The 144,179-nt window shown below is 39.9% G+C and overlaps 1 protein-coding gene across 3 annotated transcripts; it reads right to left on the bottom strand.

The window, feature by feature from the left end:
• Window positions 1-26,740: 26,740 nt before the first annotated feature.
• CkIIbeta (casein kinase II subunit beta) lies at window positions 26,741-111,092 on the bottom strand. Of its 3 annotated transcripts, none has more exons than XM_067136581.2 (6): window positions 111,022-111,092; window positions 110,449-110,524; window positions 72,067-72,169; window positions 57,002-57,193; window positions 50,163-50,352; window positions 26,741-27,694 (listed from the first exon to the last, which is right to left on the bottom strand). In XM_067136581.2, exons 2-6 carry the CDS (start codon window positions 110,518-110,520, stop codon window positions 27,586-27,588), a joined length of 666 nt encoding a protein of 221 aa, XP_066992682.1. In that variant the 5' UTR covers window positions 110,521-110,524; window positions 111,022-111,092; the 3' UTR covers window positions 26,741-27,585. The 3 variants fall into 3 exon arrangements, with proteins under 3 accessions (XP_066992682.1, XP_066992684.1, XP_066992683.1); XM_067136583.2 differs by having other exon boundaries at window positions 111,032-111,078; XM_067136582.2 differs by lacking the exon at window positions 111,022-111,092 and adding an exon at window positions 110,921-110,990.
• Window positions 111,093-144,179: the final 33,087 nt, after the last annotated feature.

Below are 144,179 nucleotides of genomic sequence, written 5' to 3'. Positions count from 1 at the left end.
GACAGAAACAGCCTCCAAGAGCAAAGAGTTCTACAATTCCATTTACGACAAGCAAGAAAATCGAATCTACGGGCATTTATAAGAGGAAACCGCTTGCATGTGATGGGAGATACCTGGGGGAGAACGTGGACGGTCAGTGATCTGGGTGATATGTTTAAGGAACGAAGTAAGCAGTTTAGGTCATCAGCGGAAGTGCATGGTGAAGGAGTGATGGCACAAGAGATTGCAGAGTGTACGTGCGATGCTGGGGTTGATAACCCCGGACAGGTGATTCAACAGCCTACGTCAGATCTTCCAGCGGAGTTAAATAACAGTAGGAGGAACGACGAGGCGAGCCGGATGTCAACAGCGGCGCCGCGTGGACGAGCTGAGGATACTTCCAGGCGTAGGTCAGTGAGTCTAAAAGACTTTTTTCAGAAGAAGGGGATGGGTTCAGGTAGTAGATTAAAACTCACAGAAGAACTATCTGAGAAGGACGTTATTTACTCTCCGGAGGGAAGTATAATGGAAGTGGAAAGATCTAGAATAACTAGAAGTTAGTCAGGGAGTTTAGAAGATAGAAGTAAAAAATAACTAGTGTTAAAGGTATCATGTGTTAACATTGAAGGAGTATGGAGCAAAATAGGTAACGAAGACTTTAAAGAGCTACTGGAAGAAATGGACATCCTTGGGCTTATAGAAAATTGGGCTGATTACAAGAAAGACTTAAAGATAGAAGGGTTTATCGTATGGAGTCAATATGGATCAAGGAGATCCAATAGAGGAAGGATATCGGGCGGAATTTCAGTGGTTATCAAAAACAACTTAAAAGATAGAATGCAGCTCTTAGAATCTGAGTTTAAGGAATTAATCTGGATAAGAATATTAGATAGGGTCAATTGGAGGAATGACATATGTATAGCTTTTATATATAATCCATCTTTGAGCTCCCCATTTGCGCAGAATGATTTTTTTGAGAATTTAGCGACAGAAATGAGACGAATGAGAAGTACGTATGATCAGGCAAGCATTATTATTATGGACGATCTTAACGCGAGGATAGGGGACAAGAAACCAGTTTATAGTCAACTTGAGGACGGGGTATTACTAGTTAATAGAAATAGCCAGGATAAAGAATGTAACAGAAATAGAGAAAAAACGATATTGCTTAAATAACCGTTTCCTTTTATTGATGAGTTCATGACATTCTGCATCCCACCATTTTATTTCGTGAACCGGGGGAGGACTCGATGCTTTGATAGGCCTACACGGGTGAAACGTATTTATGTATTGAGTTAAATAGGTAACTAAAGTTGGAAAAGTGATAGGGGTACCACATTCATGCTGTAGAATATGATGGATATATGCTTGATAAGTTTGGATATTAACATTTTTGTATGAGCGTACGTTACTGATTATGTGTGAGGCATAGGACTTTGATACTGATGGGCTAATACCATACGTTATAATAATAGGAAAATGATCACTGGTGTACGTGTCTGCTAGGGTATGCCACGTGGTGATACGAAACATGTTCATACGACATAACGTTAGGTCCATCGCGCTTGGAGGGGATCCGGGAGATGTAAGACGTGTTGGTGAGCCATCATTTAAAATAAAAAGGTCGTGCTGATGTGACATGACGAGTAAATTTGATCCTTTTATGGTATCAGTTGTACACCCCCATTCAGTGTGGTGACAATTGAAGTCGTCGATAACGAAGAGATGCTGAAAGTGTGTAAATTGTTCAAAAAATTGTGCCCATTGTCGTTGGGTGATATAAATTTGAGGGGGACAATATATATTCAAGAAACAAATGTTACGATAGACTATCCCTCCCGCATAAGAATGTGGAATAAGTTATTGTATAGCTAGTGTGTTATAACTTAAGGTCTTCTGTATACAAGTGGCTACACCATCATAACCATTACCATCACGGCGGATGACATGATAGCCACGCAATCGAAAGGAAAATTGTGGTTGAAACCACGTTTCCTGCAGAAAGATAAGATTAGCCTGCGTCGCATTTATTAAGAGATGTAATTCGTGTTGCTTGGGAATGACACAGTTCCATTGCAATAATCTTATCATGTAGTAATATTCATAATATGATCCCTCAATTTGTAGATTACAGTACTTAGTTGTGGCTCATGACCTATATGTTGAAGTAACATCACTAGAATACGTTGAATTTCATGTTGAAGGTATTCCTTCGTAGGGATAGGACTTGTGGCATCAAAGGATTCCGCTGCTCACGTTGTTGTGACAAAGGTGGTGTATGTAATACTGGTTCAGTTGTTATTATTGTACTCGATGATGGAGTAGGACGTGCTGAAGCAGCATACTCATTCCTAAGAATGCTTATCGTATCCAGGCTCGGGTGTGGAGGGTGGAGATTGTAAGATAACTTCGGTAAACTTGCGCTTTCGTGGGTTTGTCGTAGGTGGAGATTGAGAATCTGTTGGTAAGGGGGAAAATTGATTTGCCTGTTGTTCAGGGTAATAAACTGGAAGCGCTGTTCTGGCCTTAGCCTCCGGAAAAGAAAGATATTCTGTACTCATAAGTCGTTTGATTTTGACTTGGTATTTGTGTTCAGGACAATCCTGGGAGTCCGTATTATGGTATTTCTTGCAATATACACATTGCAGAAATTGTTCAGTACAGGTATTGGTTTCATGTTGTTGGGAACATTTGCCACATCGTGAATTTTTTGCCGGACATTGTCTGATAGTGTGTCCATATCGCTGGCATTTTCGGCAACGGATAGAAAATAAAAGGCTCAACCTCCATATAAACTTTATATAAAGCAACCTGTGGAGGGAGCATTTGCGCACGAAACACAATCTTAATGGAACCTGTAGGGAGATACTGCGTTTCACCATCTTGAACAACCCTACGATTTAGTCTTTGCACGGATTTAACTGGAGCCACGGATTCTAGGTGTTGGAGAATTTCCTCATTTGAGATACCCTTATCAACCCTGCGTATTTTTCCCGCTCGCATAACTTGGGAGGAGGGAATATAGGCTTTGATTTTCAAAGTGTCTAGGACTGAGTTGTTCAAAAAGGCATTGGCTTGCGCAGCAGTATGGAAGGTCATCTGTATTCGGTTTCGACCGTTACGCTGAATGGATTTGACATTTAACTGTTGTTCATGGAAACGGCGACCAAGGGCCATAGGATGTAAACTACCAATAATATGATCAGTCGTAGATTCTACAAATACGAAATATGGCCCATGATGAAACCTATTATAGTATTCCGGTGTAGGTACTGCTCGTTGCACCGCTGGTTGTTGGTTAGGTTGTTCATCATTAGAAAGAGGTGATACTTCTGTATTGAGACGTTGCTGGTCACTAAGTTGAATGGGATACCTGCCGTTGCTCAGTATTGATAGAGGTATCAGACATGGATTCCTCGTCCATGGGAAGCTCAACTTCACTTTCCACTAGTAATTTATCCTCTGTCATCGCCAATGGCCCTCCACTAGCGGCAGCCATGGCTTACTACTCCCTCACCACACACTCACTAAGCACAATTAATCACCACTGCCGCACTCAACTGACACTCACGTCCGAGGTACCGCACGGCAAGCAACGACGAACTGTGGTCGTATCTTATTGAATGCGGGGTCTGATAACGATTTACACCTAGCTGTCGAAAGAAATGGAGCAAACTGAAGCATTTTAGATTACACATTCCACTCATGCGTAATGTTGGTTGCATATGCAGCAAGGCGCATCTTGCCTCGTCTCGAGTTCGAATAATGCACGCCTCTAGCATCCAGGTACGTGTACCTACATTAGCCGTCAGGTTCTATACTTAAACCACTCATTCGTGTACCTACCAGTGCATACAATGCCAGAATGCGTATCGTTTATAATTATGTTATACTGCGTCAAAATAGACCTCGGTATAAATGAACGTCCTAGTCGCTTGTTGACACGTATTTACGAAGTTGAGAAGGCCCGTGGTTGGCTATTCGCATACTCGGCACAAACATCATTCAGCGCCGACTGTCTCTAGGCCTACGACACGCTGCTCGCCGCACAATGCGGGGACAACGCTCTCGAGATCTCTCGTGAGAAATAGTGCCTGCGCTAGTTTCGAGAAACCTCATCTCAGACTGCCCATCACTACAAGATCCTTTGACTCATGTACGAATTCCTTATTTTTGACACAAAAGGAAGATGGATATTTCAATAAGCATTGGTTGGTTACCTTAATAACAACGTTATGTTTGTGATAGATTGCCCCCAGTTACGCTTTACCTTTGAGCCTAGATGATGCTGCTCTCTACTGGCAGAATTGCTTATCACGTTCAACATCTGGGTAGCAAGAGGCATCGAGCACTTCTACCCCCTTGCGGGAGAAAAAATAACTACAGATAGGAGCAGTGAAAGTTGCTCCCGGTGATGGTATACTCCACCGGCTACGGGGCGTGTTGCAAGCTTGGCTGCGCCTGCGTATTACTTCCTACAGGCTACACGCCAGAGCTCATTTCACATGAGCACGAGCCAGGTTCCCCGGGAGAACGGCGCTAGGTGTTCGACAGATCTCGTCCTGATTTTCACAAAACACAAATTCATACCGTACTCAAAACAAAGAAAAGGCACCGGGATAATTGTACTGAATATAATTAATTTCTTACGGTTCCAAGCTACGTGCTGGAGCCCGGTAGCACGTATTGACCGGCCGCCACTGGTATTCAGGTGGTGGTTGTGGAGGGAAATTCTCAAGAAACGGCACGTTCAGCGTGCAGTGGACACGTGCATAATGCGCAAGATGTATCCAGGTAGGTGTACATCTTATCTACAGTTATTCACAAATTAAGCTGGGTTATTCAGCTAATACGTCTACCTCAAATAACTCGTGAACTGTTTGAGATACTGACATTCTGTTTTCACTTTCCTAAATGGTTATTAAGAGGCTCATAGTTGGAACATGCTGTACTTTGACAAAATGTATCGGAAGACACTTTTCTATATGAAGTTATTTCACGCAATAACTGCTGATATACTATCAAGCTTCCGCTCCTAGTTACCGGGACGTCGCGCAAGAGAATCGGTCTCGAGAGTCTTGGCCATCACTCGCCCCAAGAAGTGGTGATAGTGAGCGCAGTGGCCGCAAAGGCGAGCGTAGTCGTCTCGGAGAAGCGGCGTGATTACGCTTAGAAACCAAACGAAACTGAGCTCTACATTCTCGGGACAGATAAATATATCAAACTAGTACACGAAAGTTAACTGATCAGTATTTATAGAGGTTTAAAGTTATCTTCTTGAGATGTGATGCAAGCTTCACATCTTATGAGGTTTCAAAACAAATTTTACAGTTTATGAACACTGATGGAACTCAAGTGTTCCTAATTTCGACTTTTACATCTTCTGCAGTTCCAGAATTATTCCTGTAAACCTTTCCTTTGAGAGTTCCCATACATAAAATTCGCATGTGCTTAAATCAGGCGTACGAGGGGACCATAGGCTTTTACAGATTATCTGATCATCATCGAACACTTCCTGCAACCGTCGCATAAAGCTATGCACCGTACGGACCGGCGCACCATCCTGCTTTCATCTTCAGTGAGTTCAACAAAAATTGTTAGAGAATGGTGTGAATAGAACGGTCGGAAGTAATCTTTGTCCTGAAAAAGTATCTGGCTGATAATCTGCCACCATACACCCAACTTCACATCGTGCAGATGTCGGACATGTTCGGCGCGCCTGGTGCAAGTCTTTCTATTTGACACTGATAGGCGAGCTGCGCGCCTGGATGTGGGAATGAGATAGGGAGAGAGTGAAACCCGGTGTCCACTCATAGCCTATTGTTGTAGACCACCACCAAGGGATCTGCTTAAAGCTTTAACACGTTCCGTGTGGTTCGGGTCACCATGTGCCCCGAAACATGTTACTCTTATCCGTCGGTGCGAACTTCCCAAAAATTGCGAAGTAACTACGTCCTAGTTACGAATTTCCGTTAACTAATGGCAACATAGTATTTCAATTAAAGTAAAGGATCGAGGCATACTGCTAGTATTGATCGGGCCACCGGTGACCCGAAGGAAGTTTTTTTTTCATCTTCCATTCATATCGCTTCGGGTCATTGTGAATCCCGATTGTTGTCTGACATATTTTTACCCGGGAATCGCTTAGCGCGGTTACGGTGAATGAAGCCTAGTGTGTTGCTGCCCGCAGATAGTAGATTGTTGTTTAAGGAGTACCACCCTTCTGATATCTGCTTTCTACATTGCTTTCAAGTAAGCGAATAGAGGTTATTGGAGTAGTTATCGACATATTCACTATCTTCCGTAGATAATATTTACAAGCAATTTCACGTCCTTTTTTAGGCATGGAGCCATGACATTCTGACGCACCAGTGGCACGGAAAAGAAAGAGGGTTTGGACAGCACTGAATCCCGGACGAATTGTTCATTATTTGGAACAAAGTGATGACAGTGATTTCTCTCCTGTATCTGATGATGACCCTAGGTACAACCTCCAAGATAGTGACTCGTCTTCTGACAGACAGTGACTCTGAAGCATGTGGGTCAGCTATTTATGGGGACGAAACGCTAAGTGATAACTCTTCAAGTCAGATTGTTGATAATGGCGATGTAAGTGATGACGATGTGCCAAGGTGGCGTCCAGTAGGGGGACATGGCATTGGCATACCCATTTTCTGTGATGACACAGAAGTGAACATTGTGACTAATTCTGATAGCCCTTCTGATATTTATAACATGTTTGTAACACAGCATATTATGCAGACTATGGTAACTGAAACAAACAGACTTGCTGCACAAAAGTTAGGGCCTGTACTACGACAGCCAGATAAAAGTGCGGTTTAAAGTTATGTGGCAGTTTGCACATTTATCTGGAAGTTCGGTTGAAAACGCGTACTACGACTTTCGTTTATGTGCAATCTGGGAGAATATTCCCGAGGTTAGCTATGCCGAATTTGTAGAGGCAGTTAACGCTCTTATCTGGGACTTCACACCTATCGGGGACGCTACTGTAAGAATCAAGATGGCTACACATCAAGATGTATCTACATCTGCATGATGCTGTACGAAAGGAAGTGGTTACAACGTAATATATGTATATATTTATAAAGCATGTCATGCTTTCTTCCAGCTATCACAGAATTCTTAAAGATTTTCCAAGGTAGCAAGTTGTTGCTACTGACTATATAAGTTGCACACAAGCAACTTCACAGAAAGCTTCATGGGTAGCCGTGCCCGTTAGGGCAACATCGTTTGCTGCTATGCAGTTTATCGTGGTTCGAGTCCCAATTGACTAACAGTTTTTTACCTTCTAAATGTTAGACGGGTAGGTTACTAGAGGTGAAAGTAAACATTTCTTAATCATTAGAATGCGTGTCAAAAGCGTGGGTTCTATTCCAAATCTATTCGCGACGCACATATGGAGTAAAGGTATACGACGTTGTTCATTGCGATTCGTCCGTCGAATGAGGATGTTAAGGAGGTTATATTTCTTTGACTTCATAACAACTTGCTACTAAGTATTTACACTAAAGTTAAGATAAATGTTTGTCAGTTACTATTCTCACATTGTGTTGAAAAGAAAGAAACTAACTACTTATTCAATGAGCAAACAATAAATTGCATCAGTGGCATTAATTAAGAATATAAACTTCACTTTTGCCGTAACGCGCATCCTCGTAAATAGTACTAGACGAAAAAAGATATATAACCTGAATCTTAACTTTTGCGTCCAGGTTATATTTTCAGTCTTTTTATTTTCTGTAACAGTTTCAGTTTCGTTATATAGTTAATTTTAATATTTCTTCGTATGTGTAGATTTCAGTCCTAATTCTGTTTTTGACCCGAACTTCCACATTACAGCTTAATAAAAGTCTGATATTGGATTCTAGTAACACAATTTCAAAAGGAATAGAGCTAAACAAACGAAAACATCAGGGAACACGTATACCACCCCGCTAAATTTCACTGTATTTTCTGTACCTTATTACCAACCCAATAAAAATATTACTACATCTTCCGCATTACAATACCGTAGTTAAAATCCGTTGGTAGTACGTAAGAAAATATTTAAATTCTAGTTTGCAAAACTGCAGCCTAGGTATCTGGTTGTTACCTGACAGTCGTAGTACAGGCCCTTAGAAAAGTGTCCACCAAAGAATGGGAGGCAATTATCCAAATGGATTGATACCACTGAGGAAGAAATGGCCAAGTTTTTGGAGATATACTTATTACGGGGTTAAATTATGTCCCTGAACTGGCACTTTATTGGTCGAAGAACTCTTTATATACTAGGGAGAGAAATGAAAGTGTCAAGTGAAACCTCTAGTAGACCAGCTTCAGGAAAATTTTCAGAATACATTAACCCCTGGGAAAAATGTTGTAAAAGAGGAGTCTATGGTGCCGTGGAGGGGAAGATTGCTTTACAGGCAATATATTCCAAACAAATCACATAAGTATGGAATTAAACTATACAACGTGTGCACGGAAGATGGGTATACATTTGCAGTAAGAGTTTATCAAGGGAAAGATGATGAGCAAGAGGGAAAGGTCACGCTGAAACAGTCGTCATGAACATGTGTGAGCCATTGTTGGGAAAAGGTCGCACGTTGTTCGCGACAATTTTTATACAAGTGTTCAATTGGCACAGAATCTATTGGACAAGCAAACACTTCTCTGTGGAACAATTAGACCTAATAAGAGCGGTCTCCCCAAAGATGTGGTTAATAAGCGTCTTCAAAGGGAGGAAATTTGTGGAGCAGAGAATGAAAAGGGGGTCAGGATAATTAACTGAATGGACAAGAGAAGAGTTTTGATGATATCCACTGTATCAGATCATGGTGATATTCTGGAAGACCGGAAAAGGAACAGGAAAGGAGATCCAATTTTGAAGCCGAAACCTGTGTTGCAATACAACAAGATCAAAAAGGGTGTTCATCTTGGTGATCAAATGTTGTCATATTACGCCCCATTGAGAAAGGGTGTAAAAGGAGGAAAGTTGCCATCGAACTTCTACTGGGTACTGCATTTGTAAATGCCTGGATCCTACAATGCAAGCGCAGTTCTTAAAAAAATCTTTTGGTCATTTTAAGGAATCTCTTGCCTTCTCTCAGCACTGCTACATCTTGTACACCTCCAACAAGGAACAGGGCGCACACATTGGGTACACTGGAAGGACCAGCCAGAAAAATGGGGCCACATTGCACAATGTGCTACAAGAAGATATTTGCACAGCATGGTAAGAAAACTGTCGACAACAGAACAAATAAGGTGGTGACATTCTGTGCAGTGTGTCCAGGAGCACCAAAAATGTGTATCAAGTGCTTCAATTAAACTCACGTGAAAAAGTGCCAGTGAACGTGTAAAACGCAACGGTGACAGTGTTTGTGTTATAACTCGTCTGGAAACAGTACTTAATTTTACTTGATGACTTTTCTTAAAAGTATTTGCAAATGGTGCTATAGTTTTGTTCCGTTTTTACTGCAAATAGTTGGGATTGTTTTCGTGTCTACTGTCGGATTTTTTGTTATGAACACTCGAGTTTAGGCTTTAATTACAAACGAACCAATAGGCCTATTGCAATGAGAGTTATACCAATATTTTCCTTGTTTAATTCTACATTACCGTATATAAGACACATTGTTTTGGACGTTCATAAAAATATTTTTTATTTGTGGTTGTATTAAATATTGCCCGGGTTTTTTGGCATCTTCTCTAGGAAGCGCTCACTTAGGAATATATACAAGGAAAACCTCTTGTCTGATGGTAATGCATTTTTTATATGTTATAACCACATGTATTTGTAGTGTAATACCCAAGTTACAATTTGTTTCAACCATCCCGAAAAAAGTTCTTATCATTTTTCTAAAGCAACTCTTTCTCAGCCCAGGATAAACGTACAACAGCAAACTTCGGGTTGTTTTGAAGCACTCAGTCATGGTTATCAGAAACTAAAACAACTGTAAACGTACAGTATGGTTCAGTAAATTTATGAAGAGTAATATTGAAAGGTTTTGTGTACACCGGACCGTACGATTAACAGCAGGCCGGGTGGTGAAATCGGGCGCAGTGTTGCCGCAAGGGATGGGTCCAGTCAGTTCATTTGCTTGAACTAGTTCATTCGATACCGTTCATCGCCTTGAGTCGTTCAAATGAACGAGGTAGTTCATAAGCAGGTGAGAAATGTGATGTCACGTGACCATTAACGTGGCACGCCACTGGCCATTTTTGAGCTCGCTTCTTTTGTCGTTCAAATGAACGAGGTAGTTCATTTGTGCTCTCGCGGCATTTCGTTCAAATAAACGAAGTAGTTCATTTGTGCTGTCTTCATGGAAATGCTCTCGTGGCACGTCGTTCAAATGAACGAGGTAGTTTATTATGAGCTCTCTTGGTAACAGCACTAGCGGCGTGAGGAGAGGTAGTTTGCCGTACCGCACGCGAGCTAGTACGTAAATTTTACAACAGACGGTACTTGCGTACGTCTTCGTCTTCCTTTAATTGAATGGCAAACCATACAGCCTTGACCCCACCCCACCTCCTACGTTGTTTAAAGCTCGGTGGTTTTAAGGGGCGTATGAATCAGCTGTTTGAGAGAGAAGAAGCTACTGTATTTACTGCCTTTATACAAGAGAAAACATTGCTCTAAGATGATAATTGTCCTTTTTATCTGTTAAAGAGCTGGGAGGACGAGCCGTATGAAACGTCCTGTTAATTAGTGTTGGCTACTGAATACATGATTCGAAGCAGTGTATCGATTCACAGGAACGGCGAGCTCACGGCACACGATTCAGCTTACTCCCAGCGGACAGTGCTGAGTGGCGCACTCACTGGACGTTGACGGGGAGCCGAGCTTCCGCTGCAGTGAGACAGTGAATCATGGCACATCGAAAGAATCGTGAACGAGCGCGGCTCAGTGAGACACAAGATACACACGGCTCCTTATCGGCTCACTGGACACGCGGAGAGCCGAGCTTCCGCTGCAGGGAGACAGTGAATCATGGCACACCGAAAGAATCGTGAACGAGCATGGCTCAATGAGACACAAGATACACGGCTCCTTATCGGCACACTGGACAGTTGGACACTGGCGGAGAGCCGAGCTTCCGCTGCAGCGAGACATACAGTGAGTCATGGTACAGTACACTGAAAGAATCCTATGCTATAATGGATTCTCGAGCTCAGCTCATTTGAAAATAATACCCATTTGCATTCACTGTCCTATTCTTACAGGGAGGTTTAAATAATGATGGTTTTATTTGCAGTGTTAAAAAGGTAGTCAAAACATAATTCTGAAGTAGCTAGTAAGTAGGTAGGCTATTAGGTTATACTATTTATTAGTTTAATGAATCTTGGTATTATAACCTAGCTGCCATTTGACAATTAAACTCTACTCTAGCCTGCCCTATGACTATGAGTCATGCTCATGAACACTCAAAAGTACCTGTTTTCGTCGCCATAAGACCTATCTGTGTCGGTGCGACGTAAAGTCCCTAGCAAAAAAAAAAAAGTACCTGTTTTATATTGGAAAGAACGGCTCAGTATTCTTACAGTTCATATGTCACATCGTTGCACAAGACTTCAATCATATGTGGACAGACGCAATAACTTAACCAACAGTATGTTGAATCAGAAAACCAGCGGGCTACTGTACATCTCGGGTAGCCTACAAAATATGACGATTTAAAACATCCTCAGCTGATAGAAAAATATATATTTTCAAAAATGACTGAGCGAGTTGTCGTGTGGTTAGTATCGCGTAGCTATGCGCTTGCGTTCGGGGGATTGTGGGTTCGAATCCCACCGTCGGCAGCCGTTAAGATGGTTTTCCGTAGTTTCCCCATTTTCACACCAGGAAATGCTGGGACTGTACCTCAATTCAGACCACGGCTGCTACCTTCCTAATCCTAACCTTTACCACCCTGCGTCGCCAGAAACCTTCGATGTATTAGAGTGACAAGCATTTTATTCTAAGAAAGGAGTTCATAGTACGAAGACCAGATGGCAGCTGCGAGCACCGAATGCTGTTGCTGCTGTCTTACCAGCACATACTACATACAGTACACAGATGCAGTAGGAGTGGTGACTAATGTGCCGTGAATCGGATCACTGTATCGATTCAGGAACGTGAACGGAATCAAATGAATCGATTCAGTAAAATGAATCGAATGTCCCATAACTACCGTTAATAAGGGATGTTTATGAATACCTAACTAATAATGTCAGATGTAAGTCCTTTAAGGCGTTTGCTGTATAAAACTAGAGTTTCGTCTTAGGCCTGACATTACACTCATCAGAGTGGAATGTGTCAGGCCCTATCCACTGACGATGATAGGGTGTATGCACGTGAATTTATCAGAGGCTCATTAACTTTTGATATGCTCTACTGGTATGAAATATCTAGTTCCCTCATCGATAAACATTCCCCATTAACATTACAACATTACAGTGAGTTGTGACTGACATTATGAACTTGAAATGCGATCAGCTGATTCTTAACCTAGACGTAATTAATAGTTTCGTTGTCAGGGAAGAAATGTAGGAGATACACAATTTCAATTTGTCTTCATCACACCATTGTAAAAGCGTAGTTCTTTGCTCTATTCACTTAATCATAATAGTGTATGGTAATTTCGAAGGAATATGATAGAAAAACGTTTTGTATACGACAAAGTGACAATAAATACGTACATAGGTTAATGGGAATGCAAAACTCCCTCTGTAGATCAGTAGTCTGCTTCCGATCCGCAAGATTGGGGGTTCAAACCCGGCAGAAGTACTCGGATGTTTGAAGGGCGGAAAGAAATCCGTTCAAACTATATCGTGCGATATCGGCGTGTAAAAGATCTCTGGTAACACATATGGTGTTTACCTTAAGTCAGTCAGATCACCCTCCTGGTGAAATAAAGCAGAACGTCAAATCAAAATGCCTGTACATGGCAGCTGAGGCGTACTTAAAATAATAATATTATTAATAACAATAATAAATTTATTTATCTGTTTCCCCTCGGACTCAGCGAGGGATCCCACCTCTACCGCCTCAGGGCAGAGGAATACAACTGGGGAGGAGGACTAGACCTCGCCTAGGCGGCTTCACCTGCTATGCTGAACAGGGGCCTTGTGGGGGTGGGGTGTGGAGATCAAAATGAATAGACAAGGAGGAGGGAAGGAAACGGCCGTGACGTTAAGTTAGATACCATCCCGGCATTTGCCTGGAGGAGAAGTGAGGAAACCACGGAAAACCACTTCGAGGATAGCTGAGGTGGGAATCGAACTCACCTCTACTCAGCTGACCTCCCGAGGCTGAGTGGACCCCGTTCCAGCCCTCGTACCACTCTTCAAATTTCGTGGCAGAGCAGGGAATCGAATCCGGGCCTCCGGGGATGGCAGCTAATCATGTTAAGCACCACACCACAGAGGTGGACATTATTATTATTATTATATTTTTGCTAGTTGCTTTACGTCGCACCGACACAGATAGGTCTTATGGCGACGATGGGACAGGAAAGGACTAGGAAGGAAGCGGTCGTTGCCTTAATTAAGCTACAGCCCCAGCATTTGCCTGGTGTGAAAACGGGAAACCACGGAAAACCATCTTCAGGGCTGCCGACAGTGGGGTTCGAACCTACTATCTCCTGAATACTGGCCACACTTAAGCGACTGCAGCTATCGAGCTCGGTATTATTATTAATACAGCAATTGAATGAGTGCACTTGTTACACACATGACCACTTCCTTTTAAAATTTGGGCTTGGAGCTGTAAAAACGGTGGTAAGGTGATAGTAATTACATTTTTATACAGGAAAAACTGAACAGTTTTTAAAGCCCGAAACTGAAATATTGATTGGCCTATTTGAACGGAAATAGCCAAATTTTCACTCCTGATTCACCTTAGCGTAGTTCACGGTATTATTTGCTTAAGATGTATTTGTTTAGAGAAAATATTCTTAAGGCTTATTTTTTATGTGGTTTATTATGGTGGAAATGATGAAAACTTTGTATTCTGTGTCAATCGCATCTTAAGATAACTTATGTGTACTGATTATAATACTGATGTCTTATATCTGTTACCATGGTTTTGCTACTCCGCTTGTTTCGTTGTTGACATTGTTTATTTTGTGTGTAGAGAGAGAATTTATGTGCCGGTGCCCGTGTATTATTCCCCACTACTGTCGTGTATGATAGAACGCTTACGTAAGTGCCAGACAGTGAGCACGTTTTTTTTTTTTTTCGTAATGGAATTCTGAGGAACCTCGAATACGGTATTGTTCGTTAATATTATGTGGGATATCGTTGTTATAAGAGGTTAACCAGCGACATTATCACCCCATCGTGTGTTTCGTGGACCGTATCTTGCATAGGACTGGACTCGAACCAACATGCGCTCAGTTACAAAGCTAGGCGACTAGTACGACATTCTGTGAACTTGGTACTTCATCGTCTTGCGGAGCGCCTAGCACGAGCAGAAAACAGCTGCCCAGTGCCCAGCGACGCCGCCAGCCTACCTAGGTGGAGAAAAGGCAGCTACGAGAGACAGAGAAACAGTTAAACTTTCTAATTTTTTATAACTCATTTCGCTGCTCCATCACCAGTTGAGAAATGTGCTGTCATGTGATCATTAACACGGCACGCCATTGGCCATTTGCGTGCGAGCTTATTTTATCGTTCAAATGAACGAGGTAGTTCATTTGTGCTCTCGCGGCATTTCGTTCAAAATCCGAAAACACCCTACCACATACCACTACGAATCCGCACTGAAGTACCCGAATCCGATTACCTTCCTCTAGTCATCCCATCCTGAACATCGCTCATCTGAGCTCACTACAACAAATTCAGGAACGCCTTGATCACCGCAAACTCATACATACTGCCATACGCAATGTCCGACATCACATTCAATTCTTACAAGAAATAGACAACGGCTACAGACTCATCTTCTCACGCACCGGTGAAGAAAACTACTTTGCAATCGTTCAGGAACTGACACTCCACAAAGTTGAATACAAAACTCTATCAGAGGGTGTACAAACAGTACATAAACAAACTCAAACAAAACCGCTACTAGGGCACAAAATAACACAAACCACTCCGGCCATCAAACACAGAACGACACAGACCAACGCCCAGGCACGTCATCTCAGTAAATTCACACAAACACGCAGTGCCAATGGACACGCTGCAACTCAGACTAACGTCACTTTGCCACCAGATACTGACACCCTCCCATCCGAACCAACACAAACAGAAGACTTACAATCACCCTACTACACACACACTCCCTCTACCCAATCTACCAGAAACCGAACCCGGGACTGAGACCCAATCAGTCTCACAACCGGGCACGGACACTCAAACAATGTACACTCAAACTGGGAGGCGGCGTAGCAAACCTGCCCCCAGGCTGAAGACAACACCAACACACACCACCCGCACTACAGAAACTCGAACCTACCAACATCCCCGATCCACTCTCATAACACAATGCTATAACTGCCTTAAATTAAACCACTCTGCAGCTTCTTGCTCAGAGGCAACCCGCTGCAACAGATGTGGGGGTAATCACCGCCACACTGTATGCAAGGTACCGCGGCTCCAGGCGAAGTGCGCCAACTGCCAAGGCAGCCATGCCGCCTCATACCCTGGCTGCCCATTCCTAAAAAAGGCAATTAAAGCACACTATAAGCAGTCAAGACACCTGCGTACACACACCTCACCTACCCCTACACTAAACCTCAATAACGCTCCACCCCCGAACCCGGTACCTCTTATCCATACCAACACCAGCCATCCCAACCATGACATAAACAACCTCCTAAACCTACTACTGATCAAGCTACTGTCGACCCAAAACCCGTACCACCCACCCGACAGATTATCCTAAACTAATCTACCAAGCCGCTACCCTCCAAGGAATAACCTCCTGACTACCAAGTATACGCCAACCGCCAATTCAAGAACAAGCCCTAACCAGCCTCCCACCAAGACGCCTTGTAAGCTTTCTCCGCACCAGCAACATCCCAGACTACTTCTCTCCCTTAAAGCACTGGAAAAAACCGGCTACGTCAGTCAAGCAACATTGGGCGTGGTCACTCACTGGATGGGTGACCTCCGTCTGTATGTCTGCTTCACCTTCTTCGCACGATGAAGACATGCTCAAGCACTCACAGCGCACATTACTGTACGTGCGCCCGGCCACATTCTGGCCAATGAACAAGCATAGATTTCACACATCCCTATCCATCAACTACGTTAACATAATGGGATCACTATGAATGTCATGGCACTCAAGACCAGTAAGGTCGATGGGCCGAAAGTTCTCCCACTGAGCCTACGGCTCAATGCATCGAGCATGGGGATGGCATGTCTAGGGAGGTCTGGTCACGCTACCACAATCCTTTGCGGTGGCGGCCATATTGGGTCTTAAATATCGTTATGTGGGCGTGTCCGATGTAATGATGCGAGTTATTACTTGTATTTTGAAGGAAAATGGGATACTGTGCCGCACCAAATTGTCAAAATAAGACAACTGACGGAATTAGAGTGTTTCGCTTCCCGAGCGATAAGCAACGGAGAGCACAGTGGGTACAAAATTGTAGGCGTGACAAATGGCAATCTACAGATAATTCCGTCTTGTGCGCGGTTAGTGAAGTTATACACTCTTATTATTTCTGAATAATAATATGTTTATATGAACGATGTTTTATATTTATAGGTCTTCTTATGTATTTTCTTCTAGCATAATTTTGAAGAATCGCAATTTGAACAAAAGAGGGCAGATGGACGGAGACTACTGAAGTGGAATTCCATCCCAACAATTTTCAACGTCCCTAATCCACCCAAGTCTTTGACATATGATAGGAAACCTCCCTAAAGGAAGGGAATTGTCTTTCAAATCAAGCAAGAAAAGTAACAGGAAATGTGTAATAGTAGTATTGATGTTAATGAAAATTTCCGTTTCATGAGTCCGGCTCCATGGCTAAATGGTTACCGTGTTGTCCTTTGGTCATAGGGGTCCCGGGTTCCATTTCCGGCAAGGTCGGGAGTTTTTTGCTTTACGTCGCACCGACACATATGTCTTACGGCGACGATGGGATAGGAAAGGCCTAGGAATTGGAAGGAAGCGGCCGTTGCCTTAATTAAGGTACAGCCCCGGCATTTGCCTGGTGTGAAAATGGGAAACCACACGCAAAACAATCTTCAGGGTTGCCGACAGTGGGCCTCGAACCCACTATCTCCCGATTACTGAATACTGGCCGCACTTAAGCGACTGCAGCTATCGAGCTCGGTGGTCAGGAATTTTAACCGTAATTGGTTAATTTCGCTGGCCTATCTCTTCAAACCAACAATTTGTGTCCAGCTTGTCATCATTACAACAATAATTGTTAATAGCAGTCTTATACGGTACTGTAGTTATTTACAGCTATATTTCATTCATCTTAAATGCTCTATAGAATACATTATATGGCTGGACAAATACTTAAAGATCACAACACTCGCTCTAACGAAGTACTATAATTTAACGTACCGTAGCCTAACATAATATCCTAAAATAGCCTAACCTAGGTTAACTCAACTGAATTTCTATTTTTAAAGGAATCGTGTCTACCAATGGCTTTTATTTTCTTAACCATTATTATTATTATATGCATGAATGTTAAGACTCAGTTAAGAGCCCCGTGGTCGCCAACCCACGCTCCCGAGTTAGGAGCTCCTGACGCCCCTTTCAGTCACCTCTTATGACAGGCAGGGGATACCGTGAGTGTTGTTCTGTTGCCCCCACCCACAGGGAGAAATCAATTTGGGTTGTGACGAGGCCCTTAGCTGAGTCTTTATACCTATTCTAGCCCATCCGACCTCCCCTGGTCAACACTTGTTCTTTTCCGACCGCGACGGCATTAGCGCATTCGAGGCCTAGGAAGTTTTTCATTTCCAGCCACTTTGTGGACTTCATCTTTCTTTTGCCGATAACTTCAGTTTTCGAAGTGTTGGACCCGTTCCATTTGTTTTCTTCTGATTAGTGTTTATAGAGGATGGTTGCCCAGTTGTACTTCCTCTTAAAACAATAATCACCACCAACACTTGGTACTATATTGCTGCATGGGTTATCAAACTAGTTAAGAGTAGCTAAGAACATCACTCTTGTTGCACATGTGCAGAGTATTTTTGCCTTCGAACCCAAAGAAATACCACATGAATGGATAACAACAGTTACCATACACAATTTAATGACTCAACTCAAGAGGCACTCAGTGTTTGTCAACTTACTGGGGTAACCTTTTAGAAATGCAGTATCGGTAATTACTTTCTTAATAAAGAAAACAAAGGTACAATTGTCTTTTAGTACTTCAAGTTCAGTATTTCATGTACCGGTAATCATAATATGACACAGGTACTGTACAGATTTCTATGTTTCCGTCAATAAGATTACGTATTTGACAGATGATATTAATAAGAAACACAGTGAGACAAAAGTGTAAGGAAGTAAAAGAGCAGGACATGAGCTTTTCTGTTGATTCTTGTTTCTAAAAAAAAAAGAAACAAAAACAAAAAAAAAAAAAACAGGCTATGTTAATTATCTTCCTATTCAAATAGCTGTGAATGTGGGAATGTATTAATATCATTTAAGTGTTATACAGTCATATATACATGAACAGCAGATGACCAAATAAATTCTTTATGAAAAATAGTTGGTATTTGGTTTTTATTTCAATGTACGGCACCGAAATCCTCTAAATTTGAATGCACTTGCCTTTAGTTATGCTCGCTTAAAGACCCAATATGGGTCAAGCATTTGTGACTTGACCTCCCTAGACAGACCTTGTTCGTCCTTTAATATGCTGTATGTTCGCGTGAAGGACTCGTTCAAAATATTTGAACGAACTCGTACTAGTTCAAATAAACGAGTCATTCAAATGAACTAGTTAGTTCACGAACGACCCAACTCTAGTTGCCGCGTTCAGTAGTAATCACGGCGCGCAATGAACACAGTACACTCGCCCCGGGCAGTTGTGCAACGGAATGCCCATGACCTTGGTTTATCCGCAAGCTATTTTCGGTTATCCTATGTGTACCGGGCGGTACACCTCCACGCCGCTTATTTAAAATTTGCGCCAATTGAAACTCCTCTGCTGGAGGAAGTCTGAACTTTATCTACGGTATTAATTTTCAAGTTTCTCAGAAGATGTCACTACTGGGAAATGTTGTAGTTTCTGAACTGGGTCGTTTTCGACGCATTTTTGTTTCCCTATTGTAAGAAGTGTGAACTTTCTCTTCTAGAGGACACTACTGAAGATCAACAATAGTGCACCCTAGTGCGAAGTGAAAGAACTGTTTTTTGGAGAAATTTTTATTTCAAAAGTTTGTTTCTTGTTAAATTTCTTTCTGTTATTGTTTAAGTTGGCTGTATACCCCTTTCTTTTCCCTTGTTTTGTATTTAGCCAATCCCGAATTTTTAAAATTAATTTCTAACCAATCAGGTGTATCTTCTCCAAAGGGGATATGTTGCTGTACCCTAGCCAATAAAGTAATTGTGGGCGGGTGTTTTCTTCCCTGAAACGCCTCGAACTTTCCGCGAGAGTATTTAAACTGCTGATTTTGGGGTCTCTGGGCCACTTCTGTTCCATCTTTCAGTGTGTAACGTACTTAGCAGGGGGCGGAAAGCGCCTTTTTCTTCGGGCAGCAGTTCAACAATAAGGTAATGGCCGTATAATAACTTCTTTTCTTGCTAGCTCAGCCGTTTAGCTCTCGGGGCGGGTCCGAAGCGTTTCCACCATGTAACTTTCCCTAAAATGTAAAGATACCTTGTATTTATTCTATCCTTTAAGCTACATATTGGGATAGAGAGTGCTTAACCCTCTTGAGCTCCCACTCATATTGTGTTGAGGTGAACTTATTTCTCACAACCAATTCTTCCTTAATGTAATGTAAATTGTTCTTTTCTAAAGTCACCTCTGTAGTATGGGATTGGCCCTTGCATTAGTGGCCTAGAGCCAGATTAGGTTTTTAAACAAATGCATTAGGAGTGCAGTTCGCCTCCTCTCAAATTGGTATTTTTGAGGCCATGTAATTAATCTTTTCTCATTTAATAGGCCTCAGTAGGTTGGGTATCTTACCCCTGTGTTTATGTCCTTAGAGGACAGCTTGAAAGTCAAGTTTGGTGTGGTCTTTTATAGGCCAGAACATTGAGAGCGTATCGCTCTTTTGAAATTTGGTTTCTGTGTGCCTCGAGCAGGCTTTACTGTGTAATTTTGGAGCAAGTGCTCCTGGGCATGATTGGTGTCTTCTGCCCCTTTGTTGAATTCCTGTATATTGTAAAATTGGGCTAATTGTTCAAGTATTGTGGGTTTGGCTCTCGGAACCCATCCGGTAACTCTGTAATTGTACATTCTCGAATAGTGGCCTTGCTACTCTGTACCTGCCATGCTTGTTATTTTTTTGATTTTATAAAGAAAATATAACCTTGTTAAATTTTACATGAACTCTAATTTCGTAGCTTGAGACCCTTTCACACCCGCACCTTCTTTCACCTCTAACTACCACGGAATATCTCTGTAACACTATGTTCTGCATGTTGGCCACGTCACTTCAAAATGCCTCTAAGACCGCAGTTATCAGAGGGTGAACCTGCAATGATTTTGAGTGCTATTTGTTTCTTTCAATGTGAGGGGGAAAAAGTAGGGGACAAGAGGTTCCCTGTGTACAAGAAGGTGGCAGATTGTCTTGGATTATCGCTGTCGTCAGTGAAGAGAGTAGGAGGCACTTCAAAGGAGAATGATGGAAATACGTCATCCAGGTCAAGAAAGAAGCAGTGTGTGAGACTGGGGCATCCGAAAATCCATATCGATGATTTTACTTTGGGCACAATACGAAGAAATATGCACGATATTTACATGAATAAGATATTTCCGACAATTAAAAGCCTCCGCATGAAACTGTTAGAGAATATGCCGGATTTTCCTGATATGTCAGTTTCTATGCTTTTGAAAGTAGTTCGAAGCTTGGGATTCCGATTCAAAAAACTAAACAGGAAACCAGTGCTAATGGAATCTGTGATAGTTGCTGCATCCCGACATACCTTAGACGAATTAGAGACTTATGAGCACAGGGCTACAAGATCTTCTTTACAGACGAGACGTGGTGCGGAGGACAGAACCATACTATGAAATATGTGTGGCAAGAAAACGTGGTCGAAGCTTTAGAAAACAACTTTGACAACTATAATCTGTACAGAGGGTACATTGAGCAAATTTATGGATTGCGTGGAGGGTTCAAAACACCATCTGGAGCTGGGAAACGCATCAATTTTACACATCGGAAGTGAAGAAGGATTTCTTGACGGTGCAGAACTTTGTTTTATTGGCAAGAAAGGCAGTGGTGATTACCACAGTGAGATGAACTCGACTCATTATGAAGAATGGTTCACGAAAGTCCTGAGTTTATTGCCTCAAAGGTCGGCTGACATTATAGATCAAGCTCCATATCATACGAGGGTCGATCCTTCATCTAAAAACCCGAACATGTCATGGCTGAAACCTGAAATTATATCCTGGATAACATCAAAGAATATTTCACTACCACCTGGAGTTGACGATTATAACAAATTAACGAAATCAGAGCTGATTGTCCTTGCCAGGCCTTATTTTCAAACACCGGTAAAGAAGCTGGAACAACCGACTAAACGACTTCGATCAGATGTACAGCTTGTTTGGTTACCAGTGGCCCATTGCGAGCTTAATCCAATCAAGCTCATTTGGGCTTACGTAAAAGGGAAAACAGCAAAAACAAATATGCCTAACACGTTCAATTAGCGCTTTATGCCGAGAAGCCTTACGTACCCTCACCCCTGAAGGGGAAAAAGATGAACTGTCTGAAACCGTCCCTTATTTCGAGCCATTCATAATCAACATGAATGACAGCAGCACCGATTCATCGGAACAGTGATTTTTCAGACGAAGAAAATTGATAGAATTAAATACTGTAAATATATGTAAATAATAATTGTAGTGTGGTGATATTTCTAAATCAGGAAGTCAACCATTTTTAAACCTGCCTTTGAGGGTCCAAAGCCCTTATGAGAAAAGGTGATGGGAAGTGGAATTTATAAGAGGAAATAAAATTAAAGGTTGAAAGTAAACGAAAAGCTGTGTTCGTTGCGCGCGTGATTATTACTGAACGCAGCAACACTGCGCCCGATTTCACCACCCGGCCTGCTGTTAATTGCACGGTTCGGCGTACACAAAACCTCCTTTCAATATTACTCTTCATAAATTCGGTACCAAACTGTACGGTTACAGTTGTTGTAGTTTCTGATAAGCATGACTGAGTGCTTCAAAACAAGCCCATGTTTGCTGTTGTACGTTTAACCTGGGCTGAGAAAGAGTTGCTTTAGAAAAATGATAAGAACTTTTTTCGGGGTGGTTGAAAAAATTGCAACTTGAGCATTACACTAAAAATACATGTGGTTATAACATATAAAAATTGCATTACCATCAGACAAGTAGTTTTCCTTGTATCTATTCCTAAGTGAGTGCTTCCTAGAGAAGAAGCCAAAAACCCAGGCAATATTTATTATAACCACAAATAAAAAATATTTAATGAACGTCGAAAACAATGTGTCTTATATACACGCTAATGTAGAATTAAACAAGGAAAATATTGGTATAACTCGCATTGCAGTAGGCCTATTGATTCGTTTGTAATTAAAGCCTAAACTCGAGTGTCCATAATAAAAAATCCGACAGTAGTGAATATTGTTCTGAAATTATATCCTTTCTCTTTTGTGGTATTACTTTCTTTTACTAAGCATAATATGAAAATAATTAACATAGGCCTCTCACATTCCCATAAAAACAAATCAATGAACGAGAATCTAACAATTATTTCCGGGGTCATTTCTGTTTCACGCAATTGTTGAATCTGAACACTGTCGCACCGGTAAATACGCTGGAATGTCTCCTCAACAATAACACACACAACAAGTGCACATGCAATGTTTAGGATTTCATACTAGGGAGTAAAAGTCAAATTCGTCAGGTCACCGGTGACCCGAACTGATAATAACTAAAGGCAGCATCGGGTCACCAGTGGGCCGATACAACGTAACATTAAGTCATCGAAATTCACTACTGCACGGAATATGTCAGGTCTCCACCCGATGGACGAATCACTACAAACTTCTTTTTTCAAGGCTGAAGAAAGCCCAATGTGGCCGAAACATTTACATTTCAAATGAATTTACTTAAAGTTTCTTTTAAAACATAATTATTTTATTGTGTTGACTAAGGTGGAATAATTCATATTATTCTTTACGATAAGAGTTAGTACTGTATTATCTAATTCTACTCAATTCTAAGGTTGGTGGGTAACAAGCATTTCCGTTCTTTGGCCAGCAACTTCAAGTGGAAATAGGCGTTCTTGCCTTTAATGTTACTTATAAATTGCACTATGTCTTCCTGAATTCTGAATGGTGCACCACCCTGTTTGAAGGGAAAATGGAAGGAAATGTGTTACTATAGAAAGCAAGTAAACATTATTTCTGATGGCTAGCCCCTAAGAAATTTTGCTGGCTCGCAGATTTGTTTCTCATTTGTCCAGCCCTGAATTACTATATTTGGTCGTTTAGGGACACTGAAATGTACACGAAAATGGTCCCGCTTAAAATAGTCATCCATTCTACCCTACACACACACACACACACACACACACACACACACACACACACACACACACACACACACACACACACACACACACACACACACACACACACACACACACACACACACACACACACACACACACACACACACACACACACACACACACACACACACACACACACACACACCCCCCCACACCCTCTCTCTCTCTCTGAATAAATAAAATAAATAAATAAACAACACAACATATGCTAGTTCAGTTATCTTACTCTGGTTTTCTTCAACACTGCTAATAATTTCACTAGACTAAGTATATCAACAAAATATATATGGAATAAATTTAATTGTTACATTTTACCTATTAACATGCATGAACAGGAAGAATATGGTGAGATTCAAACAAGCATAAATAATAGTTACTGTTAAAGACTTCTACATATATTATTAATGACTGTATGAAGTACTTGTTTTGGTAGCAAAAACTAGTAAGACTGATCTTAGTACTAGGTACACTTTCCAAGCTGTATATATGCAACATTTATTATATAGTTCAAAACTCTCTCTCCAGTCAGGATAGGTAGACTGGCAAGCTTATATGACAGAGTAAAAATATAGTGAGCCTAACTTTCGGCTATGATCTGAACAACTATGTTCAACACGAACTTGAGTATATCAATTTTAAAACTACATGTCAGATGATATAACACTACCGTATTTACTCACGTATTTGCCCCACTTCTTTCACAATTTTCAGGCAGAGAACTGAAGGGAAATTACGCAATGTCTTTCAAGTTTGAGCAAAAGTTGTATGGCCATTTTGAAGAAAAATATGAGAAATACACACTTGTAGGCAAGAGATGTTAATGAATAATACATATGTAATTCAAACACGAAGTAGAGACATGTTACAGCTTACCTTTCTCATCCATTATCACTCTCATCTGAGTATTCAGCTTGTAGACTGTCGCTCTCGTCGTCATTGTCTTACGTGTCTGAGCTTCCATCCCAGTTGATGCAGTCTTCTGATCGTCGAGAGAATTGAATATGCCTGTCTTTTTTTTTTTTAACTTTTGATAAGCACACATGCAGGGATCATAGCCTCGGCTTGGAGAATCCACTGGCACATCTATTTAGTTGGTTTTCGAATTCTTCCCGATGGTGTAAAACTGTGCATTTGTCGACATCCATTCTGAATAGAATTTATGTAGGTAATCTTTGAAGGACTTGTTCACTGAAACATCGAGAGGCTGAAGAACAGGTGTCAGACCGCCAGGTATGATTAAGAGGTCGGATTTCATCTCTGTAATATTTTCCCATACAGAATCCACAAGACTGCCTCGAAAACTATCCAAAACAAGCATCGACTTCAGGTATAATAAGGCTCCAGGATGTCTTTTCCATATAGTATTCAGCCAGTCTTCCATCAATACGCTGACCATCCAACCCTTCTCCTGCACTCGAATGTGGATTCCTGGCAGAAATTTTCTTTTGGGAAGATTCTTCTGCTTAAAAATTACGTAAGGTGGCAACTTCCTGCCATCCGCTGTGATAACTAACATTACTCTGCACCTCATTTTCTCTGCTTCTGTACTTCTCACCAACACATATGCTCACCTATATTGTTTATTGTAGTGTTTTTCGGTATGTCTCGAAAAACACCGGCACTTCATCGGCATTTCCAATCTGAGAAAGAACTTAGTAGTTCTTCTGCTGTAGCCTGACAGCAAATTTATGAAATTCTAGTATATTATCAGTGTACACTTCCGGAAGTCGCTGTTCTTCTCGCCACCTCATGCACTTTAATCTGCAACATTTCGTGTGTTACTCTGTAACTAATGTTTCTTAGTCCCGTAATATACTGTAGCATTTCCTCATAAATTTGCCTATATTATCCACATTTTGGACCAAGAAAAGACCACAATGTTTTCTTGGCTGTCATTCATTTTCCTTCTGGTTTTGCCAGAATTGTATTAACTTTGGATCAACTGAAAATTTTCGGCCTGCAGCTCTTCGTTTTTTCAGAAGAAAGCACACACAACTTAAACTCTGGTGTATAACTATTAGGTTTACCCATGTTTGTTAGTTTCACTTGCCAGAAAATTGAACTGTTTTATTGCATTAAAAGTTTTCACAATCTGCTTGCGACTGAGGTAACTGCTGTACTACCTGGAAGCTGGATCAGTGCGGTATTCCCGCATGCAGAAGTTGTGACGCCATTGTGACTCCTGCGAGTTATTTTTAAAAGGAGCACAAGGGAAAGGGTGCAACCATGACCGCCTGGAAAGCAGGTGTTGTAGGTTAGGACATACTTGTCAACCTTTCCGATTTGAGGACTTCCAGAATTTTCACCTCCACTTCCGATCTTCTTAATTATTATTATTTCTTCCGAATTTTAACCAATGTGACCCCCAGTTATATATTTGAAAGGACTGCAAATAATTCCTTTTCTCTAGGAGAATATCATAATTGCTTTGGTAATTAGTTCCAAGTTTAAGTTAAACTTCATGCTTTATCTCACAAATGTAATTTTTGCAGCCATTTCTCACTCGACAGTTGGCTCTACAGGTGGGAAGTCAAGACAATATTTGCCTCGCAAGACTGGCAGCAACTTGAGACGGCTGGTCAGCTGATCGACCTAGCTGAGCTAAACAGAGGGTGGGGAAATTCCACGGAGAGAAATAAAATTTGATATTCAGTCCCGAAAAACAGTGGGGATAATATGCGATGGAGGTAAATACGCAAGTAAATACAGTATATACAAATCTCATACGTAACGCGGAGCAAGTGCAGGCAAGCTTGTTACATGGACACCGCGAGAATGCACGCAAGGTGAGTTCAAAGCTATACTTGAGCAGGAACACTACTACTTCAATAAGTAGATAACTAAAATAAAAATAAGATGTGTCATATTTCATAAATTATCTACATATACAATATGAGGGGGGGGGGGGAGACATTGCTTCTAAACAATTATGAACACCAATAAAAACACATTTCTATTAATTTAAGAAGTGTGTGTCAAGAATAAATTCACAATATTAAAAAGTTCCTGCTTTTGAACGGTTTACAAATTAAATTAGGATCTGGTGTAATGTATTAACAAACTACAATACATGTCCCTTCATTTTTAATAGTAATGCTTTAGAGGATAATAGCTGAAGTTACACCACTGCATAAGAAATGCAAGGAACGTCATCAAATTCCAAAAAATATTTCACGTCATAATTTAAACAAGTATTTACAAATGATCAAAATCTACTAACATTTAAGAGTGTGCACACAGGATCACAGAATGGCACGAAAATGATAGCTACTGTAGATGAAACAAGGAGGAGGAAGAGGAAGAAGAAGCAGGAGAACACAACAAAAAACAGTTGCAATTGCAAAATTCAACAAAAGCATGGATTTCTACACATGAAAGTGAAACTGCACATCAAATTCCAGCATTCCACTTACACACACAGAAAACCTGAGATATCCAAAATTGGAATAGAGACTTTCTACTCAACTTCATATGAAAACATCCACATAATCTTCAACCACAGTGCTGATCACAACATATCTAGCTTAAATTTACAGTACAATGATCTTTGTTGATGTGTAGGTACGATGCAAGGTTTTCTAACACGATGGTTATCACTCACACAATTCACAGAAAATTTATTTTCTTAGTCTTCACATCCATATAAGAGCAGTACATACCAATTTCCACAACAAAGCAACATTTTGTTGTTGTTGCATTTTCATGAATTGTCTCAAGTTTCAAGTCAATCCATCGTAATCTGAACCGTAATAACAAAGGGAGACGATTTCTCGGGAGTGGAAATTACTCTGCCTTCTTGATAATAGTTCACAATTTTGGCTAAATGGATATGATAACTATAGTCCATTGTGTGAAGAGCTACTAGCAGTAGCCATATGTTCACAGTCCTAAACCTCACAAACATGGCTGCTCTCAACGTTTGCCGTTGTTATAGCTCATCGCACGCAGAGGTGCTTTAAAATTCGAGGCAGCCTGTTGCTGGATTTGATAAGCCAAAGGATGTATCTTGAAGCCATACAATCTGTAAAATTCATGAAAATAAATTAACACTAGTAATTATAGAATATTTTCAATATATATATATATATATCTATAAAACTTCGTGAACTAGATTTCCTTCTCTGCAAATGCAAAAAATGATAACAGATCTCATGAAACTCTCAAACAACTTGAAGGTTATTTCTAAGCTTGATCCTACATGTGGCTAATACAGGACACATTATTAAAAAGGTGCAAGCCTGTGAAATGTCTAGAATTGAGTAATTATTCTGCTTATACAAATATTACTATTTATAAACTATGTACAGAGTTGAACTAATATGAACAGTGAATGTATAATTAGAGAAGTATCTTCTTTTAAACCATAAGAAATAGCCAAAGTGTCTTATTTCGGTTAAAAATGCAAGATCCCAATACATACATTCTTCCCACAGAACAGAGTCCAAGCCATTCTATTTTATTTGATCCATCGGTAAACTATTATAACTAACAACATGAGATCTGTGAAGCCATCACTTTCATATCTTTTTCAACCCTTCTCTTTCTCTTGGCAATGCAATACAACTGTTAATCCGGATAATGAGTTTATTTGGATCTATTATGAAGAAAGCATTTCTATATTAAATTCACTATTAAAAATAATAGGTTTAAATCAAAGATGAATACTTTTTTAAATTTAGCAGAAATTTAACAGCAACAAAAAAAGGAAAACATTCTAAAATGATTCCTTTTCAATTTTTCCTTTTTTTGTTGCTGTTGACAATGATGAATTCCTCTTGAGGTAACAATAAATTCACTTTGAAACAAAATAATACAGTAGAAGTCGGTTATAGCGAGAATTCACATCAGCGGAAAATTTACTCGCTACAGCGGATTGTCGTTACATCCAAATTTTGTACAAAAGTCGGAAAACAGCCCATACACATAATAGGTATGAAACGGCAATCAGATTGTTCAAAACTTGCGTTACCACGGATGACATCCACACTACGGCTTACTTGTTAGTAATTTTTTTTGAAATCCGACACTACGTGAAAGTGTATGTTTAATTTCATTCTGAAAAAAAAAATTAAAAAAAATACAGTACCGTATTTTTCCAAATCTAAGACAAACCCCAGTTTTCCTTCAAAAAAATTTAAATCAGGCTCAAAAAGTGCCCTGTAAAATCATACAAATACCTTTGTTGTACAGTACGCACTTTTAGACTATTATTTGACGCCGAACATAGGCTTTCGTTATGCAACTTTTTCGCAGCTGCATAGTTATTCTTTATTTCCGTGGGTTTAATGACCATTAACTTGACTGGAGGGATAGAAGGCTAATAAAGAATTTGTATATAAACCAGAGAGCAAGAGTGAGAATAGGAGATGAGTTGAGTGAAGAAATTGAATTAGGAAGAGGTGTAAGACAGGGCTGCTCTTTATCACCGACACTGTTCAACATCTATCTCGAAGAAATAATCAATGAAAGTTTTAATGGAAATAGTGGGGTTTGTGTTGGAGGTAGGAGAGTAGAATGTATAAGATTTGCAGATGATATGGTTGTGATGGGAGAAAGCGAATGTGAAATGATACAAATGTTAGATAAACTCAACATGAAACTAGAAGAATATGGAATGAGAATTAATAAGAAGAAGACCAAAAGTATGATAATTGGAGGAAAAGATAGAAGTTGTCATATTAGTATAGGAGGAGAAGAAATGGAGCAAGTCAGTAACTTCAAGTATTTGGGAAGTATGATCAGAGATGATATGTATTGCACAACAGAAATTAAGAAAAGAATTGCCATAGCAAAAGAAGGCTTTAGGAAAAAATCAAAATTATTTTGTGGACCACTAAACAAAGATTTGAGGAAAAGACTTGCTAAGTGTTACATTTGGAGCATAGCGCTCTATGGTGCAGAGACTTGGACATTGAGAAAGAAAGATGAGAGAAGATTGGAGGCACTAGAGATGTGGGTATGGAGGAGAATAGAACGAGTGAAATGGGAAGACCGGGTAAGGAATGAGGAGGTATTACGAAGAGTTGGAGAAGAACGAAGTATGTTATAAACCATTAGAAGGAGAAAAATGAACTGGATCGGACATGGTTTGAGGAGGGACTGTTTACTGAAAGAAGGAATAGAAGGAATGGTGAAAGGCAAACGAGGAAGAGGAAGGAAAAAATATCAAATGTTGGACAATATCCAAGGAAATAAATATTCGGACATGAAAAACTTGGCGCAGGACAGGCAACAGTGGAAGAGGTTCATCCCATGACAAGACCTGCCATAAGGCAGAATACCTAGATAGATAACTTAAAATTGGCATCATAATACCGAAGGGAACCCGTTGAAAATTTGCTGGCAATACCTATTCCATGCGTCTCTACAATATGGTGATCCGTCAGGAACATACTTTACTTTACTTTTACTCAGCGTCAGATATAACTGGCTACCGCTACACGCACGTCTCGCTTGCCGGGTTTGGCCAACTTCAGCGGCTAGTGATGTATAGACCTAATCGCGGACGTTGAAGGTCAACGAACGAGTTTATTGCGCCACGGTATGGCCATTCCGCCCTAGCGTTTTTCGTGCACATACCTCACAATTTCATTTTTGACTTGCTTAAAGTGTCCCTGTTGCAGACCACTGAATTTACTTTTTTGTACAGTAGGCCTACACAATTTTTTAGCTATCTTTTGTCTTCACGCTGACGCCAAATATCGGCTTTAGTTAGGCCTATGTCATATTTTCTGCGACTGCACAATTATTTAATAACCATTAACTTAAATTTGGCATCATAATATCGACGAGAATCCGTTGAAAATTTGCCGGCAATACCTGCTCCACGTATCTTTACGACTATCCATCACGAAAATATTCCTGCTTCCCAGAAAACTTAATTTTACTAAAAGTCAGGTACAGTAGACGCGTTATAACTCTGCCACTGAATAGCCGTGGCCTTTCTAAAAATTCGAAGGTTCGCATGTTTTGATTCTATACTGCAGATTTGAGAAAAGTTTTTGTAGAGGCTAATAGAATGTCATTCTCTCTTCACTATTTCCCAAGATACAGTGACGTTCCACAGAGGCACTGTACAACCGGTTGTCACGGCTAGCGATGTACAATAGAGGCGGTCGTTTATTGTCAAGGAATTTTGTGTGTGCGTGTACGTGCGAAAAGAAGCAGCATGGTTACCAATGCAACGCAACCCTTGATTTTTTGCACGAGATTCTGAGGGGGGGGAAGAGGGGAAACAAAGTCTTGGATTCGGAGAAATACAGTATCACTCCAGAGTTTTATTCATCAAATGTTGTCACCTAACCTAACTGTAGGCCTATATGTGTCGTGAAAACATATTTGAAACGCATGTAGAGAAATGAGTTATCCTCGCTAAAAATTTACATGTGAATAGCCTTTACAAACCTTAACTAGACACGAGAAAAAATTAATTATCCTCTGAAATCAGTGATGTACTCTGCCATATCTCGAGGTGTATTACATTCTTACTTAATTTCAGTACCTATATACCGGTAACATTAAGAGATCGTTTACTTCAGCCATTATTTTTAACAAGTTAACAACTGCTACCGGCCACGTAATTTACGCATTTATTAAGAAAATTTGTTATCCTCTTTCATTTCGAATTTTCTTTAGAGAACAGCAGTCGCTGGGTATTACTAATCGACTCCAACATCGCCTTGGAATGTCGACAAGAGAGCTCGCAAATGCACATAGTGAGAAAACTGTACCGTACCAAAGTTGATCGATCTCATTTTGTGGCCAATGTTTCAGTTTCCTTATTCAACAGCGTCATCTTACCTAACTTAACCATACTATACTGTACATATGATGAAACCATACTTCAAGCGCCAGTAGAGAAATGATAACCTTCTTGCTATAAATTTACGTGACAATAACTTTTCCGTAATTTAACCAGACGCGAGACAGTATAAACTAACCTCTGAAATCAAATATGCACTCTATCATTACTCAAGGTGTATCCCAGTTTTACTTAACTGCAATATTTAACATCAAAATTAAGCGATCGTTTAGTCAGCTTTTATTTTTAACAAGTTAAGAACTGTTATCGGACACATTATTTACGCATTTCTTACGAAAATATGTTCTCTTTCATTTCAAATTTTCTTTATGGAACAGCAGTCGAGGGGTATTATTGCTAATCGACTCCGACATCGCCTTCGAATGTTGACGAGAGAACTCGCTAGTGGACATAGTGAGGAAACGATACCGAAGATAATCGATTGCATGCAGCATTTAAACCTAAGAATTTCATTTTTTGTCCGTATTGAACTGAGAAGGATGATAGGAAAAACTTAAAACGGTCCACCTTTTCAATACAAAAAGTTATATTTTATTTATAACATGTATTTGTACTTGGAACTAGTTTCGACGCTGTGTTTGCGTCATCATCAGCCAAAATGGGAAACAGGCAAGCATGTAGGCATTTATGTTACACAAGGCGTTACATTAAACAATACACATCTTACAAGGAGATAAAAACAGGGACGAATATAGGAAACAAATGAATCGTTGAGAAAACAAAAGTTATACAAATTAAAAATAACCTTAACCACACATCTTGCAGTGCAAAAGTGTTCTTCTTGAATGATTCCTGAATGTAAAACACACGCGCACACATTTCTGAGGAGCCAGCAGGCAGGACAAAGTAAAGTGAAACCTTAAGAGTTCTTCTGAGAAGAGTTCATCATTTTTCTATGTTCCGACTAACTAATGAAGTCTCCCTTGAGTTCCTGATAAACATATACAACAGGAAATTCTCCTTCACTCTCCACACTAGCTATAAAGAACAACGGTAAAATTTTAAATATTGCGTAGAGACGTGAAAGCATGATTTTGAACATGATATAACTCCTTCAGATAACCCAGTTTTTACACAAGGTGTTACATTAATTAATACACGTCTTACGAGGAGACAAAAACAGGGACGAATGTGGAAACACATGCATCGTTGAGAAAGCAAAGTTATACATATTAAAAATAAGCTTAACCACACAACTTGCAGTGCGAAAATATTTGCCTTGAATGATTCCTGAATACAAAACGCACACGCACACACTTCTAAAGAGCCAGCAGGCAGGAAAAAGTAAGGTGAAACCTTGAGAGTTCTTCTGAGAAGAGTTCATCATTCTTTCTATGATCTGACTAACTAATGAAGTCTCCCTTGAGTTCCTGATAAACATACACAACAGGAAAATTAAACAATACACATCTTACAAGGAGATAAAAAACAGGGAAAGTTATACATATTAAAAATAACCTTAACCACATATCTTGTAGTGCGAAAATATTCGTCTTGAATGATTCCTGAATACAAAACACACGCGCATACATTTCTGAAGAGCCAGGAGGCAGGAAAAAGTAAAGTGAAACCTTAAGAGTTCTTCTGAGAAGAGTTCATCATTTTTTCTATGTTCCGACTAACTAATGAAGTCTCCCTTGAGTTCGTGATAAACATACACAACAGGAAATTCTTCTTCACTCTCAACAATAGCTATAAAGATCAACGGTAAATTTCATTTTAAATATTGCGTAGAGACGTGAAGCATGATCTTGAATATAATATAACTCCTTCATTTAACCCAATTTTTTACACAAGGTGTTATATTAAACAATCCACATCTTACGAGGAGATAAAAACAGGGACGAATGTAGAAACAAATGCATTTTTGAGAAAGCAAAAATTATACATATTAAAATAAGCTTAACCACACAACTTGCAGTGCGAAAATATTTGTCTTGAATGAATCCTGAATACAAGATGCACGCACACACTTTCTAAAGAGCCAGCAGGCAGGAAAAGGTAAGGTGAAACCTTAAGAGTTCTTCTGAGAAGAGTTCATCATTCTTTCTATGTTCCAACTAACTAAAGAAGTCTCCCTTGAGTTCCTGATAAACATACACAACAGGAAATTCTCTTTAACTCTCAACAATAGCTATAAAAGAGCAACGGTAAATTGTATTTTAAATACTGTGCAGAGATGTGGAAGCATGATCTTGAACATGATATAACTTCTTCATTTAACCACCTTTGAAAAATTCTCTCTATATTACATAGCTTCATTAACAACCATTCTGTAGATGCACAAATTAATCTTGTAATCTTCATAGGTCCGGTATTCAGCTTGACAAGAATATAAAATAGGTATTAAGGAATACATTGTTGAGAGTTTGGAGGTTGACTGTGCCAGTATTGGTGGTGTATTGTTGCAGCGTTACGTGTAGGGTGGGGGCAGGTTTCTATGATGTTTATTGCGGGACATAAGGCGGTAAAGCTATGGCGTGAGATGAAGAGGAACAGAGCGTGTTGGATAGTTTAGGTCTGGGCAGCGGCCGTTGTTGGATTAGGAGGGGAGAGGGGAGGAGCGGTAGGGGAGGAGGGGTGGAAGGGGGGGAAGTATGGAGGGTGATGTGGTGAAAGTGTGTGGCGTGACAAAGTATTATGCATGATTTGAAAGACAGATCTGTTTTTCGGGATATTCATGTTTTTGAAAAATTCAATGAGAAAGTCGAATAGGATCTTTGGTTTCTCTGAGATATCATTTAAGTTTAGGTTGGGATTGAAATATTGGTCTAAATGAATATAGAGGTTTTCAGTGACGTCTAGGAAAGAACCTTTGTTTAGAATATCTAATACTTCAAGATCTTGATTTATTTCAGTAAAGTTGTGCTTAAATTCTTTTATATGTAGGCCGACCGCGGAAAAACGGTTGTGTTTTATGGCATTGACATGTTCTGCATATCTGATTTTAAAGCTGCGTCCTGTTTGCCCTAGGTAAGAACTTTTGCAGTCTTGGCAAGAAAACCTATATACACCTGATTTAGAAAAAGGACTACTTTTATTTATTGATGAAGAGTTGTGTAGGATCTCTGTGCTTCTATTGTTAGTACGAAAGGCTATTTTAACGTTGTGTTTTTTAAAAACGTTAGTGACGTTGTAAATTTCTTTATTAAAGGTAAATGTGGAAAGCGTGGCAGTGCTAGTATTGTCTTTTATTAGGGTGGTTTTTGGGCGGTGTCTGAATTTATTGATTATTCTTTCAATAAAGGATTCATTATATCCATTGAATTTTGCTATAGAGCGAATGGTGTTCAATTCTTTATTTAAGTTTTTTCTTGACATTGGAATTTTGAATGCTCGGTCTACTAAGCTATTATATGTAGCCGCTTTGTGTGTTTGGGGGTGTAGTGAGTCATTTCTTATAGTAGTGGCCGTTTGAGTGGGCTTTCTATAGATACTATATGTGAACGAAGAGGGGCACCCCTCAATGGAATAGATGTTGCACCTTACATACCTTACATAAAGCCATGGGAGGTTTTGGGATTGCCTATTACTGTTTTGGTTGCAATGTAAGACTAGGAATTTCACGTTATTGTGTTAAAATGTTAAAACCGCAGTCGTTTTATTTGTGCACGTTACATGTAAAAACCTTAGCATCATTTCGCACTCGTACCGACTTTGACAGCGAGCGCGTTTTCCAGCTGAGCTCAAGGTCGTGAATTATCGTAAATTCGGAAGTTTTCATGATATTTTCTCTCTTTCCAATTTAATTGTGATTAGTGACTGACATAATTGAATATAATGCATTCGAAACTTGAGAATCAATACTTTCATTCGAAACAACATTCTCGAGTTCAACATAATCTTCGATGTAGGCTGTAGGCCTAAATTGCATGGTACAAGATTTCCACAAACTGACTATGAACAGTATACCGGTGACCAAATTACAATGGAAGATTTAAAGAAAAAAATGGATTTCGCCATCATGTTGGGCGCTTTTGTATCCTATGTGCTTTACTTTATTAGAATAGAGAATTAAAAAATACTTGTGGTCGGGTTGATTGTTTGGCTTGATGTTATTAGGTTTTTCGAACAGTTTGACCGATCAAAGTTGCTGAACTGAAAGAAGTTTTCAGAGGAAACCAATGAAGTTTCTCCGGTAAAACTGAATGTAAAGTTTCGAGACTTTTAAGTCGCGTACCGGTAATTAATGATTGAAGCCGGCCTCGCGGTCGAACTTGCCTGCGTCTAACCTGGAGGACCCAGGTTCGATTCCCGGCCAGGTCAGGCATTTTTATCTGGATATGAGGGCTGGTTCCAGGTTCACTCATTCTACGATTACCTTTAATTGAGGCGCTATTTAATGGTGAGATGGCAACTCCGGTCTAGAGAGCCAGGAATAACGGCCGAGAGGATTAATCACACTGACCATGCGTTACCTCGTAATATGCAGGCGTTCGGACCGAGCAGCGGTCGCTTGGTAGGCAGAAGGCCCATTGAGGGTGTAGTTTGGTTTGGTTTGGTTTAGGGGTGTTTGTAAGATTTTAAGTATACATATTTCTTTTTGAAATATTTAGCCAAATTGTTCATGGTTCATTCATTCCCGGATTTTTAGTTTTTCTGTGTTGTACGTTTTTTTTTCGGTGGTCCCTCCAAAAACGGAGAATCGAGGTTCCACTGTATATGCTCCACAAACTGGAAATAAACAAGAGGATCCAGAACAATTCCTTGAAACAGTGGAGAAATACAGAGAAGACAAGGAGGTAATTACCGTATAATCCCGGACACCACCCACCACCAAATAAGACCCGCACCCTAAATTTGAGACAGCAAAATACGGAGGAAAAAAACCCCCTTGCATACCTATTTTATTTTCTTCAAATATACTACAAATAAAATTTCAAACAGCTTACAATTAATAAAATCATCACAAAAATCATAAATAAAATCTGTCCAATACTCAGATCATTCACAATTCACCGCCGCCATCTTTAGTTTCACCATAGGAACTTTCGTCGCTGGATTTTTCCACAAATAGTTGTCCTCACTACCGTCCACTGAATTTGAAACTCCACATTTCTTAAAGCTTTTGGACACTAGATCATTGGGAATGCACGCCCATGTGGTCTCGATCCAGTTGCATATTAGTACCACTTCAGGCCTCTTCACTCGTCCGGTTGGTGTTAACGCGTGATCACCATCAGACATCCATTCGATGTACAACTGCTTCATTGCAGTTTTGAAAGGGTGGTTCAAGCACACATCCAACGACTGTAGAATAGAAGTGAGTCCTCCAGGAATTATTGCAAGATCGGTTTTTCCTTTCCTCATCATATCCTTTACAGCGTCAGTTGTATGTCCTCGGTAACTCCAGCACAAACATGTTTCATTTTTGCAACAAAGCTCCCAGGCGACGTTGCCAAACGTACTTCACCCAGTCCTCAACTAATGCACTGTCCATCCAGCCGGACTCGTGTTCTAACAATAACACCGGGCGGGAAGTTTCCTTTCGGAAGTGTTTTCCTTTTCAGAACCACATATGGAGGGAGTTTGGTTCCATCCGTTAATACGCACAACGTTACCGTGCATCGTTGCTTTTCGTTACCAACTGTTCAGATGGTTACACTTTTAGAACCCTTTGTATCCACTGTATTTTCCAACGGCATTTCAGAATAGACAGGTGTCTGATCAGCATTCCCAATTTGCGATAGCAAATAAGAATTTTGCTTATGCAAATTAATGTGATGATGAAAGGCCGTTAACTTTTCTTCATACGCCCCAGGGAGATGTTGTGAAACAGACATACATCTCCAAATGCACAATCCCTTCCTCCGATAAAAGTCTCGGATCCATCCGCTGCTTGCAGTAAAACCCTGTGTTTTGAGTTCTTTTGAGATCCCTCGTGCTTTCAATTGACACATTTCACTAGAAACACCATATCCTAACTCACGTTTTTCTATCCCAAATTTGTGGAGTCGTTCTTCAATTTCCGGAAACACTGCACCCCGCCCGCGGAACGCTCTTAGATCGCCATTACTTTTTACAAGTTTTCCTCCTTCTTCTGCCAATCACGAATACACGATTCATTAATATTGTACTTTCTGCCAACAGCACGATTTCTGTATATTTCAGCAAGGCAGACTTCTATAGCCAACACTCTCGACTCTCGCAAAGTACGATATCTCGCGACATCAGTTATACGCGCACCCTGCATGCCAGCAACACTCGTGAAACAAATGAAGATCAAGCATCCGCAGCAGCCTTTCATATTTACCCATATTCTTTGAATTACAGTATTTCATTACCTTACATTTCGCGTTTACATGCCACGGTAACCGTTTTGAGGAAAAAAATCAATCTTGTTTTCTAGAACGCAACTACAACACAATAAGACATGAATGACCGTTTACATGTGGTATATTGAGTACGGTAAACGTATTCAAATTTATTTCAATACTCCATGTAAACGTAATAAATATTTACGAGAATGAACGGCTCGAATACGAGCCGCACCCAAGATTTAGAACCAATGTTTTGGGGAAAAAGTGCGGGTGGTATTCGGGATTAAACGGTATAGTGGGTGACCTGAATGCACAAATGGGAAGAGAGACTGGGAAGAGAAGAGATTCTGGGGCCATATGGATATGGCAACAAGAATCAATAAGGGGGTATGTTCTGCCAGAGGAACCAACTTATGATAGGAAACACACGGTTCAGGAAGAAAAATAGCCAGAAGATTATCAGGTACGGATGGCGAGACAGAAGAAAGAAAACGCAGATTATATGTTAGTGGAAAAAATGACATCAGAAAGATCTTATGGATGTTACAGCTATGCCTGAGGAAACTTTTGGGGGTGACCATAGGACAGTGATAGCAAAGTTAAAAGTAGGCAAGGTCACAAAACTACAAGAAAACAAAGGGAAAGTAGCATCTAAACATTGAAGGAAGAGGATGTTCAGGAAGCATTCAGGAAATAATTACAAAAACTGATATCAAGAACAGATATTAGTCATGCTGAAGAGGAATGGAATAATCTTAAAGAGTGCATTTGTAGGGTGTACAGAGAAAGCATGTGGCAGAACATCCGGAAAGGTAAGAGAGAAGGAGATAAAATGGTGGAATGATTGAGTAAAGGAATAGAAGAAAACTTGGAAGCACGGAAGTCCGCTATAACGAGTACGGCATATAACGAGAACCCCATTATAGCGACGGTTGTTTTTTGTTCCTTCAAAATTCTCATATTAAACTCTGTATGATCCTTCGGTTACAGCGAGAGCCCTATCACTGACGCATCCGTTATTACGAGCGATTAAGAGTGCACGATTTTTTTTGTTACAGATATTTATGCACCCAGCGATTATATTACATACGATCGATATTCTTCGGTTTATCGCTATGTTTAACGAGCACTCTCGATATTTGAAGGCAATGTCTGAGTCAATTAGTAATACCCGTCGATTTCTGTTCCGTACAGAAAAATGGAAATGAAAGAGAACATGTTTGCGAAAAAGATGCGTAAATAGCTTGTCCGATAGCTGTTAACTCATTAAAAATAAAGGCTGAAGTTCACAATCGCTTAATTTTAATGCTAAATACTGCAATTAAGTAAGAATGGGATACACCTCAAGATATGACAGAGTGCATCATCGATTTTAGTGGTTAGTTTTATATTTTCTCGCATCTGGTTACATTTTGGAAAGGCTGTTATGTAAATTTGTAGCAAGAAGGTTGAAATATGTTTGAAATACGTTTCCATGATACATTTAGTAAGGTTAAGTTAGGTGACGCTGTTTGAATAAGAAAACTGAAACATTTGTCACAAAATGCGATCAATCATCTTTGGTATGGTAACGTTTTCTCGCTATGTATACTGTTGAGCTTTCTCGTTGACATTCGAAGGCGATTAAAATTTAAATAATTGATAAGGAGATTCTACCTATTCAATACCAAAGAATAAGAAATGTAGTGAATTACATTCTCATTTAATAATAATTAGAAATGGTACCGGTTTCGACCCTAGTCCAGGTCGTCATCAGCCGATTAAGAAATGGAAAACAATGCATAGGATCAGTAGAAGAGGCAATATGAAAAGGAAATGAACGGGGGTAGACAACGTAAAACTTAGAAGTAAAATACAAGTCATTCAAAGGAAAACAGTGCGCAATTCTCTTAGGGGCAGCAAGGCACACGCAGCGCTAGGCAAAGTCCCACAATTACGAATAGTGGAGAACTGTTCAAAGGCGATGCCGGAGCCACTTAGTAATACCCGTCAACTGCTGTTCCATAAAGAAAATTAGAAATGAAAGAGAACTTTTCTGTAATAAATATGTACATATTGTGGTTGATAGGAGTTGTTAACATGTTAGAAATAAAGGTGAAGTAAATGATCGCTTAATTTTAGTACTCTACACTGATACTAAGTAAGAATACAATACAGTTCAAGATATCGCAGAGCGCATCACTGATTTCTAAGATCAGATCTTATTTTCTCGCGTCTGGTTAAATTTCGGTAAGGCTATACCCATCCAAATCACTTTTCTGCTGGTGCTTGATAAGTTTTCATGGTACATACGCGGTTAAGTTTGAATGAGAAAACTAAAGCGTTTGCCACAAAATGCGATCTTTGGTATTTTTTTCTCACTACGTTCACTTGCGAGATCTATCGTCGACATTCAAGGGCAATGTCTGAGTCGATTAGTAATATCCGTAAACTACTGTTCCGTAAAGAAAATTAGAAATGAAGGCTAAGTAAACGATTGCTTAATTTTAATACTCTACACTGAAATTAAGTAAGAATGTGATACACCTCAAGATATGGCAGAGTGCATCACTGATTTCAGAGGTTAGTTTATATTTTCTTCAATCCGGTTAAATTTCAGAGAAGCTATTCCCATGTAAATTTATAGCAAGAATGTTATCATTTCTCTACTGGTGCTTGGAATATGTTTTCATGATACATATAGTAGGTTAAGTTAGGTTAGGTGATGCTGTTTGAACAAGAAAACTGAAGCAATTGCCACAAAATGCGACTAATCATCTTTGGTACCGTATGGTTTTCTTGCTATGTACACTTGCGAGTTCTCTCGTCGACATTCAAAGGAGTCGATTAGTAATAACTGTCGATCGCTGTTCTCTAAAGGAAAATTCAAAATGAAAGAGGATAACGTTTTCGTAAAAAAATGAGTAAATAACAGGGTGGATAGCAGTTGTTAACTCGTTAGAAATAAAGGCTGAAGTAAACAATTGCTTACTTTTATATTAAATACTGAAATTAAGTAAGAATGTGATACACTTCAAGATATGGCAGAGTACAGCACTGATTTAAGAGAATAGTTTAAATTTTCTCGCGTCTAGTTAAATTTTGGGAAGGCTGTTCCCATATACATTTGTATCGAGGAGGTTATCATTCTCTAAGTGTGCTTTAAATATGTTTTCATAATACATACACGGTTAGGTTAGTTGACACTGTTTGAAGAAGAAAACTGGAACCTTTGCCACAGAGGTCTTTGGAGTGATACTATAACCTTTCCAGAATAAAATTTAACACACGCTTTCAAGGAGTATCAGATTTTGAAAAGTAACACGAGCAAGCAGGAGTGTGGATATCATCTGTGAAAAGCCAAGTTTTAAACAAACTGATTGCCGTTTGATACCGATTTTAATGTGTATGGTGTTTTCCCCGATTTTTGCAAAAACTCAGATATAACGACAATCCATTATAGCGGGTAAATTTTTCGCGTTCTGAATTCTAGCTATAACGGACTTTTACTGTAATGGAAAATGCAAAAGACTGAAGAGAGTAGAAGCAAAGAGTTTGCAAAAAAGTAGTAGCAAAAAAAGTTGGGAAATATTCACCCAGGAAGTAAAGAAAGATAGGAACTGCAGAAAACATTAATATTTGGAATTATAGGAAACTATAGGAATGAAATGGTGAACACAGGATTTGTGAAGAATAAAGGAGTAATACTAACAAAACTAGAAGAGATAATGAACAGATGGAAAGAATATTTCAGTGAACTGCAGAACGTGAGAAACCAGACATGTGGAGGTGTCTAGGCAGCAGGAATAGAAGATGAAGATGGGAAAAGCTGTGAAAATAGCTTTCTCTCCACGCCAGCGTCGCATTGTATGCTGGAGCGGATACAAAACATCATCATCATCATCATCATCAATGTCCCACTCCAGTCACCCGCGTGTGGTTAACAAGCCTCCTCCACTCTTTTCTGTCCTTCCATTTTTCCTGTTCCATTACTTCCGCCACATCCAATCCAGCTTCTCTAATGTCCTTCCAAATCTCATCCATCCACCTTCTTCTCGGTCTTCCAACTTGTCTGTTTCCCTTAACTTCTCTTTCCAATTCCCTTCTTGCTACCTGTTCTTTTTCATTCTTTTTACATGTTCGAACCATCTCAGTCTTGCTTTCTGTATCTTCTGTACTAACAGTTCTATATTTAGCTCTTCTCTGATTTTAATATTTTGGATTCTACATCTTCTTGTCTTTTTAACCGATGTTCTTAAAAATTTCATTTCTACTGCTTGGATCTTACGATCTTGTCTCTTATTAGTTACCAGCGTTTCTAGTCCGTATGTTACAGTTGGTATGAAATACTGTTTATATGATGTTAATTTCATTCTCTTGGGTACTTAGTCATCCCATAAAAGCTCTCTGACTTGATGATAAAACGTTGTAACTTTACTTAGCCTGTTATTACTTTCATGGTTGATTTCATTACTTCCATTAATAATGCTGCCCAGGTATGTAAAGTGTTTTACATTCTCTAACCGTTCTCCGCCTATGTTCTCTTGGCTTCTCTTTTTCTCTTTTCCACAGCGCACAACTACAGTTTTCTCTTTACTAATTACCATTCCAAAATCGTTAAGATTTTCATTCCAAAAGTCCAGTCCCCTTTGTACTTTCTTTTCTCCCTTTCCCCAAACCACAACATTATCTCCAAATACCAAAGCATTCACTTCATCACTACTGATACTCTGTTTTACATGTTTTATGATTTCATCCATCAATATAATAAACAATAATGGCGACAGTGTACTTCCTTGTTTGAGACCTTTTTTTGTATAAAATGTTTCAGTCACCACTCCCCACTTGTACAATGTTTTTACTCTCATGATACATTTTTATCTTGTTAATTAATGATTTTGGTACATTCCTTAACTGTATCATAAGCTTTTTCCAAATCCAAAAATACGAATATGATTTCCTTGTTCCTTTCCGGATGTTTTTCCATTATTGTTTGCACTGTAAATATCAAGTGTATTGTTGATCTATTTGGTCTAAAGCCATGTTCTTCTTCTTCTTCTTCTTCTTCTGCTGCTGCTGCTGTGTTTCTATTATATCTCTCAGTCTTTTGTCTACGACTTTCTCCATTATTTTTAGCCCATGTGATAATAGGGTTATACCTCTTTATTCTCACATTTCTTCCTATTTCCTTTTTTGAACAGTGGTACAATGCTTCCTTGTTGGCAATCTTCAGGTATTGCAAGTTAAGAATCTCATTATAAAACCGTATTGGATTTCAGAATAAGAAATTTTTAAAATCACCTTTCCAATACCAGACAATCCTTTATATTTAGGATAAAACAATTAATAGATATTATAATTAGGACATGTTTTGCTCATGCTTAGAGAGCATCATCAGCTAAGGATAACTTAATCCAAGGTAGGTCAGGGCCCTTATCCCGGTATATATAACGAAAAACGTCTAATAATACATTGATAAAATATGAATTTTAACAATTTAAAAATAATAAGATTATATTATGTCTACTGAAACAAATAGTGACCATTAAAATGTCAGTGGAATGAATGACGTGAAAATGTCACAATAATATGCTGTGAGTGATTGTTTGTATAAATCGATGATCATAATAAACTTTGCTCAATGGCATTAGACTGCTTGTAATTAAAAACAGTTTTTCACATTGGGAGTGAGCTCTTGTAATGAATTATGATCTTGTTTCATAGATTAAACGTGATGAGGCGTTTTGAAATCACATGTATTGGTTGAAAAACAAACTGCCTGGATCAGCGTAAAAAACTTTACAAGACTCCCTCGCGTTGTATTTCAAACATTATTATGTATAGATAGTGTATTATTATTGGGCTTAAAATGGAGAACTACTGGTCTCGTAGGTGAAAAACATAAATCGAGAGTGCCCTGTATAAAAGAAGGGAAAGAAGAAAATTATGTGTCAGTTTCTGGAATTTAAAGGCCGTACTACTGTAGGGAAATAATAATAGAAGGCGCTTGCCCGTGTGTTGGTTGAGGGATGATTAGTTCCTTAGTTGTTTACGGAGGTTTGATGGTGCTACGTGTGTTGTACGAATGCGATCGTAGAGGCAGGAAAGTTAGCGGGAGGGGGAAGGAGGGCGGGATGCTACGCAAGTTTTCAGCTAGTGGAGGGAATGCAGTGCAAGGAGGCGTTGTAGATGTGGCTATTGTTGCTGCCGGTGAATTGAAAGCATGTTTATAGCGGGAGGTTTTCATGACTTTTTAGCACTGATACCAAAGTTAGCAATTAGATTGGGGATTTGCCCAATTATGGGGCTATTAATGTCCAAGACATCATTTAATTTACTGTTTTTATTAAAGTACTCGTCCAAGGAAATGTAACCGTTTTTATACCAGGCCATTAGACTGCTTTTGTTTGCGTATTTAAGTATTTGCAGATCTTGATCGATAGAACTGAAACTATGCCCCGTGTCCCTCATATGAACATTCATGGCGGAATCCTTTTTGTGTTTCAAGGCAATGTAATGTTCTAAGTACCTTATTCTAAAGCTACAGCTGGTCTATTCTACATATGAAAAATTGCACTATGTACATCTGAGTCTATATATTCCCGAGTTTGAAAATCTGTTATAACTTGTATTAAAGGAGTTAGAATTGAAAAAAATATTGCGGTTGGTGTTGTGAGTCCAGTATGCAATGTTAATGTTGTGCTTTTTTAATGGTTTGGTGATATTGTAAACAGCTAGGTTGGTGAAAGTAAAAATAGCTAAATTTGGTTTTTTGGTTTTTTCAGGAACAAATGTAGTTGTATTCTTTGACTTAATTTTACATATGATTTTGGTATTCATATCAGGTTTAAAGCCATTCAGCATTGCTAATTCTTTGATGAAACATAGTTCTTTTTCTCAATTAGCATTAGAGAGAGGAATGTTCATGGCCCTGTGAACCGAGCTGTAAAATGTAGCCTGCTTATGGGAGTGGGGGTGCATGGATTTGCTTTTCATTTTTATAGGAGCGGCAGATGGTTTCCTGTAAATGTGGTAAATGAACTTTTCTTTATCTCTAGTCAAAGTTAAATCTAAAAAGTTTAAGGAGTTGTTGACCTCGTCCTGTTTAGTAAACTGAATATTGTGGTTAAGGTTGTTGAGGAGCCTGAGTACGTTGTCGCTATTGTTCAGTTGTTTATCTATGATAGCGAACGTGTCATCTACACATCTTAGCCAGAGTTTTACGCCGTTAATTGTATTAATTATTAAATTGGTTCCCATATTGTCCATAAAGATGTTCGCAAGAATGCCGGAGATTGGGTCACACATTGCTAGTCTCTTTTAATTAATTTAATAGAGAACACAATTTGTGTATATAAAGTGATTACATGTCATTTAAGCATAAGTCTATTATAGGCCTATTTCTCTTAGAGCATTCCACAACATGGTAACGAGGACAAGTCAAATCACACAGTGCACACACACGACTATCGTCAGGTTCATGAAAGATCCTAGTATTGCAGAGTTTATAGTGGTATCCATGAATTGCCATAGAAGTGATAAAATGTCGGAGATCCTGGTTTGTATTGGTCCAAGTTCTATTCGTCATTGCTTCAGTCGAATAGAATTCAGGACAAGTATCATTCCTTTTAGCCAATCTTTCATCCAAGAGTTTCTTCCAATGGTCTGTATAAGGTAGAGCGAGCTTGAATCTCAAATCTTCAATTAAAAAAGGCCCCTTTGCAAGTTCATAAACCAGTCTTGATCTAGTAAATCAGGACACACATAGGATTGTCTTTAAGAATCGGGCTTTGATTTTTTCTAGAGTGTGTAGGTCATTCTTTGTTAGCTTATCCCAAATGATTTCCAGTCCATATGTTAAAATAGGGATTATTTTTGCGTCAAACAAGGTCATGGCCGTCTTAAGAGATACAGTAGAACCTCGATAATTCGAAATCGGTTAATTCAAAATCCCACGTAATTCGAAGAAGCTCTCGTTCCCAGAAACATGAGATACCGTTTTGCATGTTATTTAAATTGTTTAATTCGAAATACGGATAATTCGTAATTCGAAGTACAATGTCGGCCCCATTACCGAAATTCAGACTTTTAATTCGAAACTGCTTTTACATTTTAAAACAATAGTATGTTAGAGTAATTTCAACTCGAAATTTATCTGCGTCATAATAGAACGCGTGTTCCGGAACGTGGAGGGGTACGGTAGCTTTCAGCACTTACTCACTTCGGTGGGTCTACAGGGCGCTTCATGATTGCCAATTTGAATGAAATCGGAATTCTTTTGTATTCAACCTTTTCAGGAACGCCGTAATATCACGCAACAGGCAGTGTGCGGGAAAACAGAATGCGCGAACACTGGCGATGCCGACAGTTGACGAAAAAGCGTGGCTCATATAATAAATTCGTAGGCACCGAACAATATGTCATTGCCGATGAAACTGCATTGCTTTATTTTAATGCGAGCCCAAACGGTCTTATGGTTTTAAAGGAGAAAGTGCCAGCCGGAGAATCGTACAAGGGTCGGGGATGGGGGTCATTGTAGTGTGTTGCAATTGCAATGCACATGGAAGCGAGAAACTTTATCCCCTCGTCATAGAAAAGTTCGATAAGCTACGTTTTAAGGGCGTCGGGCACTTTCCATCCCAGTACAAAGCATATAAAAATGCAAACAGTACAGATAACCAAAAAATAATGCATTTGCACAGGGGAACCAGCATAATTTATACTCGTCTTTGAATTGTGTGATTTTTTTCTTTCGTTGCGTGAGGTTATGTTCGTCAGTGATTTATCCAAGTGCATTATTTGAACATTGTAAATGCACCTTGTTGGATACATTTCGGAAATAGTTTTTCTATGGCATTGGAAAGGTTTAAACTGTGAATCGAGGTGATTGCATGTATTAATGGGTCTTAGAATACTTTGTGACGCGGCAAGTGTTTACATTTCTGAAGTACGAGAAAAGTGCCACGGCGGGAAATCGTACAAGGATAGAGTCATAGGAAAGTTTGATTTTAAGGGCATCGGGTACTTTCTGTGTAAATACAAGACATCTAAAATGCATACAGTATAGTACTCCGATGAATAAAGCACCTACACATGGGAGCCAGCATAGATTTCTCCTCGTCTTTGAATCGTGCTTTGTTTTTTCCTTTCTTTCGTTGCGTGAGGTTATATTTGCAGTGAGATATGCAAGTGCATTATTTGAATACTGTAAATGCACCTTTTTGGATACATTTTGGAAATAGTTCTTTTTTCATGGCATTTGAAAGGTATAAACCGTGAATCAAGGTTAACTGCATGCAGTAACGGGCTTAGAATATTTCGTAACGCGGCAAGGGTTGGTACTCCTGAATTGCGAATTGGCGGTTAATTCGAAATCACGTAATTCGAAGTCCGATTTTTGAGTCCCAACGACTTCGAATTAACGAGGTTTTACTGTAATCTATTTAAATTCTTGATGTCAAATATTGCTTTCATAGCTGCCGCAACACGTAACCTAATATGAAGTCTAAAGGATTTTACTGTCGTCTGCATCGTCAAGCCCAGATATTTGAAACTGTTTACGTCGTTTTTATGTTTCCGCTTTATACGTCACTTTGTCATACCAATATAATGGTCTGTTATTGGACTTGAGGATGTTCGTCCTCCCTTCCTAAAAATCATGTAGACAGTCTTTTCAATGTTCACTTGCAATTCATTTGTATCTGTCCACTTCTCCAGTGCATCCAGTGCTTTTTATAGCTCTTTAACATCGTGTGATCCTAGAACCGTATCATCAGCATATAAATACATGCTTACTTCATTTGACACCTCTTTTATCGCTTGAACCACATCATGTTGTGGTTAAGGTTGTTGAGGAGCCTGAGTACATTGTCGCTATTGTTCAGTTGTTTATCTATGATCGCGAACGTGTCATCCACACATCTTAGTCCGAGTCTTACACAGTTTTGAAGATATATTTTATTATTGAATGTGAAATAGTTATTGCTAAGTACGAATTTCAATAAATTAATAAAATCGTCTATTTCGCATCTGCTTAGGTTGTTATGTTTCATAAGGGTAGTTTTTACAATGTTAATTGTGTCATTAGGGTATATTCGAAAACATGTTAGTGATATTATATGAGACCATAACATGTTTGTCTGTTAGCTTGAATGTGGACAATTTGTCACAGAAGTCAACATAATTCTTTATGTAGGCTTTATTATTGAATTTAAAATGTTTGTATAGGAAACTGTACAAAAATTTAGAAACGTTATATATGGGACTATTTCTACAATTTATAATGGGGTGAATTGCTATCTCTCGCTTATGTATTTGTGGTAGAGCTCTGGCAGTGCATTATAGTAAGTTTTTGTTGTTCGTGTTCTTGTAAAAGAAAGGAAGACTTTTTTAACAGGTTCTTAAGGTCTCGGATTTTTAACGTGGGATCTTCTTCCACTGTATCATAAGTTTCGGCGGAAAAGAAATCTTCGGTTTTACTAATGTATTCTTCTTTATTTAGTAGTACCGTTGTGGGACCTTCGTCCACTTTTGTGACTATGATATTATCATATTTTATTTTTTATTTAAGTTATCTGTTTGTTAAAGTTTGGTATTGACTTCGATTTCAATTCTTTAACTAAGGAGGGGAGGTTCATCTTTATTTCGTATTTCACGTCATTTCGATGTTTGATAGGGAGTTTTAAAATACTAGATTCAGCCTCTGCAATATTGGTAATGAGGTCATCACGACTTATTGGTTACTCAAGAAGTCCATTTCGCTGTTAGTGAATGTGGTATTAGATAGATTCACAGTGGTGGGGATGTTGTTTAACTGGGGCGTATGTAAATTGTTCGTTCTTTGAGAGTTGACGGACATTGTTTTTGAATCCTTGAGAAGTTTTCGTTTTTTCTCCAAAACTAATTGCTTATAGTTCATTGCAACTGACACTTTTTCATTAACAAATTTAAAATAGGAATCCCATTCTAAGGTAGGCATGCTCAAGGAAGTAAATTCGGATTATAGAGTTGGACATTCAAAAATGATATTTTTCTTGTAATGTAATTTGATTTCGTTTTTCAGCCAAATGTCTATTTTCTTTTCAATGTTCAGCAAACTGGAAGAAAAAATATTTCTCCTTTGTGAGTTTCTTAAAAATTTTGGAATTAGACTAGTCTTTAAACATTCTTTTAGAAATGTGATGTCCCTAGATATTTTATTGACCTTCACCTTGAGATTAAGAAATCTATTCTTCAACTTTGCCTGGTTGGCAGTAACATTGCAAGTTATGAATCTCATTATAAAACCATTCATTTTCAGTATCAGTGCTGAATTCCAGGAAGTATGAGGGACGATAGAGCACTTTCCAGCACCACTAAGCATATGGTTCAGTCACTGACTTCCTGCAAAATGATGAGAGGCATCAGCAGAAAGTTTTGTCATTTTTTGCACAACACTGGTTGCAGGTGATGTTCCAAAAATCTTCAGTAAGGCTGCACGTTCACAATATGTAATGATAATAATATTGGCTTTACGTCCCACTAATTACTTTCACAGTTTTTGGAGACTCCAAGGTGTTGGAATTTAGACCCGCAGAATTCCTTCACATGCCAGTAAATCTACTGACATGAGGCTGACGTATTTTAGCACCTTCAATTCATGATATGTTCTTGGGGTATGCTATGCCTTAATGCCATCACAGTCATACAGCAGATTCACCATCACACTGCTAGGGTTATCATAATTGATCCGGCATAGGAAAACTTCCCCCTTTGAACTTACATTTCAAGTGGGTTTGTGCAGGTTCGTACTGTTTTATATTCTGCAATTCCATCGAAGGGTGTGGCATCCAGTGCAATGCAATTTTTTTCATGACAAGGCATTTTTGCAGGATATGAAGCACAGTCTGGCGCTATGCTCATCTCTTGGGCTAACTTATAAACGGTCTGAGATGTAGCTGTTCCCAGAATCCCACCAACAAGCTGTACACCCTCATTGCTAATGCTAGAGCACCCCGGCCAAGACATGCTGGGCCACAAGCTGTTGTCCATCACTGAAGGCTCTGATCCACCAAGCCACCATTCTGTAAGGTAACGCCAAATCCCTCCATGACTCATGAAGGCTATCATGAAAGTCACCATGTACAGCTGCAGGGACATTCACTTTTAATCCAGCTGCACTGCTCCTGTTTTGAGAACTTCTTGGATACTAAACATTCAACGAGTCTCTCACAGATGATTCTATTCTTCGCAGGACAGCGCATATGCAGAGTGCTGAATGCAAAAGTCCATGTACTGTGAGGTAGGTTGGGTATCACATTACCATGTGTGTACAAAAGAAACACATGTTCCAATTCCTGGTGTACATATTAAAGTGATGTCACTAATAAAGAGTCCTTGTATATATATATATATATATATTTAAAAAAAAAAAAAAATCAGTACATCACCTTGGAACAAACTGGTTTGCAGGCCGCTTGGGTCGATACTCAGGATGCACCATGAACAGCATTTGGGGGAATCCTGTACCAAAATAAGCTCCATCTGTATGATGATGGCGTGATGACTTGGGGGTATACACATCCATACATTTAGGGCAGTATGTCTTCACCATGGCCTCGCCAGGAACATCTGATAGACCTTGGAAACAATAAGCAAAATACATTTACCCCCAGAATAACAGAAGTAAATTTGTTGCAACCTAGAAGAACCAATGATATGGACAATCAATCTAGTTGTCAATTTCAGACATTGTAATGTAAAAAATGATGAATTCTTACAGTCCTTTACAAAAGAAAAAAAATTGTTTCTTGTACAGGAGATAATTTTATTACACACATCTAATTATCATTACTAGACCCTGTGCCCTGTTTCATAAAACTAACTAATAATATTACCTAATGATATTAGAACTCATAAAATTAATTATTAGCTAACCAAATTCTGTTACATAAAGATTTACACATGACTAATAAAATAACTTCACTCACAATATTAGTTCACACCACTAAAAAAGAAACCAAAACGCAATAAACGAAAGAGGAACTTTGATCCACACCAATTAATTAGGAATGATAAATACAGAGAAGTCACACAAAACATAAAACTGACAGATAATTTAGAAGAACTGGTTCCAATTCTTAGGCAACAAGCTGAAAATTTAGCCCCATTGAACACACGTAAAAGACATGCCTGGTGGACCTCAGAATGTGACAAAATTAATGAAGAAAGATATCAGGCATGTTTAAAATTTCAAACACACACAACAGAAGAAAGTGCAACCAACCTCAATAATATCAGGAAAAAGTTCACACAAATTATCAGGCAAACCAAGAGATAATCACAGAAAGATCTAATCAACTCAATAGAAGAAAACTACCACAAAACCAATTCCAGAGACTTTTACAAAATGTTTGGAAGACAAGTACAAACATTTTCCCCTCCCACATTAATGCTGAAAAGTGAGGATGGAAAAACGACACATAATGACAAGGAAAATGCCGAAATCATGGCACACGCATTAATTAAACTTTTTAATTGTGAAGAACCCGAGGAACTTTTAGCAATTAATACAGACACGCCCATCAAAACCCTGCCTGAACTCATAAACCCCCCCCACAATCCAAGAGGTGGAAACAGCTCTCAAAGGGTTGAAAAATTGTAAGGCATGCGGAGAAGACCAAGTTTTCGCAAAAATGTGGAAATATGCCAGTGATACAATTCGAACATCCTTACACATGGCCCTAACAAAAATCTGGATAACAGAAAAGTTCCCCAAACAATGGACCACAGCCATAATCCACCCACTCCACAAAAAAAGGAGATAAAAGTAATCCAGATAATTACAGAGGTATCTCTCTCTTAGACTGCACATACAACATTTTCTCAAGAATCCTATACAGGAGGATCAGAGAACAACTAGAGGAAGAATGAGGTGAATACCAAGGAGGCTTCAAACCTTGGAGAAGCTGTGCAGAACAAATCATCACTTTAAAATTAGCCATAGCATATTACAAGAAGCAAAACAAACCTCTTGCAATAACCTTCGTGGACTTTAAAAAAGCTTACGACTGTATCCATAGACCTCCAATGTTGAAAATTTTAAGAAATTTCGGGCTCCATCCAAAATTAATCAAATTGATTGAACTCATCTTAACCAACACTAAATCAAAGGTCAAGTTCAGAGGGGAATTCTCTGAGCCATTCATCATAAAAACAGGCTTAAGACAAAGAGACTGCTTGTCCCCACTGCTGTTCAACTGTGCCTTGGAACATATGAGGGAATGGTACAAGAGTAACCCAAAGAACATCCGAACTGAAAGACCCAAAGACAACATAAGTTTAAATTGCCTAGGTTTTGCCGATGACCTTGCTCTCTTGACCAACAATATTCAGGAAACCAGACAAGTTATATCATTACAGGAAATAGCACAGAAAATTGGTCTTGGAATATCTTTTGAAAATACAGTAATCATGTTTACTGACCCACCACTCATAAACAAAATTGCCATAGGAAACCAAGAAATCAAAATTGTAGATAAATTTAAATATCTGGGAGAAATCATAATATATAACCTCAATGAAAAGCCAGCATGGCATAGCAATAAATAAACTGACCAGAGCACAATATGTTACCAAGAATACCTACAACAAAAAGGGTCTGTCAATAGCAACAAAATTAAAACATTACAAAACAGTCATTCAACCAGAAATAACATACGCAAGAGAAACCATCTTCAAAACAACTAACACTGCACAAATAGACAAAATACTCAAGATAGAGAGAAGAATCATTAGAACCTGCATCAACAAATCATACCAAAAAGATGGACACTGGAGAGTAGCTTCTCATGAAACAGTCTACAAGGAAATACAACCAGTAATGAGCACAATCAGGAAGAAACGCATTTCATTTTTTGGACATCTAATCAGGACACCAGAGAACAGGATCATCAGGAGAATAATAGAAAAATTATGGGATAGTAAGTGCAACATTAAGTGGATTACAGAAATCAAGGAAGATATGAACTACAAATTACAGTGGAAGACCTAAGAAACAAAACCGACAAAATCAAGAAACTCACAAACAAACCAGACTGCAAATCAGAATCAACAAACAGACAATAGGAAGGGTGATTTCTGATGAAGAAAGAAGGATAAGATCAGAGAGAATGAAAAAGTACTGGGCTGACAGGAAACTGAAAAATTCTTTGTATAAAGTTGGCTAGAGTGGTCAATGAAGGCCATAAAATGTAAATAATAATATTAGTTCATTAGTCAGCTGAATGCAATGGCCTTCGCTGATGACGTTATGATCTGGGGAGAAACTGAGGAACAAGTACAGTTGAAACTCAATGAATGGAAGGTTCCAGGAGTTCAATCCAAAGATAAACTCAAACCAGTAGTGATGGAAACAGAGAGGCACAATCAGCGAACATCATACTAGGAAAACATCCACTAGAAAGTGTGGAAAGCATTACACACCTCGGCAGTGTAATATTTTGAGATACACTAGCCACAGAGGAGGTGGCAAATAGAGTGCAGAAGAGGAATTATTGCTTATTCGTTACATATTCAATTCTCAAGTTTCTTCATACGTACAGTTCAATCCTCATTCTTTTCTTGGCTGGATCTTCCACACTACAGCCTAATAACAGTCTGATATTGGACTCTTATAATACAGTTTCAAAAGAAATAGTACTAAACACCTGGGAACAGATGTACCACTACACTAAATTTCACATTTTCAGTAACCTTACTGCCAATGCAGTAAAAATTAACTTACAAACTGTCGCAATTCATTCAAACATTCCTAAAAAACACTATGTATTTTTAGCCAAAAACAGTACGAAATTCAATAGATTTCTGCAATATTACAATAGAATTAAAATCGAACAACACCACAGCTTAGCATCATATGATATAATAAACATGTAGCCTAATACACCCACACATAAAAAAATATAAAATTAATAGAATCCAATTTAAACAGTGTCCTTGAAATAGAAGAGTTCACGAAATTACTGAACTTCGCTATCAATAACAATTACTTCAAATTTCATGACACCATCTATCTACAACACGGCTCACCAATGGGATCCCCAACATCAGACATGTTTAATGTGTTCTGTCTTTGAATGGCTATATTTGTTTGTTTTTCATTGGTGATTTATTGAAAGTTATCCCAGTAACTGTGTGGTAGGTCGTGAGAAGCTTTAAAATGTGTTTCATAAGGTTGATTTTTAAGGTGGTGTTTTTTCCTATATAGGAATTTTATTTCTTCTCTCAACCAAATTTTATTCATCTTTTTCTGTGTATTATGAGTCTGGTTGTTGTTTCTGTGTTTATTGTTGTATTTTTTGAGAAATTGAGAAAGAGTACATACTTTTCACTTTTAATAACACCCACATATATCCTATTACCAACATTTTCAAAAAACAAAATCTAAACATAGCCTACAGAACTACATATAATAACGCCAACATTTTACACAACACCAAATCTATCAACAACAATAAATACAAGCATTCAGGAGTATACTGTATGAAGTGTAACAGCTGTGAGGCCAGTTATATCGGGCGCATGGAAGGAACTTTCAAACACATTACAATGAACATATCAATGCAATAAAACAATCATTTCTCAGCTATAGGTCAAAACACATTGAAGACTACAAACATAAATTTACAAACATTGAATACGACATGCAAATTCTAAGTATAAACCCCAAGGGTCCCTTACTCAACATAATGGAAGATTTTTACATCAGTTTAGATCTATATGCCAATCCAAACTTCAATTTAAATGAAATTACAGACAGAACCAATATTCTTTTCAATGCAGTAATCCCTTCCCTAAAAAAACACTTACCTAAAAAGAATTTTAAAAAGAAACCAACACACATCAAAGAACTGCCAAAAGACACGCCCCGCTCCACTCCTACTCCCTCAACAGCCGCTCCTTTAACCCCTCCACAACCACAAGCATCAGCTTCAGACACACACAAAACAGTGCACGACGTGCTCCCGAGCAGCACATACCACGAGTCAACAAAAGCAGTAAGTACATGCACACCCATTCCCACATTAAATAGACATTCCAACTTGGCAGGCGTAAATTTCTTACACTTCATTTTCTATTTTTACAGATACTAAATATGTCAACAACACAAAGTGAAGACGGAGCTTTTACGCTAATTGTATAACGTATGATATGTCAAAATTAAGCAACACGTAATGACATTTTAACAAAAATAGATAAAGACCAAGGGAAGCATGTCGTAAGACTAACGATCTATCCATAATTCTACACAAATTCAACCAAGTTTTATGGTAAAATTATAATTTTTTAACATGGACTGCAAGCATTCAAATATAGAACAATGAAGTTCCATCATCAAATACCAGACAACAACTTTGACTTCAACATAAGTGTTAACATTACTTCAAGAAACTCACACCATTATACCATCAATAGGCAAACACGGCTGATCACATGCTATAACATAGTTACATAAGTACAATATGCCGTATGAACTCACTTGTGCCTCAAAATGTTTTATTCAATCTAGCTATAAGTTTTAAAATGGGATAGTGAATGTTCATAACTTAAGAGCATTGTATTTTAAACATATATCATCCATGTACATAATAGTAATGTCAAGTTTTAATTCTCATATCTTTTAACGTACACGATTGCTTAAGTTAGGACGAAGAATAGTTGCAAATTGACAATGTTTTTACCTATACTATGTGACATTCTTATTGTATCAGTGATGTTTAGATTACATGTCATATTAGACAGCTGAAGATGACCTTCACAAGGTCGAAACTGGTACTGTAAAATAAGTATTGATTAGGTGGAAGCTCCAAAACTTCATATCTGTGAAAACCTTGACAATGCAGTGAGGCATGTCCAAATTTCTGGCACTTATAACAACACCTCATTGGAGCTGGTATGTATGGGCAAACATTTAAATGGTACATAGTGGATTTCACACCTTCCGGCAGTGACTGGAATTTGAAGGTCAAGATGAAAGCATACGTATCACTGGCATGCTGCTTTAGCCTCGTCACGTTGGTAATGGCCTGACTGTCATCAGAAACCTTTACAAAAACCATGTGAAAGATACCGGTAACTCTCTTGCAGGAATTCACGGATTTGTGCTTATGGATGTTAACAGGCACACTACCGAACATTGTAGCCTCCAGCAGTCAATTACCTGTTCAACTCTTGTTGTCTTTATGAGAAGAGATCAATCGCTGAGCTTCCTGATTTCATTCACTTTGCCACCAACTATAACTTCAAAGAATTGCTAATTTTAAAAACAACAACAACAACAACAAAACCCCAGACTTTTGGGAAGAAAATTCGGACAGTTAACCCGGGAGACAACAAGGAATTGAGGTACTCTTTCGTCACTTTCAATGCTCAAAGCAATTGGCTAATATCTCTATTCTTGCCGATCTTGGATGCTATTTTAGAGTGCCACCTTTTAAATATACACTTTGTGCAGATCTAGTTTTTTTATTGTTCCTACAAAGAGTTAGGGAAATATATTACTAACCTTCAGTAGAGCTCTGCATGCTGGGGTAAGGCTTAATACTCCAGAAAGCGCCTGGTATCTGGAGGTGGGCAGAAGGCAGAGAGACTGGCAAGACAGTTAGAGAAATGAAATTTAAGGAGGTTAGGATAGAAAAGAAAGAAATAGAATTGAAAAAGACTCAAAGACCTCTCAGATGACATCTTGTTAGCCTGATTCTACCTTGAGGCCAATCCAGCATGGACAACCTTCAGCTGTCACAGCCCTCAGGGTCAATGAACACAAGTGCCCCACCCCCCTCCCCCCACACTGCCATTAAGGTCATGGTGCCCCTAGAAGAGTTAAGAAGGAATTTTATGGGGATTTTCCCAGTGTGCGTTCAAATTTTTGTTTTCCACTCACACCCACCCCTAAACTAAGTCTAATCCATTAAGGATGATGGTAAATTAATCATTAAGATCATCAATTTCCCTTTCCCATCCGATACTGAATGGGGGAAATTAATATGTACACATAAATTATATATAACCGCTTATCGTTTTGCTAGGCATATGTGTTGAAAGGAGGTCAATAATAATTTGACATTTCATTTAAATCACTGCTATAGTTTTAATGACTCAGTTATCCAGCATTCATACAAATGTTGAATTAGCACCCATCTTCTGAGTTTTGTCAGATATAAGTAGCAATATCGACAAACCAATGTCCCTAAAAATAAACAAAAACTTAGAATTCTCCTCTACTCACCAATAGGCAGCATTGGTTGACTTTCACAGTAGACCCGAGGACAGTGGCCGAAGTCCCCTGATTGGTATTTTTCTATCATTTGGCCAATACCTCTATTGGTAAGAATGTACCTTGCATGGATTAGACCATAAAGCATTTCTGCTGCTTGTTCAATTAGATCAGACTGGTTCGGGTTGTCATCCAGTTCATCTTCTATGGAAATACAAGTTGAAAAAATAAAGTTAATTTACACTACATCCATTACAAACCAGAACAAACAAACAAAAAGTACAATACCAAAGAAGACTGAAGTAAACAGGGACACAATCATTAACACATTATTTAGTCTAAGAGACAATGTTCTGATACATTTATTTGTTAACATAGCATAATGTGTTTAAGAGTGCCTATAGCATGTATCTAATTTTCCATTAGATTTGTAAACACTTTACAATGTACATAATGTACTTTTATAGCTCTCTCCAGGATATGACAATTCGAGGGTCTGAGCTCAGAATCATAAATAAAGACTGCAGTGAAAACCCTGCAAAATAGTGATGACAATTCCTTTATTTTTATTCCATTATTCTCGCAAAAGAGAGTAAAAGATATACAAACCCTTAATATAAAATTAACTGAGTGATAAGCTGGAAATAAAGGCCTTCAAAAAGAATCCAAGTTACACCGGTAAAGAAACAAAAAAACAGGAAATGAGATAGCATTCGTACAGAGTAAGAGTTTACCAGCAACAAAATTATCAAGCTACATGTCCAACTAAGTAGTAGAATAATACCAGTCATTGAGGCATATGTACAGAAGACAGGATGCAACCACGAGAATAAAGGTACATTTCTTGGAACACTGAGCATCACAATGAGGGAGACAACATTTAGCTGGAGACATCAACATTCCAGTTGGTGCAGAAAGAGAACGTTGGGAAAAAGTAACTGATCTATGCAGGTGTGGCAACAGAAATGAGTAAGGCAAGGGCATGCCTGAATCCCATCTGAGGTACAACCTATCCACTGAAAGTACTCAGTGTCGTGCATATACAAGACACAACAAGGATTATGAGCATAAAACTATTACAAGTTCAGTAATATCTGACGTCTCCCTATAAATCCAACCTCTCATCCGCGTTGTGGAAGACAGTATGAAGTAGGGCATAGCCTGTAAGGGCGAAGTACAGTGGGGACCTTGTGTGCCCCAGAACCGCTACAGTAGCTGTGAAGACCTTGCAGAAACCCTGAAAAGTAATGGCTAACGGGGCTCTGGCAAAGTCCTTAACGGAATCTCAGGCAGAGAATGAGACCTTTGGTACGGCATAGTTGGTGGAAGATCTAACCCTCCCTCTTGGGGTTAAATGAAGAGGGAAACCACTGCCTTGTGGTGAAGAGGGAGGTGTTGGTGGTGGTTTTTGTTTTAAGAGGAATTACAACCAGGTAATCATCCTCTCTGAACAAATTAGTGGAAATGAAATTTAAAAATAATGTATTTAACAAAGGAATTTGGAAACGCAGTATAAAATAAAACAAAAAATTATTGAATTAGGCTGAAAAATTTGTAACGAATCAAAAGGGGACAGTGGGGACCTTGTGTGCCCCAGAACTGCTACAGTAGCTGTGAAGGCCTTGCAGAAACTCTGAAAAGTAATGGCTAACGGGGCTCTGGCAAAGTCCTTAACGGAATCTCAGGCAGAGAATGAGACCTTTGGTACGGCATAGTTGGCGGAAGATCTAACCCTCCCTCTTGGGGTTCCCTAAGTAACTGTACACTTGTAATTTACATACCCTTGATTAATCCACTGTCGCACATAAAGCGGATGACAAGATCAGCAGTAGCTGTGCCATCGGCTAGTATGCGTTCAAGTGTTTCCTGCAGGCCGAAGCTCCGCCTTAGGCCAGAGAGATTGGCGTACTCTGAGGATGTGGGCCACGGTGAAGTCAACACCACAAGAACACTGGGGGGGGGGGGGGTCTTCCCTCTTTGGAAGATAAGAGTGCATAGATCGCCCATGACCTATCCTCAGCCTTCCGTGAAGGCTGGAAAGAAGACTGCCACACGGAGGTTGTCTTCTTAATTGCTCTCAGCTTACTGGGAGTTCGGTTAGCTAGCCACTTCGATTCCCAGGATGCCAAGATGGTTCGAAGTAGCTGAGAACAAATACCTTCAGCAGGTACATTAATAGGTCTTGGAGGTAAAATTACCGCTTCCTTTGCAGCTATATCCGCAAGTTCATTTCCTGCAATCCCAATGTGGCTTGGAAGCCACGCGAAAGTGATTATGGTGCCAGCTCCACTTAACCTGGCTAGAAGGTCATGATCTCCTGCACCAGTGGGTGTTGTGAGAAACAGGTTTCAATAGACTACAGAGAACTTAACGAGTCAGTACACGTTAAGAAAGTGGTTCCTTTCGCAAATCAATGCAAACTGCAGAGCTTCTAAGATGGCGTAAAGCTCCGCTGTATACATGCTATATACACTAGGAAGCAAGATCTTTGTGCTCATATCACCAGTGACGAAAGAGCAACCAACATTTTCTCCAATTTTAGAACCATTCATGAAGATATGCCTTGCGGCCGGATACTGGTGAACAAAGGCCTGGAAATACCACCGATAAATGGAGGAATCCGTGTTCACCTTGGGACCACGGAGTAGATTTAGACGTATTTCCAGTCGCGGAACCAACCATGGAGGTACCTCATTAAAAGTTTGTTCAAGATAGCCATTGGTATCTATATTTAAATCTCGACACAAGCTATCAGTTCGAAACCCAACCGGCCGTGTGGCATTCGGCCAGTCTCAGTCTTGGTACATCTGGCGGTGTTGGGTACTAAATATGTATGGATAGCTTGAATGTAGCGATATTTCACGAATTTTGGCAGCATACACGAGGAGTAACTGCTGCCTCCTTATCCGTAAAGATGGAACTCCCGCTTCAGCAAGTAGGCTGGGAATGGGGCTAGTACAGAAAGCTCCCGTTGCCAGCTTAAATCCACTATGGTGAATGCTGTCCAAAAGGCTCAGTGTAGATTTTCATGCTGAAACATAAGTCGCACTTCCATAGTAAATTCGGAAGGGGACTGTTGCTGTGTAAAAATGTAGCAGCACCGCACAGTCAGCCCCCCACGAAGTGCCGCTGAGAAACTTAATGTTAAGTCTCTTCATGCAGGCAACCTTCAACTGACGGATTTGGGGCTGCCACGTTAGTCCAATGTTGCTAACTTAGCGGATTTTCCGCTAAATTTGGTGGAATCAGAAGACTGTCGGCAGAGAAATATATCATTTAGCGGACAGCGGATTTTTTTGGCGGAATTCTAGATTTATTATGGCGGAATTCAGTGTTTTATCCATTTGACGATTTTTAAATTTGTACTCCAGTCTGTCTCTGAGCTATTCAGTATTTCTTGTCAGGAACTAGCAGTCACATGAGGAAAACACGTTATTTGGATTTGATGTTATGAAATCATGGTATCAAATTTGTAATGCCTGGGGAAAGGGTACTTATCTCTTCGTTGACGAATGACGACACATAATGAAACAGAGAGTAACATTTATATTTATGCTATGAAGGAAGACCGTTTGAACAGGCCTGTTGTGTGTGTGGCCCTTGAGGTAGGGGATTCACCTAGTTTGCACCCGACACTAAAACGCCTACAAGTTTTAGCTCGCCGGTTCGAAGTGAAACTCTCAGATAAGGTGAATGCAGACATTTACTTATTATTATTGCTCATTATTTGAGATCAGATTTCTTGGCGGAATTTAAACGGATGTTTAGTACTAATTAGCGGATCTTGAAAATATATGTTGGCAACCCTGCGTTAGTCTTTTATCAAAAAGGAGACCCAGGAATCTTCAGGTGTAAGATACTGGTAAGACACTGTTTCGCAAGCGAAGCTCTGGTTCATGATGCCATGCTGACGTCGACAGAAGTGTACAACTGTGGTTTTCGCTGCTGAAAATCGAAAACCATGTTGCAGGGCCCATCTGTAGACTCTGTTAATAGCTTGTTGTAACTGTATCTCAGCAAATGCCACCCTTCCGGAGTAGTAATGTAGAGCTAAATCGTCTACATACAGCGATGGAACCACTGCAGGCCCAGTAACAGCAACTATGCCATTTATGGCGATTGCGAACAGCGTGACACTCAGGTACTCTGAGGTACTCCATTTTCCTGAACGTAATATTGAGAAAATGCATTCCCTACTCGGACTCGAAAGAGACGGAGGGACATGAAGTTCTCAATAAACGTTGGCAAATTTCCCCGAAACTCCACTGGTGTAGAGTGGAGAGAATCCCATATCGCCAGGTAGTGTCGTAAGCTTTCTCCAGGTCAAAAAATACGGCGACTAGGTGTTCCTTCCGGAGAAAGGCCTCCTGAATGGCGTTCTCCAGTCTGACCAGATGATCAGTGGCAGATCTATGAGAACGAAAACCACACTGGTAGTTAGACAAGAGACCTTCCTTTTCCATGGTCCACACAAGACGCTGGTTAACAATCCTTTCAAATAGCTTACAAAGGCCATTTGTAAGGTATATTGGCCTATAACTATCCAGCAGTTTTTGATCTTTAGCTGGCTTGGGAATTGTTATCACAATTCCCTCTCGCCACTGAGATGGAAACACCCTCACTCTATAATCTGTTGAATAGGGTGAGGATATCCGTAAGCATTTGATTGTGGATTTTGTCCAGTCCAGAAGCCGTGTCTCTGTATGGCGCTAGTGCACTCCGCAACTCCTACTCCCTGAAAGGCACGTTGTAGTGATGCGAAGCGCTAGGGTGAAAGAGGGATGGTGTGTCCGCTTCGCACTTAATTGGTAGAAATGCAGAGTTGTATCTCCCAGAGTTGGACGTATCTGCAAAATGTGACGCAATGTGGTCTGCAATGACTGAAGGAATTATAATATCTCCATTAATGGAGATTCCGGGGACTGAGGGCACATTCTGTACTCTGACAATACGGCGGAGATTTGTCCACACTTGTGATGACGGAGTATGTGCCGTCGTGGAAGACACGTACTTTTCCCCAGGTAGCTTTCTTACTTTCTCAAATAAAAAATTGGCCCTTCGCGCGCAGACGCTTAAATGTGATATGATTGGCCACCGTAGGATTCGGACGATAATGCTTAAAAGCTTGTCAGCGATCATGTATGGCTGCTGCAATTTTGTCAGTCCACCATGGGACCTGTTTCCGGCGAGGAATACCGGACGAGAAAGGAATTGTTTCCTCTGAAGCAGCTACAATTCCAGTAGTTATGCAAGAAACGTGGTCGTCAAAAGAATCCAGCATGTCATCGGCCATCACTGTGCGTCTGGAAAATTCTGGCAAATTTGCCTGCCGAAGTAACCAGTGCTTGGGTACTTCGGACTGTCTTTGTTTCAAGAGAGGTAGAATTATCGGGAAGTGATCACTATCACAGAAGTCATCGTGAACTCGCCACCGTAGCATACGGCTGCACAAAGTGACATTCAGGTGTAAGAATGTGCCATGTGCACTGCTGAAATGTGTCGGTTCCTCTGTGTTAAGCACCCAAAGATCAAACTGGTTGATCAATCGCTCGAGCATCCTCCCCCTAGCAAAGAAAGACTGAGAACCCCAGAGTGTGTTACGGGCATTCACGTCTCCCAGCAAGAGAAAAGGAGGAGGTAACTGCGATCAAATCTTGTAGTGCATATATTTGAAGACTGTAGTCCGGTGAAATGTACACGTTGCACACCGTTGTTATTACTGGCAATGGAGCGTGAACAGCAACTGCATCTAGCTGAGTACAGAGCGGAACATCGTCGCTGAAGATGTCAGAGCGAACCAGAGTACGAATGCCCCCAGTGGCCGCGCCATCCACAGTTTAAAGACTATATATTTTCATAGTCGTGTCCGGGTCTCAAGCGAGATTCCTGTTGACGGACGATGGAGGCCGCAGAAACGGTCATCAATTGACACAACTCAGCTAGGCGACAGTGATAACTACTGTGGTAGCATCACGAAATTAGGACAACTGCTTGCCCTTCTTTCCGTCAAATACCCGCCAATTTCCGCCATCTTTGTTAGTTTCTGTTTGGTCATCGTCACCATCGACAATAATGATGCCTTCATTCTCCATTGTGTCCTCAGCAGAAGGTGTCTTGGAGACGCGAGTCTTCCGTAGATGGTGAGCTCTCCGACTTTGAATAGCGGGCCTTCTTCCTGGGAGAATTAAATTCCCCAGAAAGGAAATGAACATGAGGCCGCCAAGACCTCTCGTTTTTTCTCGCCATTTCCTTATTCTTTGAAGGAGAAGCGGCAGATGGTTTGCCGGTCTTCTTTGGGGATGCTGTGATCCCCAATGGGGTTGGAGAAGACTTTCTCCAACTTCCTAGTGGAGCGCTGGGGGTTCCCTTACTCCTCCTTGATATATGCTTTGGTAGGAAGGGTGGAAGGTTTCCCAGCCATATTTGGGGAAGTCGTTCCCCCCGCACTTGTAGAGAAGGACTTCCCAGCCTAAGGTGCCTGGGAAGTGCCCTTTCCAGATGTTTTCAGCAATAACGTACTATTACATGTAATCATTCTCATAGTTTGTCCGTACTGAATTATGACAAGATATAAATCTTAACGTAAGAACTTCACTTTGTATTGAATAGGTGTTATCAATAAACATTCATGACAATTTTTGACTTAACAACGTACTAACCAATGTTTTTGTTGTAATTAGTTCTCTCTTTACTTGGTTATTTGTGCTGTGAGGAACTGTCTGTCTGCTCGTTGATGGTTTCTTGGGAGCAGTTGCTACAAAACTTGTTGGTGTTATCGTTACTTTCGCTGCCTTCTCAGCAAATGAGACAGAGAATTCCGGAGGGGACCACTGATTTAAATTTCCTCTGGGCATTTGGATAAGATAGTTTATCCAGTGTCTTAATCTCCTGGATCTTCATTTCTTCCTTGAATGTGGGACAATTCCTGGAATGAGGGGCATGCTCACCTTTGCAGTTTACACACACGTGGTGGTGGTGTACATTCTACACTGGTATGTACCCCTTTTCCACATTCCCCACAAGTTGCTAAGCTTTGGCAACACGGTAACGTGTGACCAAACCGTTGGCAGTTGTAACAGCACATAGGTGCTGGAATATAAGGTCAAACTGTCAGCATATACACTGAAACTTTAATTCGTTCAGGCGGTGTGTGTTTGTCAAAAGAGAATATAAAAGCACCTGTGTCATGAAAATTGGCTCTGACACACTTCTTGAGCCTCTTGACGTCGGAAACCCCCCCGACGTGCAAGGCTTCGGATGAGATCATCATCAGAGGCTTTGACTAAGTCCCTGTGAAAGATGACTCCTTTACAGCAGTTCAGGGACTTGTGCTTTTTTACCTTAACAAGTACTTGTCCGAACACTGTAGCTTCCAATAACCTCTTACTCTGTACAACTGCAGTGGTCTTGATAAGTACGGAGCTGTCTCGCAGCTTCCGCATCTCATCAACCTCTCCACCAACAATATCCTCCACAGCATTACTAATTAGAAATGGATTTTCTGGAAGGAAGCTCTGTCCATCGAGGCACATTTTCCTCAGACATTTCCCTATTGAACAAATCATCGACTCTGTTGAAACATTTACGTTTCTTTACGGTGGAATTTAAAGACGCAGTTTTAAAGCCTGCAGCCTTTGACGAATTGAAACCAAACTCAAAAACCATGCATAGTCCCACGAGTACCGGGGATATAAAAGGTCGACCTTCGGCAGAGCCCTGACGTACCGAAGGCAAGGCTATATACTCCAGAGGGCGCCCGGTATCTGGAGCGGGGTCGCTAAGAACTACTCTCTCAGTAGCCAAGCATCACCTCACCACGACCCGAAACTTGTGATTGGGGGAGGGTTAAACCTTCGCAGAACTTTACTACCTGAGGCAGAGAGGTTGGCTAGATAGGAAGAGGAATGAAATTTAAGAAGGTGAGAATAGAAGGGTAGAAATAGTAATGAATAAAGAGCACAGACACCTCTCAGGCAACTCAAAGGACACCTTGTTAGCCTGGCCCTACACCGAGGCCAATCCAGCGAGGGTAACCCTGAGGATCAACAAGCACATAAACCCCCACACTGACGTCAAGGTCATGGTGTCCCTAGAGGGGAGTGAAGAGGGACCTTCAAAGGCTAAGGGAGACAACCCCAACAGAAAATAGCATGCCTGGAGGCTTCAGGTGGCAGCCCCACTACCAGGCTCGGGTGCTGCGGGTCAATAACTTGCACAACCTTAAATTAAGACATTACAAAATCATCAACAAAGAGAAACCGGACTGATCCAAAGATGACGACTTTTGGCTTGAAAAAGGTAATAAAAAGATTGGATTATGGAATGTGAGAACTCTGCGAGAAAGTGGAAAACTATGACAGGCAGTGGCATGTATGAAGAGTTATGGCCTGAACATCTTTGTATTAAGTGAGGTGAGATGGAGCAAGTTTGGGGAATTGACTACCCAGAACCCAGGCAGAACTGCAGTCAAAATATGCTGCAAAGGATAGAGAAGTAAAGAGAAATGTATGGGGGGAGGGGGATCAAAGGAATTGTTTCAACCTGTCTCAACAGGCAGAAAAGGTAGCCAACAAGGGAAATCTCAAAGAACTTTATACCATCACCAGAATTCTGGCAAGGATGCAGATGCAGAAAAACTGTCCGGTCAGCATCAAAGATGGAACCCTCTTAACTAATCCTGAGGATCAACAGAAGCTGTGGCAGTATAAAGAGAGCAGTGGGAATTGATTGAAATTTCTCAATTTATTGTTTTTTCTTGGTATAAGATTTTATTCTGTTTGAACCTTTGGACTTGGAAGAATTCTGCTTTAGAAACTCTTATGTTGTATCAAAATTTATCATTTTTCAGTGAAATTTAATATTTTTGTTTCTTTTGTTGTCAAAATTGTGAAACAGCATGTACCTACACGAGCAGTTCTGGAAGTGCATTTCCTGTTGCGTAAACGAAAGACTTTTCTTGAACATTTGTCAGCAAGAACGAAAAGACTTTTGATTGGAGAAAATAAGAGTGAATGTAATTGGTGAATGTGAAAGTCGAGGGTGAATTCAGTTTTCTGATTGGTTCTCTTTGGTGTTGCACCATGTCCTGTTTTCTTGATCTTACTCAGCTCCTTCGGTGGGACCAAGGTAGGATCTGGGTCTTTGATCACCTGACCATCGTAGCAAGCGGTCGTGCTCCTCCTTCGGTCCCCTCGTGGGAAAACCTGGTCTCAGGGTAAGCACTGTTCCTATGTTTATTTCGGTTTTTAACTTCCTTTAACTTTAAATGTAATCATTTCTTTTTCTTACATCGGAGTTTATCCTCGAGATTCACGTTCATCACTAAATTTGTCGAAATGACTTAGCTTTTCAGCTAAGATCTCGTACCTTTGTTTCGGAGCTAATACCTTTTTCCCCCTTAACTTTGCAACTTATATTGTAATTCTCTCTCGGGTTTGCCTCCCCGTATTTCTGTGTCGCCTTACACAAGTACTGAAAATCTATGCAAATAACATGAAGAGTTTTAGGTAGTGATGCAAGTTTTCTGTACCTTTGTGTTTGGTCTCATTTCCACATTTGTGTAGATTGGGATTAGCCCTCATTTTATCATCATGTGTCATTGGATAACTTTCTTTCAATTTAAATTCTGGGATTAAATTTGTTTTAACGAACTGCACATGTCTGCAGGCATGGTTAACTACACCTTAATATTCCCTTAAAAAAATATCCCTATTTTGAATTTTGATTTGTATACTTTTTGTTAAAATAAATGTGGGTAACCCTCTACGTTTTCTTTCTTCGCAAAAACGCAACATTCCTTTACCTCCCAGGGTTCCATACCACTTTCCACATCAATTCTCTAGTTGTCATGTTTCCGAACCTGTTGTTTACATTTTGTGCTGCAATGCTTTTGTTGAACCTTAAGTTTTCTTTTACTGTGTTTAAATTTCATAACGTTATTATTATTATTATTATTATTATTATTATTATTATTTTGTGTAATCAAGCCATCACTGTTACAGAAGCGATGGCAGGAACATTTTTCTGTAGTTCTAAACCGCTCCATAGAAGATCAATGAGATATGGGGGAAGAAGACTAAGAAGAAGAATAACAAGACATGAAGAAGAAATTCAGTCTGACCCAAGGATTAAAACCTGAAACCTTCATTCCAACAGTAGAGGAAATCAAGAAGGCACTGAGAGAGTTGCATACTTGTAAGGCAGCAAGAGTTGACAACCTTCCATCAGAAGTCATGTAGACTGATATGGACACCATTGTCAATATATTGCAGCCTCTGTTCAAGAAGGTATGGGTTACTGCAGAAATGCCGACAGACTGAAGATGGGGGTTGTTGGTGAAGTTGCCAAAAAAGGGGGATACGTCAAATTGTAACAACTGGAGGGCATTATACTTTTCTGAATCCCTAGCAGTCTTCACCAGGATGCTGAACATAATTAAAGAGTATGTCAACTTGAGGCTCCGACGAGAACAGGCAGGCTTTAGCCTGAAGTGCTCATGCATTGAGCAAATAAACACTCTGAGGATAATTCTGGAGCAGTGTGCCTCTACGCAGTGTTAGATGACTTTGAGAAAACTCTTGACTCGATCAACAGAGAAGGTACGTGGAAGGAAGTGAAGCATTACGGAGCACCAGCACAAATTGTCGAACTCATTCAAGAAACGTACCGCGATTACACATGTAGAGTCATTCATGGGGGTCATATATCTGAGCCTATATATGCACGTTCAGGAGTTTGTCAAGGGTGTATCCTGTCGCTAACTATGTTCTAGGTTGTGATTGACACAGTAATGCAGAATGCGACTGGAAATGTGAAATGTGGTATCCGATGGGGATTAGTGAATAGTCTTGAAGATCTGGAATTTGCTGACGATTTGTCTCTCCTGTCTGAGGCACATGGGGAAATGCAAGCAAAGATTTGGTACAGGAAGGGGGAAAAGGTGGGCCTTATGATCAACTCCAAGAAGAACAAGGCCCTATTATTATTTCTTTAATAAAACACACGAGGGTTGCCTGACTGGGAGTGCTGGGGCTCCTGTGAGGATGGGATAGTGGTTGCCCTCCATCCTTGTTCAGGTTTCGGGGGCTCCCTTCGGGCGGCACTGCTCGCCATTCCTCCTTGGCCGCCGCGGCTCTCGCCAGTACTTTTCTTTGTACACATGCCCCCGGCAAAGAGTATATGAGCCGGGGGTCCGCAGCCTGGTGAGCAACAAATTAGACCCATTTGTCTTCAATGATGAATCTATCGAGGATGTGGGTAGCTTCACTTACTTGGGCAGTGTAGTTGCCAAAGATAGGGGAGCTGCATACGATGTCTCGCAGCGCATTCAGAAAGCAAATGGTGCCTTTGTTCAACTCCACCCGGTGTGGAAGAACAACAAAATATCTACCAGGACCAAACTCCACATCTTAAGTAATGTCAAGTCCGTTCTATTGATGATGATGATGGTAATGATGTTGTTCTTTAAAGGGGCCAAACATCTAAGTCATCGGCCTCTAATAGTACGAAATGAGACAAAATGATGTGACAATTTAAAAATCCATAATCCTCCACAGACCAGAATTCGAAAACGTGAGAAAGAAGAATGAATGGATGGATATAAAGTTAAAACAATCAGTGGATCCGACCCGCAATGCCCCACATTCCCAGAAATTTAGCGTTAAACTATAGTATTACTGACCAAAGGACAGCTTCTAAAGCACAATACTGACTCGATTCTAGTAGTCGAAATGGGTCCAAAATCCAGGTCATTGGCCCCTCATAATGGTACTTGTCGCTAGGAAAGTAGAACCATGCTGTATGTCATGTAGCGGTACTAATCAGAAGTAGCGTAGACTCGCTGTATTCCACACAGTATGGTACTATGCACAGGTAATGAAATTCGCACATGTAACACAGACCTATGGTGTTTTGCACACTGCGGCGCTACTTACAGGTAACGCAAACCTATACAGGCAACACAAACCTATGGTGTTCCTTACATAAGTGGACCAAACACAGGGGCCCGCACTAACCCGTGGTGATCCTCACAGAGTGGGTACTAAGCATAGGCAAGGCAGAACCATGGTGTTGCTCATAATGGTACGAATCACAGGTACTGCAAAAGCCACCAACACAATCTATTGCTACTAATCACAAACCTATTGTGTAACTAACATAGTGGTACTACGCGCAAGTATAAGCGACCCAGGGCATTCACCGCTTGGTGGTACTAATTACAAGTAGTATCATGGTTCTAATTTTATCATCCCTTGGTCTCCCCTTTTAGTCGCCTCTTACGACAGGCAGGGGAAACCTGGGTGTATTCTTCATCTGCGTCCCCACCCACAGGGGGTTGTGTGTTTGGCCCGCGAGAGGTATTTTATTTCACTCAAGTCTGCCGGCAAGCTGGTTAGGATCCCCCCCCTCCTTATCCGCCACCTGTGATGCACCACGTGGGAGTATCACCTCTCCCCCTGCTACGCCAGCGTAGTAGGTTTGTGGAGTCTGTTCTATTATATGGGTTAGCGACTTGGAAAGTAACTGGAGTAATTGCATCCAAGTAGCAAATCTTTGTTAGCCGCTGTTAAGGATTCTTAACATACTGGCTGGAAGTAATCTCCAACCATGAACTCGAAGTAGAACAGGAGAGAATGAGATGGCCATACGGATAAAGCGGCAGAAATGGAAAGGGAACGAGGCAATTGAGAGAGAGGCACTGGACTGGAACCCGCAGGGTAAAAGGAAGAGAGGGAGACCAAAGCAAACGTGGCAACGATGGAAGAAGGCAAGACCTGGAGTGAGGTAAAGAGGCCGGCTGTCAACAGGATCAGATGGAGATGGTTAGTTGATGTCCTCTGTTCCACAAGGAACAACAGGAATTAAGTAAGTAATATCTGATGGAAAATAGAAAGAAACATCCGTGACATGCAAGAGAGTATGACAGTAACTAGCCTATTGAGGCTCAGGAACACCCAAGTAGGGGAAGAAATCAAAAGAAGGAAATGTATAATCAAAGTATAGGAATTTGTGAATCCTGATACCTAAATATAAAGTGTTATTTACCAAGTACAGTATGCGCCAAAATATACACTACTGGAAATTATGTTAGTCTTATTGTCATTACCTTACTTATCGAGATAGTGTAAATGTTCAAAATGTGCTCCATTGCGCTGCAGGCAGTGTTCATAACGATCACGCAGATTTTCCAACATATTCTGGAACATAGGTTGCTGCAGAGTCCTGAAGAACGAGATGATCTTGTGACGTAATGCAGGCACAGTTTTGCGTAGGTCTGCACATTTGAAAATTTGCTCCTTTAACATTCCCCACATGTAAGCATCCGGTGGTGTGAGATCAAGGGGAATGTGATGGGTAGGGGAACTCGGCCCCGCAGGAAATTACTCGTCTTGGAAAGGTTTCTTGCAGCATAGCCATAGTCTGTCGAGTGGTGTGGCTGGTCGCCCCATCTTGTTGGAGCCACTATCTATTCATCTGCACGTTCCTGGCACGACAAAACCTTCTTAAATCCTGAATAAATGGCCTGATCACCATGTTCCTATAGCATTCCTGGTTAACAGTAAGAGGTGCACCATCATCATTCTCTATGAAATACTGATATAGCACACCGTTTCCTGACACTGCACACCAAATCGTTACACGCACATTATGTAGCGGTTTCTGGACTAGTGTCTGACCACTCGAAACCAAGAAAGCGAGTTGTTTGGCGATTGATAAAACCGTCCAAGTGAATGCGACTTTCGTCGGAGAACCACACGCTGAACAAAGAATCTGGATCCTCGTACACCATGGCCAAAAATCGTGCACAATATTCCACCCTGACATGCCTATCGTGCATGCTCAGTCAATCGTTGCCCAACCTGTATTCGGTACGGAAATCCACCTATGTCTTTAAACAATCGTCAAAGTGACGTAGGGCTGATGTCTAATTTCAGGGCTGTTCGCTTAAGACTTCGCTCTGGAGATTGCAACACCTGATTGAGGACACGTCCACGATTTTCATTTGTGGATACAGTTACTGGCCTACCAGACCTTCCCTTGCGTCGACACAATACACTACCCGTACGGCGAAATTTTTTAACAATAGACAGCATAACTGTGTTGCTAGGTGTTGGCTTATTGAAGTGTTCACGATATTGTTCCGCCACTAACTTTAAACTCGGCCCACCTTGATAACCGTTTCCATACGAGCGAAAATAATACTCCACTATAAAAATTTTTCCTCCGGCGCGAGACCCATTGTCAATTCCAATCACAGAGCACAAAGTTCCTTACACAACTAACAATTCATCATGGCGATTTAACAACACGCAGACTTAGGCGTGCACATGCGCACTGCGCGAAAAGGAGTACTGTATATTTTGGCACATACCGTACTTGCCAGAGACAAATGTTGAAGGAGGAGAATTGAAATGAGAAAAATTTTAAAAACATTTTTCAATGGAACCAAAACTGTTACTAGCCAAACAAATAATAAAATACAGGAAAAACTATGGTAGAAATCAGTAGTTACCAAAGAACAGAACAATGTAAGCAAACTGACACAAAAAGAACTTAAGAGATGAAGGCAACAACATGCTTTATATTTCAGGGTAGAAAAGTGATAAGTGATGATTGGGAGTGATCAGGGATAAGTTATTGGTATGTTCACTACTGTTACCAATAGTTACTGAATCCAATTTCTATTTAACTCCGACTTCAACGTGGGCAGAGTTATGGATCCTGCTATTTCATCAACACAGGAGAGTGAAACAAAACACACTATTTTAGTTAATGAAGATGTCAATATATGTTCAATAAACAGAGTGAGGATAAACAATGAAAATGACAAGTTGTTCAACTCTAAAAAACCTTTCCAAGGTAATGTTTTGTGAAGCAATTTATTTTATTGTCAAGCCAAGACTAAAACTCTCTGATCTCTAATATTAACATTACACTCCCTTCCAGTTACACATTTCCCACAGTGATTTTCAGGTTCCTACAAAAATGTTAGGAGAAGCTTCACTGAACAACGTACCACTGAACTACAATACCAGAGCAACCAAGATACAAATGGGAAGAACAGTCATAACATTTACCTGGTTCAAGGTCAAGGATCATATCAAGTGCCTGTCTGTAGTGTGGAACCTGTTCATTCAGACCAGTCAGGTTAAATTTGTCCTGAATGTAGTCCTCATCAACCTGTAAACACAGCATCAAAGTGAAAATATGACTAACATTTAAACCCTCGGCAACATTATCCTTTGTGAAACTACAGCATGTAGTAGTTTTTTTTAATAAAAAATATCCGAAGCCATCTCTTTTCAGTTTTAACTCAGTTAGATTCTCCAGTCTGCTGAAACTAATTTTGATTAATAAATTTATAAACCATCTGAAAAAGAAAACCTATGGTAACAGTATTATACCCATGCTTATAAAATATGCTGCCTTAAGACTGAGGGGGATATCTAATAAATTTCGATGTGTGTCAAGGTAGAAACTCTAGTTTACAAGACAATTACAACACGAAATTCAGGAAGGCAGGTTCTCAACTAGTTTATTTAACTAGACGAATTTCCTTCTGACATAAAAAATCTTCTATATGACATCTTCGGTAATTTGTTTACTGGAATGAATTTGCTCTCTTACCTCAAGTCATGTAGTTACTCCACGACAGGAACTATTAGAGAGAACAGAATCCCCAAAGAGTGGAAACTTATTCCCGCTAAAGATATACAGCGGAAAGAGAGAGGTACATTTGATTACATGCCGAGTGACGATTACGTATTTGCTCGCTGGCATAGCCTCCACTACTCACCGTGTCTTCCCCATTGATCAAGTCAAGAGGTACTCTCACGCTGACAGAGTTATTACAGTTCCGTGTCCTTTCCTGATTGTAATTTGCAACAAATTCATGGGAGGAACGGACCTAATAGATGAAAATGTCAAAAGGTATCGTGTGGCAATAAGCAGCAAGGAATGGTCTTCTTCTTATGACACCATCTCCCTCCAAAGGTTGGCAATCCAATTGATTATGATTACACACGAAACGGCAGCACGGAAGATTTCTATCGACATATGTCCATACCACCGCCGCAAGTCTTTCAGCCAGGAATTTCTCCATCTTCCCACAGATCTTTTCCCATCAATCTTCCCTTGAATGATCAGTCGGAGAAGTTCGTATCGTTCACCTCTCAAGATGTGCCCGAATTAGCTGAGCTTACGCTCCTTGATGGTTATGAGAAGCTCTTTCTTCTTGTTCAAGATGTTGAGGACTTCTGCATTTGTCTTCTCTTCTACCCAAAATATTCGGAGTATTCTTCTGTACAAGTACATTTCAAAAGATTCAATACGCTTCTCCAATAAAGGGCTAAGCGTCCACCCTTCGAAACCATACAGAAGGACAGGAAAGACATAACGTAGCATTCTAACTCTGAGCTGGAGGTTGAGTTCTCAGCTGGTGAATAAGATCCTCGTGGTATTGAACATATTTTTTGCTTGTCCAATCCTGGATAAGATTTCACATTTTGAATCACAATGCTGGTTCACTAGAGTTCCAAGATATTTGATGGAAGATACTTGTTGGACGATTTGTTGTTGTTGTAAAGGGAGGCCTGTTTTGGTGTTTTCGAGAATACAATCAGCTTGGTCTTGTTAATATTCAAGGAGAAACCATAGGTTTCACTGATCCTCACGATGCTGTTTATAATGATTTGAAGATCACTAGGGTTACTGGCTAACACAATCTTATCATCAGCAAATCGGATGTTATTAATGACATAGCCATTGGATCTTGATACCTAGATTAACATGTTCCATAGTCTCTCTGAACACAGCTTCAGAGTAGATGTTGAAAAGAAGTGGGGATAGGACACATCCCCGGCGGACACCTCTTTGTATAGCTATGTCCTCAATAGTAGTTCCTTCTATTTTGACCTTGCCGTTTGATTCCAGTACAGATAGGTAATGATACGAAGATCACCAACATCTACACCAGTCGATTTTAAAATCTCAACGAGTTTTGCATGAGATACGCAACCAAAAGCTTTTCAGTAGTCAATGGAGCAAGTGTGCACATCTACATTCATATCTAGGCATCTCTGGGTCAAAATATTCAAGGAGAAAAGAGCCTCACGAGTATCCAGTCCATTCCTAAAGCCAAACTGAGTATGTCCAACTTGGCGTTCGCATTTGAGGTAGATTCGAGTGTGGATGATACGCAGAAATACCTTTGGCACATGGGACATTAGGCTGATCATACGATAATCATCACAATGTGATGCACTAACCTTTTTAGGTATGGTGACAAAAGTATATTTTAGCCAGTCAAATGGAATTCTACCAGATTTATATATTGCGTTGAATAATGTAGTTAGCAGCTCTAGTCCTCTGCCATGGCCTTCAGCAATGAGTTTGAGAGTTTCTGCATGAATCTTGTCCAGACCTACAGCTTTTCCATTCTTCTGGAGTTTGATTACATACAGTACTTCCTCTTGGGTTATATTTGGACTTGTTTCGCTGCCTTCGCCAATAAAAGGGGGTCTGTCTGGCCTTACATCGCTAAATAGTTTTTCAACATATTCATTCCAACACTTCAACTTGTCTTCGATTCCTACCAAAATGGTGTCATTGGCATCCCTCAGTATAGCTTTACATGGCCTGTGATATTTCCCTAAGTTCCTTGATCTTGTGTGGAGATTAAACAAGTCATGTTTCACTTGGAGAAGTTCTATTTCTCTGCATCTCTCCACGAGCCATAAATCTTTTGCTTCCCTACACTTCCTCCCCACTGTTCTGTTTAGTTCTTGGTATTGGACTTACATGTTTCACTTTCTGTCTTTGGTCCATAAGCTGTAGAATATCTTCTGTCATCCATGGCTGTTTTTTTTTTTTTTTTTTTTTTTGAACTGTTCGAATGTCCTATATCATTCTCTTGAGTATCAGTGAGTATGTTCTTTAGTGCAGTCCATTGTTATTCAATATCCTCTGTTTCCAAGTTGTTTATTGTATTCACAGGTTCTTCGAGCTTCAATGTTGTTTTAGCTCGAAAGAATGGGTTGTCAAGGCTCTTTGTATCGATGCGCTTAGGTCTGTCAGAGCGTTCTTGACAAAACGATGAAGTGTTAAGTCCATGACGACAGGATTATGCTCGCTGTTAACATCCGCCCCAGGGTAGGTTTTGACAGCTTTCATGCATCTTTTCAGATGACTTTTGATGAGAATGAAGTCTATCTGATTCCTGACAATATGACCTTCACAATCTGCAGGAAACGTCCATGTATACAAGCGCCGGAGATGTAGCTTGAAAAAGGTATTTATAACAGAGAGCTGTTTTTCTGAACAAAACTGAACTAGACAATCACCTCTGGCATTTCTCTCACCAAGGCCATATTGTCCAACAATTTCATCCTCTGCACTGAGACCTATCTTAGCATTGAAATCACCAAGGACAAGAGTTACGTCCCCTTTCTTTGCAAGGGACATTGCCTCCTCTAGAATGGAACAGAATTCTTCGACTAATTCGTCATCCTTATCACCGGTTGGAGCATAGGCCTGGATAATATTCATGGGACGATGGGAAGTTTGCAGTTTAAGAAACATGACACGCTCTCCAAAGGGAATTAAATCAATGACAAACTTCACCAGATCACGCAAGAGGAGCACAGCCACACCATACTGATGTTGAGGATCGTTACCACCAGAGTAATACAGAACTCTATGATTAGTTTGTTGTGTTCCTGACCCAGGCCATCAAACTTCACTAAGGCCCAAAATCTTGATTTCCAAGCGTTGCATTTCTGATTCAACGTTTGCAAGTTTCCCAGCCACATATAGACTTTGCACATTCCATGCGCCGATTCTTATTCTTTTGTTATAAATTTGAAACTTATCAATACTTGACCTCGGGGGTATTCTTAGCACCCTCTCCCCACTTAACAGGTGCTCCGGACTGAGGGCCGTTTCTTTAGTATCTGTAACCATAATCATATTGAAAGATTTGGAAAGATAGCTCAGTAGGACTTCCGTTTCCTTTCTGTGCCGCAGTGTGAGAACCGTGGAGGCTGTTACAGCTGCGTTCTCACATCCAATGTAGTACCACTAATGAAGTCCTTCTCCATGTGCTACTACATGGTACTGTTGGAGCTGCTGTCCTCCAACAGGAGATGTCCATTTAGGCCTGGACAATTAGGTTGCCTCTTCCGCTATCTATGCTGTACAGAAGGCTATCTTCTCCACCATAGCTGCCATTGAGTCTTCACCGTAACCCTGCCAAGGGACCCTTACCAGATGCTGCACACCGGGTCAGTGTGCTCTGGGACTCACATAGGCAGGGGCGTCACTCCCTGGGTAGGGCTGCCTCCAAGAGGGTCCCTACCTGGAATGGTGGTGGGCCATATTTTTCTGGCTTCTTGGTGCATCTCTTCAGAATGCAGGGCACCTTAGCACTATGTCATGAATGATTTGAGAAGTGGCTCAGTACTATGTGAAATCTTTCAGTGTTGAACCAAAGGGAGCCGGTCGTCCATGAATGGGATGTGCAGGGAAAGAGCGTGTGAATTAAGACTTGAAATATGATTAACTGGATCATCTGGTCATTGAGATTCCCGGAAAGAAGTGCAGGAGGTATGCCAATGAAATGTGCAAAAACAGTGTTCGCACCAAGTGCTCAAAATATGACGAGGGACTTTGTGTACCATGCTTCACATCATACCATAGAAAGTAACAGCTATGAGTTGATACGTGATATCTGATGTGATATTTCATGTTTAAATGTTTTTCTATAATCTTTCAAGTTTTCTGTTGTGTAAATATGATATTTTAAGTAAATTAGAACAAATCAAGACACTTAAAAGACATAATTTACAAATTTCCACTTTGCTTGGTAGTTTTGACTACAGTACACAAGCGCCATATATGTAACTGCCTGTATTTCCGAAACTAAAAGTCAGTTCTGAAAAAAAGTGGTCTGGGTAGTTTGCTACCTTTCGATAATATGATCAAATGACAAAACCCATAAATACTCGAAAATAAATAATTCGGACGTTTAAGGGTTAATCACAGCAAGCCATAAGTCAATCACTTTCCAAACCAACACCTGTGTTCAACAGGGACCTTATTCTGGAAATTGGCATGAGCAAGCACATCAGTTCCTAAACAGAAGCACATGGATTAGTGTTCTGAAACCCAGGAATAAGATCCCAAGCCCTGTAGCAAATGGAAGTGTCGTTCAAATACATATGCTGGTCAACTAGTGTGCATAGAAAGAAGCACCACTGACACATTCCTTTTTTGAAGATGTTTTTGCCTTTTCTGTAATAATTTTTCCCCAATAGCAAGACAAAATCCATAATAATTGGCACCTCTACATTATGTAAATTACATGGGTAGGGTAGGTTTTAAAACACTGGGCATTTTAAAAGGGAACATTAAGAAGATAAGAGTTCTTATCTTTTTAAGTTACAATATTATTATAATTTAAGTTTTGGTTTACTGAGAACAAGGCTATTACAAATTAATGGGGGAAAGTTATTATCTATGAACATTTAATTTTATTATCAAAGTAAAGAACCTAGAATGATGTTATCGTTAAGACTGAATTGTAAGCTACACAACACGCCTCACGTACCGCCATCGAGTGGTTAGCCCAAGTATGCCTATCTTTTCTATTCACTCTCCTTCACTACCGCACATGCCCACTATCTGCTCTCTGTCACAAAGTACTACTTGCTGCTATGATTTGTGTCGTGTCTACACATCAGTCTTGCTCATCTTTAGGGAAATTATATTTAGATACCAACAGTTTAGAATGCAAACGTATTTGAACAAGGTGCAAGTATCATCTAGGCGCTCTACAGCTATGTAGGTGATTTGCATAAATTTTACAGGCTCTGATTGCTAATATTTATGCAAATCTCACTGCAGAACAGTTGTGCGGGTAGATGACACGTGCGCCTTGGTTGAGTACATTTGCATTCTAATCTATTAGTGCTTAAAATTCCCTTCCCTATTCATCAATCTGTTTGGGTCCAGTCTTAGATCAAAAGCTTAATTTTGACACAAGTGATATACCTGTGTTTTCCTTGCATATTTTCTGCATATTTATTTCCCTGTTTTTCCAGAAAACTGGTACCCTGACAACATATCACATAAAATGGCATATTTTTATAACATTTTCAGAGAAATGTTTAGACTATAACATCCAATGTTAATTTTTTGTTTGTTACATGTTTGGGAATTGTAGACAACTATGTAAAACTTATTTTCAAACTCTGGCTTTCAGCAGATTGTAAACTTCAAATGAATCTGTCAAATAGTCCAGGCAAGCATCGCTGTGAAGAAGTTGCAAAAGAAAGGGAAAGTGTTTAGTAACTAAAAAAAGTCACAAACAATATAGCGATAAAAAATGGGAAAACAATTGTCGTGAAGAAATTGCATGGATCACAATCAACAATTCGGAAAGACAGAGAGAAGATCTCATTTATTCGCCAAGACAGTGTACTACATTTTTGATAAATTTACACTGTTGCTACTTCTCTCCACACTTATATTTTGCTGACACACTAATGCTGTATGTACCATGTAAACATTAGAAAAAAAATTCCTCTCAGTCCCACTCCACAAATACTGTATTGCAAATCAGTACTTATTTCACTTATATTTTTTGAAGTTTTAAGTGTATTCTGCAAACTGACCATGTAAGTGTGCATCCTAAAACTTAAAGAAATTACACTTTTAGCAATTAAAAAAAACACACACAGTTTGTGCAACTACCGCCTATACCGACCATGAATTGGAGGTCCCTTCGGAGTCATAACTGGTTTCGACTGTATTATATTAAGGCATTGGATCAACAAAACAATATCATCTTGAAATTGTAAAACAAATTTAAAAATAATAAATTAAACACATACCTTTTATTGTATTTATTGCTGCATTGTTGACTCATAGCAAAGTTTGTCCAAAGTAGCGTGCATGGAACCTTGGCATTTTAACAAGACCATCATGTAAAGCATTTAGAGAAACATTTAACCAATTCTCTGCAGGCTGCCATAATAGATGATCAGACTGGTGTCGACTCCGTAGCAACTATGGTCCATCCCCATCCTTCTGGAGGTGGAATGTTGTCCATCAATGAGCATACACAACCCCAAACTAATCCTGCCTGACATGCTGAATGAAGACAATGCTGCCTTAGTGCCTGTTTTTCTGGGGGCAGACTTTGTAGACTGCAACTTTTCGAAATAAAGAGAAGCTTTCTAATAGGATTGACTGAGAAGTCTTATGCACCTTTGTAGTAAAACAAAATGGCAAATTTCTCCAGAACTTGGAAAGTCTCATCAGAAATACATTGTTGTGGCAGAGATATAGCTTGGAAGGCTTCAGCAGCTTTAGGAAATGATTTCTATACTTTCCAGGCAGTCTGTATCCCTTTCATTGCAAATGATGTTACAACTGATCCAGTGAATGCATGGAACCCTCTCAATGCAACAGCTCTATGTTCACCCATACTTTCAAACATGGCATTACTGCTCAGGTATCTCTGATCCTTCCCATCACCAAAGAGAATCCACATCTCCTGAAGTCCCACAGTTTTGAGAATGTGAAAGAGATTGCCAAAACAACTACATCAGTATCAGGCGTGCAAATGATATCTATTTTTTTGCTCCATTTGCACTGTCTTTAGCATGGAGAAAAATCATGCCATCTGCTTCTTCCTGTTGCCTGCATTTTATTCCAATTCAAGTTTTATCAGTCTGAGATGAACAAACTGATGATGTCATCAATCACAATTCTGATGGAAGCACAAATTCAGAAATACTTGTTTTCCAAATAACTTGAAGAGTTCTGTCTTATTCTGAATGCAGCAGAGGAAGTCAGCCTCACAGCATCATTCAAAATTCTGTGTTAAATTCCTTATCACAGTATTCTCCAAATGTCCGAGCGACTTCTTCCAGGATTTTAAGTATCTGAGCTCTCTGATAATCGCAGAACACCATTTGAGGAAAATGAAGGTGAGGCACTGGTATTTTCATGTTAAAAAACCTTGTCCAAATCCAAGTGTCTGTTTTGACTTTCAATGAAAGCCCTAGCACGTCAATTCTGGAGTCGGAAATTGTTGGGGAGGAAACGTTTTTCGAGCAAAGCCAAAGAATTTTGAGAGTTTGTTTCAGAGGAGTAAATATTATCCGCAAAACTTTTAGTGACACCTCGGCACCCTAGGACACCAAAAGTGAATTGACATAAGACATCTGGTGGTGTAATCGCAAAACTTCGAACACTATAGTTATTTTTACAATAAAGTAAAGAAATATAGGAGAAAAATGAACTTCTGTAACCTATTGCAAAGGCTGAGGGAAATCCAAGTATATCACATGAATATCTTAACTCCTAGTTGGAAAACAACACCACAGTCTATACAAAGTGGGGGCAGAAAAATAATAGCAGACGTAGAAGTCTGCTGTGATTGTGATACAGATAAAAAAAAACAGACAGTTGTTCTTCCCCCTCAGTAAGTCAATTGAACGATCATCTGCATACACAGGGAAATCAGTTTCCACAATTAAGAGAATAATTTATATATTTCCTGCCTACCCCTAGTGAAAAGACATAGGCCACTAACTATTACATTATGATTGATATTATATGAATAATAAAACAAGTCACAACAAGACTACATGCATGTGTGAGTGTGCGACGCAATAGTGGAAGTTAGACAATAAAGGTTTGGAAAATTCATATTGATCACACTATCAATGGAATTCGGATTTCATTTCCATTCAGATGGAAGTTCTACTGGAAGAGTTGAGTTCCCTCCTTGCCCCTCAACCCCGTAAAACGAAGTGTCACTAAAAGTTTTGCAGACAGTACACTCACCTTTGGCTCGTTACTCAAACCGTTTTGTCGTAAAGTTGTAAATTGACTTTTGCAGAAGTATTCGTGTACACTGGGTGCTGTGTCTTTTAGTTCTTCAGCACCAACCAAACCTTTTACCAGCTCTTGTTCCATTATAACCTTTGTGCCCCAAATCACAAGATCACGAGTTTTCCTGAAAACGGATTCCGAACTCAGGCGTCTTTTTAAATATATATATATATATTTGTCCTGAAACTTGCTCTTGTAAGCAGTGTACTGTTCATAGTGAACAGGTCTGTAAGTACTGTAGGTTTTGCTTGTTGACTCAAACTTATTGAGAATACTAAACAATTGTGGCTCAGACAGCACTCATCTTCCGAACATGGATGGATCTTGCAACAGATCTACAGTGCCATCACTTCCTTTTATGAGGGCGTTACTTTGCTCGTGATCTTGATCGACAGCGAATGCAGGAAAAGGCTTGTTGGTTTTGTGGATAAGAAATTAACCTTTGCAGAAGTATTCATGTACACTGGGTGCTGTCTCTTATTTTTCTAAGTCTTTTACATGGATTGGTAAACAACGAGCATAGAAGGAATGATCCAATCAGGAAAAACCAAGCTGATAAGTTTGTCAAATCATCAAATTACAAAAAGAACACTTAAAAATTAAAAATATTTCTCTTGAGAAAATTGTGCAGAACCCTTAATGTGTAAAGATAAAAAAATATTTGGCCTCAGCCACAACTTTCCTGCATTGATCAATTGTTTGTAAGAAAAATATATGCATTGGTTGTCAAAAAGCATAGAATAACGGCAACCTGTTATGGGAGATTGTACGAGCTATTCAGAGTTGCTAGCCTTGAGCAAGGATTTTGTACACTGGAATGCAATGCGCAGGTTATTCACGCGCAACCACACTATGAGCCTCCTGGCGCCAAGGCTCCTCTCTGAACCACTAACCGACCCCTAGAAGTTGTTTGAGTCATCAGTCCATAGACTAGTTTTGACACAGCTCGCCATGCCACCCTATCCTGTGCTAACCTTTTCATTTCTACATAACTACTACATCCTATATCTTGTCCAATCTGCTTGTCATATTCATACCTTAGTCAACCCCTACTGTTCTTACCACTTCCCTCAAAAACCAACTGTACAAAACCTGGGTGTTTTAAGATGTGCCCTATTCTATTTCTTCTTCTGGTCAAATTTAGCCAAATTGATCTCCCCTCACCAATTCGATTCAGTCTCTCTTCATTCATGATCCTATCTACCCATCTCATCTTCAGCATTCTTCTGTAACACCATATTCAAAAGCTTCTATTCTCTTTCTTTCTGAGCTAGTTATTGTCCATGTTTCACTCCCATACAATGTCACGCTCCAGATGAAAGTCTTAAAAAAAAATCATCATCATCATCATCATCATCATCAATGTCCCACTCCAGTCGCCCAGGTCTGGTTAACAAGCCACCTCCACTCCTTTCTGTCCTTCCACTTATCCTGCTTCACTACTTCCACCGCCACATCCAATCTTCAAAAACATCATTCTAATTCTCATATCAATTTTTGAGGTGAACAAATTTCTTTTCTTGAGAAAGGCCTTTCTTGTGCTAGTCTGCATTTTACGTCCTCCTTACTTCTGCCATTATTAGTTATTTTATTACCCAAGTAACAATAGTCATCTACTTCCTTTAAGACTTCACTTCCTAATCTAATATTTCCTGCATCACCTGACCTTGTTCGACCACACTCCATTACTTTTGTTTTGGACTTATTTTCATTTTGTGCTCCCCAAGACTCAGTCCATACCATGCAGCAATTTCTCCAGAACCTTTGCAGAGTCAGATAAAACAACAAAACAACAATATCATTGGCAAATCTCAGGGTTCTTGATTTACTCTCCTTGAACTTTGATACCCTTTCCAAATTTCTCTTTGATTTCCTTTATTGCCTGTTCTATGTTAATACTGAAAAAAAAAAAAAAAAAAAAAAAAAAAAAAAAAAAAAAAAAAAAAAAAAAAAAAAAGACTAACTGCAGGCTTGCCTCACTCCTTTCTTGATTGCTGCCCCTTTTTCAAAACCCTCGATTCTTATCACTGCAGACTGATTTTTGTATAGATTGTAGATGATTCTCCTTTCTCGGTATCTGATCCTGATCACCTTCAGAATCTCAAACAGCTTGGTCCCAATCAACATTATCAAATACCTTTTCTACATCTACGAACGCCATGTATGTGGTCTTGCCTTTCTTAATTTGGTCTTCTAAGGTCAGACGTAAAGTCAGGATTGCTTCACGTGTTTCCACATTTCTACTGAAGCCAAATTGCCCAACTCAGTTTCAACTTGTTTTTCCATTCTTCTGTAAATAATACGTGTTAAAATTGTGCAGGCGTAAGATCCTAAACTAATGGTGCAGTAGTTTTCACACTTGTTAGCACCGGCCTCTTGGGAATAGGTATAACAACATTCTGCCGAAAATCAGATGGTACTTCTCCGGTATCATACATCTTACACACTAAACGGAATAACCTCTCCATGCTGGTTTCTCCTAAGGCAGTCAGTAATTCTGAGGGTATGTCATAGATTCCCGGTGCCTTGTTCCTACTTAGGTCTCTCAAAGCTCAGTCGAATTCTGACCTCATAATTGGGTCTCCCATGTCATCAGCATCAACAGCCTGTTCTTGTTCCAGAACACTATCATCTACTTCTTTACCTTGATACAACTGTTGGATATGTTCCTGCCATCTTTCTGACTTGTCTTCTTTCCCTAGAAGTGGTTTTCCATGTGAGCTTTTAATATTCATACACCTACTTTTCCTTTCTCCAAATGTTTCCTTGGTTTTCCTGTATGCAGCATCTACCTTTACTAGGGCCATACAACCTTCAACATCCTTACACTTCTCTTTCAGCCATTCTTCCTTAGCTGTCCTGCACTTTCTATCTACTTCATTCTTTATTTGAGTGTATTCTCTTCTGCCCTCCTCATATTTTGCATTCTGTACTTTTGTTGTTTGCGAGTTATCCATTGTTTCTTAGGTGATCTTTCCTTTCTTTCTAACTTTTCTTCAGCAGCCATACTGAGCTCATTCTTCATGACTATTCCATTCCTCTTCTACTGTGTTTCCTTCAGCCTTTCATTTAATTCCTGTATTACATGTTCCTTGAAACAATCCCGAACACTATTTTCTTTCAAGTTGTCTAGATCCCATCTCCTTGCATTCCTTTCTTCAATTTCTTCAACTTCAGGTGGCATTTCATGACCAACAGGGTTGTGGCCAGAGTCCATGTCTGCTCCTGAGAAAGTCTTGCAATCCAACACCTGGTTTATAAATCTCTGCCTAATCATAATGAAGTCTATTTGATACCTTCCAGTGTCTCCATGTCTCATCCATGTATACAGCAGTAGTTTGTGGTGTTTGAACCAAGTGTTAGACAGGACTAAATTCTGATTGGTGCAGAATTCAACCAGCCGGCCTCCTCTTTCATTCCTTTGTACCACTCCGAATTCTCCTACTGTATTACCTTCTTCTCCTTGGCCTACCACTGCATGCCAGTGTCCCATCACAATTAGATTCTCATCACCTTTTACGAACTGTATTAAATCTTCTATCTCTTCATATATTCTTTTGATTTCTTCATCATCCGCTGAACTGGTAGGCATATAGACCTGCGCTATTGTGGTGGGCACTGGCTTGGTGTCTATCTTGACCACAATAATCCTTTCACTATGCTGGTCATAGTAGCTTACTCGCTGCCGTATTTTCTCATTTATTATTAAACCTACTCCTGCACCCCCCCCCCCCCCCCGTTTGATTTTGTGTTGAGAATTCTGTAGTCACCTGACCAGAAATCCTGCTCCTCCTGCCAACGTACTTCGCTTACACCAACTACATCTAACTTTAGTCTATTCATCTCCCTTTTCTGGTTCTCTAACCTACAACAGCGATTCAAACTTCTAACATTCCACGCTCCGACTCGCAGAATGTCAGTATCCATCTTCCTGATGATTGTCCCCATTCGTGTAGTCCCCACCCGGAGATCCGAATGGGGGACTACTTAACCTCCGGAATATTTTACCCGGGAGAAAGCCTCCAACAGTACATCATTCATACAGAGAGAGCTGCATGTCCTCGGGAGTTAGTTATGTAAGGCTGTAGTTTCCCATTGCTTTCAGCCGTGTAGCAGTATCAACACAGCTAAGCCATGTTAAGTATTATTACAAGACAATATCAGACAATCTCTAGACTGCCGCCCTTTCAACTTCCGAAAGGCTGCTACCCCCCTTTCAATGAACCATTCGTTAATCTGGTCTCTCAACAGATACTTATCCGATATGGTTGCACCTGCAGCTCAGCAACCTGTTTCAGTGAGACACGCAAGCCTTACCACCGTGGTAAGGTCACATGGTTCACAGGGGAGGCCTTAGAAGTATTCTTATTCATAAGAATTAAAACGGAGGCACTGGAAAACTGGCTGGGTGCCACCTTCGTTGAAAATGAGAAAACAGTGGAGTTAAAAATAGTCGCGGTGAGCGCTGGGTACTTTTTAATTAATCACAGGGTGATTAACTGCGTTGTACCTTGTGGAGTGTGTGGGATGCCAGAGGCTTGTTGACCATTTTCCCGTATTCATTGTTCAATATATTTGGTCCCAAAAATGTTCCATATAAACCAATGTTAATTTTCCCCACATCTATTGTTCCTCGAACTATCATTTGAACGCATCAATCCTCAAAAAAGTTGTCAAATTTTGTAAATTAACTATGGATACAATACAGCTACAGGAATTCAGCAAAATTTCTTTGTGGTGGTGATTATTATTTTAAGAGGAAGTACAACTAGGCAACCATCCTCTACATAACACTAATCGGAGATAAAAATGGAAGGGACCCGACGCTTCGAAAAATGAAGGTATCGGCCAAAGAAAGACGAGGCTCACAAAGGTCGTGAAAATGAAAAACTCCCTAGCCATCGGAAACCTAATAGTGTTGGGGTCGGAAAGAACAAGAGTTGATCAAGGGAGATTGGATACTATAGATGAAAGTGAGGAGCCTGGCACAAGTAAGTGGAAGCAATGACAGGACTCAGCTAAGGGCTCCGTGGTCGCCAAACCACGCTCCAAATTTCAGAGCCCCTGGGGCTTTTCTTTGTGGTGTCTCATGGAAATATGCAGGAAATGAGCAGAAAGGCAATATGATCCGAAGACGCCGAAGAGGCGTGCATTTTTACTGTGACTAGTGAGGGACCAAGCAGCAGTAGTGAAGTGAGCGCAAGCATGAAGCTGACGCTGTTAACACTTTTCCTCCCTATGGCCCTTGCAAGCCTGGCGCTGGGACAATGCTCCTCTCCGTAGGATGACTGAGTGGAATGGGGACAGCACCAAAGCCCTTAAAACGTAAAAAAAGAGTACTGAAAAGAAACTCATCAAAACAGGGCTAACATTCCAACAAAACCCACCTAGGTAACACATTCAATGTTTAAGCTAACAAAATAACTGGAGGGGGCATAATGAAGAGCAAAATTATTACACTCCTTATCAAGGCACCCGCAGTTCAAGTTCCAGTCAATGCATGTGGAATTTAGAAAATGATAAGTCATGTCACCGTAGTTTGACTTCAGACGTCCTATAATGCAATCATAATACACTGCTCAAAAAAGAAATTTGGTTACTTTTTTGTATGTTCAAACCTCCACGATACACACACATATTGAAATGAAAACAGACATGCAATGAAAATGAATATTCACAGTGTTCTTCCCAAGACCTTTTCAACGGGGGTAACACCGCTCTGCTGCTTCCAGACGGCCAGGCTAACATAACCGAGATGTGTGCTAGTTACATAATATTAATGCATATTTGAGTCAGTGGGTGATCCAAATTAATATCTGAATACTGTTAAACTGTTTATTTAACTGAATAATCATCACTGTTGTCAGCGTAATTGCATCAATTACATTGAAGTTTGAATATTTAGTTTGCCTATTACATAGTGTCGTGCACGAGTGGTGCCTGGATTAGCATGGAATTGTATGTGAGCACTTTATTCTGCATGACATCACAAACCTGTATGGCACTCCACTGCAACCAAGTGGTCAGGCCTAGTGTTACATGATTATGAATGAGCATTACAACACTAGAAGTTGCAAATAATCTGTTAATACTTGAATAAATAACAATCATAACAAATTCCATGCAATACAAATGGAATAAATATACTGGATAACAATGACCTAGAATCGTTAGAGACCAATATAATGAGATTGTGATATATTAGTAACATTCTGAACATACAAAATTCTAACCAAATCCTCAAAATTTACAAATACATTTACAAAACAGGTGCAGATGATTGGCTGTTGAAGCTGCTGCATTATTAATTCATGTATCCCAATATGGTGCCCATAACTGTCATCCTCCCAGTCAACTTGTTACTCCTGCAAAGTCATTAACAATGTTTACCTCACTTCCACGTTAAGAAAACAGTGTTGCTCTTATGGACCTACAAGAAGTGAACACACCCCCTCTGTATTATGAAAGACAGATGAGGCATTTAACTAAATAACATTTCCTTTTTCATAAATATATCCGTAGGGAGGAAGCACAATGGCAGAAAACAGCCATTGCTTTGTTGCCTTCCTTCGTTTTCCTTCTTCTGTGCTGCTCTGGTACAAGTATTGTGTAGCTCCTCACTCTGTGAAGTGCCGGCAGCTCACTTCTGTAGTGAAGTCATCTACAGTATTTGTAGCATGTGTATTTTTAGCTTTAAATCAGTGCAAACTTGTGTTGAGTCAGAGTTGGTTGTATATTGCATAGTATTTGTGTGTGTTCTATTATTTTCGTACTGTACAGAAGTTGTTACTGAAGATTTTGATGTGTGCAGTGGTATGTCTAGTGTCCTTTTCAAGCATAGGACTCAACTCAAGACCGACTTTCTCAACTCCATCACTACGTATTACATATTGGCTACGGCAGCCATTTTGACAAAATATCTATCCACAATCTAATATTAAACACTAACTTCTTCATTTTTGAACCAAATCTGTTTGTTTGGTGTTCTTCTAGTCTAACATTTAAACTTACTACCGTTAATATTCAACTTCAGTTTATTTATAGTTCTGATTTAATTACATTTTTATTATTGTTGATGTATTTTCCACTTGTCCTTCGCTTTCTAATTCACCACGATTATTGGCATTATTTTCCATTTTCAGTAGAATGATCTAAATGAACTGCCCATTTCATTTCTGTGTGTTTATGACACCAAGTTTTGTGTCCCCAAAATGAACAGGAAATCTACTCAAATATTTTTTAAGAAAGAACCTAGTAAAGGTAATAATTCAACAATAGATACAATTTCTGAAAAAAGACATTGCTGAGGTTGGCTCATCCGGTGAATTGCAATTGCAAAATGAAAAACCTCAAGTGAAACCTTCTGAACGCCGCTTATAGGAAATTACCAGTGAGTAGTTAAAGCAATTTGCGCGGTTAGCGGAGAAAAACAATGTTATGTTCCGAATGTACACAATATGCATTAAAGAAAAGAACAAACAAGGAAGTGTTTCGGGCAACTATACCATGTGTAAAACTTCGAAAGGACAGTTTAGTTGACCTTGAACAAAGCAAGTTGCATACAGATTCTTCTTCAGACAAGTGAAAAATGTGCACTCGAAGAAACTGGATTTGGATAAATAGAAAAGTTTAGAGAGATGCTTTTCTCAGAGCGTTAAAATCAATGTATTGGTTGGCAAAAAATGAACTACAAAACACATTATACGGAAAAGTGCTCAAACACTATGAGGCTATGGTTTGTACATACTTAAAGCATCTTGATGTTGGCTATAATGCAAAATTATACTTCAGAAAGGATAATTGCACAAGTTGCTTGATGTTATGGCTTCAGAAACTGGATGTGAAATATTAAAGAAACATTCAGCCGATTACTTCATTGCCCTCTGGGATGAAAAATAACTTACTGTATACATAAAGTATGTCAACCAACTTGAGGAAGAGGTTAATCTTAGTTTTATATCAACTTGCATCTTCATTGATGGTAAAGCTGAGACGATAACAAATAAAAGTACTGTAATTGAAACCCTTAAAAATGTAGGGTTAAAAAATTGTAATTTGGTGGGAGTAGGATCTGATGGGGCAGGTGTCATGATTAGTAAGCAAAAGGGAGTTGCAACGCTCCTAAAGAGAAAACAAATAGACTTGTGATGAATTGTCACTCTATAAACCACACATTGGCACTTGCTCAAGGCCAACTAGATATACAGGCCATAAGGCTCCCCCTCCACTTCCGGCGCTACGTCACACCAAGAGCCATCCGCTTCATTTTTCGCCAGTGACTTGTAGGCTGATATGAACCTCGCAGCAGTAAGGCTATCAATGGTGTTGAATGACTTAAACATGTGTGAACATTGTGAATTATGCCCACGTCGTGTTGTGTGCCTGGTTGTAGAAGCAACTATAGTTCAGAAGAGCCCAGTATTTCAGTGTTTAAATTTCCTACTGATTTGGTTCGGAAACAAAAGTGGATCTTAGGCATCCATCGAACAGTATTTGTCCCTTCAGCAAGCTCAGTTGTGTGCATAAAACACTTCGACGAAAGTTTCATAATTAGGGAGGATTCTGTTAAAAGACCTGATGGGTCTATTTTAACAGTAAAACGTAACCGTTTAAAACTCTCAAACGACGCTATTCCTACTACGTTTGAAAATGTGCCTATCTGTCTAAAAATCTTCCAAGACCGAGGAAAACTCCTATTCAAAGACAAGAAGAAATTGAAAAACGGGAAGAAAGAAAGCTGAGGAAGAAGATGACAGGATCAAGGACTTCGATGACGTTAAAGGTAATTTCACTACTAAATGCAAATTAGATTTAGACAAAGTTTTTGTCAATTTCGACGGCCAAAGTCCATGTATTTTGAAAATTTATATGACTGAGGAAAATATTCCGACAATTGGTACTTCTTTAACATTAAAAGAGGCTCTTGATTTTAAAGCCATTAAAACATGGTATTTTCATGAATGATAACCCTGATATACGTGCATTAGGTAACGGGGGCAAGATATTAAAATGGTAAAATTTGGAAAGTATCTGTAACTTCCTGTTTAGTCTTGCTTGTGAATCAAAAGTGACTGTCCACGACAAAATAGAAACTGTGAACAAAATAATCGATGAAATTGAAAGTGAAGTTGATGACTGTATCATTACTGATAAATTAGAATTTTGCAAGGAACAGTTAAATTTAGCCTTTGCAAAGAAAGTGTCTTACTCCTGTATATTAATAACATGGTTCGCTTCAATATTTTTCACATTTCCTGGGGCATATAAGAAGATAAGACAGTCAACGTTCCTTATAATGCCTCACCCTGTGTATTTGCAGTCTTTTACCTCAAAACTAGACATGGGAAATTCGGGTACAGATAATTCACATTGGAATTACTTGAAAAAGAAAGTAAAATTGTTAAATGAACATGAACGATTTTGTAACTTCTTGTTGGATGAAGTCTATGTAAAACCTGAGCTTAACTATAGAGGAGGAAAGGTAGAGGGAGCTGCTCTTAGTAGTAAAAGTGGAGAAAATAATGCAACATTAGCTACAACTGTACAAACCTTATGTTGTCATCCATTCTTAAAAAAAAAATAAAGATGTTGTTGGTTTGTTTCCATGTAAGAACCTAACGTCACATTTCTTAGAAGAACTAACTTTGCAAGTCCTTAAAGTATTAACAGATATAGGTTATAAGGTAGTATGCATAATTTCTGATAATAACAGTGTTAATAGAAAAATGTTTGAAAAGCTGTGCAAAAGCAATTTACAAACCACTTTTCAAAATCCATTTGACGAAACACAAAAGATTTTTGTAATGTTCGATACTGTTCATTTATTTAAAAGCTTAAGAAATAACTGGCTTAATCAGGCCGATAACTTACAAACTTTCGTGTTTCCTAACTTTGACAACCCTGAGCCAGACAAAAAATGTTTTGCTAGTGTTGGTCACCTTAAACAGCTCCATAGAGGAGAAGAGAATGATGTAGTTAAGCTTGCTCCTGCCCTGAACCAAAAAGTGTTGTACCCAACTTCTTTAGAGCGACAAAACGTAAACCTTTGTTCTAAGCTCTTCGATGAGAAAAATGTCGCCGCTTTAAAACACTTTGATAAAATAAAAAATGGAGATGGTTTTAAAAGCACAGCTGTATTCTTAGAAATAATTCTTCAGTGGTGGAAGATTGTTAATGTTAAGCATGCTTTCAAAGGCGATAGATTTAATGACCCTCATTTTAACGCAATATTTTCAATTCATGACGACAATGTTTTATTTCTGCGCAATTTTTTAACATGGTTAATTAGATGGGATAATCTGTCTGTTCAAGGGGAGATTACACAAAAACAGAGAGTCGTCATGGAAAACTTACTAATGAAACTCAAACAGCCTTAGTACACACTACAAAAACTATTTTAGAGTTAATAAATTTCTTGAAAACAAGTTTAGGATTTAAGTATGTATTGTTAGGGAAATTTCAAACTGACGAACTGGAAGCACGATTTGGGCAGTACAGGGAAATGAGTGGTGCCTGCTACCATATTTCAGTGAAGCAAATCCTTGAGTCAGAACGAAAATTGAAAGCCCTGATGGTAATAAATGCATACTCTGCTAAACATGCAGCCATCCCTATTAGTGATATTTCATTAAGTAAGTATGTGGATTGCAAGAGCTCAGATTGTAAAAGCTTCAAACCAACAGATATTTCACATTTTGAAAATGTGGTAGTTGAGTTAAATGATGTTATTGTATCTGAAAACATTTTGTTAGGTCTAGTTTATATTGGTGGATATATTTGTAAAATAATTATGAAAAATTGTACATGTATAAATTGTCAAGATGTTTTATTGTTAAATAATGATAATGTAACGTCAGATGTGTTAAAGCCGGAGGACAATTTTTATTTCAATATAATTGACAGGGGAGCTTTGAAATATCCATCAGATTTTATTGTTAACATTTTGATCACACAGTTTAAATTATTTAGTGTACTTACAAGAGATAAATTTGAATCGAGGTTTTTACAAGGTGATTCTCAAAGAAACATTCTGATTTTGCTTGTCAACAAAGTTCTGGAAAATGAAAACGTCATGTTTGAAACATGCAGTGATTGTAGAAGTAGTTTTAAAGATTACGTTGACAAATGTATATACATCTTTTGTAATATATTATTGAATAACTATAGAAAAGTTATCGCAGACAAACTTGTTGCTAAGAAGAAGAAATCCTCAAGTAAGGATAGCCATAAATCAGCAAAGAAAAGGAAAAGTGATAAACTGAAACCTTAAGAATTGTTAGATAAGTTTTAAGTTGAAGCCTAATTTCTAAGAAAGGTTCCAGACTATTGTTGTGAATTGCTATCATGTATTTGCATAGTAACATTAAAACTATTTTTATACGTATTATGGGTTTTAATCTTTTGCATGAAACCGTGTTCCGTTACAAATGACAGATGCCAGCTTAATTTTACGTAAATAAATGTACATAAACTGTTCCGCTAGTTTTCCCCCGCATAAAACTGATGTAGTGCACAAGCCTAAATGAAACCACAATTAAAGGCGTGTTCAGTTATATCGTTAAGGTTCAATAAATTAATAATATCATGGAGACAGTGAGAGCGGGCCGTATACTACCATGCTGAACGCCAGCCACTGACGTGACGTCACGGTCCGAGCCTTGTGGCCTGTCTGTCTAGTGCGGCCTTGCACTTGCTAGTGTCCAGGCTGCAGCTGAAGTGCCTTATTTAATGAAGTTTAATGTCTTACAAGGGAACATCAGCAAAGGGTAAGTCGCCGATCGCGATGAAACTTGGAAAACACATGGAGGTACACGTAAAAACGATGTCGGCATCAATTTTGGGTGCCAACATTCATTAGGGCATTAACTACGGGGCCTAAAAGTTGCGACATTTCAAATTCCGCGTCATCAGCGATGAATACCTGCTGGCCAATGCTAAGCTGGCACACTGCATACCTGGAGACACGCCTCTGCACCTCTTCCCCTCCCCGCTCCAATTGGTTTGCCACCGCACGTTTCCCTTCTCCCCGCACTTGCCGGCTGCGGTGCCGAACCTATTGGAATGGGGAGGGGAGGAGGAGCAGAGGCATGTCTCCAAGTACGCAGTGTGCCAGCTTAGCATTGGCCAGCAGGTATTCATCGCTGATCGCGCGGAATTTGAAATGTTGCAACTTTTAGGCCCCGTAGTTAACGCCCTAATGAATGTTGGCACCCAAAATTGATGCCGACATCGTTTTTACGTGTATCTCCATGTGTTTTCCAAGTTTCATCGCGATCGGCGACTTACCCATTGCCGATGTTCCCTTGTTAGAGCAACTCTTTTTTCTTCTTCAAAATTTCTTGGCCAGGATCCAGAATATCACAGACAGTCCTCTAATTAAACTAAAAATGGCCAGTGATACTAGATGGTTGTCTCATGGCTCTGCTGTAGAGTGTCTTAAGAAGATCTGTGGCGAGTGTTGTTACTGCACTTGAAATATCACTGAAAGAAATTACATTACAGCTGAAAGCTTAAGCAAATGCATGAAGACAATTTCTTAACTGCAATTACGCTGCCTTCAAATACCTTACCTCTTTTGTGCACCTTGTCTAGAGCTTGGCAAAGGCAAGATATTGACTTGACAGAAAAAGGGCTATCAATCAATCAATCAATCAATCAATCAATACTGATCTGCATTTAGGGCAGTTGCCAAGGTGGCAGATTCCCTATCTGTTGTTTTCCCAGCCTTTTCCTAAATGATTTCAAAGAAATTGGTCTTAGAAGTCACCAAACTCAGCATCATGGGTGGTATAAATAAAATTAATATAGTATATAACTCACTCAATTTTTCTGAGCATACTCTCCACTTCATAAAGTTCTTGAGAATGTATTAATTTTTTTTACAAGTGGCTTAATGTCACACCGACACAGAAAGGCCTTATGATGACGATGGGATAGGGAAGGGCTAGGAGTGGGAAGGAAGCAGCCATAACCTTCATTACGGTATAGCCCCAGCATTTGCCTGGTCTGAAAATGGGGAAACTACAGAAATTGAGAATGTAGTCGTTGGTGAATATATACTTATGGATGTGCTGTAGTATATACTCACATTTCTAAGAGTAGATTATGAGAGATTCCCATATGTGGTATAACAGAATTTCATGTTGCCAAACAAGAGTGGTTGGAAAAGTACCATTTTCCAGCAGCAGTAGGTGCTAATGACTGCACTCTTGCTGGAATTAATAAGCCTACAAATTATGATGATGAAGACAAACAGGAAAGGGTATGCAAGTATTCCCGTACAGGCAATGTGCAATGCCAAGAAAGTTTTCACAAGTGTCGATGCATCAAGGCCTGGATCTATGTTCATGATTCACGAGTCTAGAGAAATTCAGTTGTCCAGACAAGAGCAAGTCTAAATAGGATAAATGCGTTGCTGTTAGCGTATAGTGGTTGTGGTATTACACCATGGCTTACGACATCATTTAGAAATCCACAAACAGCTCAAGAAACTGCTTATAACAGGTGCATTACTAAAGAATGGAGTTGTGATTGAACGATGTTTCGGGTAACTAAAATATTTCCCAATTTTCCAGCACAAAGTGTATGACTATCTTTAAATAAATTGCAAAAACTTATCATTTGTAGCTGTGTGTTGCATAATACTGCTAAGTTACTTAAAAGGTGAGGATCCTGATCTACCACTATTAGGTGGCAATGTGAGATTAGAAGACGGAAATGAGGATGACATGGCAGCTGCTGCAATTATCAGGAGGAATTGTGAAGCTAGGCAAAATGAACTGGCAGAAATAATACATCAAGGTGTTTCGAGTTTCCCCAGGGTCACTGTTTATCATTCACTACAAAAAAAAAAAATGTTAAAAAAAATAAGCAAAACAATTTATATTTAGAATAAAATATACATAAGCTTTGATTTTAACTTTTTCTTTCAGCTCTAACTCTCTTAATTGCTTTGGCAGCATCAAGCACTAGAATACTGAATTGTTTCGAGTCCTTGTTTGATCATTTTCATATTCATCAAGAACATTTTTTCCATTTAGGGGTGGATACAGTTGGGGAGTTCACACTTTCCTTAGGACTGCCTCCTCCTCCCTCTTCTAATACTAAGAATTCCACTACAGGTGGAGGAACCTGGTCTGGTTCAACTGACTCACATAGGCCTACTCCAACCCCAGTTGCTCCTACGAAAAAATGAAAATAAGTTTTAAGCCACTCACTTATATAATTGTCTAAGGACAATTAATGAATTAAATGCAGCATAAATCCCAGGCCCAGGATTCAAACCCAATTACGCTGAACCAAAGGCCTGGGTGCAATTTGGTTATTATTATTATTATTATTATTATTGATTTAAGCCCACTAAGGAGCACTGATGACTAGATCTTCCTCGATGCACTTCTTTGTTCCCAATATCTCTTCAGCCCTGCTGATAATTTCTCCTTTCTCTCCTGTAAAAGGAGCTTCCCACTTCTAGCGACTCTAAGTGGTGTGGTCCAAGACTGCACCATAGCACAAATTTGGAACGATCTATATCAATGTCTGAAATCCCAGCTGAATCCAAGTCCTTCTCTACTTCATTAAGCCACAAGCTTCCAGTCTTGTAGCTTTTAACCAAAGAGAAGATCTTCTTGGCAAGCCTTTTGCTGTCCATTCATTGTAAGTGTCCGTAGAACTTTATGTCGCATGCTGATATAGGCTGATTCTAACTGGTTCTTACAAAGCTATGAATAGAAATACCTTATCCATAAAGTTTGAAGCGTTGACAAGCAAAATACTTTCTACAAACTTCTGTTCAAGAAAATAAATTGTGAATATACTTTGAGGACATACCTGGAATTCTTGTCAATGTTGGATTGGTAACCCCATCCGACAGCTCATGGATAATACTCTCCCAGTCCTTCACCACAATGCTTTTATATCCTGTCTGATTTGCAAAAGTTGATGGGGGAATACTTTCCCATAGCGACAAACAATTAGAAGAAACCAAAAGCTAAACTGGATTGAGAATCCTGTACACAGCTGAGGTTATGCTGTGAACCAAAGATGTGAACATTTGACGGCCATACGTAACAAGAGTATCTACTCAATTTCAAATGATCCACATGGCAGTGTGCTTAAGTATCTACTCCATCAAAGGAGAACCTTTTTACCAAATGGAGTACATACTACTTGGGCTGAGAATATACTTGTACTATGTGCTCCTGTTTATGAATATATACTTTGAATAAGTACTCAGGTTTTATTTATACCACCCAATCGAAAGACACTCCAAGTAATAATTTTGAAAGTCTCGATTACCATCTTCCAGGTGAACGGTCTTGAAAATCCCTATCACCACCTTGCTGGTGAATGGTCAAGACTTCTATGTCAGTTATTCACTCGTTAATAAAGTTTTACCCTTTCAACTGACACCGACACCTTACAAACATCCAGATGACAGTGGAGCACTCTTATGTAAATAGAACATGTTATTGCCATAACAGTCCAATCCCCCATCTCACTACACATTCATACAAAGTAGTAAAGAACATCTAAAGATTTAACCAAATGTATTTTTTGAGCAGTGCAGTAACAGAACTGCAAGCTTGTTCTTGAACATCTAAATAGAGCAAATGTTCAGTTAAAGCAGCAGTTTTTCAGTGCAGACATCTAGGCGCGACTGCATGTCATTTGTTTCTTTCTCGCCGAATTCTTGGGATGGTCGTGATTATGTGGAGCACTGGGCTGCCAACTCTTGACCTTAAGAACTAGTCTTACATTGTTAGGTGCGACGGCGCTACTAATGGATTGATTTGGACTGTTACAGAGGAAAGGGCGCAAGCCTACAGGTTTGAGCCGCAAAACTGCTAGATTTACTTTTGAATTTACGAACTAGGGGATTGGTTTGGACTGTTATGGAGCAAGAGGGGGTCCAGTGGCGTAAGCCCCAAGGTTAGGGCCGCAAAGTGGCTGTTAGGCCTCTAGTATGCCGTATGGTGCTAGCAGCACATTCAAACAGCTGAAGTAATTTATCATGCTGGCTAGTGACAAAACCATTGGTCTAGCTTGGTTAGGTCCGGTTAGTGACAAAACCTCTCGACTGGGAACAAGGAAAGGGGGCCCCAGGCTAGGGCCGCAAAGCAGTTGTTAGACCTCTAGCATTCTGTGTAGTGATAGCAGCGCATTAAAAAAGCTGAAGTAATTTATTATGCCGGCTAGTGACAAAGCTATAGATCTGGATTGGTTAGGTCCAGGTAGCAACAAAACCACTGGCCTGGATTGGTTAGGTTCGATTAGTGACAAAACCATTGGACTGGGATCAAGCAAAGGGGGGTCTGAGGGCGCAGGCCCCTAGGATAGTGCCGCGAAGCAGCCGTTAGGCCTCTAGCATTCTGTACAGCAATTCGATAACAGCAGGAGTGATCATGTCAACAGGTGTAATAGGAGGGTGATACCAAAGAACAGACCACCGGTACACACTCAAAATATAGTCTTTTTTACTTTGCTTAACGTCGCACCAACACACATAGGTCTTATGGCGACAATGGGATAGAAATGGGTTAGGAGTGGGAAGGAAGTTTTTTTTTTTGCTAGTTGTTTTACGTCGCACCGACACAGATAGGTCTTACGGCGACGATGGGACAGGAAAAGGAAAGGGCTAGGAGTGGGAAGGAAGCGGCCGTGGCCTTAATTAAGGTACAGCCCCAGCATTTGCCTGGTGTGAAAATGGGAAACCACGGAAAACCATTTTCAGGGCTGCCAACAGTGGGGTTCGAATCTACTATCTCCCGAATACTGGATACTGGCCGCACTTAAGCGACTGCAGCTATCGAGCTCGGTTGGGAAGGAAGTGAACAAGGCCTTAATTAAGGTGGTGGTGGTGATTATTGTTTTAAGAGGAAGTAAAACTGGGCAACCATTCTATATATAACACTAATCAGAGAGAAAAAATGGAAGGGATCCGATACTTCGAAAAATGAAGATATCGGCCAAAGAAAGATTAGGGCCACGAAGGGCATGAAAATGAAAAACTCCCTAGGCCCTGAGTGCTCCAATACCATGGTGACCCTCACATAGTGGGTACTAATCACAGGCAACGCAGACCCACGGTGCTGCTCATATAGTGGTACAACTCACAGGCTACGCCCAGACCCGCGGTGTTGCTCACATGGGTACGACCAAGGCCCTACACCGCTGGCTGCGCAGAAGCCTGTGACTGGGGAAGACATGGCCATGCGCGTACCGCCATGTTGCGGGCGCTCCTCAGCTTGACGCAGGAATCGTATGGAATTCATGCTTTAACTTGCATTTTGCACACATGAAAACATTCGCCTTATAAAATTAATGACAGCCTACACCGACTACCGTGTACACACGCAATAAATATACATAATATCAAGACTGTGGTAATATTAAAATATACTTCAGTATAAAAAACTGAACAATCTACACAAATCCTTTGCATAGCCTATAGGTGGCGCACCTAAAATAAGAAACCTTTAGCAGACTGAATAAGAAGACTGAAAAATACGCTACTACAAAAGTACACTTGCGGTACCTCGAAAATGATCATGTCGCTCACTTTAATATAAGGTTCATGTTTGTAACTGATGTGCTTGAACATTGTACGTGTGGCTAGAAGGCCAGACTCAAAGGACGAGAATCACGTGGCAATCTGTCTCTAGAGAAACCTAGGATCAACAATTATTTAGCTTTATTGAATATATGAAGACATGTTCAAAAAGCGGTCTACAACTTAAGTATGATTACATATCGTGAGATAAAAATTACCTGTCTCTCAGCAGACTGGCGAACACATAAATTAAATATTGACAAACTCCTGTACCGGTACCGATAATAATAATAATCTTCAATATCAACAAAAAAAAAAAAGGAAACCTGTGACATAAAATCTTTCTATGAAAGGTAAATAGCTTATGATTCCTCTCAGATAAGTTTTTGCTAGTGGATTTACGTCGCACCGGCACAGATAGGTCTTACGGCGACGATGGGATAGGAAAGGCCTAGGAGTTTGAAGGAAGCGGCCGTGGCCTTAATTAAGGTACAGCTCCAGCATTTGCCTGGTGTGAAAATGCGAAACCACGGAAAACCATCTTCAGGGCTGCCGACAGTGGGATTCGAACCCACTATCTCCCGGATGCAAGCTCACAGCCACGCGCCCCTAACCGCTCAGCCAAACAGCAAATTTCACTCAATTATCTGAACAGATTGTTAAAAAAGTACATGACTGCAGAAATATTTCTAAAACAATCAGATACATGTTTTATCATTTTCTGAATATGAAATACCGGCTCTGCGGTGTAGGGGTAGCGAGTCTACTTCTTACCCGAAGTCTCCGGGTTCAATCCCCAGCCAGGTCAGAGATTTATACCTGGATCTGAGTGCTGGTTCGAGGTCCACTCAGCATACGTGATTACAATTGTGGAGCCATCTGACGGTGACATAACGGCCGAGAGGATTCGCCGTGCTGACCACATGACACCTCGTAATCTGCAGGCCTTCAAGGTGAGCAGCGGTCGCTTTGTAGGCCATGGCCTTTCGGGCCTGTTGTGCCATGCGGTTTGTTTGGATATGAAATAACGTAATTGGACGAGTAGAAGTTAAATTATCATGTTTGTGTGATTTGGATTTAGGTAAATGCTGCCTGACATTCGTTACACTGGTGCTAGTCTTCTGTTGTGTATTTCTTAAAGTGAAATTAATGTCTAGGGTTAGTTTGAGTTTCTCTGCGAGGTTTAGGCTTAAGTTCTATTTTTTACAATTTGCTTTACGTCGCACCCGCACAGATAGGTCTTATGGCGACGATGGGATAGCACAGGCCTAGGAATGGGAAGGAAGAGCCCGTGGCCTTAATTAAAAGTACAGCCCCAGCATTTGCCTGGTGTGAAAATGGAAAACCACGGAAAACCATCTTCAGGGATGCCGACAGTGGGCTTCGAACCCACTATATCCCAGATGCAAGCTCAAAGGTGTGCGGTCCTTACCGCACGGCCAACTCGCCCGGTTAGGCTTAAGTAAGAATGTTATCATTTATGATGTAAAATCCTCCTCATAATATTATCTTCTTAAATATTACTGCTTTTACAAACTCATTCTGAATTAACATAATCTGAGCACATACAAGTTAAAAGTGCGTTCTAATTTTTCTCTAATATGAGCACCATGGTTTACACCAAAAATAAAATAAAATGAAATTGAAAGTGAAGCACTTGCAAACAAAAAAGATTAATATCATAGTGAAAAGTTAATTTGATTAGCGTTTTCTAATGCAGACTAGGATTGACAAGATTGTAATGAGCTTTGTTTAGACTTTATTTTGTCAGATTTTTCTGGAATAGCGTATTAACAATTGTATTCTTTTATTATAAAGCAAGTGGGGAAGAACTGGAGAAAATAAGACATATGATACTAATAAATCATTTTCAAGTAATTGATAATTTGAAGCAATACCTTACCCTACCTAATATTAGAAGGTTTTATCAAGTTTTTTTTTTTTTGCTTTACGTCGCACCGACACAGATAGGTCTTATGGCGACGATGGGACAGGAAAGGGCTAGGAGTAGGAAGGAAGCGGCCGTGGCCTTAATTAAGGTACAGCCCCGGCATTTGCCTGGTGTGAAAATGGGAAACCACGGAAAACCATCTTCAGGACTGCCGACAGTGGGGTTCGAACCTACTATCTCCCGAATACTGGATACTGGCCGCACTTAAGCGACTGCAGCTATCGAGCTCGGTTTATCAAGTTGTATCAACCATATCTTACAGATTCTATGCCCAGGTTTATCAAATTTGTAATACCGCTACACAGTTTGTATGAAAAATATGTAGTCTTTTTCAGAACAGCTTTTTAGTTCTAAAGAATTGTCCCCGTTGAATTGGAAAAAAGGCAAACAAGAAAAAGAAGCCTAAATATGCTAAATTTCATGTCCATGCGTTCTCTGAATCAACCACCCTATAATCTGCTTAGTTCTCGATTATGGTAAATGAAAGTTATTTTTTAACAGTTCAGTTTCTACTCACATGTGAAAAGAAATACCAGATCCCTTCTGATAGCAGTCTGTACAAATGAAGGCTGCACACGAATTCACCCTCGTGAATATCTTTCCATTCCATAGGTAATGCCTAACTTTAGGCCTAATATAGCCGATCAATTTAACTAACGTAAAGTATCAGCTCTCACATTCCTTGAAAATATTTGACAATATATTATCACTCCGTCACATATAATACCAAACCAGATCACTAACAGGCATGATTCAAATCGAAAATATGCAAGGGTCTGTAAACATTACCACGTGCTAGTCATGCATTCGAAGCTGAAGCGCCCGCAACATGGCGATGCGCGAAAGTGTTCAATATTCCGCTTAGCATCAGCGCGCTCTGTGAGTCTAGATAAGTAATATTAAAGTCTTTGGGTACGACGCACGGGTACTGGAATCCACTAGGCCAGGCTTTTACTGCTACTAATCACAAACCTATTTCGTACCAAATTTAGTGGTACTACTCACAAGTACAGGCAACCTATGGTGTTCCCCGCGTGATCGTACGATTCAAAATTAGTTTCATGGTTCTAATTCAGTCAGCCCTTGGTCGCCCCTTTACGACAGGCAGGGGATACCGCGGGTGTATTCTACATGTGCGTCCCCCACCCGCAGGGGGTGTACATTGTTCTATTACAGATTGCATTTAGTTGTGTTTTTATTGCGTGCAGGTTGGTAACTGAACACAATTCACTTGATTGCTGGGAATGACGTCATATCCAATTGTGTCTCAGCCAATGGAAATGCTGCTGTGTGCTTTAGCAATGAAGAATGGAGCGTGAGAAATTATATTAGGTTATAACAGTAAATGTACTTCTGGGGGCTGACCGGTGGCTCCCTGGCTGTCGCAGTGAACTCATCTCTCCTCTACAAGGTAATCCACATAAGATTCGTAATATTTTGAATCCATTATAATGTTATAATAGTCTCCGCGGCTCAGGCGGCAGCATGCTGGCCTCTCACCGCTCGGTTGCGTGGTTCAAATCCCGGTCACTCCATGCGAGATTTGTGCTGGATGAAGCGGAGGCGGGATAGTTTTTTCTCCGGGTACTCCGGTTTTTACCTGTCATCTTTCATTCCAGCAACACTCTCCATTACCATTTCATTTCAACTGTCATTCATTAATCATTGCGCCAGAGGAGTGCGACAGGCTTCTGCAGTCGGCACAGTTCATATCCTCGCCGCTAGTTGGGGGCTTCATGCATTCCATTCCTGACCCAGTGGAATGACTGGAAACAGGCTATGGATTTTCTTCTTTCTTTTCTATAATGTTATAAAACTTATGGCACACATACTGAACTTCCATCAAAAATAAGGTTGCTGCATGAAATCAGCAGACTGAATACTTTTAAATAATATGATCAATGAATAAAACCAATTAACTGGAAGAGCTAGAGTGTAAATTGAGTATTCCATTAGTAAATATTTCATGCTAAGAATGTTACTATAACTAACAAAAAGGTCACAGAAACATTCAAGCTGGGCTGAGTGGTTCTGACCGTTAAGGTACTGGCTTTCTGAGCCCAAGTTGGTTTATTCGACCATGTCCCAGTCCAGTGGTATTTGAAACGGTGGTGCTTCCGTACCCGGTGGGCAGACTCAGGGAGGTGAAAAATTATAAAAATGAAGTGCAACAATACCGTAAGAAGTAGAAAGGAAGGATCCATCCTTTATGCTTGCCAGGGACCCACCATCCCGCCCCTAGGAGTATCTTACTAATATAGAAGAATTAAATGTTCAGAAAGGATGAAACAGTATTGGGCTGACAAAAAGAAGAAAAACCTTCATAAACCTGACTAAAAGTAGTCTTATGCTGGCTAAAAAATTAAAATAAATAAATAAATAAATAAATAAATACAAGAATTAAAACTGTGACTGTGTAAATCAGCTGAATGCGACCATCTGCTGTGTTCCCATTGGCCAGCCAAGGTTTGTGCTATGTTTCTATTCGCCGGCCAAGTTTAGTATTGTCTCCAATACAGCTCGCATAGTGTACAAATATAGTGATGCCATATTCGGTAGAAGTAAGAGAACTGCCAATTTTAAAGTTGCCCAATAGTTTTGTCCCTAGCCAGACCAATGGTGGTGTCACGCAGGATATAAGAGGCCTAAGGGCCGCTTCATGGCTCTAACCTGGGGATGTTTGTTTGCCCCCAGACCAATGGTTTTATCATTCCCTGGACCTAATCAGCCCAATGGTATTGTCACTAACAATGCAGATGTTGGCCAGCTTGCCAGGTGTTATGTGAAGTCGTAGAGGCCGCACCATGTTGGATTTCTAACCTATAGGGTGGCGCACGAAATGTCATACACTGGAAATTGTTTATAGAAAATGAATTATATAAAATATTGAATACAAAATGGCGTTACAACATTCACCGACATGTGCAAGGTTAGTCCGTGTGCAGGAAATGTTCAATATGTCCACCTTCTTGGTGTTACATGAGCTTCGAGGCGAACCTGCATGTTCGCGATTACTCTACAACAAAAGTCCTCGCTCAACCCTCGGAAGAAAGTCACAATGCCCGCTTGCATTTGCTGTACATTATCTGGTTTAAGCCGGTAGATTGTCTCCTTCAAATATCCCCACAGGGAGAAGTCGCAGGGATTGAGATCGGGGCTATTGGTGGCCAGATTGAGCCGCTCTGAAAACGCTGTGGATATCGATGGGACATCACACGGGGCCCGAAATGTTCATTCAGGAAGTCCAGAACATTTGTCATTTTGTATGGAAACACGTCAAGGTCAGACTTCAGTATTCTCTGAATTGACCGACGAGAGATGCCCTGCTGAACACATGCAGTTCTGGTGGATTTGGAGAGGCTCCGAGCCACAGCCGCTCTCACAGCAGCAGCATTCTCCGGTGAGCGGACCGGCTTGAGGCGGTGCTGTTTTCTCTCGAGTATGTTGCGTTCTGTTTCAAATTGCTTGGCCAATCTGTATACCATCTGCCGGCAAGGGCCCACAGAGTACGGAATTGAACACGAAACCTTTCCTGGGTCCGAGCTACGCTGTGGTTTCAGTATAAAACAACACTATCTTCACCTTCTGTTCAAGCGTCAATCTCCCTTTGTCCGCCATGCTGTATAACTGGCAGCCGGTACGCATGCACGAGGTGTGGTGCTGCCTGTCGGATCACGCATGAAATAAGATTTCTGTTCACGAAAGGACATGGTTGTGAGCCCAGGTTTACACATTTTATAAAACATATCCGATATATGACATTTTGTGCGCCACCCTGTACATTTCACCCACCGGGTACGGAAGTTTTTACCTTCAAAGGTGCACAAATTCGTCAGCTTCATGCCAGTAGATTAACTGGCACGTGAAAAAACTCCTACAGGACAAAATTCCAGCACTACAGTATCTCCCAAAACCGTAAAAGTAGTTGACAGGACACAAAATCAATAACAATTTATTCAAAACATTAATAGTTGACACCGTGTCACCGATACTACATTCAGCTACGTGCGGAAAGACTGTTTATTTACTTCTCGCAGAGGACGTGGTTTGACGGCCAACAATGCTGCCAACTTTTTTATTTAAGAACTAAGATCATTCCGTAACTGAATTAATTTATCATTCTAACTAGCTACAAAACCATTGGACTGTGACCAAGCAAAGAGAGTCTGGGGACATAAACTCCCCATTAGGGTCACAAAGCAGCTTTTAGGTCACCAGCACTCTGTTCAGCAATAACAGCGCATTCTATTTCACCCAGGGCATTAGCAGTGGGCGAGTGCAATGTATTTGATTTGACACGTCCCCATGAATATTTGCTGTTCTATATTCTACATAGTTTCCATTACATGTTCTATTTATTTGTGCTTTTATTCTGCCGGGGTTGGTAACACAATCTAATTATCATCACTGATGAGAATGATGTCACATCCCTTTTCACACTCGCCAATAGGAATGCAAGTAGCTACTTCAACAATGGACTATAGTGGGTGCTGCTCTTTATTAGGTTATAAAATTAAATGTACTTCTAGGGGCACACTGGTGGGCTCCTAAACATTACAATGAACACACCTCTCCTTTGTAAGGAATTTCAAGTAAGATTTGCATAATTTATACTCCCTTATTATTTACAAACCATGGGTGGCAATGTGTCAACTTCTGCCGTTTCTGATCGCCATGCCAAATCTGATCATGTACCTTTTGATGCAGCGACTACTTCAGTATCTAGGGCTGCTGACATGATTTACAGTGGTGATGGAAAATTTATCCTGATGTAACGACCCCATATACGTACAGAATAGAGTGCCATGCTTTGAATTTCTGTGGAAGTGTTCTAAGAAGTTCTATACGGCAGGGAACCTGAAATATTTGTCCCGAATGAGTATATTTATAATACCAATATAGTTGGTCCATTATTGGACATTATAAATTTTCCAGCCAACTTATTCCTGGTTGCCAGAGTGCTAAGTTGGGCTCATCAGTTGGCAAATAGCACACATATCAAGATGCATGGCTAGTGCATACCGTGGAAACCACTGCGTAGGCTACTTGGAGCCACCAGTAGTGCCCAATGCACTATGAGAGATTGTCTCTTTACCAAAAATTGATGTCTGCCTGGTCATCAGATGTTATAGATATTGTATTATAAATTTACTCATTCAGGACAAATATTTCAGGTTCCTTATAGGAATCTACATCTATATCATCTGATGACCAAGCAGACATCAACTTTTGGTAATGAGGCAAAGTCTCTCACAGTGCATTGGCACTGCCACTGGCTCCAAGTAACCTACGCAGTGGCCTCCACGATATGCACTAGGCATGCGTCTTTGTGGGTGCTATTCACCAACTGATGAACCCAACTTAGCACATTGGTGTGAAACGCTGGCAACCAGGAATGAGTTAGCTGGAAAATTTTCAATGTCCAATAACGGACTAACTATATTAGTATTACGCCCATGATAGACACAAAAAAAACCTTTGGTCGAACATGTGTGTGCCCCACTTAGTTTTCTGATATAACAGCTCATACACTCAGTTACTGTTCCCAATTAGTATCTGTGTGGAGATGTCATAGGAGTGATGCCATAAAGCCAATAACACCATTACTTTACCCGACTATTTCGGCAAATGTCCTCAATTTTGTGACGTTTTATACTATTTAGAGCGTTTGGCGAATCCTCAGCAGTGGCTACCAACATGGCAAAAGTTCTGTTACCGTACTGCAGCACGTTTTCAGTGCAGACATCTAGGCGTGACTACACTATCAATTGTTTCTCTCTCGCCAACTTTCTTGCGGTGGACGTGGTTGTGCAGTGCACAAGGCTGGCAAGTCTTGAACTTAAGAACACTGTACATTGCACTACTTTTGAACTTACGAACTAGTAAATTGGTTTGGATTGCGATCAAGCAAAGGAAGTCTGGAGGTGTAAGCCCCCCAGCATAATGCTGCAAAGTGGCTTTAAGGCCTCCAGCATTCAGTACAGCGATAGCAGTGCACTGTACAGTACGCACAACTTTTAGTGATACCTGGGCTCCCTAGTGCTGAATCGGTAGACTTCGGTTATCTTTGAGATTCGTATTGGCAACCTGTGACACACAAACTACGAATCGAGTATGCATCACCGTGAGACATCTGGCGTACACTTTACATACTAGTACTGTTGTTTACACAGCAAAGCCAAGGTGATATTATCTAAGAATTCATGCTAGGAACAAGATTCACATTGAGAAATGTTATATAATGTGTGTGTGACACAGTTGTTGGCTTAATATAATAAAGGTTTAGAAAATTCATATGATTGATCACACTACTGATTCGAATCAATTCAATTTGGTTTTAATTTTTATTCAGTTGGCAGTATTACCGGAACCAGGAGAGTTCCCTCCTTACTCCTCACACCCGTAAAACCAGGTTTCACTAAGTTATGTGTACTGTATGTTGGACAGTGGTGAAAATCTGAATTTATCATACCAGCTAATGACAAAGCCATTGATCTGTATTGGTTAGGTCTGGCTACTGACAAAACAATTGGTCTGGATTAGTTATTTGTTAGGCCTGGTTAGTGACAGAACCATTGGTCTAAGATCAAACAAAGGGGGCCGTAGGGGCATAAGCCCCAGGTAAGGGCCGCAAAGCGGCTGTAGAGCCTCTAGCATTCCGTACGGCAATATCAGCAAATTCTATGCTGAATGGAGGCAAAAAGCTGAATTAATTAAGCTTGTCTGGATTGGTTAGGTCCGGCTAGTGACAAGACCATTGATCTGGATTGGTTAGGTCCGGTAAGTGAAAGAACCATTGGACTAGTGGTGGGGATGGAGCGAGTAGGACTGTAGAGTAACTCCGTTCTTCAGGTTACGTGACGTCACAGCGAAGCACCGATTCAACTCGAATAATCCGTATATTGCTGCGGCTGCTTCAGTAAACCTTCCAGCCAGGCTCCACTCGCAACACCAATGTGCCGTTGTTCAGACTCCAGACTGAGACATCTGTTCTGCTTGTATGTTTCCTTATACACATATATCCTTGTTTAGAGTTGTTGTGCTATACTTTCAATCAAAATTTGTAATAAGAAGCAATGATGCCACAAAAGTCCTCCCAAGCATGGCAGTATTTTACTAGCAGTTCAGGTAGTAAATCTGCTACTTGTAGAATTTGCAATCAAATCTATTGTACAGGTGGAGGAATGTCAAATTTATGGAATCACATAAAACAGGCGCATCGTAAGGACAGGGTACAAGATACAGTTGCACATCGTGAAAGTAATTCCACTCCTACGTATGGAAGAGAGACTGCAGGAAAAACTAAGATGCATAGGAGTTTGGGTACTTTTGTATATGAAGGCATGCAGTCACTGAGCGTTGTGCAGGACAGAGGACTGGGCAAGCTGGCTGAGCGGTTAGGGGCACGCAGCTGCAAGCTTGCATCCGGGAGATAGTGGGTTCGAACCCCACTGTGGGCAGCCCTGAAGATGATCGTAGTTTCCCATGTTCACACCAGGCAAATGCTGGGGCTGTACCTTAATTAAGACCATGGCAGCTTTCTTCCCGTTCCTAGGCCTTTCCTATCCCATCGTCGTCATAAGACCTATCTGTGTAGGCGTGACGTAAACAAATAGCAAAAAAAATAGTACAGAGGATAGAAAACCTGCAGCTTAGAACTTTTCCAACAGAACAAAGATGAGCTAGGTCACCATAGCTCAACTGGTAGAGCTACCAACGCGAAATCGGGAGGTTGTGGGTTCGGATCCCACTGGTGTCTAGTTGGCCATTTTTGTTCTGTACTAAACATCTCTTCAACACTTACTGTACGTAACACGACCTAATAGGTTGAAAGTCGATTTTGATTACAACGCGGTCATGAAAATGTACTATTCATTAACTCTTACGTGAACTTGTTCTTGCTTACCCTAGCGTATCTGCTACATCTGTGCCCGCAGAGGTGTTTTCAAGTGCTGGACAAATTCCTTCAGACCGAAGGTCGTCGCTTTCTGCAAAACGAGCTGAAACTCTGATCTTTCTGAATAGAAATTCCTTGTATATAACACCTGTTCCATACAACACAGAATTTTTTCAATTGGCTTTACGTCACACCGACACAGATAGGTCTTATGGCGACGATGGGATAGGAAAGGCCTAGGAACGGGAAGGAAGCGGCCGTGGTCTTAATTAAAGTACAGTCCCAGCATTTTTTTTGCTAGTTGTTTTACGACGCACCGACACAGATAGGTCTTATGGAGACGATGGGGCAGGAAAGGGCTAGGAGTGGGAAGGAAGCAGCCGTGGCCTTAATTAAGATACAGCCCCAGCATTTGCCTGGTGTGAAAATGGGAAACCATGGAAAACCATTTTTAGGGCTGCCGACAGCGGGGTTCGAACCTACTATCTCCCGAATACTGGATACTGGCCGCACTTAAGCGACTGCAGCTATCGAGCTCGGTAGTCCCAGCATTTGCCTGGTGTGAAAACGGGAAACCACAGAAAACCATCTTCAGGGCTGCCGACAGTGGGGTTCGAACCCACTATCTCCCAGATGCAACCTCACAGCCACACGCTCCTAACCGCATGACCAACTCACCCGGTATGCAATACAGAAAACTAACGGTACTTCCCATACTGTCTGTGTACAAGGTGGTGTGTCTGATTTTAATGCTTGTCACAAGATGAAGAACTGAGTTCATTTGTATACTTTACGTATTTCCTTTACTGGTGTTTTTTAACAGATTTGTCATTTAACTCCTTACCACATAGTTATTAATGAAATGTTTGACATTATGTGAGTTTAGGCATATTTCAAAGAACTAGATTTTGTTTTGTCAATTATCACATTAAGGAATACGGTAAGATTTATCCAAATGTAATAATATTTTATTATATTCATTTATTCATTAGTATGCTTATTTCTTTATACATGTCTACATGATATGCTTCATATTAAGCACAGATTTGTAAGTATACTGTTTATTAGGTTATGTTTTAAATTTATATTACATAATAAAAATTGTGCAAATAAACAATACAAAGTACGGAGCACAGTGCCACTGATAATAATTTATAATCTTCTTTATAAATGTAAACTGTAGCTTAAAAAGGCAGTATAAATTTTATAAATGTAAACTGTAGCTTAAAAGGGCAGTATAAATTTTAAATTGACTGCTATAAAGTTGTACTCGGTTCTGTACTTGGATTAACCGAGTAATGTCATAGTACTTGCTCCGAACTGAACCGCTCCGTCCCCACCACTAAATTGGACTATGATCAAGCAAACGGGGTTTGGGGGCGGCGAAGCGGCTGTTAAGCCTCTTAACATTCAGTACGGCGATAAAAAGCACATTCTCCGTTGGACAGTGGTGAAAAGCTGACACTGACATAGCCGTTCGTTACGTGCAGCTAATGATAAACGAATATTTCGTTCTGTATTGTTCATGTTTTGTTTCAGATTGCATTCAGCTTTTATTATGCGGTGGTTGGTAACTGAATGGATTTCACTTGACCAGTGAAAATGACATCATATCCGACTGTATCTCAGCCAATGGAAATTCCACAGAGTGCTTGAGCAATGAATAATAGCGAGTGCTAAATTGAATTAGATTATAAAAGAAATGTAATTCTGGGGGCTGGCGGGTGGGTCCCTGGCTGTTGCAGTGAACACATCTATCCTCTACACGGTATTAAACACAAGATTTGTAGTATTTCATACCCATCATAATGCTATAAAACTTATGCTGTACATACTGAATTTCTACCTTGAACACTTCCATCTCTCTCTCCTACATGTAACATCAGGTCAGATTAATAAGATATCACTTCCTAAATTGTGTAATTCATCTCTGCAACTGTTACTGAAGTTATTCTTACACAATATTACAAAAGACAGATTTGTCATATTTCAGCATCATAAACCAAGTAATAATTTAAACAGAAATTATCAGATATCACTTCAAAAATAATCACTTGTGGCATAAGTTCTGTAGCAATATGACAGAATTCTGGAATAACTGTAACACATACCCGTCCTTCAAGTAATGAAGTAAAGCTTATTTCAAATTAGGAACTCACTTCACAAAAGAACTCATTTCCTCGAAGGCCGCAGAACCACGAAATCCACGATACCTCCTCAGAACTGCTCATTTTTCTGAAATGGGGCAAAAAAGGGAATTATTAGTAACCCTAGGAGCATTTTTCAAAACACGGATCCTTTTTCTGTTTCACTTGAATTATGCGAAAAATATCTGAAAAATAATAACCTTAAAGAAACAGAAAATTAGACAAAAAACTACGCCAACACTTTTCAAACCAAAAGCACAAAAACCAGTTGCCAGTAACGATTTCTCTTGTACATTATGACCAACTAATCATATACAGTTATGAACCATAATAATTAAATCAGGCACTTCATTCTAGTTATTTCACGCAGAAGTATCAATTTCGTACTATGTTCCAAATAACAACGCGCAAATGATAACCAAGTCACAATTTTCAACTATGACATTTATTGCCACATACATGAATCGCACATCTTCAAACGTACCATAGTGCTTTTTACAACGATAAGAACACCACATTTTCATCGATAATTCTACCTCATAATCCGAAATATTGCTGAACACAAAAAATAATAAGGAATCTTACCTCTTCCTACCTTGATTAGCCACGCTTGACGTTCTTCCTATGAGAACAGATCACTTCGCCATCTGGAGGCAACTTTACCTCACCACAGCCAGTATGATAACATTCAGTATTTACTCCTTGAAGATATCCAAAAGCTCACACTGAAATTATACCAAATCAGGACCCTCTCCAATCCTCAGACCTCAATGCTACTCTCGATCGTTCAAAGATGGCGAATCGAGTAGCCGGAATTATTGGAAATGTGGGTCTGTATTGGTTGTTGTTATCGTATGTAGTCGGTGTAATATTATGAAAGTTGACGATAAATGTTAGTTTATTTGTAGAATATTGGTGTGCGAGTGTATTTATATGAGTCATTGGACACAAAAGATCTGTAATTAAACACAGTAATGTGAGAATGTGCTTGTTTTGATCGTGTTTTTACCCATTAAAGAACATGAGTCCACTGGGTGGGGCAGGTTTAAGTATAACTATACCAATGCCTCTCATAAAACCATTCTTAATTTTCCTACGGAATAGAACATTAAGAGAGAAATGGATCACGAATATACATCGTGATTATTTTGATGTCGATGACAAAACATCGTTTTGAGAATAAGTCTGAGGTTAGGAGAGCCATTCCTCTACTTCCAAACTATTCGTGTTCCTCGAAAAATATTAATTTAGATAGAATATAACTGATATTGTGTTATTCCGTCAGCGTCTGTCTGTCTGTCTGTCTGTCTGTCTGTCTGTCTGTCTGTCTGTCTGTCTGTCTGTCTGTCTGTCTGTCTGTCTGTCTGTCTGTCTGTCTGTCTGTCTGTCTGTCTGTCTGTCTGTCTGTCCGTCCGTCCGTCTGTCTGTCTGTCTGTCTGTCTGTCTGTCTGTCTGTCTGTCTGTCTGTCTGTCTGTCTGTCTGTCTGTTAGGTCATCAGCCCAGAGGCTGGTTGGATCCTCAAATAACACCACCAAAGGCTATGCAGTTATAGGGAAACCGCAAAAACCAACGGCAGAGCCCAAATGAGGCGTACTAGGCAAGATGAGGAGTGAGGTAGTTTGCCATTGCTTTCCTCACTGGGCCAGAATGTGCCACTGCAGCACGACTGACCCTATGAGCAACACCTTACATAACACTCAGATACTATATGTGCTCCGAGTGTCATTACTTAGCACCACCCATACCCCAGCAGCTACCATATTGTCACAGGCATGGATGAGACTGGGACTTCAGTGGAAGCTACACTTTGCTCTGGCCTGTGCCAAGAGATGGATACAAAAGTACTGCATCCATCAAGGAATGGCAATAGGCGGCCGTCAGCGTCTATGTGCTTCAAAATGTCGAGTGATTTAGATACAAGTGTATTTTACAATAATCTGTGCGTTGCCTGCGGAAATGTTTGACTGGATCTTGGAGTATAACTAAACTCATAAGTGTCACAGATAGAGCAATCTGTATACTGTTACACAGAAGAAATAGTGACTTGAGGGATTAGCTGGCTTATTTTTACCGGCATGGGTAGAATTTGTGCTACATGTCACAATTTAGATAAGGCAAACAAGTTTATATGATACACCTTTTGGATGATGTTCAGGTTTCGACTTAAATTGATTGACAATGTGGTGCGTACCCTTAAAAAATGGTGGTCCAGTTTATGTAAATATTTTTGGGCCGTACTAGGGTTGAACACTAATCCCAAATCCCACTTTGGAGAGATGATCACAGTTTTAAAGCAAGCTGCCCTTCTCAAAATGACACTACCTTAGAGGGGGCTGGATTAGGGCGAGCTGCCCTTCTAGACATATTCCTTCCCGGACACTATCTTGGAGGGGTCTAACCTTACTGGACTATAGTTCTATAGTAAGATGCCTTTCTCGACACTATTTTTCCTCCAACAGACAATATATGAATACATTTCCGGTCCCTCTCCCTCTACCCACACGGTGAAAACAGGATTGAACCAGTTTTCTTCCAACAAGAAGGACAGCGTGGGAGGACTATAGTTTTATAGTAAGATGCCTTTCTCGACATTATTTTCTCTCCTCCTCTTCTCGACAGCGTAACGTTGCGGAGGTCAGCTTAATGCCTCCTCCTCTTCCTCTTCTCCCTTCCTACACAAGATAAATCATTTAATTTAATTTCCGGGTTGAACCGTGTTGTAATTGTACGCACATCACGTACAGTTTTTTTTGTTTGCTAGCGGCTTTACGTCGCACCGACACAGATAGGTCTTATGGCGACGATGGGATAGGAAAGACCTAGGAGTTGGAAGGAAGCGGCCGTGGCCTTAATTAAGGTACAGCCCCAGCATTTGCCTGGTGTGAAAATGGGAAACCACGGAAAACCATCTTCAGGGCTGCCGATAGTGGGATTCGAACCTACTATCTCCCGGATGCAAGCTCACAGCCGCGCGCCTCTACGCGCTCGGCCAACTCGCCCGGTACGTACAGTTTGCCGACGTTTCGAATACATTGCGGTATTCTTTGTCAAGGCGACTGAAATACCCCTACTCGATTCGAGGTAACCAGTCTCCCAGGCAGAAATTACACTACTAGAGTGGCCTTGACCTTGGCCTTTTATATCCTAGCTTTTCTGGCTGACGTAAGCCCTGGCTGTCTCGCGAGGATTCTGGAAAGTATGCGTCACAGCCAGGTAGTGGGGACTTGCCCGCGCTGTTATGTAATGGAGTTGCGGCCCGTGTGTTTATGTTGTGGTCTGTATGTCTTAAACTATGAATGATAGGAAGCGTAAAACCACACCATCGCGAAGGCTTTATGTCTTACTCCGACGAGTCACCTCCCATCCTGAACAATTGGATGGGGGAGTTTCTGCCTTTCATTACCATTGAGTTGTTGTTCGACGAAAGATAGAATGGTTGTTTGATCCAGTGGGGAATTCTCACAGTCCCGGAACGTTTCTCTAAAGTATTTCTCAGTTTCATTTACACAGTCTTTAGTAGATAAGAGTCGTCTGTTGTCATCTGTATGAAGAGTAGATAGTATTATGCACTTCCCGTTTCTTTTTTTCATTGGCTACATGATAAAGCTGTGCTTTTTCTTCTGCTATGGGTGAATTAGAACACGAACGAACTAAGAAGCCCTGTAGGACGTTCTCCTGAATGGCTGTTATTCTTCGTTTAACTGCGGATATGTAGCTGTATACTTTGTAACCTGCTTGTTGACAGACCAGAAAGTCAGTTAATATAGTGTTGTAAGAGTGTAGAGTTTTCCGTCTGTTACTTGCTTTTTCTGCACCCTGTTTCTTAAAGAAGGTCTGAATCACAGATTTAACCTTATGCAAATATTTGTGAACAGTTAAAGGTCACTGTTTGGTGAGACGACTGAGCATATCTGACCACATGTGTTTAAAGTTCTCTTTCACTAGCTCGTCATCTAACAACGCAATATTTCATTTCCAATAACCCTTCCCGATGACAGGTATTCTCCTAGTGGTACGAATCTTCAATAGGACAGTGTGACGGTCACTGTAGGATATTATTTTAACACTGATGTCATGTACAATGGGTGCTAGGTCTCTGTTTACGTAATATTTATCAATTCTATATTCAGATGCTCCTCGGTAAAATATAAATTGTACGAAATTGCCGTGTTTACTTTTCCATACAACGCGAAGCTGTAAAGCCTGACAAATGCTTTCAAGCTCTGGAGAAGGGTTGAATTCTCATCTCTGGTCTTTTGCGTATAAAGAACAATTAAAATCCCCACTGAAAATTAAGTCTCTTTTAGTAATGTCGTAAGTAGAATGGTAGCTGTGTGGTCAGAATTTCTTCTGGCTCATGGCGACAATGTGTTCCAGAGTGCAGGTAGATGTTTATGTACATGCTCTTCCATACTGCGCATGTTACTGTCTTTGACGGATGTTGGCGGCGTCAATACATCTCCGCCCTCTGTTTTCATATCCTGTAAATGTTTGTCCAACCCTTGTCCCGTTTCCCTACGGGGTCGGGTTCCCAAAGTAAGGCAATGTAAAGACGTTAACGTCTTGTAGGGAAAGGATATCGATGTCATATTCTCTAATATATTCTTGTAATAGCACCTGTTTGCTGCGATTTCTCAGGCAATTTACATTAAGCGATGCTACGGAATTAAGAAGTAGAATGCTTATGGAAAATAACGAAAGCTGAAGTTATTTATTCGGAACATGCTTGATAATTTTAATGGCTTTCTTCTTGCCATTGTCATCTACCAGCCGCTTTAATCTAGTGTTTTATGACCGGATGCCCTTCCTGACGTCAACCTAATCACAGGAGTTAACGAGATGAAATGAATAACGTGATATATCATAGTAGGGAGAAGGTGAAACCCGGAGCTGGCACATAGCCTACTCATGTCGAATAGCACCAAGGGGTCTGCTCAAGGCTTAACGTCCCCATCCGACGGACGAAACACCATCAACAGAGTCATATGGTCTCACTCCATATGAGCACTGCGCAGAGTTTTGGAATTGTATAACACCACCTCTCCTACCCCGCCGGCCAACATTCTGATGGTGAAATTTCTTTCGACCAACGGGACTCGAACCGGCTAACCTCGGTATCAGGCCGTTTAGACTTCAGCGCCTTAACGATCATGGCCACCAGGCGGGCTGTTAGTGGAGGCTGTAACTGCTGGCAGTAATACATCTGACTCAATTGTATGTAGCCTTTCCGTTTGCGGTATTTCAATATTATTATTATTTTCAGAATTGTCGTTCTCAGTTATCTGATCCCTCAACTATTGACCTAACCACTGTCTTCCTGTGCATCTCAGAAGTGGCCGGCATAGTGTTCTGGTGATCATTTTGTGTTGCCTGTGTAGCTTTGTGTAAGTCACTAGGTGACGAACTGTGTGAGTTGTCTTCAGGAGTCAACTGCGTAACTTTCAGCGGAATGCGTTGTGTCGGCAGTTACTCACTCGCCAAGGTTGCTCAGGTGGGACTAGCAGGTTTTTCGGTTAGCTGGACGTCGTGGGGATTGACCCCGAAAGTGTTCCACTGCATTACAAGATGAACACGTAGTAGGCTGATTTTCGTAACTGATCAGGGCTTTATGCCCACCAATATCTAAGTAGGACGGTATATGTTGCTTTAACATTAATCGAATTGCTCGTACACCATGATGAACCTTGTACCGGAAACCTGAGCTCATGTTTCATACTGAATCGAAAAAATATTCCTACATTTACTAATTTGTTCCACAATTATTCTATGTGGTACCTCCATCAGAAGATTTAAAATTCTCACCAACTTTGTACCAAGACCCGCAGAATCAATAGTCACTTTGCTACGGAACCCATTACTGTGTAAGAAGGAGTGCTCACTTGCATAATCCTATAGTAGTTTTACTGTTGTTTCCTGCCTCTTGCATTTTACGTACACTTGCCTTGATATACCATTAAGCTAGATCATCTCGATGTCACTATCTTCTAGCTTCAAGGTGTCAAAAATCCAGTCATGCACTTCGTGTGGGGCTGGTAGGGCCGTGTCCTTTTCGTTGAAGTTGATCACAATCGTGTTCTTCCTTTCCACTAACATGATGATCTTTTAACTATAAACTAACTATAAACAACACTATTTGTCACCACTGTCAAGTGTTTATCAGGTAGTCACTCACACACAAGTAAAAACAGACTCGTTAGACCGTACAGTCGGCTCGCGAGCTCGCGGACTGCCCTGACTTGCACGCACGCTGGTCCAAACAGAACTGCCCTCGCCTATTAGCTGATTGTCGTTACCGGCAGTGTGCCGCCACGTGTTGGAGTGTCATGTGTTCCGTAATATTCTCTTTATTCTGTGAGTTCCGTTGCATCGACAACTGGCCTTGGTACATGCGAATAACGTAATGTTTTCTGTTTTGTAAGTGTGTTTTCATTGAAGCCTAGTAATATATACCGCATCAAAGACGATAAACTTCGCATAATGTCGCACCAGAGTCCTGGGTAGGACTTTTATATTATAATAAAATCGGACAGAGTGAAATGCAATTTATGGTCTTATATTCTGTCTGCAAAGGGATCTTCAACCGAAACAATGACGAGACATTTCAAACATAAACATCCTACAATTTTTATTTTCGTGTTCTGCTTGTAGAGTTTTATTTTTAGTCATCAATTCCGCTTGTATATAGCATTTAATTCTTATCTTCGTGTTTTTCTCGTATTGGCTAATTTTTATTTTTGTATTCCGCTTGTATATTGTGTACGTAAATAGAGTACTGAGGAATGTTTCTTCAACTGCGAAAGTATATTTTTAATTGGTGAAAATAGCATTAAGACATTTGTAAACACATCTACTGCCAGTGTAATCGTGACAGGTGTATTTCAGAATGAATGAACACATTCTTATCCTAAAAACAACATTCAGACATGATTTTTTGGGTGCGTATTTAAAGGCCGTTCTCCACTGATTAACATTTAACACCAACATGTTAAATTTAACATGTTACAATTGACATGTATATTGTGTTTGTGTCTTCCAATTGACTATGCATGTTAACTCAGAATGTTAAGGTTAACACTTTTAACTTGTTGGCGTGTTTTCCGCTCCAAGTGGAAAACATGTCAAGTCAATTCGTTGTTCGTGAGATGTTGGCACAGCTTCGGCAACTTCCTTGCCGTTTCCGTGTCAACAGATAGCCAAACGACGCAAACGACGTGCTTCTCGTGAAGTAGGATTATAGTTTCAACACTCCGCAACACTCATTCTCTTTGTTATAAGCTACAAATACAGTACTAGTACCGGTACGCGTACGCGTGTCGTTCTGTCTACACTATACTAAAATTTATGGTCAGAAATGTAGTGGAGCAAGATTCCTTTGGACTTAATTAATGATATAATAGAAAGGCCTTGTTTGTGGGATGTCTCATCAAAGGAATACAGATATAAAGCGAAGAAAGCCGACAATTTCCACGAACTCTATATAATTATTCCCGCGAGTGCATCGAAAAAATACCTAGCGTACCTCCGCTCCCAGTACAGTCGAGTATTGCAAAAAATCAGAAAAATTCTGAAGTCGGGGAGAGGGAACGGACGAAGTTTATACTTCATAGTGTTTTGCTTTCGAAGCAATGAGCAGGATGAGGGGAGGAAATGTGTCTAATTAAACTGCATTTGTAAATCATAACAAGAAGCAACAGTGGCAATAACAAAGGCCAAATCTTTTTCATCCGAGTCCATTGTCTTTGTTTGAAAATACTAGACACCACCTTACCGAGCTCGATAGCTGCAGTCGCTTAAGTGCGGCCAGTATCCAGTAATCGGGAGATCGTGGGTTCGAGCCCCACTGTCGGTAGCCCTGAAGATGGTTTTCCGTGGTTTCCCATTTTCACACCAGACAAATGCCGGGGCTGTACCTTAATTAAGGCCATGGCCGCTTCCTTCCACTTCCTAGGCCTTTCCTATCCCATCGTCGCCATAAGACGTATCTGTGTCGACGCGACGTAAAACAAATAGCAAAAAAAAAAAGACACCACCTAAATTTATTACCGCAAACTGATATGATGAACTACCTACATATAAACAAAGAAAGTTAAGTTTAACATGTTTATTAAGTGTGGACACAATGTTAAATGAAACAGTATTCAACATTTAACATATTGATGGTGTCACCAGTTAACATTTAACACTTTTAACATTTAACATGTTGTTGTTAAATGTTAATCAGTGGAGACCGGCCTTCAGAGTTCCGACTGCTTTATCACATGCCGTGAAGTTTTACCCTTGCTCTAATTTATCATTGCTCTAATACAGGCCGATACATTCAATTGGTGAAAATATCCTTGGATTAGTTACTTTTAAACACCAGTACTGTATGTGTATTTCATACTGACCGAAAACATATTAACCTGAAAGCAGCCCTAAGAAACGCGATTATTGGGCGCGAATTTCAGTTTTCCGACTGTTCGTTCACGTTCCGTGCAGTTTTATGCTGGCCGTAAATACTCACAGCACGTCCGGTACAAGCACATTCCCGTTGGCGTGGAGCATGTCATGTTGCCTCGCGAAGTTCTTTCTACCACGCAGTTGAAATCCCGTGTAACGTGTGCGGGACACTGTACCGAAACACTCCACCTCAAGCTCCTAGTGTGTCGGAACAACTGACTGTTCCGGTTTGCGCAACCCTAGTCGCAAGCAAACTGTGACCGGGGAGTGTAGCAGGTATTTCTCTGGGAAAAGAAAGCTACACAGTCTACGGGCTTGTATTTCCGAATGTGCTATTATTGAAAATAATGTGTTTCTCTGCATTAATTAGATAATTTCTGGGATCTCCTTAATCAGACAATGAATAAAATAAGTATGAACAAGATCCTTATAGGGGCCTTAAACGCTGAACTGGGTAAGGAAAAGAAGTATCGAGACATAGTAGGAAAGTGGGCTCCTCATAAATGCACTAACAGAAATGGCCAAAGACTCATAGAAAATTGCAGAACCCATGGAAAAATCTCCAAATCTACATATTTTAAAAGCAAACCTGTCTAAATAACAATCATCAAGTAAACGGAGTCTGGAGACTAGCTTCCAACGATACAGTTTATAAAGAAATAGAACCTGTCACTAACACTATGAATAAAAGCGAATGTCATTCTTAGGCCATCTAATACGGTCACCAGAAAATATAATCAGTAGAAAAATAATAGAAAAATTATGGAATATTAAGAGTAAGAATAATATTACATGGATCACAGAACTTGACGAAGACATGAGAGAATTGCATGTTACAATAGCAGATTTAAAATACAAAACCAATACACTCAAAATATTGAAAGATAAACACACTAGACTACAGACAAAATTCAACAAGCATAGAATAGGAAGAGTGATCCCAGAAGCAGAAAGAATGAAACAGTATTGGGCTGACAAAAAGAAGAAAAACCTCCATAAACCTGACTAAGTAGCCCTATGTTGGCTAAAATATTAAAATAAAATAAATAAATACATTAAAGACATTCCTCAGAAGTGCAATGGCAACTGAGAGGTAAAAATGCACCAACTACGATCGAGAGATTTACTACAGCTATAGAAAGAAGGGTGGATCTGTCATTAACTATAAGGTAATTCTAGGTGTTTTTTGACATATTGCCTTTTCATGATTATATTTGCATGTGCAGCTATGCGTGTGTATTTTAGACTTGTATTATCAATGCCTGTACTTAAAGAAACAACGTGACTCTCCTATAATCATTTCACGAGCAGCAACGGTGTCTGGGAATTTTGTTGACAGGCGTGTTCTCGGTCGTCCTGCTGCACAACAGACTCTCTAGGAACTCGCACATGCTCTCATTGAAAATAGGAAACGGATACCGCACACTGCCCTCCATAGACTTGCATGGAGTATGCCACGTAGGTAGTAGCGTGAAGTTAGGTCCTGCAAGGCTTGCAATGCAGGCGGACCCGCAGACTTCTCCAGAAAATGTTAAAAATAGTAACATTCCCGAATGCTACTCCGCGCGGGAAAAGTGACATCGTGATGCGTTTGTAAAATGGGCCGAAAAAGTTTCTTTCTACAGTGCGTATATAGAGTAAATGTTAGGAGATTGCATCTGCCTGCAAATCATTGTTATTTCGTTAAATCTAAGACAGCTGTCTCTCATAACACGAGCAGAGCAAATATCTGCACCATGTTATTATTAAAGAAATAATGAAAATTGGTACCATAATATCATATTTTAGATCTCACGAGTTGATTTTCTGTAGATGCCGTTGAAGCTCTCTTTCAGAAGAGTGGGGGGGGGGAGTAATGACATTAATGATGCATTAACAGCAGCTTTGGCTATCATATGGATATTGAATTCGGGAATCATGCTTCATTCTAAAGCTATCAATGAATGTGATGATACTGAATTTTGCAGCGATATTCTGCCAACCGAAAGTACTAATACCTAAAAAAAAGAGTGAAATTTGACGAAACTGTTCTCCCAGATCACGTCTTGCATCTTTGAGACAACATCAAATATCCAAATGATAAAAGTCCCGATCAATCTAGGAATAATACTCAGATCCCAGTTTTCTGATAAGATAGTTGGTTCGTGTTGTTTAAAAGAGGTTGGAGTGCGATATTTGTGTTTGACCTAATTATTCCTCCTGCTATTTTTTCCGCACAACCATCATTTTCCAAAATAAAACTAATAAAGCACTACTTAAGAAGAAATGGTATTACTCAAGATAGACTGTACACTCATCCTCCACAGCATCGAATGTGTCATTCATGGATATCATTGAAATTTTCAATGTCTTTGCATTCTAGAAAATACGCTGCATGACCCAGTTCCTTATGTGAGAACAGTAAAGTTTTAAAAATCGTAAGACAAAAGATAGAAACGTATATTTTTATACTTTGCATTTCAATCCCTACAAAATATTAACTTCCATAATACAATATAGTCTTTTAAGTAATCATTTTGTACTCTTAGAGTAAGTCCTTTAAATGGATTTAGATTACATTAAAGTTCTGCTGTACATAGTTAAATTTACATGTGTTATTGATAGGTTTTATACAATGTCTTTGATAGGGCTCAAATTTGTTCCCTTCAGACACGCCCGAATCATATTCATTACGCCTCTGCAGGTAGGTGTCAGGCAGAGATAAATGATTACGGATGTTATACACGATACTAAATCTCAAAAACTCGGAAGAAAACCAAACTAGATGACTGGGTAAGCGGGTATTCATAATTCGTCTCTTAACACTATTCGAACATTTAAGTTTGTTTTTTAAAAACGAATGAGAATCAAATGACGTTTGGTTGTATAATTTATCTCTAAAGAATTCGCAATGTATGATTGCACTGCCAGTTGTCAATTTTATTATTATTATTCTATGCAGTATGGCATACGTTCAAACACTTGTTCCGTTAATTCTTTTGGATAGTGTATTATATTTAGAGTCATGCGCGGATATACGAAATAATATCCGCATCCGCACTTCCTTCATCCGCACTCACATCTGCATCCGTGAATTGTTATCCGCGGATATTGTAAATATTTAACTACGGTATATTACACCCAAGGTACTGAAACTGAGAGATCTGTTAACATAATACAATAGACCTAGCACCAGAAACCCTACAACCACAGGTTTATGAGAGATTTTATCTTGCGACAAGTACCGACGTATTGACCTTTGTTCCTTCCTTGCTTCCATTAACTGCGGGCAGGAGTCAGGTAGGCTCAGGTCAGATTTACGACTTTATGGTCTCAATGTTCTTTGTACAGTACCATTCTCCCATACCACTGTCAAGGCTCGTCTAATCACAAGCAAAAATAAGAGTAGGGCCTACACCTGAGTGAAAATCAATAAACGTTATTATTTAGAAATTATCAGCAAAATTATCCGCACTGCTATACAGTTTGTATCCGCCAAAGACACTAACTTCGCGGATATCCGCATCCGTGCTGATCTCAGTAAACATAGCAAAGGATTGTCACTCCCCCGAGCCTAACCAAGACAGAAATATTGCAAAAATAAGTAAATAAATAAAATAAATAGTTAATATAGATACACGTTCTTAACCAAGGTCTAGCCTCTCATGTCTCTCTTATCTATGTAATCATGACTAATATCTTTCACTTTAACTGAACAACGTCCGCACAATTTCACCGCCATCCTTCGACAAAATGCATTATTAACAAGAAAATTAGAATATTTTTATTAACAAGATAAATTGTTAATAAAACAAAATAATAAATGTTTATAACAACATGAACATTATTTATCCTTCATCAGGGAACACATCTGTTCCAAGTCAATATTCCTACGTAATAACAATAAATATAATAATAATAATAGAGGGGGATAAAAGAATCAACGATGAAATGGAATGTCGTATGGCTTTTAGTGCCGGGATATCCCAGGACGGGTTCACCCGTAGGTGACCTGCGCGTCGTGATGAGGATGAAATGATGATGAAGACAACACATACACCCAGCCCCCGTGCCATTGGAAGTAACCAATTAAGGTTAAAATCCCCCACCCGGCCGGGAATCGAACCCGGGACCCTCTGAACCGAAGGCCAGTACGCCGACCGTTCAGCCAACGAGTCGGACAGAATCAACGATGATAACAAGTTTTAATTTAAATAACAGTATACCGGATATAATTAGTTATATTTCCACGCTCCGTACTTTGAGGAGAAACTGGCACTTATTATTATAACCACTAATTCACATACCGGTATGAGTAAAACTTATCAGTTCCTTCCCTAATGAGGTTAATTCTTGTTAAAAATTTCACTTCATCCGTCCATTACTCTACATAGGCACACTGTTAAATATAAAAGATCACTAGGTCCGTGTAGGCAAGAAAAAAAGATTCTGAGGTAACTCTATTGGTCCCTCAATTACTAAACGGTTTCGTTTGATCGTCGGAGGCTGTTTATTTTGCTAGTAGCCTAGTCCATTGCAAAGACATGTCCAGGAATACGTTTTTATAAGCACGCATTTGTCAAGCAATGATAATACATCATAATTTTAAGAATAAGATAATTATATTTCAGCTTACCTTTCCTTTCCCAAATTTAATTCCCACGCCTGTTTATCTACCTGGTTAGACATTTATTCTGCTCTTTCATCTCGTCAAAACAAAGAAAAACAAATACAGTTAAAATCTTGAGCATGGAGAATTAACATTTCATGGCAATATTAGTATTCTAAGTTCCTTGGGCACATATAGCATTACGGTATGGTAGGTATCTCATTTCTTTATTCATTTGGAATTGTGACATTTGGATTCCTTGCTGTATATCCTCTTTTCTGTACAACTTGTAAGCAAAGAGAGTAATAGCCGTGTGAGCACTAAAGTTGTGTGTTGTATGTGCCATCTATCAGCATTCAACTAAAACTAAACTATTAGAATGGCGGTAATAGCCGGCGATTTGCATTTCTGTCGCGTACTACTTCCTAACGATTTTGGATTTTTACCGCGTTCTACACTTTTGTCTAGCGCCTGACACTCAGGAGCCGTCATCGGTTATATTCGGTGTCACTCGGCTCGTAGTGCCGAACGCATCATGTTGTCACAAGTCCCGCTCATCTTTCATTCTTTGAAAATCTTTGAGTGAAATAATTTAGCTAATGTATTATTTAATTCTATCGTGTCGTCACAAGTAATTAATTAAGGTAGTGTATGAAATTTAATTCTAAAATAGAGGTGTGTGCAGTATCTTCTACCGGTACATCCTATAATTATACACAAGTCTTTCTTTCTTTTCTTGCAGTGTATGCATTCCCGATGATCCCGCGCGGAAAGATGTTCGCTCCCAACATGTAGCGTGCGGTAGTCAGATGAAGTTTGTAAAAACGTGGATTGAAGTTTTTTTCTTTGAGAATTTTGGAGTGAAATTATTAAGCTAGTCAGTAGTCATGAATAACTATGTGTGCACAGTATGTTCTACATCTTTTAATTATAGAAAAAACTTGAATCGTCATTTTCAGACGAAACATTCAGGTGATGCAGTGAAATTTACATGTGACTTCTGCAGTTTCATCACTCATAATAAGTACAATTTAAAGTGTCATCTAAGTGCGAAGCACGGAAATCCACGCACAGACAGTGTATTAGTGAAAGTAAGATGTCCAATTTGTTCAGAGTTACTGGACTCAAGAACGGATGCGGTGCAACATTATACGAACAATCATGACATTTTTATTTCACACGAGACTCTGGAATTCTCCAGTAGTGAGGAGTTTTACAGCTGGAAGGCGAACACTGAGAAAGACCATGTCTGTGAGTACGTCACATGGCGCTCTAAATATGTAAGTAAAATTGATGGTTCTACAAAAATGTCTTTTGTTTGTCATCGCGATGGTTATTTTAGGACTAAAGGGCAGAACATACGCCATGATAAAATTTTGGGAACAAATAAAATAAACGGCCATTGTCCATCGAAAATAGATGTTACATTCAGCTCGTCAGGAAAAACAGTTGCTAATTTCTGCATAACCCATGTCGGTCACCAACCAGAACTGGGTGGTCTGAGGCTGACAAAATTAAAGAGGAAAGATATAGCAAGTAAAATAGCCATGAAAATTCCCTTTGATAAAATTCTTGATGATGTTCGATTTTCTATAGGCTGTTCAGATATAAATCGCATACATCTTCTCGCCAGGAAAGATCTGTTTAACATCGAACAACAGTATAATTTAAAATCTGAGGCAGTACGGCATCGAAATGATTGCACGAGTGTCGAAGCTTGGATCCGTGAAGTGGATACACTAGGAGATGTAATGCGTTTCTACAAGGCACAAAGCATTCCTTCCTCGAATCCTCAGTTAAACATAGAGGACTTCGTGTTGATTCTTATGAACGAATCACAAAGGGAAATTTGCATTTGCCTTGATAGCACACACGGGATGAATTTATATGGATTTGAACTGACTACACTGCTAGTTATCGACGAAAAATGCCAATGTTTCCCGTGTGCTTTCATGCTAAGTAACAGGTGTGACACGACAGTCATGGAAATATTCATGCCGGTTTTGAGAGAGGCTATGTCTCAAAAACTTCATGTCGGACATGGCGGAATCATTCTACAATGCCTGGATGAAAGTAATGCTTCCTCCCAAGTTTCGACTTTTCTGTTCTTGGCATGTTGACCGCGCGTGGAGAAAAAATCTTAGTAAAATTAAAGGAAGGGAAAAGCAGGCTGAAACTTACAAGATATTAAGGATTCTGCTAGAAGAGAAAGATTCGGATGCATTTTCGAGGATGTTTAATCAGGCATTAACTGATTTAAAAAGTGACCCGGACACTCTGGAATTTGCCCTGTATTTCGAGCTGCATTATAAACACTGTGCTTCTAGTTGGGCGTATTGCCATCGCCTCCATGCAGGTCTCAATACCAACATGCATTTGGAGCGAATGCATGGAATTATCAAGCACATTTATATGGGCGGGAAGAACCCGAAAAGGTTGGACATAACCATCGATATCCTGATGCGGTTCATAAGAGATAAACTTTTTGAGCGTCTCATTTACTTACACAGAGGTAAAGTAACAAATACTCTGCCTGAGATAAGACGCGGACATACGAAAGCACTGTCTCTTTCATCAGAAAATGTTATCTACGATGGTGACTTGTGGAGAATACATCTGCCAATAGACATGAAATATACGAAATTAGGAAAACAGATGAAAGAGACTGCAAGTGTAATTTAACATGCAGTGAATGTAAAGTATTCATTCATGCCTATATATGTAGCTGTCACGAGTCAGCCATCAAATTCAATATGTGTAAGCATATCCATCTGATAGCAATGCAGTCTGCTGAAGAAAAAAATACAGACAATTCCAGCACAGAAAATGACCTTGTTATTCAGGAACGCCCATCTAAAGAGGAAGAAGAAAAACTCATAAATGAGATTCGCAATCCGCTGAAGAAAAATTCGGATAACGATGTACAACAAAGAAAAAGAAAACTTAGAGAAATGTTCGAACAAATTCTTGCAGAAGTTGAGGATATTGAAGATTCTGAAATTGCTGAGAAACACCTTCAAACTATAATACCTACAATACGGGCCCGGAAATCCATATAATAATTTAATTTCGTGTGGCTATTTCTAGCCGAGTGCAGCCCTTGTAAGGCAGACCCTCCGATGAGGGTTGGCGGCATCTGCCATGTGTAGGTAACTGCGTGTTATTGTGATGAAGGATAGTGTTATGTGTGGTGTGTGAGTTGCAGTGATGTTGGAGACAGCACAAACACCCAGCCCCCGGACCATTGGAATTAACCAATGAAGGTTAAAATCCCCGACCCGGCCGGGAATCGAACCCGGGACCTCTGAACCGAAGGCCCGTACGCTGACCATTCAGCCAACTAGTCGGACCCCGGAAATCCATGACGGCACACAACACATCGTCTACACACATGCCATCTTCTTCTAAAAGAATAAATTTCGAACTATAAAGAAGACTATTCTCCACTAAAAAAGACCTTATCAAAGAACAGCCACATCATTGTCAAGACCTACTGTAGACGAGCAAGAAGTAATCTGTGCAAATTTATTACTCCGCTAAACTACATACCACAGCCATGTAATAAATATATGTCGTTGTATCTTCTCTAGTTTGTTCCACAGTGATATGTTTCTCATCTTTCAGATAATATAAATATAAATTTCTTTGTTTACTGTATTTTATTAGTTAACATTTTGAGTGTGAACAATAAGCTATTTACAGAATATGTGCAATATGATAGGTGACATTAAAAACTGAACTATAAGTGTTGAAACTGTGGTCATAAGTCGTTCTACAGCATTGAGCGTGAACAATAACTTATTTACAGAATCTGTGCAAAAAATATGTCAAGTGATATTAGGAACTAAACTATAACTGTGATAAAGATTGTTCGACAGGAACTATGAAATGAGTTTCAACAATCCTATTCCCGGCGCTTCTGGAGATGTAGAACGAATTTGGTAAGCCTACTTTTATGAGAAATGATTTTCCAGTATATGTACAGTCCATATACAGTTGTAAGAGGGAGACGTCTCATCCCAGCAAAGAAAAGTTATAAGTTTTATCAGCTCGTTCCCCTTACAATATTATATGGGCCTCCATTGTAACGATATGATATGAATATTTGTAAATAGGTATGCCTTTCATAATAATATTAGCCACTAATTTTCTCTTAATATGTTAGAAATAACAAGTACCATTAGAACCCGTTATAAACTGGGCACGCAATAGCATTGTAATTCTGTTCACAACACACTCAACTCGAGGGAAGTGTTAATCCTTAGTTTTGAAACGCTCAAGCAGAGGGAGGATGTGGCTAAATATCGTGCGACGACGACCATGCACGAACTTAGCCGATGATGTCTCCTGAATGTCAGGCGCTAGACGAAAGTCGTTCTACTTCCTAGCGTTTGGCGGCAAGGGTCGATGTCGATGATTTGAATTTTTATAGGGACGTACTCGTAGTGTGGCGCAATATCCTGCGAAAACAGATTAAGTGCTTCCAAAGTGAATTCATGTATATATCAATCGGTAAAACTTACGGTACCCACTGGGTGAAACTTAGGTTTGGGGCCGATGACATTCGATGTTAGGCCCCTTAAAACAACAAGCATCAACCTTAGGTTAGAGATAGAACATACCGCGGACGCCACCATAAAATCAATATAAAATATTATTCAAGTATGCTATATGTAGCATATACTAATTTTTAAAATTTACTTCAACAGATTCTTTTAACACCGCAGATGGATCTTACATGGATATTTCCTTCCTGTCAACATCATCACGAATTAAGTATATACCTAACCTCAAATTATATTAACAACATCTTTCATAATAATTAGAAATACGTTCAGCAAGTGGGCTATATAATCAGTACTATCGATGAACATGAGCGCACGAGTTCGGTAAAATGCATATGGTAATAATAAGGCAGTGAGGGACAGTGACTATCCTAATAACTATTGTTAACAACTTTTTCCCTGCACATGGTGCGCTTTTCCTCTTTATTATTATAATAAGGCACAGGAGCAAATAACATAAATAGAGTCATTATATTAATCGTATTCTTACAGTTGGTCTGGATAATGTAATACATATATGGAATTTTTTTTCTGGCCATTGTAGCCATTCCAATAGTTTAGTTGAATAATGAACCGACAGAAGGCACATACAAACCACATCTTTAGCGCTCACACGGCTATTACTGAAAACGAGACTCCTTACCGCTCCTTACAAGCATTCTCTTTGCTTACAAGTTGTGCAGAAAAGAGGGTGTTCTGCGAGGAATCCAGGTGGCTGAGTGTTGGACTCATATACGCTACTGTGACAAACCGTTATCACGGCCGACTGGATTCCTCGTTGCGCTAAGGGGCTAGCTAGAGCAACGCATCAAGTCGGCCGTGCCGCTATCTATGTGATTGGCATCAGCATGGCAGCTTACACCACCGAGCACAGAATAACAAAGAGAAGGCAATGTGCCGTCTGAGTTGAAGTCAGTAGACACCAGCGGCCGCCATGTTGTTTGTACCAAAACATTGGAGACCAGTTAGTGTAAGTAAGTGAACAGTGCACCACGTGTGAAGTAAATAAAGGAAGTTTGTGTTATGATTTTAAAATGCCGACTTGTGTAGCGTATGGATGTGCAAACAGAGCTTCAAAGAAAATACCAGGGATAACTTTTCACAGGTAAGCAATATGTTTTTGCGAATATTCAGTGCCGAATTGTTTTCCACATGCACATGCAGTATAAGTTAAGAAGCCCCTTTATCATTTACAGTTTTCCTAAAGATAATGAACGGCGGAAGAAATGGATAAGAGCTATATGAAGGGAAAATTGGTCCCCCACACCTTTCAGCACTATATGTTCAGCTCACTGTACTGAACGTGATTGTGATCGTACTTCATTGTGTGTCGTAAGTCTGAGGGAATGGACTGTGCCATCTGTGTTTGCTGCTTTCCCTAAGTACCTACAAATACAGTCAAAGGTTAGTTTCTCTTCATTTTAGCATTTGATTCAGAAATGTCGAAATACATATTTATAGAGTAAGCCTGCTATTTCTTAAATTTATTTTACGGGAGATGAGGGTCCTTAAAACATAAAGACTGTGGAAATGACTTCATTAGACTCCTCTACAGCAGTCCAGGAAGTACCTGTTGTGGAAAATCTATCTGTAATAAAAGTGCAGAAACGTTTTAGTGCTCAAGTAGATCTTGGCCTATTTACCTCATACTGGTCTTCCAGGATATCTTTATTATTGACCGTGTATTCTTTTGTTTATAGGCCTACAGACTGTGTACATTTTTATTGGGTATGATATTATGTGTGGATGTGTACTGTATATGGTATCTCTAAAATAGGTCTTTATGAAAATGTTCCATTATTTTTAGCTGCACCTTGCAAATCGGCATTCGTTTGAGCTAAATACAATCTGATATAATAACAGGCTATTTGTGCTCATATTTCCGAATTTTTAACTACCGTTACTGCGATTAAAACAGTGTTCTGGAGGGTCCCGTGCTTATAATTATGACTAAGGCGCTTTTCTACTGCGTTAGATATGTTAACCAATGAAATAATGTTACAGAAATCTTGTAAAATGACAGACTCTGATAGGAATTAACGTGACTCGGATAAGAATTAACTAACACTGCGGGGAATACCAACATGGCGATGCGCGCAAAACTCGGCTTCAGCGAGCCAATGCATTGCGGTAGGCATTGCCATCTTTATGTTATTCTGTGCTCGGTGGCTTACATAGTGTGAAATAATAATAAGAAGAAATTGCGCACAAATGTGCATTACATTTTAGAGTAATCCAATAAGGAAACTGTTCGTTTACTGCATTCACTAAAATGGTATCGATCACATCGTTTGTTACATAACACGCACACGCACTGCACAGATGGGTCATGAAAACCAGATCGTACGCACAGTTTGTGATGGAAACCATCTATGGCCAATCTGTTCAAAGCACTCCTCAGTTCGTTGTTCGGCCCAGTCCAGCTTCGATTAATCATTGCGTCCGTCCGGTAGAATTCCAAGTCAATTTCCGCTCGTTTTCTTAGTCCAATATGAAGCAGTTCTTGTTCTTGTCGTGTGGAGGGTAATTGTGGTCTCATTCCTATGTCTTCCATAAGGAAGGTTTCTCTGGCTAGCAAGTCATGATTCTGACATTTTGGAAATACCTAAATTTCTTTACAAGAATCTAGCCTTGACATTCTCAATAACTCCAAGGTCAGATAGAGTTAGATGTTCCTAAATTAGCTCCAAACCGTATGGCAGGGCAGGTAGAACCTTTGCATAGAACAGCGTCATGGCTATATTTAGAGACAGTTTAGTGGGTTCCTTCATATCATACATATTTCTGATGGCTGCAAATGACCTTTCTCTTACATGAATTCTAAAAGAAGTAGAAGAGGGCTGGAGCGTAATCCCCAAGTATTTGAATGAATTCACAACTTCCAGGGCTGTTTCACTACTTGTTATCCTGTCATTTGCTGATATTCTCCCTCCTTTCCGGAAAATCATTTGGACTGTTTTCTTTCTGTTGATTATGAGGCTGTTCATGTCGGCATATTCATCGAGCTTATCCATTACAGCTTGTAGGTCATCTCTGTTGTTCGATCCTATTGCTATGTCATCTGCATACTGGTAAATCACAACCGATGTGTTGTGGTTGATATTTGTGATATCTGCTAAGGCTATGTTAAATAGTATCGGACTAAGCGTGAAATATGTTCTAGTTCCAGACGCGCCGCTAGATTTCGTGTTAGCCCTATACTGTTTTGCACAAACGTATATGGAAATTGTTAAGCAAAAACTTAATTAATAATTAATAGATATGTATTTCACAAAATGTGCGTGGATAAAGTTCCAAGTTATTTAGTACAGAGTTCTGTCAATGTTACCCTCCTTCGTTTGCACCCTTTCGCGTTGTAACGGTCACATTTGTTTCCACATAGTGTGCATATGCATCTTTCGTCCGGATCATGGAAATATTTCCTATTCATTGTTTATAATGGAATCCATGCTTTGCGAATCGTGTTATGGTGTGTCTCAGATCGTACCTGGCTTTTTCCACTCGAATGTCATCATTGCATCTATTAGATAAAAGTCTTCCCAGGTTTCTTCGCTCAGAGTTCTCAGAGTACGCTTTGATATGGGCGTGTAGATGGTAAGCACATTTTTTTTCTTATCTCCTCGATGTAAAAATGTTAATCTTGACAGTGCAGTCCTTGCTATGCATAGGATTTTCTTGAGATAAGTGGCTTTGATTTTTTCTATGTCCATTAAGTCTTTCTTGCTCGGGTGCTCCCATATGACGTATATTACGTATGTAACGATAGGTGTAATCTTGATATGAAGTAAGTCTATTGCTGTCGTTATAGAAAGTCGTCGTAAGACTTTAATCTCGTTCACCGCCACGATTGCCGCAGTTGTCCTGTCATTGACGTGAGATGCACAGCTTGCGCCAGTCGTTTGTAATGCCAACTCCAGGTATTTGAATGTGTTTATTCTGGTCAGTGCTTCGTTCTTGTACATGATATTGTTTGACGTTGGAATTCTTCCACCTTCTCTGAATACCATGTGTACCGCCTTCTTTTGGTTCAGTATCATGTTGTTGGTGTGTGCCCAGCTGACGAGCTTACCAAAAGCTTCTTGCAATTTGTGTTGTGATTTCGACACCAACGCCATGTCATCTGCATAGACGTATATAGAGACCTCTGCTGTTGCTGTCATTGGAACTACGTCCGCCGTTGCAATATTGAACATTAACGGGCTTAGCGGGTCTCCTTGAAGGACCTTTACTGTCCCTTATATTGCTTATGAACTGGAGAGGTTATCGTATATATGCAGCTAAATTCTTGACAGTAGACAGGCTGTCACTTTACATAAGTAAACTTGTCAATAAGTGTGGCTCGATCGAATCGAATGCCTTGGTGTAGTCTATGAACACTACATACAGTTTGCCTCTTTGGAGGCGAAGAGCTTCTTTGATGTCTTCCATTAGGCATTGTATGGCATGCACTGTGGACCGACCTTTCCGGAAGTCGAATAGTTTTTCCGGTGTCACGGGGTCTATTATGGCCGTTAGCCTCTTCGCCATTTGGGACGTAAGAAGCTTGAATCCTGTGTTTTCTAGCGCTGTGCCTCGGTAGGATTTTGGGTCTTCTGTCTGGCCTCTTTCCTCGTATAGTACTTTTATAATAGCATATCTCCACTTCTCTGGTACTGATGTTTTTTCGAGGCATTGGTTGAGTAATGTCGTCCAGGCCTCTGCAAGGAATGATCTGCTCTGTTTCAGATGCTCGTTGAAGTTACCGTCAATTCCACAGGCTTTCCCCATTCTTTATTTGCTTGATTGCAATGACTACCTCTGTAACAATGAAGGGGTCTGTAATTACTGCCTCTTTGGATCCTTCCGATATGACAGAGCATATGTTCTTGTTTTGGAGTATGGATTTGAAGTGCATGGTCCAACTATCCATCGAAATGTGTCTCAAGAACGTCTGTTTCTTCAACTGGAGCACTCTGTATGGTTCTTTTCTGGCTTGTTCTACTATGATGGCCTCTTGTGTAAAAAATTAAATTAGCGAGTTTTTAGGTAATATAGGCTTGTTAAAGCATTATATAAAGCGTTACTTTGTGTATTTAGCTTGCGGTGAGTATTTAGCTTCTATTTAAACATAATATTAAAATAATTTTTGGTGCATATTGATAAATATACAAGTTAATGCGTTTAGCACCGCGAGAGTATTTATTGTAAATATTTTATTCATAGGATCTTTGATGATGATGATGGTTGTCGTTTAAAGGGACTAACTACAAGAGTGATCTATTTCCCCACAACATATGGCACAGAATTATGAGGTAATACTTCCCAGCAGAATTTTTATACATTTTGCAGAAACTAGCCATTAAGTTGGATACCTAGAAAAATTCAAATAAAATGAACTGTGCAAACACCTACACATTCAAAACAATGTGTAATGTTATAAAACTCAAGGTCATCGGACCCACAGGATGTTTTTCGAGCGTAGTAAATAATGCTTTATTGCTGTATACTGTACCAGGATAATGTCCGTACTTTGAGCTTGAAGAGCACGAGATTGGATGCAGGGCGTGTACGGTATATTAAGTTGGAGCAGTACAGATAAGGAGAGGGTAAACGAGAGGGTAAACACCAAATGAAGTTTATAATCCTTTTGAACCTCGGATTTATTAAGGAAAAACAAGTACAACACAGCCGGAGTGAAATAGGCACGAGATCTCCTCGTACTGTTGTCCCACGTCGAACCCCGTGTCCTCTCGTTCAGGTCAGAAAACAGCAGTGAGCACCATAGAAACCACGTACTATTCCCTCGATGGCCGATCTAAGAGGTCCAAAAGGCCTGGAAGTTCCCAGATATTCTAGCATGTTTTTTTAGTTCGATAGGCAGGATGTATGCACTCGAGAAAACAGAGTATCGGAGAACACACGTGTGGGTTCATCCGACTTGGGTGTATTGGATGTTTCTCTTCTTTTTTTAGAGTACATCCCACTGCAAGTTCAAGAATCACAAGTGCTGTTTGCTTTTCCTCCATGTTAAAACAAAATACTATCAAAACTTGCCTTACACTGATCAGCCACCTACCTACTATCGATATAAACCCGCCCAGGTGATAGCAGCGTCAGCTGACGAGAAATGACTGCTAGTCAGACACGCGTACGGTACATGTAGTAACAGTGAGCGTGCTGTCCGTGTGTAGAATGGGGAAGGCGCTCGATCTCCCTGAGTTTGAGATTGTGATGGCTCGAAGTCTCGGCACGAGCATTTCGGAAACTGCACGACTTGTCGGATGTTCGAGGAGTGCTGTAGTGAGTGTCTTCAACAAGTGGCGAAACCAAGCTGAAACCACTTCCAAAAGTTGAAAGTTTGAGCAGCTACCCCTCATTACAGATGTCGGACGTCGTAAGCTGGGCAGACTGGTAAAACAGGACAGGCGGCGAATTGTAACGGAACTAACATCAGACTTTAATGCTGGGCAGGTACAAATGTGCTTGGTCTTTGAGACAGCAAGGAGAGCGGATGTGTTGAGTAGAGCCCGGAGCTGCGGAGCAATGGGTAATACGTTGCCACAGTACAGGATAGCGATTGGTAGATGGAACGGTATAAAGGGAAGCAAAATGGAGACAAGAATGGAGCTGAAAGGTGAAAAAAGGAGGATGGTGGCTACTCTACTGGTGGCGGAGGTGGTGATGGTGCTATTGATAATAGGAGGAGTGGAAGTTAATCCTGGCCCAGGTCCAGTGGGTTCCATTGGATGGGAGGAGTTTGAAATGATAAGAGAGATGATAAGAGAGGCTTGTCAGACGGAGCAAATAAAGGAAATGTTTCGAGAACTATCCAATGACTTTATGGACCGCAAGTTGAGTATTAAGGAAGACGTAAAGACGATATTAGAAGAGGAAGGATGTAATAAATATGAGTTGGGCGTGTTGAAACAGAAAGTAAGAAGTTTGGAGCGGGACCTGAGAGAAACTAAGAGACTAGTAGAGAGGGGTGTGCAAGAAAAAGAAACAAAAGTGGAACTAGTATACAAAGTGGTGGAATTGGTACAGAATAAGATGAAGATCAATTTTAGTGAAGTCGATATAGACGATGTGCATCGTGTGGGTGGGGAAAGTTAAGGGTAAAAGGCCCATCAGAGTGAAATTATTATCCACGCTGATGGCTGAGATTGTGATGAGAAATTCGAGCAATTTAAAACGAGAGAAATTATGGATAAGAAGGGAGATGAACAGGGAAGCCATCGAGAAGAACAGGATCCTGAACAGGCACTTAAAAGGCGCAAAAAACAAGGCCTTAAAGCATATATTAGAGGACAACAATTGGTGGTTGGAGATGGAAGATGGAATCGTATATGGGGGGTAAGCCGGCTAAAAAAACTTGATGAGGAACACCAACAACAGCAGAAGTAGTCCTTGACGGCAGAGGAAGTAGCAAGGAAGGACACACGGAGAAGTGGCAGTAGAGGAGAGTGATATTACGGAAGTGAGCGAAGTCCACATCATATCAGGTGCAGAAAGTGGAGAACTGCTGAACAGCAGAGCCAGCAAACAGATGGTCGGGACTGCAGAGACTTTGAGGAGTCAGCGCAGCGTAGAGGTGGAGGAAGCAAGTAATGTGTCACAAGTGGTGCAGAGTGAAGTGAAAAGTGCAACTGAAGACAATAGGAAGCAGGGTATGGGTTCATCCTCACCGAATAAAAGGAATACAGAAAATAAAATGGAGAGAAGACAGGTACTAAATAAGGGAAGATCATTAAGTTTCAAGGATTTATGGGGAAAGAAAAAAGGCGTAGGCACGGGGAAAGGGAAGGAGGACGAGAGGAAGGAAGAAGAGGAGAGAGATGGAGAAGACTTGCAAGAAAGAGTGATAAGGAGTAGTGGTGGAAGTGGAGAAGTACAGAAGCAGAGAGGGGGAGGGAAAAATAACTAGATATGACGATAGGGTTGTGGAATATTGAGGGGTTGATGGGGAAGCTAGGGAATAAAGAAATAGATAAATTAGTCAAAGAGTTTGAGATCATTGCCCCAGTAGAGACTTGGTCAGGGAAAGGGATAGAAATTGAATGGGATGGGTATAGAGTAGTCAACGTCACAAAGAAAAAATAGGGAGGATGGGAAGGAACCCTAGAGGGATAACCGTTTTAATAAAAAAATGAGATAGTAGAGAGAGTAGAGAGAATACAGAATGAGGTAGAAGGGGTGTTGTGGTATAGAGTTAAAATGGGAAGTGAAGAGAAGGAGGCTATTTGTCTAGCTCTTTTGTACAATCATCCTAAAGATTCAGTTTATGCGAATAATTTTTTTGAAGAACTGATTGAAGAAATAAATAAAATTAAAGGTACATATGTGGAAGATGGAATGATATTAATAGGAGATTGGAATGCAAGAGTGAGTAATAGGGTACCAAATTATGGGAGGGAGGATACCGAAGTGAGAGGGTACAGAAGAAGCAGTAAAGACAAATATATAAATAGTAATGGTGTAAAGTTGCTAGAGCTATGTGCTATAGAAAAACTATATATTTTAAACGGGAGAATTGACATTCATCACATCGAAGGGAGGGAGTGTGGTAGATATAGGAGTAAGCTCGGAAACAGCTTTAAGGAAAATAATACGTTTTGAGGTGGTAGAATGTGGGACAACAGATCACATGCCCATTAGAATAAAATTAAGAGAGGATAATGGTGAAGTAAAGAGAGGGTTAGGAAAAAGGGTGAGGCATAAGGAGGGATGGAAGTATATTTGGAATGAAACTACGATTGAGAAATTGAGATTGGAGCTAAGTGAGAGGGGAGATCGTATAAGGGTAGAAGATAAAAGGGTGCTGGAAGAATAGGACACAGATAAAACTTTAAAAATAATAGAACACCCTGTATGGGAGGTGGGAAAGAAAGTCCAGATAAGAGAAGAGGGAGACAAAAACAGAGCCACGGGGTGGTTTGATGAAGATTTTAAGAGGGAACGTGAGGTAGTTATGTCAGCACTAGCAGAGTTTAAGAAAGGAGGGAAACAAGAAAAACGAGAGGAATATTGTAAATTAAGAAGAGAATACAGGAAGATACTGAACGAGAAAAAGAAATGCTGGAAAGAGGCGGAAGCGGAAAGAGTGAACAGATATTGCAAAGAGAAAAGATTTGAGAGGATATGGCAAACCATAAATAAACTAAAGAGAACTAGGCCTACGGGGAAGGGAACAAGCATAGAGGAAAATGAGTGGGTAGGATATTTTACAGGTCTTTTGAGTGGGAGAGGAGACTGGTATGGGGAAATAAGTATGACATGTATCCTAAGATATTTACAAGTAGGAGTACAATTACTAGATGGGGAAATAACAATACAGGAAGTAATTAGTGTGTTAAGTAAAATAAAAACGAAAGCAGCGGGCGGGGCGAATGGTATTACTAACAGAGTATGGAAGGAAGTAGGGACAAATGAATCGATGTTGAAGGTGATAGTTAAATTTTTTAACAAGATATGGGAATCGGCTAAATTTCCTAGCGAATGGAGAAAAGGAGTATTATGTCCTATATACAAGAATAAATGGATTCGAAGTGATCCTAATAACTACAAAGGAATAACACTCCTTGACTCGCTGTCGAAAGTGTATACAGGAATATTAGCCAATAGGATTATAAATTGGGCAGAGAAGTATGGAAGGATATCGGAGTATCAAAATGGGTTTAGAAAAGAGAGAAATACTGTGGATAATATATGGATTTTGGATACCTTAATTACGAAATATGTCAAGATAGCAGGGATGAGATTATATGTAGCAGCAATAGATTTGGAGAAAGCCTTCGATGCAGTGAATAGGGAGGCGTTGTTTACTAGATTAAGGGATATTGGGTTATCGAAGAAAATGAGGATGGCAATAGAAGGAATATATGAGGAAGTAATGGTTATGATTAAATTACAGGGGGGTGAATTGAGTAAGTGTATTGAATCCAAGAGGGGTGTGAGACAAAGCTGTAAGCTGTCACCGACATTATTTTTATTGTTTATAAACAATATATTAGACAGACATGGAGGCGAGGTCTGGCAATGTCCTTGGATAAGGAAACGGGAGATACCGGGACTGCTATTTGCGGACGATTTATTGATTTTGGCACTAACAGCAAGGGGGTTGAAAAAGGGCTAGAAGAGGTGGTGGAATATACTAGAAGATGGGCACTTAGAATAAATGTACAGAAGACACAGATAATGGTATGTAGGAAAAGTAAAGACAAGAAAGAAAAGAAATTTTGGATAGTAGAACAGGAAGAAATCAGACCAGAAAAAATTGAGTATTTAGGAGTAATAATTAGTAGCAACGGAACATGGAAGGAACAGACCAAAAGAGCTAAACTAAAAGGGAGAGGAGCACTTGCAGTAGTGGGGGTATTAGGGAATAAATTCCCGGATATTAAATACAAAATTCAGAGAATGGTGTTCCAATCAATGGTTAAAGGAAAAATGTTATATAGGGTAGAAGTGTTGGGATTGGAGGAGAATAGAAATGAATTAAAACGGGTGGTGGCAAAATTTAGTAAGATTATGATGGGGGTTCCTAACTGTACTGCTAATGTGAGGACTAGATTAGTATGTAAAGAATCGATAGATATTACTATAGCAAAGAGGGTAATATTCAAGTGTTCAGTTTTGTAGATATGGGTATAAATTAATTATAAGCATCATTTTATTTATTCGCGATAAGTGATATATGTCTACGACTCAGTGCGAATATCCTTGCAGTAACGACTGCGTGAGCCATTGCCGATTCAAACAAGTATATCGATAGTGACGGTTACTATTTGAAATCACGGCCTACCAGATCACAAACTGATCCATTGTCATTAATTACGAATTAATTGCGAACCATTGAGTCTTGTGTTTGATTAGTGCTCGTAAATACCTGTATTTGCACCATAATCCTTGTAATTTGTAATCGTCAGTGTTTAGGGCTAGCTGTTTACACAACAGACCCACACGTAAGGGAAACTCGTAGCATATAACAAGCCTTTTCGCCTGCAAATTACAAAACCGAAAACAATATGTCGGATAAGAAACAGCCCAAGGACTTGAAAGAGTGCAAAACATGCCGCAAACCCTTCTCCGATAACGAATGCTCAGTTGAATGCGAAAGTTGTAATTCCTGGTCTCATTGGAAATGCTGTATGACCAAAGGCGAGTTCGATCAGCTAATTAGAGACAAATGTAAACTCACCTGGTTATGTGACTTACGCAAGCCCAAGCTAAAAACAATAGGTGCCATGGAAAATACAATCCTACAACTAACCCAGAAAATGAACATTATATTAGAGCTCGTGATGAAGAACGATTCAAATATTCAGGAAATAATAAGACGCACGATCCGAGAGGAACTTAAAATATCTTCGCTAAACCCAAACCAAACTTTAATAGAAGACGCAAAATCGAACGCCGATTTGATGTCAAATGACCGTCTCAAACGAAAACGACCCGAATGTTTGAGAAGCACTAAAACTCCCTCGCACAACAAAAAGAATCGTCCATCTGAAATCAGACAACTCGAACCAACCATCACCCCTCATACCGACATTGGCGTGATAAATCCGGAAAAGCCCCAAGAACCTCATGAACCTGACAATGATCCAATGGTAAACGCCAATCAACTCTGGAATGTGGCCCAATCCAGAAGAGGGAAAAAACACCGCACACAGGCAGTAGTTGGAACGAAGGAACCTGAGGACGGTCTACAAGCAGCTGACAAAACGGCGTGGTTATACGTAGGAAAAGTAAAGAACAATGTCACCACAGACAAAATAAAGTCGTACCTTATCAAAAATGGAATTGAAGGACAAATGACATGTGAAGAGTTGAAGACCCTTGGCGAAAAGAAAGCCTTCAAAATTGGTGTCCCTTTCACTTACGTGGAAGAAACATCGGACCCACACTTTTGGCCTAAAGGAATACTAGTGAGGCGTTTTCGTTTCTCACGGAGAAGAAATGACGGGGCATCCCTGGAGTAGAACCAAGGCTCTCAAGATAATACTATGGAATGCAGAAGGCCTGAAAAATGCACTCTCACTAATACCACAAGAATCGATAAATCGAGCAGATGCACTGATAATTACAGAGACCTTCTTACTCCAACCGATAGACATCCCAGACTTTTATGGAATCCATGCTCTCGCAAAACCAACTGAAGGCAGACCAGAAGGGGGAGTATCATGCTTTCTGAAACCCTCGATAGGTAAACTAAAAGAAATATACAAAGAGGACAATATGGTAATAGTAAAAACAACTGACATCAATATAATTGGCGTTTATATCAGCCCTGAATGTTCGGCAGGGGACGTCATAGAGAAACTTTCCTCAGCTATATCAAAAACAAACAACACCGACATTATCATAGCAGGCGACCTAAACTGTCGTGTTGATAAACCGCTTCGAAAATCCGAGCTGGTGCTTGAAATGCTAACAGAAGAAGGTTATAATCTAATAAATAAGAGAAAAGAAAAGACCTACATTGCCTACAATGGATCAAGCACTATTGACCTCGTTTTCTATAAAGGGGATAGAATCACCATAAAAAATCAAGAAGGACTGTGGACCTCAGGTGCAGCTCCGATAAGGAAACATATACCAATCGCAACAGATATCTTTCTCCATAGCCCACAACATACCTCAACATCAAGCAACAACAAGGTAAAGTTTTCCAGAAGAATAGATACAAGGATTATCAACCATGAAGACATCCTTAAGGCAGAACAGCTTGCTACTGAAGGCCACATAGATGAAGCACTAGAAATTGTAACTGACCAACTACATAAGGCATCACTACCAATCAGAAAACGAACAGCTCAACCCTGGTTCGACGAAGAGTGTTACTTCAAACGAAAGAAAACTCTAGAACAGCTACAGAATGCCCGTACTGATGGCTCAGACAATCATATTCATCTCTATGCCCAAGGCAGAAGAGAGTACAAACAACTCCTACATTCCAAGAGATCTAAATATTTAGAAGCCGAAGCAAAAAAACTAGCCACAACAGCAAAACATGACCCATTTATAGTCCTTCGAAAAAATATCGTATCAAGACCTCAAGAAATCCCTATGGATAAATGGGAAGAACACTTCAAAGGCGTCCTGAATCTGGAAAACAAAACCCAGGCGTTCCCTGCAATCAACACGATTCAAGACGGAAAAATAATCCAGGTTACTCCCGATGAAGTCAGAGAAACGGTGTATCAGTCGAAAGTCAAGAGAGCTCCCGGCCCAGATGGTATCCATACAGAACATCTCAAAGAAACTCAAGAAATGTTATTGCCTTTCTGGACGAACTTATTCAATGCCTGTCTAAGATCTGGAACTATTCCTGAGGAATGGAGAAGGTCATCAGTGAAAATCCTATACAAGGGTAAAGGACAGACAAATGATCCCAATTCGTATAGAGGCATTGCATTGGAGAACAACATCCTCAAAATATTTATGAAAATCCTTACAAAGAAATTGGAAGATTCTGTAACAATCCCGGAATGCCAATTCGGATTTATGCCCGGAAGAAGCACAATTCATGCTGTAAAATACCTGCTACAGGAAATAGAAGAAGCATTAAGACTACCGAAAGGAAAATACTATGCAGTTTTCGTGGATTTCACGAAGGCTTTCGACTCCGTAAATCGAGAAATTCTCCTAACCAAGATCAAAAACATGATCAGCGAAGATCATCCCCTTTTTATGTTGCTAAACAACATCTTGATAGTGAACTACATGGAGATCGAAGATGGAGTCGACTCCTCGGACCCGATCAGACAAACGAATGGAGTACTGCAGGGTGACCCGATGAGTCCTTTACTGTTCAACATCATCACTGCAGACATCACGAATATAGTAAATTCTTCACCCGATACGTCAGTCATCCTCTACGCAGATGACATGGTACTAGGATCATCAAACAAAGACAGCTTACAAGCCTCCTTACTTGAGTTAGAAAAGTGGGCTAACGAAAACCACCTCACGATCAATCTTCAGAAGACGATGCAAATGACCTTCAGAAAAGGAGGGAGACTTTCTACAAAAGACACTCTTACCCTCTGTAACAACGATCTAACAGTAGTCAGCAAATTCAAGTACTTAGGAATAACTTCAAACCACAGCTCTGTCTTTTAATTACCACATAGAAGAAAGAACTGCGGCAGCGAGAAGGGCCATCTACAAGATAAAAAATCTCGCAACACTATCTTTATCCACTGCAATAATGTTATTCCACACAGTAATATCACCTGTCTTGTCTTACGGATTGGAACTAATTTGGGACCATCTCAAACCCAGAGATCTCGAAAGGATAGAGAAAGTAAAAGCACGCTTTCTTAAATGTACTTTACGAGTTGGAAAATCGGCCCCATCACGTCTAGTATATGAATTGGCCAAAGAAACTTTTTACATTCAGGACCTCAGAATGAGGCTCCATCTGCCATCTACTGGAGCTTACAATGAACTCCTACGCAGAAGGGAAGAAAAGAAATAGGAAATCGACCCCGACTTCTATACCTCAGATGCCATGTTGGTGAGATACTGGACCAAAGAAAATCAAGATCAAAGACATATCATAACACGACTTTCGATTCATGGTTTTCACCACAAGATATGTACAGTGAAGTCTTTTCATAATCCAGATGTTAATTGTATATGCGTTTTATGTGGCAAACAGTGTGACAGGTATCACATCAAGACTTGCAACAAGAGAACCATGTCGATAAGTGAATATTGTAAACCCTAATGCCCATTCGGGTGCCCTTTCTAATAATTATAAAAAAGAGGGTAATGAAGTGTTGGATGAGATTGGAAGAAGGAAAGGGAGGGGATTTATTACATGAGTTGTATAGGTATCAGAAAATTATGGAGAACGAAGAGTACTGGGTGAATAAGTGCAAAAATAAACTACGAAAGATAGGGTTAGGAGAATGGTGTGAAAGATAGGGAGGAATGAATGAATGAATGAATTAATTAATTAATTAATTGAACTGAACATAACAGGCTTTCGCCCAGTTACAATGTTCCAATAAAATAAACACTCACAGACTATTTATAGCTAGACACTAACTACTTACTACTTAACTACTTCTAAATCTACTTTGTAGCATCTTGCACATGGGCAGATCGCCAGCTCCACATGCAACACACCACCTAACTAAACTAACTACTTTACTACATGAATATACTACTTAACTACTTCTAAATCTACTTTGTAGCATCTTGCACATGGGCGGATCGCCAGCTCCACATGCAACACACCACCTAACTAAACTAACTACTTTACTACATGAATATATACTAAATCTATTCTAAATCTGTCTGGCCGTGACACCACCCCTGGTGAGGAACTGCTACCACCCTTCCCTGGGATGTCACGACCAGACATGTCTCATGAGGCTCGGAAACCGATACCTCATAGACCCTTTAAGCTGTCAATGTTATTTCCTCACCACTCCTTCCTGTACAACCCACATGTGTGCGGATTGCCTAGCTCTACATGTAGGCTGTCACACCTATATTTCACTGCCGAGACGGATTCTATAACTCGGCTCATCTTTCACTGTCTCATTGACAACTTACTTCCTCTAACCTAACACTATTCACTACTTTACTCTACTTTACATGTGCAGACGTACCGAATCAACACTTTAGCTTGAGATAGGTCAGGCCTATCCCCGCCTCTTCCAACTCTACTGTACGTCAGCAGCCAAAAACAAACAAACTAACAAAACCAAACTAAAATAAAACCAAAGTAAAATAAAATAAAACGGGCAGACAAACAACCAACAATCTCATTAGAAGGTAGCCAAAAGAAACTAACTAACAAAACCAAAGTAAAATAAAACAGGCAGACAAACAACAAACAACCTCATTAGAAGTAATACAGTACGGCTTACATATCAATGAACTGAATCTACTAATTAGAAATATACAATACCTAAGGAACAAGGGAACAAAACTGGACAGATATAAAAAACGAAAATAATACTAAACTTATAATTATTGTCGCCCTTAGTTATTAGTGAGTTAAACTCTATAATGTTCCATATCTGTGAATCAAAGTTGTTTTATGTACATACATGATTACAAAACTTCGTTATTATTAACCCATACGGAGATGATACTTCAGAGATAACTACTTTCCGTATGTTTTCTTATACTGACTATAATCAATTTTAAA

This window comes from Anabrus simplex, chromosome 1 (assembly GCF_040414725.1).
Source record: "Anabrus simplex isolate iqAnaSimp1 chromosome 1, ASM4041472v1, whole genome shotgun sequence".
Taxonomy (NCBI): domain Eukaryota; kingdom Metazoa; phylum Arthropoda; class Insecta; order Orthoptera; family Tettigoniidae; genus Anabrus; species Anabrus simplex.
Note: the sequence above shows the minus strand (reverse complement) of the source record. Positions and strands in the feature narration are given on the sequence as shown.

Bases quoted from the DNA above. Each gene is read 5' to 3' on its own strand.
- CkIIbeta (XM_067136581.2), bottom strand. From the start codon at position 110,520: ATGAGCAGTTCTGAGGAGGTATCGTGGATTTCGTGGTTCTGCGGCCTT. The intron at 57,194-72,066 runs GTAAATGTTATG...GTATTTCCATAG, and splicing joins GATCCTTGACCTTGAACCAG to AAGATGAACTGGATGACAAC. The intron at 50,353-57,001 runs GTGAGTAGAGGA...ATTGTTTCCAAG, and splicing joins TCAACCAATGCTGCCTATTG to GTCTATCAGATGTTCCTGGC.